Source organism: Dermacentor albipictus, chromosome 4 (assembly GCF_038994185.2).
Source record: "Dermacentor albipictus isolate Rhodes 1998 colony chromosome 4, USDA_Dalb.pri_finalv2, whole genome shotgun sequence".
NCBI lineage: Eukaryota > Metazoa > Arthropoda > Arachnida > Ixodida > Ixodidae > Dermacentor > Dermacentor albipictus.
In genome coordinates this window covers 167,242,397-167,370,937 of record NC_091824.1, presented here as the reverse complement: position 1 = coordinate 167,370,937, position 128,541 = coordinate 167,242,397, and the positions used below count along the sequence as shown (strand labels likewise).

Sequence of the window (128,541 nt, the reverse complement as noted above, 5' to 3'; positions counted from 1 at the left end):
GCGGATTAATTGGGCTACCTGGCGTTTTTTAACGTGCACCTGACGAGCACGTAACCGTTACTTTTCTTTCTTTTCGAGCCCCTCGACAGGCTGTTGCCACGGGTCCTCGTGCTCAGCACCCGAACGCCGCATACCACGTGAAGCCAGTAGACAATGAAGTGAAGCAAGGCACAGTGGAAAATAACTATTTCTGTTTGAAGCGTTCATGAATTATGAAAGCGGGTCGAATCTGGTGATAAACTTCGTGCTCATAATGAAGAAAAATGGAAACGAAAGTGGAAAAGAAGACAATTTGACGCCGGCGGTAGCTGAACGCGCAACCCCTGTATAAGGCCTACAAACTCTACGCGCACGTCATTTAACTTTTGGGGGTATTTGTACACATGTACTAAACCTACAGTATTAGGAATGTTAGCCAACGCCACTCACGACCGTGGAGGTGGATGTGTCGCTTTCCAGCCGCAATGGAACGGCAACACACAAGATGAAAAAGAAGTCGCCACGCAATAGTCTGGTTATAGCAGGGCTCTGACCACCGAGAATCGTGTCGTCTGTACCTTGTCCCTCGTCCGTGTGGTGCTGCACAAGTATGTAAAAGTGCTAGCTTTCAGCGTACGCCTAGATATATAGAAAGCTCCATTTTGCACAATAGGGTTTATGCATATACGCTGCACGCGGGACGACCCCCAACAGCAGTCGCGCCTGAAGAGGGCGTTGCTTCAGCTCTCTCGCTCTCTCCACCACAATATCTTTCATTCAACCATTTACTCAGCCACGGCCAGGAAGCCCGGAGGTCGGCAAGTGACTGCGCTTCCCCGCATAGTAGTGCGTAGAAAATGCGCTATTTTCATTCCGTAGCGTTTCATCTATAGAGCAGATCCTGTATCGTGTATACCCCTGTATTGTGCTCGACTACTCCAAGTGATCGTAACATGCGTTGCCGCGATTGTCCTATGAATTCTCCGTCTAATATTAGTACGCGCCCAAAGTTTCACTTGTCGCTTCTTCCGTTATATAAATAAACAAATAAATAAATATGCAGATCCGACGCAGTGCGGGTATCGATGTAAGCGAAGCTTTCTGTGCTGTTTGCTTTGATTGACGATAACTAGCGGTGATGTTGACGGCTAATGTTTAATTTCTTCAGCGTTTTGTCCTACGCAAGAGTGGCGAGTTGATGTTAAACGTTACCTTGCGTGCGTCACTGCTGTTTGTTTGCGTAGTACACAAAGCAGAAAGGGAGCGATGGTTGCTTGAGGCGTTGTTGTGCGCCATATTTCATAACCTCTGAGAGGGTTGAGCATTGTCATTGCTTCACATGGCACATCGCATCATGGCAAAAGCGTTAAGCTTTAATTAGATTATGGGGTCATACGTGCCAAAACCACAACTGGATTATGAGGCAGGCCGTAGCGGCACACTCCGGATTAATTTTGGCACCATTGTGTTCCTTAACGTGTCTGTAAATGAAAGTGCGCGAGCGTTTTTTATTTCGCCCCCGTCGAAATGGGGCTGCCTCGGTCAAATGCGCGACCTCGAGCAATGCCGTAGCCGCAAAACTATCGCGGCCTACACAGAAGTGTTTATTTGACGTGCGACCGCTACCGTTGTGTCTGTAGCGGTCCACCGGCACCGTACCCTAACTTGAACTTAAGTTTATCCGGCGTTTCCTTGCCTTCTCAAGTATCCTTTTCCCTATCCCCCCCCCCCTTCTATATGTATAGGAACTGCGAGAGAAGAGTGGCAAGGCTGTTATTCACTGGCTTCGCGACTACGCCGGTACTGCCCATTCTCTGCCTCCTCTACCCCACCCTCTCTTCCATTCTGTCTAGCTTCCCTCTGGACTTGCACGTTGGTAGAAAGGTAAGCGCTTGCGGGGGTTAGCGGATAATTACAGCTGTCAAGAGGTTAATGTGGCGACGACCCGGGAGCTCCAGAGGGTATTGTGCACATTCAACACGGTGCAGTCCAAACAAGTTCCTCGCGTTTATTCTCTGCCACGTTCCTGAACCACCGCCCTACGCGGTGTGCTGGACAGCAGCAGCAGCAGCAGTGAGAAAGTCGAAGAAAATGCAAAGAAAGCTTCGCTTTAATAAATAAATGCATTTGGAAGTAAACGGTGAACAGTGTGCAGCGATGGCGCAATGTGCACGATGCGCTTGCTCGCGTAAGAAATGGCAGCGAGGCATCTGCGAGCGCTGCTGTGTGAGACCAGCGTTTGTCATTATGCGCGCTGCCTGCTTTGCCTGCACTGTACAGCAGTGCGCGTGTCTTCTCTAAGCACTCCAGCAGAAAACCTTGCGCTTGCCACTGTTACTTGTTTTCGTTCAAATTTTGCAGCCACATCCTTCAAGAAAGAATGTCTTGACACACACACACACACACACACACACACACACACACACACACACACACACACACACACACACACACACACACACACACAAACACACACACACACACACACATATATATATATATTTATATATATATATATATATATATATATGTAGTCGTATCATAAGAAGCCAACAAACATTGACACCAAGGACCAAGGACAACATAGGAGAAAATACTTGTGCTAAGTGAAATAAATAAACGATAACAATAATGGAAATGAAAGCGCATGAAAAAACAACTTGCCACAAGACAAAAACGATCCCACAACCTTCGCATGCGAAGGTTGAGAGATCGTTTCCCACCTGCGGCAAGTTGTTTTGCGAATGCTGTGGGATCATTCCCACCTGCGCCAAGTTGTTGTTCTTCATCCACTTTCATTTCCATTTATTGATCGTTTCTTTAATTCAATTAGTAAGTACAAGTAATTTTCCTTATATTGTCCTTGGTGGCGTCGTTTGTTGGCTTCTTATGATATGACTAATAATAATCGGGCCCCTTGGTTAACCCCCTTTGTCCTCGTTTATATATATATATATATATATATATATATATATATATATATATATATATATATATATATATATATATATATATATATATTGCGCTTCCTTGCCAAGAAGGCGCGGTCAACGGTGCGTATTTTAGGATCACCTGATCGGATGACCATGATGTTATCGGTTTTCCTGGTATAGGGAACTGGTATTAGTTATTCAACTTCTCAAATATTATAATTGAATGAAAAGCGTCAATGAGAAAATTGTAGTGCAACATGAAAAAACTCCCGATACAGCTTTCCGTTGCTCAATACGTGCAACATAAAAGTGTTTTTTCGAGCGTAAAAGGAGCCCCCGAATACACGCAAAGCGCCTCGAACGGCCAGTCGCGCGGCAACTTTAACTCGTGCAACAAGTTATGTTTGCAGTTTAAATGTATGAAACGATATCTAGAGCTAATGCGGCGCTTAGTACAATTAATTAGCGCGGGTATTTAATAGGCAAATACCCGTCTTCAGTAAGTTGCCTGTTTTCTCGATACCGCCGTTTTTTGCTACAGGTATACGAAGGACATAACATGATGATACGTCGTGTGCGACCCAATAAAGTTCATGGGACGTGTCCCATAAAGCCCGCTGAACGGAAAGGTTATAAAGCACCAACTCAACAGAAAGAAGCGGTGTTATGGACTTATTCTTTTTTTTTACGTTGTCTTCGATTATATTGCACTTCACCAAGATCATCAAATGACCGGATTGTCTCACGACTAATCGCAGCATCCACTCAGGTAACCAAAGGCGCAGCATGTATAAGCCCTCGGGGAGAATATATGCAGCTTCTCTTGGCGACGCGCCACCCGATTTCCCACTTTCTATGCGAGTGCCATTTAGCGGAGCCACTTGCACGCAACGCCGCACTATAACCAGGAAATGAACGGCTCCCTTCTGGTTTCGTAGCGCGTACACTCAGATAGCAGGGACGCGCGTTCAGGCTAGAGACAAGTGGTGGAGACCTTGGTGGAGTTTCCTGAAATTGAGTCCGGCCTCTGGTCTGCATGCGTAACGAAGACACGCTCACCGCGACGCATCGATAACTTTCCCAAGCACCCCGAGAGTTTGTGTCGCTCCGTGAAGGCTCACTGCGGCCGCTAGCTTTATTATTGCCGAACTGTAGCGCAGCCGGCATTAACACGCCGGCCTGACAAAGACTGCTTTGTCCGTGTGAACAGCGACAGCTGATCACCGGCAATGCATACTGGCGTTCGCGTTCACGACCCGAGCAGGTAGTGATCGTGCTTGTTTTTTCTCTTTTAGATTTCCGTCAACCCTTGCTTACTTTATGTAGCGTCTACGTAGAAAGCATATTGGCAAAGTTCACGAACGACGAAGAATTGCGCTGCCTGAATCCAATATTCTCGCAAGGCCTACGTTCCGTGTACGATCATATACCTCGATCGCAGGGTCAAACATAACACTAGTTTACTTGTTTTGCTTCGTTTCCCTGCCAGCTGACGTTTGTACGCACGCAGAATTGGACAGTGACAGCGAACTAATTGGCTTCGTCTATACTCTCTCTCATGAAAGAATCCGCGGCGCGTGAGCTGTCGCATACGAGCCTTGAATTGCTTTTCAACTTTATACACAGTTCTGGCAAAAATGATCGCTCGAAAAGCAATCAAGTTTTGACGCAGGACCGACCTTTAATTTTGAGGACTTTCCGACCTCTAATTCGCGTGATAACGAACTTGACCTGCACAGTACAATGAATGCAATGGGGACGCCCTGACGAGGTGCTAGCACAAAAAGGAGAGGAGGGTGGTAGCAAGGGGGCGATCCTGGCGGAGGCAACACAGGAAAGTTTTGATGTTATTTTGTCCTCAATCGGCGTGAAAAGAATATAAAAAAAGATCAAGGGACGGGACATGCTTTCTCTTATTCGAGAGCATGATTCGAAAGCGCGATCTGTTCTCTGAACAGCGGCGCTCGATGAGACACTGACATTTGCCGACCCTCACTGCCAGGGTGACACTGCCTGTAGCAGCAAGAACACTCTCCCCCCCCGCCAGCCCCCCGCATAAGTATAGTTCAAAGCTTAAAAAGACTGAAGGACAATCCTCTTATTTTCGAAAGGACAGACGGCAACATAGAAAGTCTCCTACAGTTCCTTTGCAACCACAGGCAACGCACTAAACTGCGCCGCTCAAAAGCAGCTACACGGAAGACCTTTCTCGTTGGACAAGATCTTGCTCGCATATCACAACTCCAGAAGGACACAGAAGCGCTGTTACCCGGCGGCTGTGGCATTGTGTTGCTAAGCTCGAGGTCGCGGGTGCGATCCTGGCCGCGGCAGCTGCATTTCAATGGGGACGAAATGCAAAAATTATGCGGATCCCATGCGCTGTGGGAATCTATGTAAGCGAAGCTATCAGTGCTGTTTGCATTGATTGACGATAATTAGCGGTGATGTTGACGGCACATGTATCATTTCTTCGGCGTTTAGTGCAATACGAGAGTGGTGAGTTGATGGTCAATGTTACCTTGCGTGTAGCACTGCTGTTTGTCTTCGTAGTATAGGCGCCGACTATGGGGACGGGGAGGGGGGGCTTCGGGGTCCGAGCCCCCTCCGGAGTTTTCAAGGGAGGGGGGCGAGCACCCACCCCCCTCGCAATGCCGAAGCCTCCCCCCTCCCCCCCACACACCTTAAGTGTCATTACTGGCTTTATTTCTGCAAATCCTGACAATAAAAAGACAAGCTCATTAGAAGCACCAGTGGCGGCTGCCATATCGGTATTTTCTGACTTCAACATCGTTTGAAATTTACACTATAAACACTGCACACACACACAATATGTTTCATATGTACACAGGAAAAATTTCATTATATTTTTGAAAGAGAAGGAGGTCGCCAATTACCAATAATTTCTAAAGGTATGGATATATCCTATGCCTAGAGAATGAATATGTTGCTGTATGTTCACCTCTCCTCAAATTGCTTTGCGCGCTTTTTTGATCCTGAAAAATAAAGAAACGTATAGACTTCAGTGACCCCTTCGGCAGAGTCTGCAGATCTGCAGCTTTATTCTTCGATGTGAAAGGGGCATACGATAACGTATTACATGAGGCCATTCTCGACGCTCTTGCGACGGTTGGCCTAGGTGGTCGAGTCTTTTTGTAGATTGCAAGTTACCTATCTGCAAGATCATTCTATGGGTTAACTGACGATGGCCCAACTACGCGACGCTTTACCAGCAGGGGCGTTCCTCAAGGCGGTGCTCTCAGCCCGACGCTATTCAACCTCGTTCTTGTTGGACTTGCTGAATACTTGCCAACTACCATCAAAATTTAAGTATACGCTGACGACATCTGTGTCTGGACTTCGGCAGTCACACGTCCTCAGATACGTGCGCGGCTTGAAAGAGCGGCTACTTTGACAGCAAACTACTTGTGTAAAGAAGGTCTCAGCATATCACCAGAAAAATGCGCACTAGTGGCGTTAACTCGCAAACCGATGACGCCTTATGTCATCTCAATCAATGGGCGGACCATTTCCTATGTCAGAACCCACAGATTTCTTGGCGTAATTATTGACAGAAACCTCTGTTGGAGCCCGCACGTGGCCTACATGAAACGGCGCCTGACAGCAACTTCCCAGTTGTTTAAATACTTGACAGGAAAGACGTGGGGGATGTCAGCAGACGCAATGCTGAAACTTTACAGAGCTCTCTTTCTCGGTTTCTTAAGATATAGTCTACCTGTACTGAACAACACCTGCAAGATAAATATTCGTGTTCTGCAGGCAGCACAAGCTCAAGCACTCAGAGTTTGCCTTGGTTTGCCCAGATGCACGTCAACAGAGGCAACTATTGCGATTGCTCGGGACCATCCAATGTAAGTTCGCATTACGGTGGAAGACATGAGAACGCACATCAGACATTTTGCAACACGTGCCCACTATCACCACCTTGCAACACTACCTTCGGACAGTCACCAAGCATCATTCTCTAAAACTATCGTCAAGTACAACGACAAACTTCCCTCGGGCTTCACCGCTGCATCTAAACCATCGATACCCCCTTGGTGTCTTATCAGCCCCACAGTCCATCTCAATGTACCAGCAATCGGGAAAAAATATTAACTGTCGTTCAGACTTTTTCTGTCTCTGCTTCTTCTGCGCGAGTGGTGCGCGGACAGTGAACACATTTGTACTGATGGTCCCACAAACATCCAGTGTTCGTCCGGTGCTGTGGTTGTCCCAGCAAGAGCTATTACCATCAGCTTTAGGATTGACCACCCAACAACATCGACATCTGCGGAACTAGCTGCTCTTCGCGCTGCACTTTGTTTCGTCCATCGGGAGCCACCTCAACAATGTTCAATCTTCAGCGACTCAAAGGCAGCCCTACAATCTGTGCTATCAGCTCTGCGTCGCGGGCCATTCGAACAGCTCCTATTCGATATTAGATGCCTACTCCATACATCACAAGAGAAAGGACACCACGTGACGTTTCAGTGGCTGCCAAGTCACTGCGGCGTCATAGGAAACGAAGACGCCGATAATGCCGCTCGGGCAGCTCTTGAAGACGCACAAGAAGATGTCATACCACTTTCATGGTCCGACGCAGCTTGCAGACTTCGAGTGCCTACACAGGAGATCACGCTCTTTCTATGGTGCGCACCAAACAGCCAGACCAACCGGAGCAACCGTCAATACTACCTGCCCTCCTTGATGCATCTCTGTATGCCAACTGGACTCCGCCGAAGAGAGGCGACTCTGCTTTGTCGCTTATGGCTAGGGGTGGCTTTCACGAAATCTTACTCATGTCGCATTGGAATGGCCAACAACGCTCTCTGCAATGCCTGTCTTTGCGAGAAGACGCTGGAACACATTCTGTGTGACGGTCCTAAATATAAAGTTCAGCGACAGTCCCTGGCATCCGTTCTAGCGCACCTTGTCACTAGACCATTGTCTCCCGAAACGATTTTCAAATGCCGCCGACAGAATACACCGCAGCAGAAGGTGACGAAGGGATTACTTCGGTTTTTGAAAGAGACGGGATTGGACAAGCGGCTGTGACAGAGATATCACGTACCACGCAAGAGTGATGGACTCTAACGGACGATGTGTGTGCTGTGCTGTGTGCTCTCTCTCTCTCATTTCCCCATCTTTCATCCCCCCCTATCCCGCTCCCATGTGTAGGATAGCAAACCGGTTAAGCTAAACTGGTTAACCTCCTTGCCTTTCCTTCTCCACTTTTTCCTTCCTTCCTTCGGCAGAGTCTGTTATCAACGGCGTGCGAAATGCACGTGAATGATTTGTGTCTCAGTATTGCTTTTCTTTCCAGTAAACAATGCTAACGAGTCATGAAAAAAAAACACGTTTGTAAAAATTTGTAACATTTATTAGGGATGGAAACATCGTCACTTGCACGCAGATGTCATAAATACATACAGGGTGTCCCAATGAACTTTCAGCAAGATTAAAAAAAAGAGCAATGCGTTACTCGAAAAAAATCTAGTGCAGATTGTTTCCAGTGCAGTGAAGTAGCTGCCCGTAATTTTTTCGTTACTGAGATTTAATTAGGTCATTGTAATTAAGCATCTAACTCGAGACATGCTATTATAATTACCAAAGTATTAATGAGGCATTTGTAGGTGCCGACATGGGACATCTAACTGTTCTATTTTCAGCGACGTACTAATTGCGCACTTATCTTTTGCGATTGATAAGTAAATCCTGCGAAGTATGGAGAATACCACGTGACTGCGCTCCCACCCGCATCATAAAGCAGTGCCCTCGAACATGCTCCCTCTGAGTTAGTCAGAACGAAATAAAGGAAATAAAGAAAAACATCGTGATAAAGCTACAGTGCCTTATCTGCCGCGCGCTCCGGCCGAATTAACACGTCGCGTTTGGTGTCTGTTAGAAACAAGCTGTAATAGTAGTTTTAGCGTAGATAAAATGCACGGATGTTGTTCTTTTTTTTTCGCAAAGCCTATCACCACAAAAGCGAATTGACAACGTCAGTGCAAATATTTGGAGGTACGCTTTTTTTCGTCCCAGTCGCCATGTCTTTCTCTAATGAGCAGGAGAAAAAAAAATGATCCTTGCCTTAGAAGCTGCAAATGGCAACAAGAGGAAGGCCGCTAATATATATTAGTCATGGAAGTATGGTCGTAGACCGAGCGCATCTTCTATTATCAGAAATTATGAAAACCCGAGACAAACCGGCAGCTTCAAGAAGCAGCGGCGGATTATTCCATCTTTGAGTCCTAATGTACACGCACTGATGTTCTACCATTTATGACCTCAAACTTTCATGCTAGCGTGTGGGGACGTGGCCGCTCAGGTACCAATTTCCAAATCATCAGTTTGGAGGATTCGAAATGACGGCCTTTCACCCGTAACACCTTAACCAGCTTCGAAGATAGGGACGTGTAGAATCGCCTAGATTTCTCGAACTGAGTCCTCACAAGAGCCGATGTGTCACCGGACTCTTTGAACAACATCATGTGCACAGATGGACCCAATTTTCGCAGAAACGGCCAGGTAAGTGTACTTTGTGCATACTGTTGGAATGACTCCAATCCACACTAGACAAAGCGCAAGCGGCACCAGTACTAGTGGCCGTTCACTGCTGGTGCGGAATTTACGCCGGCGCTATAATCGGTCCCATCTTCTTCGATAACACACTGACTGGACAGCGTTACGTGGGCGAAATCCTTGAAGGAGTGGTTGGTGAGTTTCTTAGCGAAATCCCGCTGGCACGTCTTCGACTTATGTGGTGTTAACAAGATGGAGCACCCGTACACAGCAGCAGCCGAGCACGAAACTGGCTGGATGCGACTTTTCATGCTGAATAGATTGGAAGGCACGGGCCTGTAAATTGGCCGGCTAGGTCACCTCACCTCTCTCCACTCGATTACTTTCTTTGAGGTAATGTGAAAGATCGTGATTACATTATCAAGACGGACGTCAGATTAGCTCAAGGCAAGGATAACGGATGCCTGCTGTAGAATTCCAGCGTCGGTCATCGAGAAAGCCACTGAAGATGTGATAAAGCGAACTCGTTTAGTATACTAGCCTAGCTGCAGAAGGAGACCTATTCGAACACGCCCTCTAGGCATCAGCTGGTGTTCAACGAGGCTTACGAATAAGGGCACACTGAAATCTGATGTTTTCCTTTTTGTATTTTTTGTTCAGGCATTCCGATTGCTAATTCGACTCATTTAGGAGCGGTATATTTTTTTTCATGAACGCATCGGTTTTCCCTTTTCTCTACACTTGGGTTGCTTCTCGGTCTGTTTGCTTCGCGTTTATTTTTTTTTACCACGAACCTGTTTTTGCAGCACGCATACACTTTCACCAAACATAAAACCATCAATTTAATGTGGCTTTCGTCCGAAGCAAGTATCTGGTGCGAAATATAGCTGCGCGCACTCTTGATGCAGTGCGAGCACAGCCGCGATTTTGAAACATTCTATGCTTATTCCATTGCTTTTCACGTTTCATGCGTGGTCAGAGGACTCTTCGGTTGCGTTATGAATGGGCTTTTGTTATCAATGTGATCACTCGGTCTTGAGAGACGGATAGTAAGTGCGACGGAGAAATGAGAGGAAGGAATAGCTGCGAAACGCGAGACCTGCTGTTGGTGCTCCTTCCGTACCATGATCAAGGTGATGCGCTGTCTATTCGGATTTGCAACAGGCAGTGTAGTGGCTTTCAATCTGCTTATTTGAAAGCGCTGCTTTATGATGTACGTGGGAGCGCAGTCACGTGGTATTTTTTCATATTTCGTGCTGTTTCCTTGCCAGTCAGAAAATATTGTACGCAATTATTATACGCCGTTGAAAACACCGCAGTAAGAAGTAATTTGGGGGTGCCTACAAATTTCCCATTCACACTTTCATAATTAGAACAGTACTTCTTAAGTTAAATAATTAATTGCAATTACCGAAATAAATCTCAGTAATAAAAATTTACTGGCGGCTAGAGTAACGCTACTGCTCTTTAAGTCTTGGTGCATGATAGTTGGAGCACCCTGTATAATTCACTCAGTAACCAAAATGAGTCCAAGCCGGATTCACACAAAGTCAGAATCAACAGCAGTCATTCGCAGGAGCCTTTATACTTGGACTCTCAGATAAAGAAAAAAAAAAGACAGAGAGAGGCTGCAGTATTGCCGGAAAGGCGAAGCAGTATTAGTGATGGCCAAGTATACGATTATATACACGAAGAAAGATTACACCACCGAGAGACGCCAGATTCTTGGTGGTGCGACAGGACTGAGGTTGTGAAACTGAACTGTAAAGCTAGTCGGGCCGCAGCGCCCCCCCCCCCCGGGAAATGAAAACTTTCCGCATATGCTTCGTAGTACACAGAACACAGAGCGAGACGTGATTGCTTGAGGCGCGTTGTTGTGCGCCATTGTTCCTAACATCAGAGAAGGTTAGTATTGTCATTCCCTCATACGGCACATCGCATGGTGGCAGAAGTGTTAAAGGGACACTAAAGGCAAATACTAAGTTGACGCGGACTGTTTAAATACCATTCCAGAAATCTCGCAACGCTTGTTTCATGCCAAGAAAATACAGTTTACGAGAAAATTGCATCTAAAGGGTTTGGATACCTTTTTCGAAATTCAAATCTACTGCCACTTAACCGGGTGAGTGGTGACGTTGCATACGCCATCACTACCCTTTTAGGCCACCGTAACCCTTTGCTGCCGTCGCTGCCGTCGGTGAATAAAGGCCAGAATACATGGAGCGAACTTTCACGACGAAGTTCGGGCGGCAGAAAATCTGCCGCGGCGCGACGCCGGATGTTCGTCGGGCTGCGCTACATGGAGCGAAGACACGGCGGCCGCCGCCGGCGAGTCGCTGCGGTGTTATCAGTGTGGCTAGACGAGGCAAAAGCGCTGTAGTGAAACACATGACAAAAAAAATAAACTTTAACGACAACTATTATTGCTTTTAAATTGCGGAACACTCTAAAAACGCGTAAAATTTTGTTTAGAAATGTCCCACAGGATGGCACGCTTCTGAACAGCCGAAATTAATTTGTCGTTACATTCCAACCGCGCCTCTTTGGATACCATGAATACGAAAAGCGGGAGACCAGCGTGAACGATAGAGCGGGATCGCGATACACGGACAAGCGGGGAAGCCAGGTCGGAAGTCGGGGGGGATAGTGAGACCTGATTGGCTCGCTTTGGGGCGCCGCTCGTTTGCCGCTTCCGGTATCGTCGACGCCCGACGAACTTTTCTGCGCCAGCTGGATCGGCGGCGAACGACGATTTCTCCGCCGCCGCGCGTCGCGCGTACGCCGCCGGACGTCGAACGCCGACTATTCGTCGCATATTCGCTCCATGTATTCTGGCCTTAAAACGGCGCCCGACAGACGGCGATACCGAGCCAAGGCAGATAAAGACCCTTGCAAGACAAAGCGGTGGATTCGCCGATGCAGCTGCTTTTTGGCCAAGTGGCGTAGACCGTTCGGACATCCCGCGACATCACATGGAAGTTGAATTCTCTGCTACTTGCAGTTTCGCGAGCGAGCAAAACCAGCGCGGCACTACGCGATAGCGAGACTAGTGAAACGCGAAAGCGTGGGCGGCGCGGAGTCGAGCGAAAACGAAACCTTTCGACCGCCCGCGTCGTTGACGGGGTAATTTCAATGAGTTCTTCTTTCTAAAATGAAATAGAACTGGATAAGTAGCATCTTATTTCGTCTTATAATACAATACAAGGACGTTTTTTGAACGAGTGCTTGAGTACTAGTGGCAGAATTTAACTGAGGAGTGCTTTCGTCATCGGGCAAGTACTTGAATGTCCCAGGGGAGCCTCTAATCATGTCCTGCTTTTACCTCAATTTCTCGATTCTTAAGACTCTGTTCGCGATAATATTATAGAGATTCTCGGGCATTACTCTATCGCTTTATCTTCACTTATTATTTGCCCTTAGTGTTCCTTTACGCTTTAAATGAATTGTGGGACTGTACGTGCCCAAACCACAATCGGATTATGAGGCATGCCATAGTGGCAAACTACGGAATAATTCTGACCCCTTGGGGTTCTTTAATGCACAACTAGACCTAAGTAAATGTGCGTTTTCGTATTTCGCCCCCGTCGAAATGGGGCTGCCGCGGTAGGCATCGAACCCGCCACCTAGAGCCATAGCCGTATCCGCCAAGCTACCACGGTGGTAACACAAGGGTCCAAGTGCAATGCCTAGATTCTACGGTTCTACTATACGCGCTGCTTAATGCAGCTCTGACTCTGCACGCCGTGCGAGTCCGTTTGACAAATTTGCATGGTGTTTATTTTTGAGATATCGCAGAAACGAACCGTACCGTACCCTGAACTTAAGTTTACCAAGTTTGTCCGCAACCGCTGTCGTGTCTCTTAGCACGAGACGTTCATTTGAGGGATCGCCAGTCATTTGTGCGCAGGCACGAGTAAGAGCGGGCGCGAGAGAAAAAATATGGGTGCTTTTGCTCCTTGAATATATGACTCTGCCTAGGTACTATGGAGGAGGTTTCTTAGCGCATGTTGTAGGCGTTTGAACTGGCCCCAAATGCGGCGTGCAAGGAAACAGCAGCAGCTACAGCGCGAAAGTCGAAGGAAGAGGCAAGGAAAGCGTTGCTTTGAAGAACGTTCATGTACTTAGGTGCAGGTGCACGTTAAAAGGCCCCTCACCAGGTCACATAGAAAATTTCGGTTATACGCTGAAAGTTCTTACGTGTCCTCTAGGGAGCGCTCTACCGCAAGAATTTTTTTAATTGGTCGATTAATAGCCGAGATTGAAATATCTCAGTGTCGCGAACCCAGGATTTCAGGAAAAATGCGAGGTCAAGACATATTTTTAGACTAGTTGGTTCTTCTTCGTCTGGTCCCGTGTGTTTCCTGGCGCTGTTTTAACTATGTAAATGCAAAGCACTTCTAGGCGAACATTAGCCATTTTGACAGTGTCTATCTAGCCGCCTGTGTCTTGGTGCTCACATGGTCGTTTCATTAACTTGGTAGGGACCAAATTCGGCATAGTATGACAAGAGTGTATGACGAACATAAGTGATAGGTCATGACATGAATATCATGAGATGTGTGTCATGTAGATCACGAAACAGCCGCCTACGTCATGGTGCTCTCTTGTTCGTTTCGTTAACTTAGTATAGGTACCAAAATTGGCATGGTCTGACAAGAGTGTATGACGAACATAAATGATAGGTCATATGACATGAATGCCATGACATGTGTGTCATGTAGGTCATGAAACACCCGTCGTCGTCTTGAAGCTTCATGGTCTCATGGTCAGACAAGGCCTCTCTGTTGAAATCGCAGTAATCATTTTGACTGACAGAGTTAAACTAGAAATTGGTAAGGGCCTTCTCTTTAGAGCTGTGTTTATTGATTTCACTAAGGCGTTTCATACAATTAATCAGCACATCTTATTTCACAAACTTGATTGCTACGGAATATCTGGACCACCTTTACAGCTTATTCAAAGCTATCTTACAAATCGGACGCAGGTTGTTGAGGTAAGTTATTGTCTCTCAACACCAAAAATAACTAACATTGGCGTTCCCTAAGGATCAATCTTGGGGTTTCTTTTGTTCTCGCTATTCATTACCGACTTACCGCTTAAACTGAAACCCACTAACTCTCTCCTTTATGCTTATGATGCCACAATTTTTATCACGCATAAGAATGCACCTACGCTACAACAGCTCCTAATGTCGACTTAAACAATGTTATCTCATGGTTCGTAACGAACGCATTACGGATCAATCCATCGAAGACTAAATTCATGGTGTTTCATTCCCCTCAGTTATTGCTAAACATTTATTCCTAAACGTTTACACTTAATGGACATTCATTCATACATCTGAGTCTACAAAATTTCTTGTAGTCATCTTGGATAAACATCTAAAATTCCGTGAGCATGCTGAGTCATTGATTCAAAAAGTTTCTTTCCGCATTTATGTTATCATGAAAACTCAATATTACTTTGAAACAGAAATCATTCTTTCCTTATATTATGCATTCATTCATAGTCATCTTTCGTACTGCCTCGTATTGGTCGCATCTTGGACAACTTGAGCGTTTGCAAAAACAACTTTTGTGACTCATCACCTTCCACTCATTTCAATCTCCATCAGCCCCCATTTCTTGTAACCTGAATATTTTACCTCTAAGCAAACTTATTAGCCATAAATTACTGATCGTTATGTTTCGTCTTATATATCGTGATTATCTCTTCACAGTTTTACTGATCTTAGGCTTATGTATACCAAGAACGTTTTCCACAAACCACGACCTACTTTTACATAAAATACGACAACATTACGACCAAACGAGAGCAAGATTTTCATGTATGTCACTTTTGAACATGTTACCTTCTGCTTTAAAACCATGTACAATGTACTCATTTTGTCGATGTCTTAAAATTCATTTATGAGATAGTCTAGCGGTTTGGTATCGTCGTTTTCGTTCTTTTGATTTCGTTGTATTAAAACAACCTGTAATTATTCTTATTTGTTGCAACAATATTCATGTATATGTTGATAATGTATTTTTATCCCGCTAATCCGCCATTGTCTGCTGACTAATATACTCAACCCCTGTATACTTTTTGTTGGGAGGTCCACCCGACAGTTTTTACTTTGGGACCTCCGATTGTACACTCATCCTGCATAAATGTACTGTAAACTTCCGAAGTGTCAATAAACTTCTACTTCAACTTATTTAACTTGGTAGGTACCAAAATTGGCATAGTATGACAATAGTGTATCACGAACATCAATGATATGACATGAATGTCATGGCATGCGTGTCATGTCTGTCGTGAAACAGCCGCATAAGTCTTGCCATGTAACAAAATCGGCATAGTATGGCAAGAGTGTATGACGAACATAAATGATTGGTCATGACATACGTGTCATGTAGGTCATGAAACAACCACCTACGCCTTGATATGTACCAAAATTGGCATAGTATGACAAGAGCGTATGACGAACATAAATGATAGGTGATGACGTGAATGTCATGACATGCGTGCCATGTAGGTCATGAAATAGCCGCCTAGTCTTGGTGCTCTCATGGTCGTTTCGGTAACTTGGTAGGCTCCCCGCACACTGCTTCGCATTACATCGATTCCTACAGGGCATGAGATCTGCCGGCTTATTTTTTTTCCTGCCTTTTTTGATGTGCGGCGCACTTTTTTTGCTGCGCGCTGTGCACAAGAACACCTGACTGGCGGTATAAGTCAGTGATGCATGAACACTGAGGCAAACGGAAGGGGATCACAGAGCACGATCGCGCGCTGGAACACGGTAGAAAATTACATAATTTTGTTGTCTGCGCGCGCGACTGAACGACGTGGAAACAAGCAGACTAAACAGAAGTTATGCAGATATCTTGCTACAGTACAAAGTAAAACAAAAACACATGCAGACATTAGGTCTGTGTGTTTTATTATTTCTCCAAACTTAACGAGGGTGGAAATATGGGCTTGTCTTAGTCTTTGTGTCTTCATGTGTCCGTGTTTTTCTGCGCTATCCAGATACCATTCTAAACTTGAATTCGTTTATTGAAGCAACAACTTATGCAAATGACAGATGTTGCCTTGAATGATTCTCGAAGTCACGTGTCACTATGAGCGACGTCACATCATATACATCTACGTAGGCATACTTGGGCAAATGCGTCACCTCTCTGGGTGGGAGCGCGACGCCCGCGAGGGAAAAGGAAAACGACGTTTGGTTCGAAATTTCAGCTCCTTCTGGCAGCGCGTAGCAAGGTAACACTTAGCAGACACGATCGTTAGCGCGCATTGTATGCACCGCGATTGTCAGCTTAAAATGGCCAGACCTGGTGAGGGGTTCTCTAAAGAACCCCAGGTGGCCAAAATTATTTCGGGGTCTCCCACTCTACAGCGTGCCTCATAATCAGATCGTGGTTCTGGCAAGTCAAATCCTAGAATTCAGTTAAATTAGGGAATTAATACTACAAGGCACCAAGAATCCCACCAACGTGCTACTAATGTTCTAAGGTTGCGACGGGAGGCAGACTCTGACTAAAGTTCCCACTGTGCCACATTCAGAGGTACATACAGTCATGACTCGTTATTAGGAACACATGTTGAAGGGACAAATATGTAAATAGACTTTGTTTCTACACGCGGTACTGCGCACTCGGATTAAGATTTTAAAAACTTGAGCGAGTTGAAGCGCGGTATTCTGGTCTCCGCTTTATTTTAATAAATTGCAGTGCAGTGCTGTGACCTTGGCTGTGACGGACTATGATGAAAGCCTCGTTTTGATGACATTCCCAAAGACAGCTTTCGTTCAGAGAAAGTTTGTATTTCAAAGAAAGTTCAAAGAATGTCGCGCGCATTCAAGCACTTTATGTGCGGGGCTTTTCGCTCCTTCATTTAGAGGAGGTTCCGTCCATACCAACACCATCCATACTGAATAAGCAAACATACGTGAAATTTCACGAGCTCTGTGCGTTTTCGACAGGTATATTGTCCGGAGTTCGAGTTCACATGTTGCCCAGGCACAAATGAATACGAAAAAAAATTGGTTGCCCGGAAAAGTTTCCAGAATTCAAATACTTCTTGTTGACCAGGGCCATAATAACGAAACACGGCTACGTGCGCCTTCACAACTCGGTTTCATCTACATAATGACTGATAACCTTCAATGCATTGCCCCATCTGTATATTCATAATGTTCCTTATTTGTCACCTCTGAATATATTTCTTCCGTTACTTTCTTTCCCGCTCACCTTTTCTAAGATTTCCCCTAAGATAAGCAGAGCGAGAAGGATAAATGAAAGGCAGGGAGTAACGCTGAAGATCGCGTTCATATACTGGGCCGAATTTTTTTTTGTTCAAACGCATGTAAAATCTCTTATCGTTGCTTTCGGATAAAGAATCCCGCGACGCTAACATGAACTTTCCTCCCTCGTCGTCACGGAATGGACCGCTATGGAATGCAAAAATGCTCCGGCGACTCTGCAATGCCCTGGTTCAATGCACGCCGAAGAAATCCTCAGCACGGTCCTTCGCAAACGCTGCACGTAATTTGCTCGTCACAATGGATACCTTTTTCTGTCCTCACTGTCGCGTTCTTGCAGTTCTATCGCTTCACTGAAGTGGCCAGTGGTGCAGCTTAATGGATGGATGGATGGATGGATGGATGGATGCAACTTCATTGTATGTCCGGCAAGGTTTAACGCGACCCGGGCTCAGGTCTCCCACGGGGGAACGTCAAGGCCCTGCCTCAACGCCGCCTCACGGGCTTGCTGGACTGCCCACGTGCGGCTTAAAGTTGCAAAAATTATTGTTGGTCATGACGAAAGCCACAATGGAGAGCTCGTGATAAACATTGGGCTTATATAATAAATGGACGGTGTTGGCACGGAGCAGTTTTCCTCTTTCTTTTTTTTTTTTGACATTACTATCGGAATGCCACCGCTGTGGAAGGGATTTGGTCCCGCGACCATGCCTTCGGCGGGCTTCGACACACACCACTGTAAACTTTAGTAACCGGTGATTGCGTGGTAAGGCCGAGCGCATTGCATTGTCCTGCCTGCGCGCCAATCTTCCGGTTCATTTTAAGAACAAGTAATGCGTACAGTTTGTCTCAGTGCACTCTGCGCCGGCTGGAGAAGCTTCCGAACACGGCTCAAGGTCAAGCAGGGTTTTCGCGCCATGTTTACTATTGTTCACATATGCACAAAGTGCGCGCAAAGCGTCTAGCGTCTCGAAACGGCCCGTAATATGCCCGCCACACTACTGGCTTTGTTTCTGGAACATACTCAGTGTACATCACGTTGACTGTGAACGCCCTGCTGAAACAAAAAAAAACGAATATGATGGAGGATCTGACGTATGACATGGAGCGACGCTCTCACAGCGTGCAAAACGGTATTCCTGTTCGTGAGGCGCTCCCTCATCTATGTATTTCAGTGTCACAAGGACAAATTCCAGACGTTATCGGCAGGCATTTCGTTCATCGCTAGTTACTTCCGCCGTCGCGCTGTCGAAGAAGTGTGGGCTTAGATCACTTTTGCAAGCTATAGAGCCTTGTCGTGCGTGCATAGTGATTAAACGACATCGCGAAACTTACCTTTGTTGTGTTTAGCACAAACTATGACCGACCGTCGCATTTGCTATTCGAGGGCTTTTTCAGACATTTATTTTATTTCAAGACAATTTGGCTTCTGCTCTGTGAAAAAGAACAATGTTCGCAGGTGTTTTTGCCAATATTTCTTATACTTTATTTATTTTTAAAGAGAATGGGGGGTACGTTAGTTTTAGCATACTAGTGAAGGAATGGAACTAGGTAGATACACTTCCAAGAATAGTATGGCAGAAAAAGGCACCAATAATTAAAAAGAAATAAAACGAGTGAGAAAGGAAGGGGGGTGAATTTCACGTTATTATGGAACACTTATGGAACAGCGATTTCGCAGTCACTTCTTGTCCATGTGGCATCGAGAATTTGGGCAATAGCAAACATGTAACAACAAAACCTTTACAAACATTAGCACATATAATTGTAAAATTTGTACGTTATAATTATATTTAGCAAATATTGTATGTCAACTTTAATGCGCAACCGCTTCCACAGTGAGGAATGTGTTTCCTATCAGAATTGTTTCATCACATTTCTGAATTCTGAAGCCGGCATTGATAAAGAAATTATATCATAATATACTTCTAGGTAACTCTCTCCAAGAGGAAATACAACGTGTTTAGTCCTAAAATCTCGAACACTAACGATCTAATCTTATTATTTATATGTGTTTCATTATCCTGCTTGAAATTTATTTTTGAATAAATGATGTACAATGTAAGTTTGTTATAATACTTAATCACTGTGAGCAGAGAACTTCTAAGCAACTTACTTTTGACTGCGAGTGTTTTCTCTTCACTAGATGTTGCTTTATTTTCTGGTTATTATACCCTATGGCACGTACATTTGAGAGTTTGTTATTTTCATTAGCTGTAATGTATGTGTTTTTTTTTTCTTTTCTCTCTCTCTTTCTATTACTGCAATATATACGTCTACATATTCTAATCAATTGTACTTTGCGTTTTTTTTTAGGAATTTTTTTTAAACTGCACCGTTTGCTCTATTCATGCAGGAGATGAATGTGGTATTGTCAAGCTATATCTGTAGCTTTTCTCCCTCTCCTTTTACATCAACAACAGGAATAAAGTGTTATTTTCTATTCCACACAATGCAAACGCGAGCAGCGCTTTTTTCTAAGAAAATGATCTCTAGTGAATCTCTTGATGCGTCGTGACTATGTCTCACTTGCGACTGAACAATCGTCGAACAAGAAGCAGAAAATATAAGGAATGTTATCGAAGTATAGCCCTACATACATGCAAATTTTGTAGTTACACTTTGCATTTACATAAGTGAGATGTTCAGGGCAAGAGATAATTTAATGCGTTCACAACTACGGGCGGTGACCTTATCTGTAGACCAGAAACATGACTTATTTTATTTACTGAGGTGCCTTCTCAGATTTTCTCGTAGGTTTGTATTGTACAAGCAACCGCGGCCAATGTACAAGTTATGTAGAGGGAGGTCGCCCTCATAAGTCATACATCTCATGCAAAGCTTATCCTTCAAAGAGGGGAAAAATAGCTAAATTGAACATAGATACACGATATTGATTCACACAGTATAAACTCTGCCACTTTGAGTTGTCTGTATATTGCACATATATATAGTTGTCATCGTATTTTTACATATTTTTGCACGTGTTCTGATAATTGAGCAACCTTTAGTAAGCGCCTTTCATATGCATGCAATCCTTAGCCTTGACACAATGGCACATAAGGCAGGATGACACGTACGCAACTCATGCTGGTATGGCATGCGCGGAAGTTGAAAATATTCCTTGCGTGACGAGTTCTAACAAGGGCGCCGCGCAAAGGGAAACACCTAGTAGTAAACGTTGCAGCTCCGCGGCTCTTACTAAAACTGCCTCGGCAAACCATTAGTAATTGAAAGGGGAATCACGTGCCTTGCTATAATAGCAGCACTATGAGGACAAAGAAGGGGAGAGTTGCGCATATGCCTGGGTTCATGGCGACACGGAAAGAATGGACAGTGAGCAATAAAATAGCACAAGTAAAAACGTGGCACAAGCTGCGAACGCGGTGCCAGGCGTGGCGGAAGTTTGAAATTGAGGTCGTAAGTCAGTTGGAAGAATGTTGATGATAATCTCGTTTCCATTTGAAATCCAGAACAGATTCGAAGGGTGTGCCGAACTGCTACTCTACAATTTCACGACTCATATTCGTACTTTCATGCGACAAAAATGGGCTGTTTGACAACAAAACCACAGCCGTTTCACACTTCTTTCTAGCGAGTAAACTGCATGCCATGCATCGACAAGGCTAAATAACCAAAATATCGCATATTGACTGAACACACGTGCACGAAAACACAGGAAAGGCAAAAAGAAAACAAAGAGAAAGGAAGGAGATAAAATTTTCAGAGAGGTCAACGAGGCGAACGTCCCGTTTGCTGCCCTACACTGGGGGTGATCGGAAGGGGGATTATAAAGACGAAAAGAGGGAGACAAGGAAAAATGCGTGCATGAGGAAGGATTCACAGGAGGAATGTGTATACGGTCACCTATAGGCGGGTGCACTTCACGAATTGCACCGGAGCGCGGATAGCATCGACAGATGTGGCCACGGTCAGAGTTTATTTGGCTCAGAGAACGGTCTCTAGTCCATACAGTTTAGTGTTGTACTGAGAGAGAGAGGCGTTGGACATCGCCGCGAGGACAGATACGCAACATGTGCTCAATGGTTTCCTCGCACTGACAGGAGTCGCATGTCGTGTTATCGGCCATTACAACAAAGTAGGAGTGTAAGCGTTGGTAAATGCCACTCCCAGCCATATAGGCGGTACAACGACGTTGCTTCGCACCCGGAAAGGCTACATATGCTGCCATAGCGAGGGGTCCAATTTACGCAGTTAACAATTGGAGACACTCTCAGAACGCCAGAGAAGTTGTCTTTTTCGAGCAAGCAGGCGAAGTTCCCTGGCAGCACCGGTACTCGCCATAAGGTATTGGAAGTATCTGCGTGTCTTCGTGGGCAGACCGGGCTGCCTTGCCAGCAACGTGGTTGCCGACGATGCCACAGTGGGCCTGAAATCACTGAAAGACCATGTCGCGGCCTGTTTATAGAGCAAGATGGTGTATTTCCCTTATGACGGGTACCATCTGCTTGTATGTTATATGACGTAAAGCAGACTGGAGGCTGCGATGAGCTGCTTTGGGATTACAGAACATGACCATTTCTGTACCGGCTCATCTGTGGCATAGTTCAAAGCGGCCTGGAGGGCTGCTAGTCCTGCCGTTGTGGATGTCGTTACGTGTGATAACTTGAAATTAATTAGGATCTGCTTCACTATAGAACCACGGGAGGTGGCTGCTTAGCTGTTAGGTGAGGTGGAACCATCGCTATGTGAGCTTAGGAGAATTTGTTTAAAACGTCAGGACGAAAATGCTACATACACGCCGAATCAACATCTACGTATAAACATAAAACACGTACATGTATAAAGCACATGAGACAGCTTTGCCTGTAAAAAACGGCATGTTAGACCAGTTGGTTGGGATTCATAGTAAGGTTCGTTACAGCGCAACACAAGACAAGGACAAGAGAAAGTATAAAACGACAACACGGCGTTTTATACCACCTGCTTGTGCAGATAATATATAGTCTGAGAAGGGCCACATGCGGAGAATGGAAAAAGCATTAAAAAATACAAGAAGGAAAGGAAACAAACACGTAAATTGTCTATGAGCGACAAAGGCAAGTTGATATTGTACATGGGACTAGACGAAAACTGAACACACGCATACAAAAACGAGTTTTACTCCTTCTGACTCTCTATGTATACGTGTGGCAAAATAATGCTGCATTTTTCTGTTTGTTGGCCTATGCATTGTCACGTATAACACTTCTTTCCAACCAATTAGTTTCGTATACAGGTCCTTTTATTCATCCTGGGGAAGCAACGGCAGAAAATTAGAGACATACACCGTGGGAAAATAACGACGCAAGGACGTCTGAATTGCTACAAGCGCAAATATTCGACAAACCGCAGATGAACAGGCCTACATTCACATCGTAGCTAAACGATTGCCGCGCCTGAGTTGCCTTCTAGTAATTTTTGAATGAAACTTCTCTACACATCAATGCGCCACAACGCAGATTCTTCGAGGGTCATAACAAACTATCATGAATGCCTTCCGGGCCATTCTGCTTCTGCAAAAGTTCCATTTCCCTACTTCATCTGACCTCATTTCTTTCCACAATAAATTCAAATTTGCTGCACAGTTCTCATTACCTGACTCAAGGTCGCGTGTCGTCGGTGTTGTTTGCGTCCGTCGAGGTAGAGGGGTGCTGCGGACTGTACATTCGGTGTGGATGGCCGTGTTGTGACAGCATACGTATACGCTGTGATCATATTTAAGTTTTAAGGAATTAAAAACAAATGCATGTCACGGATAACATAGTTCTGGTCCTTATTGAGCGGAATTATTCACAGAGGCGGCATTACTTGCACGGGAAGCTGAAACACACATTCAACTGATTAGCAAAAAATATCGCTGATTGACTTGTTAACTACTTCACAGCACATATTGCAATTTACTAATTCTAGGTGGTGAGTTTGCAAGGAGTATTCACTTGTAAGGAATTTCCAGAATGGCACCAGTTTGAAGATATATGGCATCGAAATCGCCTTAAAAACGCACTGTTCAATTTATTTTTTTTTAACAAGACGCTCTTCTATGCATTGGAGCCCAAGAGTACGCGGTTCGTTCATGTATTTTGTCCCACACGCTGTAAATAAATTAGACCCTAAAAAGTGAAAAATTGTGTAAATGTGTAAACTGTAAACTGTAAAACTGTAAACTGTAAACTGTAATACTGTAAACTGTAAAAATGTGTAAACTCACACCCTGAGGGTGTTATCTATATAACGGACACCCAAAGGGTGTGAGCTATAGACACATTTACACCCTTTTTCACTTTTTAGTGTGTAAATTATTTTTTACAGTGCACTTTGGGAAATATTATTGCTAAAACGGTGTCTTCCGGAAATTCATTTAAAGAGGATACGTCTTACAATCTCACCGGCTACAATGCGTAAATTGCAATATGTGTCGTAATATAATTAATTATGAAGTTAATTGTTGAATGTGCTTCGATAGAAACAGAAAATGAGTTTCGATTTCTCATGCTATTAATTTCCGCCTCTTCAAATAATCCAGCCCTGGGAGAAGCAATGTACCTTCTGCCAAAGGCATATGATTAAATTCCGGTAAAAGTACAACTGATCAACAGTATATATATATATATATATATATATATATATATATATATATATATATATATATGCCATTTTTTCTTTTTTTATAAGCTGGCGAAGATTTTGTTGTATGTGTTACTCCTCTTGATGGCACGATTTATTTAAATCATTAATTAATTAATTATGTCATTTTACGTGCCAAAGCCACGATATGATTATGAGGCACGCTGTAGTGGGAGACTCCGGAATAATTTAGACCACCTGAGGATCTTTAACGTGCACCTAAATCTAACTACATTGGTGTTTTCGCAAGTCGCCCCCATCGAAATGTAGCCGCCATGGCCGGGATTCCATCCCGCGACCTCGTGCTTAGCAGCCCAGCACCATAGCCACCAAGCAACCATGGCGGGTTGATCATTATATTGAAGCAACATACATAAGCACCGTTAGCTATATAGTAGGCGGGATTTTGTGCACTTCCATTTTATCCATTCTGCACCGCTCAAAAGTACGAAAGAACAACAGGGCACCTAAGTAGTGCTTTGTTGTTGTTGTTAGGTCGACGGAGATGTGCATTAGCAGACGAGCCATAGCGCCTCTCCCTTCAGGCGTCGCTCGTGGACCGAAACGTGTGCAGAAATCGGGCTCCGCCGCCTAGCATGCATTCTCTGTACTTCATCACACACGCGACAGGTGCATTCGCGATGCCGGGCAGTGCAAAGGAAATTGAGCTATATAAGAACGATGCCACATTTAATGAAATGTACATGCACTTACAACTTCATAAAGCTAAAATATCGATTACTTTGACCCCTGCTCGTGTACATGCACCGTTATTGTGCCACTTGCACAATACTTCTCAATCACTCGTTGGTTTCCAAAAAGAAAAAAAAAGAAAAGAAAGCAATGGCGTCAAGCTAGGGAGCTTACGTGAAATCCTGTTTGCACGTAGTGCTTGCATGTATATATGATTCCTATGCATATAAACGTCGGGTTTCTTCGTGCGAAAATTACAGCCCGGCGCTTTGTGCCCGCTGTCCGATGCATGTTTGTTATTTACAGCTCTCGGCAATATTGTTTAACTTTCTGACTTTTCTCATCTTTTCTTTCCTTTTTTTTCTTTCTTCGTTTTCTTTTCATCGTTCACTGAAACGTAATTTCTTCGCGACAGAATACTGTTGCAAGAATTATTTTTCATTTAGTTTTGGTTCGTACAATGCACGAGTCGATTACACTGCCGCCAATATTGTCAGCACCACTCTTCAGGGTTTGTGCTTGTATAAGCTGATGGAACCTTTTCGTATATTTTCTTCTTTCTTTGGGGGGGGGGAGGGGGGAGGGGAGGTCAGAGTGAAGCTATAGCGTTCTTCCGTAAATTACATTTTGATGCATAACTAATACTACTGTATCCACTTTCTCTTGCTTTTTCTTATTAATAATATATCCATCAGGCTTTGTTGATAGCTTTAAAGAAATAATAAGTGTCCCCTCCCTATCTTCCGGCACAACGGCGCACACATTTCCTCAAGAATCTGTAAGGACGGGCTACTGGAAATCCTTAGAACAGACCTTTCCTCAATATTCTGTCACAGGCGCATCTGTGACCTGGGCACAGATGAGTCGGACAGCGGATAAGCTGACGTAACGAAAGCGATTCTGAGTTTTTAATAGTTTCCCCGCATTCGCTCCTAAGAGGTTTATTTATTTCGTTCCTTCACTGATGTGTCATAGAAAGATTAAATTCGCAGCCCCGATTTAGCCCCTCTTACATTTCGCGGTAACGCTGCATTACCTTATGATACTGACGTTACTGACTTTTGACACGTTGGAATGATAGAAACAATAATTTTAATTAGTGGAAATCACACAAGTTTTTCGAGCGTGTTGTATGTTATTTTATTTGCAAAATTTTTATACCACGCAACTTGGCCGTATCAAGTTCGGTCAACAGCGGATAGTCAAGGCCCCATCATTACAAGCCGAAATTAACGGCGTGGCATGCATATACAAGAACAACGGAGAAGCAGCAGAACATGTGTCAGCCTTTCACAACTGTCTCTCAACTTATCAAAAATTGCGTCGAATCCTGTCGCTTGACACACTGGCGCTATTGTGCTCAGATAACTATGATTTTTTTTTTCAATTCGGCAACGAATTGAATTGTATTCTGTATTCTGGGGTTTGGCGTTCCAACACCACGATTTGATCATGAGGCACACCGTAGAAGGGGACTCCGCATTAATTTTGACCACCAGGTGATCTTTGACGTGCCCCCAATGCACGGGACACTTTCAATTCGGTCCTTCGGGGGAACTATTAAAACTGCGGTAGAACGCATACCAAATTTTGCAGCCTTCGTGATAGACAACTGCGTCTGGCTCACTCCTTTAGCTTGCGTGCTTGTTTGCCTTCTTTCCTTTCGACGGTGCCAACTTCTCGGCGAAGAGAAGTTTTCCGCTTATTTTATTGAAATTTCTTGCTGTTACCAAACTGTGTGACATCAGGAAATAAACACAACACGCACGGCATCGAAGCGGACGTACACGTTTACGAGTGATGTGTCCTACGTGCGCCGATCCATGACATGCGTCATGGAAAGCGCCCGCTCTAGGGCTAATTGCCCCACGGTGATTTGCATACATTTACATCGAAACAGATGGACTGGAACTGGTGAACTCCATTATACGACGTAGATGCTTTGGATAAGGACAGCGATTTGAAGTAGTTGGTCTAAGTTTATGGTATGATTTCTGCAACGCGAAGCGCTGAAGTGCGGAAAGAAAAAGTATAAAGGGTCAGCGATAGACGGACAAACAAGAGCGCTGTGTTTGTCCTATATATATTGTCCTGTGTTTGTCCTACATATATATACACACACATATATATATATATATATGGAGGCCCTACAAGCAGATATATCTGCCTCACTCCTCCTTCAGTGCGTTTCGCACACCAAAGTAGCGGCAAAAGGCATCCGCTTGTAACTATATACTACACAAGGAACAGCTTAAGATGCGTCTAGTTAAGTGATGCACAGTTGGTGCCCTATCAAAAATTCTGCAGAACCAACCTCACGATGATAGTCGATGAGAACGCGTTTGGCGTTGAACCAATATAGCGGCATAACACACTGCCGCCCTCGGAACGAGTTATGCATGAGGCGTGTACTGCGGCGGTGCTCCTATTTCGCGCTTCCCTAAGAGCACTTGGCGCCATCTAGCAGCAGCGCCGCGATCCGCTGAGAAACGCGTCATTCGACAACCGGGCTCCTCTATGACGTTTCGTTCTGGACACGCTGTGCCACCTAGTGGCGCTGTCGACATCCCGCACGTGACCTCCGAGACGAGAAGCGTGGCCTTCCCTCGCATGCCGCACACTCTGTGCCACATACTCAGTGACCCAAGTTGGCGAGAGGTTTATTTATATTGAAGAGCGGTACATACACAGTGCTGCACTATACCAGGTGGAGAAATTGTGTTCAGGAGCGGTGCGCGCTATGCATTGGCGTGAGGTGGTAAGCGTGGAAGGATCTGGCACTTGGATGCCAGCCCACGCGAAAGCAATGCCGCCGCCGCCACCTGTCCGTCATGCTGTTGTTGTCAGTTGTGGTATTTGTGCACGGCTGGCGTGTGCGTCGAAGTTAGTTTATGCTGTTCGCGATTTTTTTTACAGCAAAGCTGCATATAGCTAGCCGATTCGTCCGTCTGTGTGTCGCCTGTACGCCGAGAACTCCTCCGGCGCAACCCCATGCGTATGCGCAAAGAAAAGAGAAAGAGAGGCGCGCGATTGGCTGCGCCACTAGTGACGTCGTTGCCCTCTGTCGTCGCCGAGCACGCAGTAGCTTCTCTCCGGCTCCGAAATGGGTAGGCCACGCGTCATACGTACTCCTGAGGAGCAGACAGCTTTCGATCAGCAACGCCGCGAGCACAACCAGGAAGGAGCTCGTCGACGCCGTGCCGATGCTACAGCCCGGGCACAAGAACAGGCTCATGCAGCCGAGCGCAAGTAAGTGCAAGCAGCTGCGCACCGAGGAACCGGCAGCTTATAGCAAGCCGTCGTTTAATGAACTGTCGGGATTAACCCAGCGATAAACGCCGGGACCGCACGTTTCAACTTCACTGGTTTGCCATATGTACGGAGTGTTTCGGGTGGTAATTTTTTATTGAGTTTTTATGTAATTTAAGCGACACATTCGTTTACAATGAATGCTTGATTTTCCCCGAGTTATTCCAGTTTGAATTACATGCAATGGCTGTCGCCGCAATATTGTTACGCGTGCCTTCTTAGTCTTGCAATAGAAATTATATTGACACTCCAGGTGCATTTCTGCCGTCAGCGTCACCATCGATGTCGCTGTGAGGTTCCGTATCAAGTCCAAGGGCGATAAGATCGTCGCCGCGCGCCGTGTGCTTTATGTGCGAGTGAAAGCGAAGGCTGAGCCGGCGATCGCGGCTCAATCTCGCGCACGCAAGGGAAGCAAGCGGGGAGGAAGCGCGCGGTCTTCCGTTGCACGCAACGCTCCAGGGTGAGAGTAGTGAGGGGGGTGCGTTCTACTTCGGGTGGCCAGGGCGACCGGACGGCACGGGCGTCCCCGCTTGCCCGCCTGGGCCGCTGTATCTTGAAAGTCATCTGCGACGGGGACAGAGTCCGCCTTGCGCCATATTTTCGCGGCTTAGTTCGCGTTGATGCGAGAGGCAGCACGAAGGTCAATTCACTCGCTGCTGCTGCCGCGCTTCCTCACCCTGTAGCGTTCTGATAGCGAGTTTCCGCGGTCATCCAATGAGACGCGCTGTTTGTGCGTGCATGACACCATGCTTGTTAATTGACTTAGTATTTATGTTTACAAGTTGTACGGCCGATAAAACTACTATCCTTACTTCGTATAGGTGTCTGCTAATTTGCTATCGCAGTCGATGCTTCGTCTTTCCGGCGAAACTGTGAGTTTTTTAATTGGTTATTAAACTAATTTTTATTATCCGACAACTTAAATTTATACAAATAATTAAACATTTTGGGTAACAATAAGTTCCAATTCATCAACTCTCAAATAATTGATTAACTGTTTGTTCGTATTATTCATATTAGCCAATTCATTGCGCGACTAGTTAACTAATCGCTTCGTAGTTTATTTTTGCTATATCCATTACATTGACGATCCTGTCACTTATAAAAATGAAGTAAGCCGTCTTTTTACATAATGTTAATGTATTACTTGAATTGTATCCTTGATAGGAAGAAGTAAGTTGACCTTGATACGTTTTCTTATGTGGGACACTTAATTGCAAGAATTGCACGTGCATTTCTACAGTTGTCGATTTTCTCCAGCCTTACCATGTAGAGGTGTATTAGCAACAACTGTGCCTTTTACTGATAACTATTGCATAACATTTGATTTCATGCTGTCAAATTTTATGTACCGAGTTGACCTCAACTCTTTTAGAATATATTTAGCCTTTCCTAACCCCTATCCCGCCAAGCTGCACATCGGAACCTGTGAGGACCTTCAATAAAATAAATAAATAAAACACCAAACATTCACAAGCGCAACCGGCACAACAAGCGGTCATTGCAGAGCGCGTCAAGAGAAAGAAGTAGCTTCCATACATAATAATGATGATTATTTGTGAGCACTCCCTTTGTAACGGGTGTTAGATTGTTACCCAGGTCTGAATAAATAAATTAGTTACAATACGTAAATAAATAAATAAGGAAATAAATAAACACGTATGTGCACAAATTTATCGCGTATACTCTCATGCTGCATTTCGCTACCAGTACGACCTATCGGCGCACGAGCGTCTGCCACTCCGCGAGACTGTGCTTAGTCGTTGTCACTGATGCTGCCAAGCCCTCGGTACCAAAGCTGCCAACTCTAGAGAAATTTCCCTCGATCTATGGATCTGATGCCTTGTTTAGGGAAATGAGGAAACTTGTTCAAATCTAGGGGAATTCCGCGCTAAGACATTGAAACAGCTAAAGTAATGACATGACGGTGTGTTTTTATTTCAGTCGCATCAAACCTACCTACGCAGTAGCATGTTAAGTATGGCTTGATCGTATAGCAGCACAGTGAACACATCTCGCCAATCAAACGACACAGCGTTGATGCCCTGGGTCATTTAACGAAGTGTTGCTAGTACAACTTTGCCGTTCTTATCTCTAGCAGTACTGACGATGTCTGTGCACTCTGAATTAAATATGTGTCTGTAAACAGTAGAACAACTGTATGCCAAAGCATTAAACAAAGCAGCACGAACATATCTAGACCTAACCGGACCCATATATTTATAACAACCACCACGACTATGTAGCCACGGCGACGAACAGCCGACTATGCACGCGTATACTAAAATTAACCTGACAACGCCCATAGGCGTTTCCAGGTAAATGTCAGGTAGTGCCAGTAAACACCTATGGATACTTTATTCCCCAAACTCCCTGATCGCCCTTAGAAGCGAGGACGTACCTGATATGTAATTTATATATATATATATATATATATATATATATATATATATATATATATATATATATATATATATATATATATATATATATATATATATATATATATATATTGCCAACCGAACACAAAAGTTTCCCCGTTTTCACGTCATCCACTCTGACAAAGCTGTAAAGACGGCGAGAACGATCTCATCCTTCCTCGTCTCGAAATCCCTGACTGAAGTTTTCGGTGCAGGTTACAAAGCATCGAAAATGGCAAGTGGTGATCCGCAGCTGGAGTTTCGCGATCGGAAACAACGTGAAAAACTGCCCAATCTAATGTCCTTTAGGGATATTCCAGTAACAGCTGACCCCGCACCGTACCATGAATGCCACCCGCGTCGTCGTCTCCGATGCTGATTTGTTGGAGCTGTCTGAGGCTTAACTCCTAGAGGGCTAGAGGCAGAGAGAGAAAGGGAGAGGTAGAGAGGCTAACCAAGGACTTGCCCGGTTGGCTACGCTACACTTGGGGAGGGGGAAACGGGAAGAACAGATGTGATGAGGAGGTTATCAGTGGGAAACAAATTAAGATGAGGCGTGATGGAAAAGAAATCCAGACCAAGCAACTAGCACATACTTTCGGCTCAGCTGTTCATGCCCGAGTCCATCGAGGTCGGGTACCTCAAGTTCATTTTAGGCCATATGTGCCAAATCCTCTCGGATGCTTCAATTGCCGAAGGTTTGGCCACAGTTCACATAACTGTCGAGTTCGGCTGACTTGTGCCTATAGTTTAGCGCCACTGAACATTCTTATGAAACGAGTCAGAACACTCCACACTGTGTCAACTGTGATGGCGAGCATGCCGCATACTCGCGGTCCTACACGTCTTGGAAAAAATCTTCGCAATCAAAGTCAAAGAAAATATATAAATCAAGGAAGCACGCAGGTGGGTATCATATCGCCCAGGGAGCGCCTTTTGACGATGTGGTGCGTCAGCGGCAGCGACACAACAGCTTCCAGCGGATGCCTAGTTCACACGCAGTGAGCCGCCATCTCCGCCACCCGGTAGAAGGCGCCATCGACCTCCGGGATGGCGGCCTCAAAGGTCTCGTCCTACGGGTCGAGGTTTTCACATCAAACACAGCACCCGCAAAAGCGCGTTTTCAGCGCCTCGCAAGAGGTTATGGACATAACCAGCCAGACTGAGCGCCTATGGAGCGGCGAGATTCTCGCGATCGCTCCAAAAAAGAAAAACGCCACGTCACAGGGCCAAACAAGGGCTCTGTAAGCTGATTTACATTCCCTGAACACACAAAACAAACTTCTTGTTTCAATATGGACACGCAAATATTTCAATTGAACGTTAGGGGACTTCCCCATAACCTCGATGACATTAGAGAACTCTTTCATGATTACAGTCCGAAGGTGAGGTGTGTTCAGAAAACACATCTCAAATCAGCACACACAAATTTCCTGAGGCAACACGCCATTTTTCGCAAAGACCGCCACGACCCTACGATCTCGTCCGAAGGAATACCTCTCCCTGTTTGCAAACAGCGTGAAGTCACTGCGAGTGCCCCTCCCATCTGCCGCACCCTCGAAGTGGGCGCAGGTTGGCATAAAAACGTTCGTGCGCGGTCTGTTCTCTCTGCATAAGAGCACTGCTTGTATATCAACGGCCGCGATCGCAATTGCGGCTAATTGCTATCTTTTGAAGTGACAGCATCTACGAACTGTTCCTAGCAAGTAATCGTCCCCGCTTTACCGGCACAGCAACGGCGTTGTTGCCGAGTGCATGGTTCCCTCAAGTCAGCATGAAGTTATTTTTTCCGTTCCTACTTCCTTTTGTCCATGTCTGTCATTTTTCATTCACTTTTTTCTTTCCTATTTCTTTGTTTCCTATCTTGTTCTCCTCTTTTTCATTCCCTCCTCCAGAAAGAGTAGGCAGGCGTCAATTGTGCACCTCTCGATGGCTGTTGACAGCTTGCTCCCTCCCTGTTTCCTTGGTTTGCTTGTGTGTTTCCAATAATAATAATAATAATAATAATAATAATAATAATAATAATAATAATAATAATAATAATTGTAGCGCTCCTAACTAGCACGGCAGTAGAAAAGACAATCTCTGCAGTGAGACGGGTGTGGCCCGCCATTTTATTCTAACTTCTTCGTCCTCACTTCACCCCTAGCCCACTTCTACGTCGTATTTCATGCATCCAGCGCAGACTGCTTCACTCTTCCAGACTTTTTTTGATTACACCTCCTGGTGTAATACTTAAACATGCTTCCAATATAGGCTCACTCCTTCTGATCCGAGGCTCCGGTGTACCAGACGTTCTTCAATATTCCATGCTGGGGTGCAGCCTTGATCACCTTAAATGGTCCGTAAAATTGAGAATTCGAAGGTACAGCTCCTTTCCTTACAAGGACACAGTCTGCAGGTTGTATGTCTGGTATCTCGCTACTGTGCCTTTTGTCAACGTTTCTCTTCATGTGGCGCTTGTAGACCTCCTGTTCTTTGACAGTTTTTCTTACTTCAGCGAGCTTGAGGTTCTCTATAAGGCCTAGTTCACGATCTACAAGTATGGGCGCTGTACCCGAAGTGGCAAAATGAGGACTGCAGCCTAAACCAGTGGCGTACGGCCTGTCGTAATGTTCCACAGTGGCCTCGAGACAGCTCTCCCAGCCACCGGCAAAGTCTGGGTAGATCTTTAGATATTGTTTGACGTCTTGCATGGCACGTTCCGCTGGGCCGTTTGCCACCGGGTGGTATGGAGAAGAATACTTGATCATTATCCCGTGTTACTGTGCCCACTTTTATAAACTGGCACTCCAGAAAGCCGGCTCGTTGTCGCAGACTAGCGTCTTTGTCTATTTAAAACATTCAGCCTTGAGGAGATCTATTACGCTGTTTGCGTCTTCTTTGCCAGCTTTTGCCGCAATCGTCCTTGTGCACTCATCGATGGAGAGCAAGAAAGCTTGCGTTCACTTGATTCCATCGCCCTTCTTTTTGAGCTCTGCGAAGTCTAAGCGAATTACTTCGAACGGGACGCTTGGATATTGAGGGCTTGTCATAACGTTTGTCTATTGCTTGAATTTAACTTTGTTCACCTGGCAGAGGTGGCATGTGCGAATGTAATGGCTGATGTCGTTTTTCATGCCTGGCCATGTGAATCTCATGAGCAATTTCTTATAAGTGTGCCAGAAGCCATCATTTCTTCATGATCCAGGAGTGTCGTGGTACAGATGAACGAGAAGAAAGGGGGTTAACCGAGGGGCCCGATTTTTTTTAATCATATCATGAGAAGCCAAAGACGCCAAGGAAAGCATAAAGGAAATTGTGCTTACTAATTCAGTTAAAGAAATGATAAATTATTGGCAATGAAAGTGGATGAAAAAATAACTTGCCGCAGGTGGGGAATGATCCCACCTCTTCGCATTACGCGCGCGATGCTCTAATAATAGTAATATGCTACAGCTGAAGAATCCCTGGAACCCTAGCTGGTGGTACGTGATACTTTCCATTGATAAACTGGAGCTCTTCTGTACCTTCCCACAACTTAATATGATTGATTGCCTATGGATTCTTGCTTGATTCGTGTACAGGTAATCTTGATAGAGCATCAGCGTCAGTGAGGACCGGGCCAGGACGGTGCGAAATTAAGAAATCAAATTGTTGTAGATAGTTCACCCATATAGCAATGCGGCCTCTTGGCTGGGTCATGCTCAGAAGTTCAGTCAGTGATTGATGGTCAGTGAAAACTATGAATTTGGCACCTTCCAGGTAAGTGCTAAAGTACTGCACAGCTTTTAAGACGGCCAGAGCTTCATTTTCTGTGGTCGAGTAATTGATTTCAGCTGGTTTTAAATTATAGCTATAATACTTCACAATGTAGTACAGTAAAAGCTCGTTAATTCGAACCGCAAGGGGAAGCCGCTTCAGTTCGAATTAACGAAAGTTCGAACTAACGAAAGTGTAGGAGGGCAACAGTACACTGCGATTTGGAAGCAGTAGGGCATGTCAGAAATCTGGCGTGTCAGAAAGTGATGGCGTGTGCCGCGGGCACACGCCCTCTTCAAGTCGAAGCTCTGGATCCGACTGTGCCACACCACCGATGTCCACCGAAACCGAACGTTAGCCGAGGCTTAACACCATCACAATGAATCGCGACGGCCGATACCTCCTAAGCTGAAAACAGAGGTGCACAACCGATGAAGACTGCCGAGACAAAGACGCTGAACATGTGAAGGTGGCGAAGGCCCTGATTCGTTGGCTCTTGATTGCAAGCGCAGCTGCGACGTGCTTGATTTGCTGTGTTTTGCAGCTTGCCGTGCCATCTCCGCACAACATTAGCAGCTGTACAAGATTTGCAAAGCCTCTGAAATTCGCAACGGGCAAGAAGTCTCGGAGGTTACGTAGAACGGAGAGGCGGCAGCCGCCGCTGCCTTCTGGCTGACCCCGCGTCGGTTAGATTTTTTTCCGATTTTGCCTTCTCTCGCCATTCTCTCCGTTTCGGAGGCAATACAGCCTTGTGTGTAGGCAGTAGGCGCGTTTCTCTGGCTATGTGCCGGGCGAGCGTAGTTCGAATTATCCGTGAGGGAACCTTCTCGCGTTCGAATTAACGGACTTTTTTATACATAGACTTCTGTGGAGCTTGGCCGGACCAAATCGTACAGTTCGAATTATCCATAAATTCGAATTATTGAAGTTCGAATTAACGAGCTTTCACTGTATTTGGTTTGATCAGCTTGCTTTGAGGATTTCTGGTATAGAACTGCACCGGCAGCATAATGTGATGCGTCCGTGTTCAGCACGAAAGGTAGAGAAAAATCCGGTATTCGCAACATGGAGTCCGGTACAAGTTCGCAATAGACAGCTTCGCACCCCTCGTCCCATTGAAAAGGCACGTCTTTCCGAGTCAAACGCGTGAGGCACCTTGTTCATAGTGCATAGTCTGATGATGATGATGATGATGATGATGATGGTGGTGGTGGTGGTGGTGGTGATGATGATGATGTAGTTATTTCGTAAAAGTGTGCCTCTTCCATACATCAAACAGCCACAAAACTGTTACTTTTCGAAAACGAATGTTTTATCAGAGTTGCACATTTTCACGGTGCGCACTTCACTTAGGTGAAAGGTCTTCGGACAACGATTTGCATTGCAATGTCGTGAAGGTACTCATTTGCGCCCCCTTTATACTGCAGCTATAAACGATGTACAAGATGAGCTTCTACACCTATCAGCCATATCCATCACGGCGGCTTAGCGGAGCCGTACCAAATGGCGCCGGGTAAATTCAAATGAGGGAGGAATGTAGGAACACTTGCAACCGTGCTTTAGGGACACAGTAAGAAACCCTAGGTGGTCAACATTATACCGGAGTCTTTCCTTACAGTGTCCTTCATAAGGCGCTGGGCAGCTTACGAATATTAAATACCATGATTTAATTTTAATTATTAGTCATTGTCTTGTAAGTGTACCAAACACAAGTGTGCATAAGTAAATAATCCGTTGCGCAAGTGTTGTGTCTGCTGCCTCCCTTTGCTGGTCTCAACTTAATTAAGACCCAATTTTTGCATGTTTATGTGCATAATCATCATCATCATCATCACCATGCCATAAATGTGAGTACAACAGCAGAGAAAAAAAAAGTTCAGTTTTACCTAAGACAGGTGTAATCTGCGTTAAAACGCGATAATTTCAATGGTTTGCCTTTTGGTCATGGCGAAATGTATACACACACCGCTTCGCAAGTAATCAAAACATGCTATAGGAGCTCATTTAAAGTCATACATTTCAGTCGATAGATTATGCTCACACGCAGGCATTTTCTTTTCTTTTTTTTTCACAAAGCGCGGATGGTACCAAGATACATGCCCTCGTTAATTTAAATACGTCAAGTCACAGGAAAGCAAGACGCGGAGGCAAGCTATATAGGCGAACAAGCTTGGAGAGGTTTCTATCAAACATAAATTCTTACACACAAGAGCAGGAAGTTTGGAATGGATTCGGAAGGCTAAAGAGGCAGCAAATCCACCCATTGCCCTTGGTCAATAACAAAGGGAATACATTTGAAAGTCAATACATTTGAAACATTTGAAAGACGCTCGAAGTGTATGCCCTTGGCATACACTTCGAGCGTCTATCAATCTTCATACGCTACTCATAACCATTTCTTAAATACAACCAATAGCAGAACTTCAATCACTGGACCGTAAATGCCGACCGAATGAACCGCACAACTGTCAGCTGAATATGGCCGAGCTGAGAGCTGCCTTGAGCGCATGTAGGCGCTCGGCACCGGGAGCTGACAGAATCGTGTGTGACACGATTAGGAACCTGCACGCCGTACACACAGGTGGCACTGGCACTTTTCAACTCTGTTTGGCCTGCCGGATATCTTCCATCCACATGGAAAGAAGCGGTTTTAGTATCGGTCTCGAAACAGGGTGATGACTGTTACGACACCCCACCGCTGCCACCAGTGTTACGACACCCAACCGGTGCCACCAGTGTTACGAACTTGTACCGCTGCACCACGATTACGGCTTTGTGGTCCCGTAGCGCTCGTCACCCGTTTCGTGACAGAGCGTTGGTAGCGAAGACTCCGAGCCTGGCGTCGATGAGAATAACAAAAGGGACTTTATACATTATATACAGGTTATCATACAGGACATGAACGGGTCGGCACTGGGGCCGAGTGCTCACAACAAACGCGACTGTTCTCGCACGACGACGTCCGGCGAAAACGCGTGACACATCTCACCCCAGTCGGGAGCGACACTCTCTCCCGGTGGGTCGGCGGATCCTGTTTTTCAGGCAGCGCGACGCTGCTTTTATAATCCCCGAGGAACCATTGTCACTCAAACGGCCCAATACAAAGTCAGCACACGACGGTCGTCCGAGGGGTCCAACCAGCGACCGCGCTGGCCACCCGGTTCAAAGTTCGCGCGCGCGGAGACCTCCAGGCAAAGGGAGGTGCGGCGCCGGGCTGTCTGGCACACGCCGACACGTCCAAACATGCGGCTAGCCGAAACTTCTCCCGCAGGACCCCGCTGCCTGACGGCTCAGCATCTTGACTTGTGAAGGGAGAATTAGGGCGCTCGCAGGATAGATTCTGCATCTTGCAGATTCGGAATCCGGGCTTGTGGTAATGGCACAACAGCATCCCCGCCCTCAGATAAGGCGCCGGGAAGACGAGCTGCCTCCACGTGGCTCGGATGCCAGGCGCGCACGTTCGTCAGGCTCGTCCAAGTTCACGTCCAGTGTCGGGACGCCAGGTAACTTCACGTGCCCAGGTCCGACTCGCCAGGACAGGAGCTCTGCTCACCACGTCGTCGCCAAGGCACCTTGACCAGCTCCGCTCGGGTCGTTCCTAAGACCTTGCTTCTCGCCACTGGTCCCGCTTGGTCGTTCTGCAGCTTGCAAAACCGACCGGCAAAAGGCAACACCCAACACGAACAAGTGCCCTCTGTCTCCCGTCAAACACCAGACAAGGCCATAATTCAAATCAACCTAACTAAATTGCTATCCCTCTTTTTGCTCCCGCTGCAACAAGAGGCAGGTGTACGATCTAGCACACAAGGCTCAAACAATCAGTTTTCAAATTAACAACACACCAAAATAGAAACAATTAATAATCAGCAATAATAATGACAAATAGAATGGTCCCCTTGAAATCACTTGGACCGAAAACATACTTCTGAGGAAGCAAATGAGGTCATTCATTTTTCCCGGCGATATTTTCGCGGAATCCGAAGCTGCTTATATTTGCGACCCTGCTTATCCGTGTAGCGGCGGTACAATAAGCCAGATTCCTTGCCAAATGAAACCCTCTTTTTTTTCACTCCCCGTTTGACGCTCTTCCTCAGATCGGCTAGTGAACAATCTTCCTGTTGCTCGCGAATCCGAGTTTCTCTTTCAACTGCAGCCTGCTCCTGCCGGCTGGCGGAAACCGGAGCAAGTGTGGAGCCCGCGTCGCCTAATTGCGGCGTCGAGTCTATACACCAGAACACCGTGAATTCAAAGGGCGCCGCCATATTGATGAGCGCCGGTCGCGCCATCTATCCCAAGCGCCGCGAAGTAGCAGGCCTGGGCTGCCACGCCGGGAGATGCGACCCGGCGCGAAAGCGAAACTTGGGCTTTTTAGCTGGGCGGAAGGCGTGTTTCGCGTTTTTTCTAACCTGTCATTTTCGCTGTCTGGATTCAATCAAACTTCAAGACCTCATGCAAGTCCGCAATGGCCACACTGAGTGGTGTGCAGACTGCAGAAGCGAATACATCGGGTAGGTACGCTATTACGTTTGTACAAACCGCGCGCTATATGCTAGAACACGTGTGAGCTTTTTGGCACGTAACCTGTGAAGGAATTTAGAGCACTGTGGTGGTGCCATATATTATTAAAGCACGCAGAACACTGTCATCTGCACTTTCAGTTTGGTCTTGTTTGTCATGGTCTCTACTGGGTTGGCCGAGTTTGGCAACCAACTGGCGAGGTCGTTTGACTGCCTGGTTAGCCGACGCCTGTCCTTCACCACCTGCACATTGAAAACAAAATAGATGTTATAGTAAGAAGGGCTGTAGTTCTTTCCCATGCCATCACTGTTGCGAAGATATAAAGTCCTCTCAAAGTGAAAGAGAAAATACACCAGGCCAATTGTATCGTGCAACCACTTAAGAGTACAACATTCAGAACAAAAGCCTACAGCACTCGAACAAGCAGCATGTGATGCTAAACCTGCACTCATTGGAAAATGAGGTACTACAGTAGCTATAATGTTCAACTACATGTGCAGTCAAAGCCCGTATAACAGGGCGAGCATGACAGATGCAGGTGTTGTACAGTTGCACAAATTATGACAGGGCACGTAAAATTACCATCCCTACTTAAAGCTGCATCATCAGGACCCCTTTGGTACAAGACAACAACCGCACCTGCATTCCAAGAAATTAGCCCCACCAACTGCAGCTACCTGGTACCAGACATGTTTCGCTTGTGCGAGGCCATCGGATTGTTGGCGCTCCCTTAGAAAAGAAAACAGTAAAAAAAAAAACTAGTGAGAACGATCAAAATTTTGTTACAAAATACAAGAATAATTAAGCACCTTATTTTCCTCGCCATATGAACGGAAATATTTTGCGCTTTGCCCCGCATAACAGCCCGCACGCAGTTTAGAGCTCAGGAGGCTCAAATGAATTCGTTACGAATGACACCTGCAACACCAGCTCGTAAAGGTAAGTGCGCTGCAAGAACACCTTCGGCGACGAGTAGTCGTCGTTTACGTTTTTGCGGACGCATGCTACGTGACGAGCAGACTTCGGTTTACTTTCATTAGCAATAACGCTCACCAGCAAGGCCTACAACTTGTCGTTCACGCTTAATGGTCATTCCGTGCACCAGCTGCAAGTATCGCTAACCGCAAACTCAACTGTTCCGCTTAACCGTCGGGAGCTCTACCTGAATGAAAACACGAAAAGGCTTGCCTTTTTGTTATAGCCAAGGCGAAGCACCGGCGCGGGATTCTGCTCTAGTGGCTTGTTGCCCAGAAAGTGCTCGGAGCAAACCTGCGTGTTACACGTATTACGTTTGTAGGGCGCAAAGTTGAACGTGACACCAAAATATACACAGATCGAATACTCACTCGTGCATTTTCACTGGGTTGGTAGTTCTTCCTATTCACTGCAGCTATCCACCGGTGGCGCAGCTTGGCATTCTTCGTTGCGGATGGAAATCGGCGCAGGATGAAAACACCGCACCGGCACGATTCCCTACGTGTGTTGTGCTCTTCGCAAACAGCGCTAAGCAACCTGCTCCTTTTCCGCTGGTTGTTTTGGCATCCAAACACGACGCAATGATGCCCAGATAACTTCTTCTGCTTTGGATCCGTGTGAACGGGCACATTTCCGCACTTTGGAGTCCTAGAGCTGGCGCTTGCCATGTCTACTGGTCGCCGGCGAACACACTTTGGCAGCCCAGTACAAAACGGCGCCGGTCGACAGGGCAACCCGGGTGCGAGAGTATGCGTTCGGTTAGTCTGGGTGCGAGAGTATGCGTGTTCTGGTCTATATCGCGGCTAGCACTGCACGCGTCACTCCCACTCACTTCCAGGACCCGCTCGTCTAGGCCGGCCTCCGAGCTCTGCCTCTCCCGCGACTGCTCGCCACTCAAGTTACCTTGATCAGTCCGTGTGCCGCACCGCCTTTCGCTCACCGACGCAAAGTCAAGTTCCCTCGACAGCGGGCGCACTTTGGATCGCGTGAGCGCCATGTACGCCACGTCGGCAAAGAATGACTTGCCCTGATCCTTCAGCAGCTGCTCCGAGCTATTTGAGAAGAGGTAGGGAAATTGCTCCGGGAGGGCGGCAGACACAGCGGCCTCTGTGTTAAGTTTCCCAAACTCTCCTTCAATGACAACCGTTGCGATCGGTAAACAGACACTCCTCTCCTCGGCCACTTGCCGTATCCTAGCGCACTCTCCCGTAAAATCACTCGAGGAGACGAAAGACGGGTGAACAACGTCCATAGTTGCTGCAGAGTCCCGAAGTGCACGGCACTTCTTGCCGTTTACCTTAATTTCCTGCACATAGGGCTCCAATAGACGTATGTTTTTGTGAGTTTCCTGTATCGTTGCAAAAGCAATTCTCTCTGGGCAGCTTGCAGCGATGTGCCCTTGCTTTTTGCAATTGTAGCAGGTTAACGGTTTCCGTTTTTCAAAAAAACGCGTCGTATCATTTCGCTGTTTTGTTGCAAAAGCAATTTTCTCTGGGCAGTTCGCAGCGATGTGCCCTTGCTTTTTGCAATTGTAACATTTCCGTTTTTCGGGCTTTCCGGAAAACCAATCTCTCCTATCAGCTTTTTCTACGCGCACTGCCTTGCTGTGCAAGCTGCGGCGTGTGTAATACTCTTCCGCTTACTCTGCTGCCTTGTTTAGCTTAACATCCTTTAGCCTATCTTGCAGCCAGAGCCGGACATCCTCATCAATGCAACGGTAGAACTGCTCCAACGCGATGCATTCGACAATTTTGTCGCGGTCGTCGTAAACCTCTTCGCCCTTCAGCCATTCCACCAGGTCGGCTTTTAGACGAAACGCGAAGTCAACATTCGACTCCTTACCCTTTTTTGCATACCGGAACCTCTGCCGGAAAGCTTCGGGCGACAATTTGTACTTCCGCAGTAGCGCTTCCTTCACATCACTGTAGCTCTCAAACGCCTCTTTCGATAAGCAAGTTATTACGTCTGATGCCTCCCCAGGAAGCAAGGCTAACAGATTCTGTGCCCAAAGGGATCGCTCAATGCTATTCCGTTCGCACACGTGCTCAAATTTCACGAGGTATTTGGCCATATCCTCTCCGACGACAAAGGGTGGAAGTTGATCGCGTATTCTTGGAACGTTAGAAGTGAGACTAGGCGCCGGCGATCTATTTCGGGTTTCCAACTCTTTCATTTTAAGCTCGTGCTCACGTCGCTCCTTCTCTTTCCTTTCCTCCTCGCAACGTTCCTTCTCCTCCCTTTCCCGACGTTCATTGATATCCGCCCAGGCCTCTGCGGCTTCCTCAGCCGTTACGTCCCCAGTCCTCATGACCTCAAGGATCGCATTCTTTCTTTTAGTTGAGCCCAACTCAATGCCCAATTCCTCACAAATTTGGAGAAGTTCCTTGACCTTGTACTTCTCCATCGTTCACACTGTCCTCCTGCTGTTTACCCTTTTTGTTTGAATATACCTGCCGTACGCTACTATAACACTACTAGTAAGACATATGCAAGTATTTCACACACTGCCCCGTTTTACCCCCTCAGCATCCCCTGGTTTTCAAAACACTCTTACTAGGCTTGAAACACACAAGGTTATCACAATGCAACACCAAATCCTTCCCTAAGCTACTATAACCTGTGTCAGAGAAAGTCTGGTGTTTGAGGTAAACTTCAGGCACTCACCGCGCCGAGGTAGCTGATGCCGGTCAATCCCGTAGCTGCCATCCAGTGTTACGGACATCCAACCGGTGCCACCAGTGTTACGACACCCAACCGGTGCCAGCAGTGTTACGAACTTGTACCGCTGCACCACGATTACGGCTTTGTGGTCCCGTAGCGCTCGTCACCCGTTTCGTGACAGAGCGTTGGTAGCGAAGACTCCGAGCCTGGCGTCGATGAGAATAACAAAAGGGACTTTATACATTATATACAGGTTATCATACAGGACATGAACGGGTCGGCACTGGGGCCGAGTGCTCACAACAAACGCGACTGTTCTCGCACGACGACGTCCGGCGAAAACGCGTGACACATCTCACCCCAGTCGGGAGCGACACTCTCTCCCGGTGGGTCGGCGGATCCTGTTTTTCAGGCAGCGCGACGCTGCTTTTATAATCCCCGAGGAACCATTGTCACTCAAACGGCCCAATACAAAGTCAGCACACGACGGTCGTCCGAGGGGTCCAACCAGCGACCGCGCTGGCCACCCGGTTCAAAGTTCGCGCGCGCGGAGACCTCCAGGCAAAGGGAGGTGCGGCGCCGGGCTGTCTGGCACATGCCGACACGTCCAAACATGCGGCTAGCCGAAACTTCTCCCGCAGGACCCCGCTGCCTGACGGCTCAGCATCTTGACTTGTGAAGGGAGAATTAGGGCGCTCGCAGGATAGATTCTGCATCTTGCAGATTCGGAATCCGGGCTTGTGGTAATGGCACAACATGACCCAGCCATCCGACGTATCAAGTTACCGCCCAATATAGCGCTCACATGCTGCTTATGCAAACTGTTCGAAAAAAAATGACAGATCGTCGTCTTTCACATTTTTTTCAACTGAACGAAATGCTTGATCATTATCAGTGCGATTTCAAAGAAGGTCGGTTGACTGCCGACCATCTGGTGCATATTGAAACAAACATTCGCGACGCCTTTATCCAGAAGCAGTTCTTTCTTTCCGTGTTCTTAGACATGGAAAAGGCATACGACACAACTTACTTGGCAATATGTTATTCTAAGAGACCTCTCAAAAATGGGTATTCGAGACAATGTGCTGAATGTAATTGAAAGTTACTTAGCACACCGTACATGTCGTGCCAGAGTTGTCAACGCTCTATCCAAGCCATTTATTCAAGAAACTGGGGTACACAAAGAGGGGTATTAGGATTTACCCTTTCTATCGTGAAAATTCACTCCTTACGGTGATGTATACTGCGGAATATATTTTATTCCGTATACGTGGATGATATATGCAATTAGGATTCAAGTCATGTAACCTCCCAATCTGTGAGCGGCATGCATGTTCAGCTTGGCTTGAACGAGGTGTGTAAATGTGCAGAAAAAAATGGCTTTCACCTAAATCCTCTGTAATGTTTATGTGTTTTTCACACGAAAAAAAAGGCTTGCTTGTAGAGCCCAATACAGAACTTCACAGACAGCTCGTGCCGCGGACCACAAACACAGAGTTCTAGGCATGATACTGGACTCAAAGTTAACTTTCATCCCACATATAAGATGTTTTAACAACAAATGCCTAAAAACAATGGTCATTACTGCAATACTGTTACACTTTAGGTGGGGTAGTGATAGAAAGTGCCTCATGAACCACATGAACTTTATGAACAGGAGCCTCATACGTACGCGACTGGATTACGGCGCCATAGTGTCCAGTCAGCTGCGTCAAGCGCTCTAAAGACACTGTATCTCGTGCACCATCTAGGCATCCGACTGGCCACAGGCGCCAGCAGGACAAGCCCTGTAGCAAGCCTCTACGAAGAGGATAGTGAGTGGTCGATCTACATGCAGTGATCACATTCGAGCTTTTTGAAAGTAAGTGCCAACTTTGAGCATTTCTCTCATTCTAGCGTAAACGATATGAACAGCGCCACACACTTTTATAATCGACCTGCAGTGAGACAGCCTTTCTCCTTGCGTGCGAGAAGCCTCAGCGAGGAAATGGATGTCCAACTATTTCAGCATAGCCCGATTGCTCCAGCGCCCCCATTGCCGCCGTATTACTGGCAGGACATAGAATGTGACACATCCTTTGCAGACGTTACATAATACGCTCCAAAGGCGCATATTCGAATGCATTTCCTCGAACTTCAGTCAAAATATCCGTGCTAAGAATTTTACACTGACGTATCTAAGTCTCATGCCGGCGTGTCTTACGCAGCAGTCGGTCCATCCTTCTCCGAATCAGATATTTTACATCCGGAAATGAGTATCTTCACGGCCGAGACGTATGCAGTATTGTTGGTTGTCAAATACACCAAGAAAACAGACATAAAAAGTTGTTATATTCACTGACTCCTTAAGTCTCGTAAGATCCATAATGTTCACTAAACATAAAAAAGTCCCCGGTTTAATGACCTTTACTCACTTCTATGTGCAATATATATATCTCTAACCGGCGTATTACAATATATGCTGGTTACCTGGCCATAGAGATATTGAGGGCAATATGTTTGCAGATGAAACCATCACACCAAGGACTACGAAAGCCACCAACTTATCTGTAGCTGCCCCTGCTATAGGCTTGAAATCTTTTTTGCGGAAGAAAAGAGTAGGAGCTATTGGCAACGCTTATGGGACACTGAAACATCCAATAAGCTGCGTATCACTAAACCACAGTTAGGGAATTGACCACCCATATCAAGATTACGACGAACCGAGGTCATCTTCCATCGAATGAGAATCGACCGCACGTATGGTACACACTCCTACTTGCTGGCTGGTGATGAGCCACCTATCTGTGGCAAATGTGACGAGACACTGGCTGTACTTCACGTGTTGCTGTAATGTCGTGAATTAGAGGCTCACAGAAAAAAAAAAGAACTTCTGTCTACCACGCCATCAACAAGTTCCACTACATCCAGCAATGTTCCTAGGCAACGACCCGCTCTTTGACGTTAAATCAACGTTAACATTTTAAAAGGATGCAGGTGTACGGCATATTATAAACCTAAGTCAGCCGCAGCACAGCCTCATCTCAGAGGCTGCCTCTCAGTTCAGAGAGGCAGCCCTATTAGCGAGCATGCGCCTCTCGATTCTTGCGCTCAAGGACACAGGTAAGGCGGCAGTGCTACTTTATGTTATGAACACTTCGCAACATATATTTTATGATCATAGCATATCTCGCTTGTCATTGTTATATTTTACGCACTTGCACAGTGACTGATTTAGGAACCATTGTTATGAACTTTATGAACCATTGTTAAGTCAATGCCCCATGTGTTTGGCACTCTTTGGCCAAAACTGGCCCTTGCGCCATTTAAACACAATCATCATCACGATCGTCCTTGTATGTAGCATATTAATATCTTGTAAATACTGAATTAGCTCTCGATGCTGGACGTTAACGCAGACCTTTGCCACGTACGTCTAGGAAGCAGCATAGCAAAAAACGTGACTCCTTTCTTGCGATCTCTACGCACTGGCACCGGACAAACAGGTTATATCCCAGCCTTTGGTACTGGTGAAATCCGTTTTGGTGCACCGTTTTGCCTCTGTCCAGGCTGCCATGCATGTTGTAAGGACCTGTGCAAAATCCCTGTACAACACACACATAACTGTGAGCTGCCTTTATAACCTCAGAGCAATCCAGAGTCTCCGCCTCTCTTGCGGATGAGAGTGGCTCAATTGCTCTGGAGCCACTCTGGTGGTATGTCATCGCCGGCGAGAATTCCACAAAATTTTACCCATCAGTTGTCATCTGTTGTCGTCTGTTGTCTTGAACCTGGTCTCAGGTGCTTGACGACCCCGGCCGGTATGCCATCCAGACCACAGGCCATGCGTGTGTGTGTGTGTTAATGCGACCAATCGCCCTATAAACAACCATTCGGGATATTTACCAGTGTTGATCGAATCCGGAGTAGTCCCTTCTACTTCCATACGCGTACTTTCATACGATACCACTATCCTCACTTGTTGTTTGTGGCACAGCAAGTGATGACAGTACGAGTGAGGATACAGGATGTATGAATGAATGCTATGAGCGTCCCCTTTGAAATGGGGCGATTGGTTGCGCCACCAAACTCTTGTTCTTATTTTGCCTAATGCCCTACCTATCTCTAAACACACACACACATACACACACACACGCACACACACACACACACACACGCGCGCGCGCATGCACGCACGCACGCACGCACACACACACACAACACACACACGCATACACACACACCAGCACGATAAAATGTTGACAGGCCTTTCGGCGCTTTCTTTCTGTTTATAACATAATATTACGTTTTACTTTACTTCTACTTCTACTACACACAATTTTTTGGACCACTATTGGGAACTTCAATTTTGTGCGCCTCTGTTGCTTGCGGTCTCCCTACTTTTGTGCCACCAAGCCTCTAATTCACTCATCCTGTTGCGGATGTGTTTATTTCCCCCTGTTATCCATGCTCTCTCTCTGTCTCTCTTTTATTTCGTATTTCATATTACCTTGCAATCCCTTAACCCCCTTTACTCCAGCACAGAATAGCCGGCCAAATCTTGCACTGGCTTCCGTGTCTTGCCATCTCTCCTAACCTCTATCGATGCATATAGAGATTTATAAAATCGCAATAAATGGAAGTCATTGTACAGTGGCCAACGTGCCCCGAAACTAACCCGTGGCCACCACAACAACGTAACCTCGCGGCTTGCAGATGTCTGCGAAGCGTTGGGGAGAATAATGCTCTGTCGATATTTTTCTATGCCAGTTGCCGTCAGGCAAGTGGCATACGAGGTCATCGAAAATGAGTCTGTAGCAACTCCTCTTTAAGCATTTGAGCCACCATGCATACAAGGGTCGTCTACCTATACATCACAGGGCTAAAAAGCTTTAGCAGCGTTTCATTTCGTACTTAATGCAGTTAGTTGAAGGTGTCCCTTGACGAGCAGGATGAGGGCTGCTTTATTTTTTAACGACCTCGAAATGGGAAAAAAGGTTATTGTCCATGACCCCCTTTTCCCTGCCTCTTCTCTCTTTCTTTTTTTTTTTTTAGAGCGACGCAAAATTCCGTGTTTTCGTTCTGTGACAGCTACTTGTCTCGTTCATAATTTGTCTGCTTTGTCTGCAGCGCGATGGCGGCCATGAACAGCTCAGGAAATCCGTGGGCGGTAGAGATGCCCGCATGGCTCAGAGGTCTGCGACGAAACGCGCAAATGGCATTACTGCCTCGTCAACAATATAGGGCCGTAGTTAATTGTCCCGTAATTACATAGAAACGCAATGACAGCCACCAGAAACGCTGACACTATAAGAGGAAAGCTGCAGGTGCAGGCTAACGCTGTGGGATCACACACAAAAAAAGTAAGGGCCACTGCAGCGCATACAGTATATGTACAGCAGTGACCGAGAGAGATATAGGTAAATGCATTGAGAACGAGCGCTATCAGCTACGTAGAGAGAAAATGGTTTTCCCTCAGCGCACGCGTGCCGATCTCGAAGAGCTCGCAAAACCAAATCAGAAATGTATTAACCGTTCCGCGCTGCCTTGCCACGACCAAGGTCACTGCGTTGTAGTGACCAGGAAGCTCGGTTGTTTTCGCGCCCGCTACCAACACGTATGCCCAGTATGTGCAAAATGAGGCGATAACTATACACGATAGCAGGAAGAGGTGTAATCGCGAAATTGCGACCCCCTTCTCCCAATGCCGAAGAACAAGACTTTAATGCAACTACAGACCTATATTTCACTAACAAGTACCATATGCAAGGTCATGGAACACGTCATTCACCTCCAATTTCCAAATACTTAGAAAACCACAACATAATATACCAGTATCAGCACGGTTTCCGCAAGGGCTACTCTTGAGAAACTCAACTTGCAGGGTTTTTTCATGATTTACACTCATCCGTTGACACTGGTTTACAAGTAGATGTAGTTTTCCTTGATTTCTCAAAAGCTTTTGATCGCGTTCCGCACCACAGATTACTTCTCAAACTTGCATGCCTAAACATTCACCCTAACGTCCTCGCATGGGTTAAAGCTTTTCTTTCCTCCAGGCTCCAGTTTACTTCCGCTAACAACTACAATTCTTCTTTTGCCCACATTACTTCCGGTGTCCCCCAAGGCAGCGTGCTAGGTCCTTTACTTTTCTTAATATATATTAACGATCTTCCTTCTTGCGCAACGTCCCGGGTTCGTCTCTTTGCCGATGATGTCGTAATTTACCACACAATTTCCTCTGATATCGATCGCCAATGCTTGCAATCTGACCTTGATGCAATTACCTTATGGTGCTCGCTCGTCTTTGGATTTCCGCTAAGGCATTACGTTACAGTTGCTCATTTCCAGGGCTGGATTAACCTAAGTGCTGAGGGGGGCTGCAGCCCCGGGCCCCCCCGACAGCCAGGGGGCCCCATGGAAAGTGTTTCCTTGACGGGTCCCTCAAGAATTTAAAAAGTCCCTCATCTGGGTCCGTCGGAAATTTGGTTATACAAAATAAATTCTAAAGCTTCGTCCAGGGAGCGTTGTACCACAAGAATTCTTAAAAAGGGTTTATTAGCATAGCCGAAATCATCACCATCATCATTAACCTGTTTTATGTCCACTGCAGGACGAAGGCCAAATGCCAATAATCTGCCAACAATCTGTGGTGTGACGAGGTGACCTGGCCTTTCCTGCGCAGAGGCACTTTTCCTTTTCTCGACCAGTGACCGCGAGCGGCCTTCCTTTCTTGCCTTCTCTCATACGCAAAGGGGTTCACATGCCAGTGCGTGCGCTTTCTGGTATTCGCCTGGATTGTATGCCACACTTACAGAGCAATTTAAAGGGACCCTGAAACGATTTTGGCGATTTTCTACAAACGTACTGAGTCGTTAGAGTAGGTTCTTCTGATCATTAATTGATGCATCTAAGTGCTCTGCGTAAAGCGTGTAATTTATTATAAGGTTTTAAAAATACACATCGCTGCCGATCGCAGCGCACTGCTCGGCGGAATTTTAAGCCGCCTTACCCATATGATGCAAATAACCCACATTACGTCACATGGGCGAGCTATCTGATTGGCTGACCAGGGCGCGTGGTCGATAATTTTTCCAACTTTATGGTGAACAAATGATGCTCGTAATAGTTGGAATGTTAGTTACTTTGTTTTTGTAAAAAGAAAATAACTTAAAGAGAATACACAAGAATAGTTTTTTAGTACACTTCAGCACTTCCGGCACGCAGCAAGTGTCGTCTGCTTGGGTTACAACGTACTCCATTTTGACGAGAGCTCCGTGGTCAGAGTCAGTCTCAGTCTTTTCGCGAGCACTATGATTCGACTTTGTTGCCTTGTGGACTGCAAACCTAGCGACCTGCAAACCGCGAGTCCAGTATTAGGGCAAACGCAAGCGCAAGGGGACAGGGTCTGGCCGCTTGACTGTGCCGGGATGAGCCACGAGATGAGCAGAAGGGCAAATGTGAACGGTCTGCATGGTGCAGCCACCTGGTGGCATAGAGCACAACCATACACAGTAGCAGCAACGAAGTGTATTCTTTGCTGCTGGTGTGTATTTTTCGCAGGAGTGTAATCATCAACACGTTGATTTATAAATGTTTAAAATGCTTTACACTTGGTTAGAGCAATATTAGCGCTTTGTTTGACTGGTTAAGCGCTGCGCCAGCAAGTGTCTGGACCGTGCAGACCGATCAGGCTGCTCACGTACGTCTACGCTAAAGTTCCTTCATCAGCTTGAGTTTATGCCTCCAGTCATTTGCCGAAATGACCAGCTTGCCTGTTTTTAGCGGAGTACCGGACACGTTCGGCGCTACGACAGAATGCTCGCAACGCACGCTGCTTCGATAGCTCTCGGTTGACGGCCAAGCGGCTAGCGGAGAGGTCTCGCGCGGGAGGGGCCGTGCTCCTAAACAACCGGAAGTGAGCGATGTGTCGTCGCATCGTGACGCTAAACCAGTGAAGGCGGAGCTTAGCGCCGCTCGTTCGGCGAGCGAGTTGAGGAGGAAAAGCATAGCTAGGGAGGAGGGTAACTTCTAATCGCTTGCAGCTCCATTAATACGTAACGCTTCACTTAAATTGTGGTGCGAATGTTCTACTTAAGCTGTACCCTACGCGCCTACAAAATTTGTCCGAACCGTTTCAGGGGCCCTATAAAGGGACCCTGAAACGCTTTTGACGATTTTCTACAAACGTACTGAGTCGTTAGAGTAGGTTCTTCTGATCATTAATTGACACGTCTAAGTGCTCTGCGTAAAGCGTGTAATTTATTATAAGGTTTTAAAAATGCACATCGCTGCCGATCGCAGCGCACTGCTCGGCGGAATTTTAAGCCGCCCCTACCCATATGACCGAAATAACCCATATGACGTCAGTGGGGCGAGCTATCCGATTGGCTGACCAGGGCGCGCGATCGATAATTTTTCTAACTTTATGGTAAACAAATGATCTTCGTAATAGTTGGAATGTTAGTTAATTTGTTTTTATAAAAAGAAAGTAGCATAAAGAGAATGCACAAGAACAATTTTTCAGTACACTTAAGCACTTCCGGCACACAGCAAGTGTCGTCTGCTTGTATTACAACATATACTCCATTTTGACGAGAGCTCCGCGGTCAGAGTTGGTGTCAGTCTTTTCGCGAGCACTATGATTCGACTTTGTTGCCTTGTGGGCTGCAAACGTAGCGACTGGCAATATGTCAAGCTGCGACATCGTGTCCCTCTGCAAGGCAGCGTACGAGCAAACTGGCTGCTGCGCAGGATTTGCGCGTTTGGGGCCGTCACTTTACACCGGAAGATTACTAACGCAATAGCGTTTCGCGAGTCCCGTATTAGGGCAAACGTAAGCGCAAGGGGACAGGATCTGGCCGCTTGACTGTGCCGTAACGGGATGAGCCGAAATGAGCAGAAGGGCAAATGTGAATGGTCTGCACGGTGCAGCCACCTGGTGGCATAGAGCTCAACCACACACAGTAGCAGCAACGAAGCGTTTCCTTCTTTGCTGCTGGTGCGTACTTTTCGCAGGAGTGTAATCATCAACACGTTGTTTTTATAAATGTTTAAAATGTTTTTCACTTCGTTAGAGCAATATTAGCGCTTTGTTTGGCTGGTTAAGCGCTGCGCCAACAAGTGTATGGACCGTGCAGACCGATCAGACCGCTCACGTACGTCTACGCTAAAGTTCGTTCATCAGCTTGAGTTTATGCCTCCAGTCATTTGCCGAAATGACCAGCTTGCCTGTGGTTAACGGAATACCAGACACGTTCGGCGCTACGACAGAATGCTCGCAACGCACGCTGCTTCGATAGCTCTCGCTTGGGGTCGACAGCCAAGCAGCTAGCGGAGAGGTTTCGCGCGGGCGGGGGCGGGTTCCAAAACACCCGGAAGTGGATGATGTGACGTCGCATCGTGACGCAGGACCAGTGAAGGCGGAGCTTAGCCCCGCTCGCTCGGCGGGCGAGTTGAGGAGGAAAAGCATGGCTGGGGAGGAGGGTAACTTATAATCGCTTGTAGCTCCATTAATACGTAACGCTTCACTTAAATTGTGGTGCGAATGTTCTACTTAAGCTGTACCCTACGCGTCTACAAAATTTGTCCGAACCGTTTCAGGGGCCCTTTAACATCTGCGTCTCAAAGATTTGGTACGAAATACATAGGCGCTCCTGTTGATTGTTTCACAAGAGCCTCCCTATTATATACAGTTAGGAACGACAACCGCAATGGTATGGTATGGTATGAATAACTTTATTTAGGTCCTGAGGGATCAGTCTGGGACTGATGCGGGCCGCTAGCTCCCACGTCGGTACAGAGAGGCCGAGCCCCTCTGCCGTCACACGGGCCCTCTGGACAGCCCTGAGTTGGTCTGCCAGCACTTCACTGACAACCGCAATGCCCATGTATATTTTAGCACAATTTGGGGACGGATAACGATAATTCGAAAGTAATCCTAATATCAGGATTTCTGCTAGGCAGATATGGCTTCACTGTGTTTCGGTTTTAACTTCGCAAATCGAACAAGAGAAATTAAAAGAAGGAAAATGAAAGAAAAATCATTAGCCCATTTTCTCAATTAGCTACATGGCCATTTTGATTTGTCTTGAAAGTGATACCGGCTTTTTCATGCAATCCACCTTAACGAAGAAGGGTAAAAAGGAAGGACGCCGACCACTGAATGAATATAAGAAAAGACGTTTCGGCTCCCCTGATGGGAGCCTTGTTCGCAATGAAATCAAGGATGTGCTTGATTTCATTGTGACAAACCTCGACTACTCTAATCCACCTTAACATACCGAATCGCGTTCTTTCAAAGAACAACAGCGATTCTCAACGAACGGCTGCACGTGCCCATGTTCGTATGTTATCGCGCGATATTTCCATCTTCCTTTATCGTGCCTTATTTTCATATTCCTTTATCGTGCGATATTTTTATTTCTCTGCGAGCGGTGCCGCCTGTGTGTTTCGTTTATTCTTTTAGCTTTAATAATTATTTTTTTTCAAGATCGCCTAAGCTAGGTGATTTTGAAAAATGACACCCATTCCACTCTGTGAAGATGGAATGGCAGCGAAAGCATTTTGCTTTTCCTTTGAGAGCTTTGACTGTTGTCAGCTTTCATTGATTGAATGACTGTCGCCGTGCGCCGCGGCGAAGATGCGCGAAGGCATCCTGGCAGCCGAGGAGTTCTACACCATGATGCGCATGACGAAAGTCGAGCAACACGAGAACGGTCGCCAGGAAGGTCTGGGAACGTATCGGGACCGTGCCTGTAGCGCACGGTCCCCATTAGTCATGCCTCGTACATTTCCGATCCTCTTCAGATCGTTCTCGAACCACAGACGGTCGCGCACTCTGCGACTAAATCCGAAATGTTTATCCAGAAAGTTTCGCCGGAACTTGGCATCCACACCTTTGAAGTCGTTCACCCGGTGCATCCGGTACCTCTGCCACCGTATTGCGTTGCGAGTCTGGCGTCGTTTTCGTTCAGCATCGCGGGAACGTTCTTTGTCGGTGGTCGTTTTGCGCCGCCGCCGTTGGCATCTCGTTGCTGTTCCCTCTGGCGCTCCTCGTACGCATGGTGTTCTTAATTTCTTTTTTCAAAAGCATCTGTTCTAACCCGTGTGTCTGGGACCTCTTTGTGTCCCATGTGTGACAAGAATAGTTCAAGGCCGCGTTACAGGTTCCCGAGCCCACAGGGTTATGTGCCATTGAGCTTGGACCCTTTCTGCTCTGTCACCAGCATTTTTTCTGTTGACGGACGCCAAAAAAACTACAGAAGGTTAGTCATTTACAGCGTTCGCTGTAAAAAAACAAAACAGTTAAAGCTAAAAGAAGAAACGAAACGCACAGGCGGTGGTACCGCTCGTAAAGAAATTAAAATATCGCACGATAACTACGAACATGGGCACGTGCAGCCACTCGCTGAGAATCGGTGTTGTAAATGACTTGAATGAGCCAGATATCTACTAGTAACCGCGGTCCTCACGTTTTGCTCTTTGAAAGGGCTGTCAGTGAAGTCCAGAATAGAGGTTGTCTTATTTCACTCCTGCGGCCATCCCGTAGTTGGGATGCCCCTACTGAAGGAATGCGGTAGTTGATCCATAGGGAGTTCTTCGGTTACCCGGTGCCGTCTATCACCAAGGCCCGAGCACTCCCACATGAAGTGCTCCATGTCTGCCTGTTCTACAAGACCGTACACTAGGGGCATGTATCACCGGGTTTTTGCACAGACTACGCAGACAGTCTGTGCAGTAAAATGTTGTTGCTGGTTTTACTTGCTTTGATGCGCCCGCGACTCTTGTCGGCCTGTAACAGTTGTAGTTTTATCCAGGCGAACTGCCATTTTTACCATTGTTTTCTAAAAGTAACACGTAACTTTTGCCACAGAAGTTGCCTAACTGCAACATGGCGCTACGTAAAATTTTTTAATGGATATCGTGTCATTTTACGCACGCTTCTTGTTGGTGTAGTATTTATCAGAGGCAATGATCAAAGAAAACAGCATTATAGTGAAATAAACTATAGGTTTATTAACTGTGTGGCGCAAAAATGTGCACAGACCAATTGTACTTCTATAGGTAAATCTAACGGTACATAGACATATATATTCAGGACATATATACGTAAGAGAAAAATTATCAAATATTCTGAATGCACCGATTTAAAAAGTGAAAACTCCCGACCAGAATAAAACATGTTTCTTATAAAGCTGTGCCAACCCCATGAACCAATCAACTTGCCGGGGAAAGGAATCAGGGCAATTATTGGACGTTAATATGAACAGTGTTAGGGACAAGATATTGCCTATGTACTCAGACTGAATCGGAGAGACCGGGACGTCTTTACCAAAGTAATCTCCGTGCTTTGTCTGGCGATCGCATTCAACGTGCCAAAAGGCGAACTGAAGTAGGAATATATATAGTCTAATCAAATGGTATTTGCTGTTCAGATTGCATTCGACTTCAGAATTTACTATTAAAAATGATCGAATAGCCGTTTCCATTCGGATATAACGCATAACAGGACTTTTGAAGTCTCGAAGGTGAGGGGCCGATGAAAGTGAGGACTCTTATTCCGAATGATTGCGCTGCTGGAGAGTAGTGGCTGTTGCACAGAGGCCCGCACCAGTTCCTGAAATAATCAACGCCGGGTTGCTAATATCGGTTCTACTGAACAAGTTCCTAGCTGTTATTCAATATAAACTCGCCGTTTTAGGGCAGCCTATAAATCTGCTAACTTGATTCAGACAAGGAAAACATTTTTTTGACAGTCTCACCATGTTTGCAGCCCATTAAAACTGGGTGCCCAATTGCAGTACACTTACCTTCTTCAATGAAAGCAGATCTACAAATGTATCTACCTGTAGGTGAGGCCAACGTTACTAGACTTTGGGTGAGGCCATGCCATCCCTTTAATTACTTCGTTATCCTTATGATAGTGCACCGGACATAAAATCAGCCATTTATAATACAGAAGCTGCTTAGTTGCGCGGACGAACGGCATTACATTTAGGTAAAGATAAAGATAAGATTTAAGATAAAGCGTAACATGCTTTCTGAGAAATCAGACTCGAGAATAATTTCTTTCAAGAACTGAAGCATAACCGCGAATCGGCCTAGTTGGAACAGATTCATTATTTAAAAACGTCTTGTGCGCAAACAGACAGGGACAAAGAAGAGGAGCAACACACGGACCAGCGCTCGTCCGTGTGTTGCTCCTCTTCTTTGTCCGTTTGTTTGCGCACACGAAGTTCTTAAATATTTTCTTTCGTTTACACCTCTAGAAAAAAGCCGAAGGATGCAGCTACCATCTTTGATTTTTTTCTTTTAATTAAACAAATTCTAGCGTTTTACATCGATACAGCGATACGATATTATGAGGCACCCTGTTCAGTTCTCACCATCTGGAGTTCTTTAACGTGCACCTAAACAGAAGTACACGAGTGTTTTTCCAATTTGTTCCCATCGAATTCCGCGACCTGGTTTGAACATGTAAGCTAGAGTTTAGCAGCGCAACGCCAAATCCACTATGTAACCACTAATTAGGCTTCCGCTCCGCCTCTTCTTCTTCTTTTTTGTTGTTGTTGTTGTTGTTGCTGTGGAGCATGGATATGGACTGGACAAGAAATTTCACACGGCTTACGGGCCACAGATTACCATATATAATGACCACCTGAAGCTGTTTTCGGTGCCCGAGGTCCGACCACAAAAGAGAACCCGTACCAATTACTCAGGATTCTGTGACGCGAGGAAGACGGAAACATGCATAGGCGGAAAGTCTCCATTTTTCCAGAGGGCGGGAGGGGGGATAGAAGAGGGGGGGCTGGTGCCCGACCAGCTTCCCGAACCCCATATATGAACTCAAAGAATTATTCCCTGAAGTGATGTCCTTATATCTGTCTCCTACCTCATAGTAGGAGACAGTTTAATTTCACAGCCAGAGTCCTGTACCACCACAAATAGCATCTCTCGGTGATCTAATCTTCCTTCGGGTAATTGTCGTATACTTCGCTATCACTAATACTGCTTTGCCGAGACCGAGTATCAGTGCTCCTGTGCATGACTGCTGCTGATTCCGATTTCGAGTGATTCCGGCTTGGTCTCATTTCAGTTACTGAGGGAATTATACAGGGTGCCCCAACTATCATGCAGAAAGACTTAAAAAAAGAGCAGTTGCCTTACTCAAAGAAAACCTAGTGCATATTGTTTTCAGTACAGTGGAGAAGCAGCCAGTAATTCTTTCGTTCCCTAAATTTAATTCGACAATTGCAATTCTCATTCGAGAAGTACTGTCCTAATTATCAAAGCATCAATGAGGCATCTGTAGGCACCCCCAGGCACCTCCAAATGACATCTAACTGCTGTGTTTCAGCAACGTACTAGTTGCGTACAATTTCTTCCGACTGGCAAACAGGCCTCACGAAACAGGAAAAATACCATGTGAATGCGCTCCCACTCGCATCATAAAGCAGAGTCCCCAAATAAGCTGACTGAAAGCAACTGCATTGGCTGTCGCAAACCCGAAGAGACAGCGCATCACCTCGACAATGGTACGGAAGGAGCACCAACAGCAGGTTTCGCGGCTTTGAAGCTATTCCTTCCTCTCTATGTTACACTTTTTATCCGTCTCTCAAGGCCGACTGATCACATTGATAAGAAAAGCCCCTTCATAATGCGGCCAAAGCGCCGCTCTGACAACGCACGAAACGTGAAAAGCAATGTAATAGGCACAGAATGTTTCAAAATCCCGGCTCTGCTCGCACAATAGATTGGAAGGCCCGTGCCTTCCAATCTATTGTGCATGAAAAGTCGCATCCAGCCAGTTTTGTCCTCGGCTGCTGCTGTGTACTGGTGCTCCATCCTGCTGATACCACATAAGTCGAAGACGTGACAGCGGGATTTCGCTGAGAAACTCATCCACGACTCCTTCAAGGATTTCGGCCATGTAACACTGTCCAATCAGTATGATTGAAGATGGGACTGATTAGAGCACCAGCATAAATTTCGCACCCCACATTGAACCACTGCTACTGGTGCCGATTGCACTTTACCCAGTGTGCATTGTAGTCACTCCAATAGTGTTAATTATGCAAATTTACCTGGGCGTTTCTCTGAAAATTGGCTTCATCTGTGTACATAATGTTGCTGAAAAAGTCAGGTTACTCATCAGCTTTTGTGAGGACCCAATTCGAGAAACCTAGATCGACGATTCGACAGGTGCCCATTTTCCAAGCATTGGTGCTGGTTAAGGTGGTACGGGTGAACGACCATCGTTTAGAATCCTCGAAACTGATGACTTGCAAATTGGTACCTGGGTGGTCACGTCCCGCATGCTAGCATGAGTGTTTGAGGCAATCAATGCTAGAACATCCATGCGTAGGCAAGGACTCAAAGATGAAGGGAGTCCTATGCTGCTGTTTCTTGAAGCTGCCGGTTTGTCGCAAGTTTTCATAATTTCTGATGATAGTAAATGCGTTTGGCCTGCCGCCACACTTACCATGACTAATACATGGTTGCGGCCTTCCTCTTGTCATTTGCAGCTCCCAAGGCAAGGATCATTTTTACTTTTTGCTCATTAGAGAAAGACATGATGACTGGGACGAAACAAAATGCACCTATAAACACTTGCACTGACGTCAATCCGCTTTTGTGGTGATAGGTTCTGTGGCAAAAAAAAAAACAATCTATGCACTTTATCTACACTGTTTCCAACTAACACCAAATGCGACATATGTTACTTCGGCCAAGGTGCGGCAGATAAGGCACTAGCTCAATCACGATGTTTTACAGCGAAACTGTATATGGCTAGCCGATTCGTCCCTCCGTCTGTCGCTTGTACGCCGGAAACTCCTCCGGCGCAACGCTATGCACGCGGTTGGTTGCGCCAGTAGTGACGTCATTGCTCTCCGTCACAGCCAAGTGGGCGCGCAGCAGTTTCTCTCCGGCTCCAAAATGGGTAGGCAACGCGTCATGCGTACTCCTGAGGAGCAGGCAGCTCTTGATCAGCAACGCAGCGAGCAGAACCGGGAACGAGCTCGTCTACGCCATGCCAATGCTGCAGCCCGGGCACAAGAACAGGCTCGTGCAGCTGATCGCAAGCAGCAACTGCATACCGAGGATCCGGTAGCCTACCAAGCCATTGTTTATCAACTGTCGGGATTAACCCAGTGATAAACACCGGGGCCGCACATTCAGCTTCGCTGGTTAATCATCTGTATGGAATGCCTGGACGGAGATTCTTTCTTTTCTTTTCCTTCATTTCATTCTGGCTAACTCAGAAGGAGCCTGTTCAACAGCGCTGCTTTATGATGCGGGTGGGAGCGTAGTCGCGTGGTATTCACCATATTTCATAGGGTTTATCAGTTGGGAAATTAGTACGTCGCTGAAAATACCGCAGTTCGATGTCCCTTGGCTGCGCCTACAAATGCTTCATTGATAATTATGATAGTATGTCTCGAGTTAGATAAATAATTACAACTGGCTAATTAAATCTCCGCAACAAAAAGATTACTGGCAGCTACTCCACTGTGCTGGAAACAATATGCACTCGGTTTTCTTTGAGTAACGCATTGCTTTCTTTAAGAAATCTTGGTGCACGATAGTTAATTGGGACACGCTGTATATATTTATTACCTCTGCATGCAAGCGATGATGTTTCCATCCCTTGTATATGTAAATTATTAGAAGTGTTTTTTTAATAAGTCATTAGCCTTGCTTACTAGAAGGAGAACCGACACGAGACACATATCATTCACGTGCATTTCACACCCCTTTGATAAAATACTCTGCCGAAGGGGTCACAAAAGCCTACAGCTTTCTTTTTCCAGTAAAAAAAAAAAAGCAGGCGATGCATATCCGAGTGAGATGAACATACAGCAATATATTCATTCTGTAGGCATAAGCTACCCATATTTTTAAAAATAATTGTTAATTGGCTACCTCCTTTTCTTTAAATATATAATAAACTTTGTTCTGCATATATATTTAAATATATTGTATATGTGCATTGTGATTACGGTGGAAATTTAAAACAATGTTGAAGTGAGAAAATACGGATGAGGCAGCCACCGCTGATACTGCTAACCTGCCTGTTCTCCTACTGTCATGATTTGCAGAAATAAAGCAAAGTGTCAATTAAAATCTGTGCACGCCCACGCATACAATGATGCAGTAAGCTATTAGCTACAACAAAGTTTTAAGTGAAAAGCTCGAGGCAAGTCGAAAGAAACCTTAAATGATGTCGGTGACAAAACTCTGGCAATGCCAGGTTAGGCGTGGGGGGGGCTTCTTTGTCGCGCGCCTCACTGAAAAGCATGCGCCGCCCCAGCTGTTCGTCCCACCAAGCCGTATCCTAGCACGTTAGTTTCTACCATCGCAGCACCGGCCAACCGGCCAGGCGGAAAAAAAAAAAAAAGGAAGCTCGCATCCGTGCATACCGTTCGCCGCAAGCATTTCCTGGTAAAGTGTCGCCCAAGTTTATCGCGCTTTTTTGCTTATTTCAACGTTTTTTTAATTTGTGGAACAATTTTGAGTGTCAGAGGGGTTTCAGGAACCTAAAAATGCCATTACCTTGACATGATAAAGAAATCGCCGGTGTTGCCTTTAATGTGCAACTTTGCATCCTTTCAAGAACGCCCAGAACGAAAATTTTCAGGGACAATGTAGACCAAGAGCCTTTGCATGCTAGGAAATTCAGACTGCTTTTGTTTCCTATTAAATCTTGCTGCATTTGGAACCTAACAATCTGAGAGTAAACACCAAATCTCAGCTGTCATCGTGCGTTGATATGCAAATATAACTGTTAAATCAAGGCCCACAACACACTGCTGGTAAATTCAGTTTATTCCTCTCCCATGGACGCAAAACAAACGTGAGACGTTTTGATGAATGACGTCATGCTAGCGTAATAGTGTTCCAAAACCGCCGTTACCCAAAATTCTCAAAAGGTTTAGCGACATGCTTTAAAAAAAAAAAAACTATGGCAGCACTGTCCTTCGCACACTTCAGCAGTACATTGGCTAGAGTATCAGTGCTGCACTCCCTGAAGATGTCGCCACCGTGGCAAGTGGTGTCCATGTCATTTACCATGACCAGAGCCAATTAGAGCAGTTTAAATTGAATGAGCACCAACTAGCCCAGTTCATCACTTTGCACACCATATACCCTCGCGCCCAACGCATTTAAGCGCATTCGTCACATATGTTGTGTCCAGCAGCGCAAGCCGCCGTATGGCGCCAGTGTGGAAGGCAACACTCCTGTTGCCACCACAGGTTGAGTGGGCGGCGATTGAAGAGTGGAGCGCAGCCCTTCCAGTGCGTTCCACTACAGCATCTAAACCTCGAGATGTCACAAAGCTCTCGCCCGACAGCATGTGCATCTCAAAGAGCCAGCTGGTGCTCGGTGGCAAACGCATTGTGCAACAGTGAGTTGCGCGAGTACATGTGCACTTTGCATCGCCACTAACGTATTGGCGTAGAAAGTTCGGCTGTGGTCCACCACACACGGGCAATGGGCAAAAGAACAAAAAAAAAAACTACTCGCTTAAAAAAAAAAGCAAACTGTGAAATGTTTGCAGACCAATCAGGAGCTTCAAGGCGCTTTAAATAACCGCTTCTTTTGTTCCAGCCAAACCAGGATCGAGACAAGGTGCGGGGCAAGAGAAAAATGTGAACTCCTTTTATTGACATTGTGAATTCCACGAAACAAATGTCATGAAATATTGTACAGTGCGTGCAAATATGACAAAAGCACACGACAAAGATAGACACACGAGACACATTGAGTGTCACAAGCGCACATGGTCTGGCTGTGAAAGGAAGAGGAGGAGGCGGGTTGTATAAGTCAATGTCAGTTTTAACTGTTTCAAGACTCTGCCACAAAAGCAGCATTGTTTGAGTTTATCCCACTTTGCATACCCCATCGCATAAAAAAAAAGGGAAACACACCATTTTACTACACAAGCATGCAAATGTGCGGTTGTCACTGCGGAATACCAAGGAGCAATCTGCCACTGTGGCCTGTAACCACAGATCCAGTGCTATCACCTGCGTGTCTATCACTAGACTGACTTATCTGTGCCCCCTGCACCTTTGCATACTGCTGTTTCTAGGTAAATAGCTTTATAGAAAGCAAAACTGCCCAGAAATTGCACTGCTACAAAAAAAGGAAAAAAAATCTATGGTGGTTGTAAATGTAGTTAGGAAACCCACAAACACTGCCAAAAATTGTTGTGCCAGCATGGCAGAACACAGTACACCTATGACAACATTTCGGGGCCCTGCAGGCTGCAGTCACATCTGGCCATTCAGTCAACAGAGAAGTTATGTCCAGAATATCAGTCCTTTCAAGACTTGGGTAGTGCTTCAGAGTTATAGAGGAGGTGGCCTATTCTGGGCAATTCACCACCATGCTTTTGGCTTAAGCAGGGATTTACAAGATCGTGCAGACAGTTGTTGGTGCACTGTGTGCCTTCTTATGTGTGTTGTATTCTCTTTCACACTTTATCCAGAGTAGCAGAGAAGGTAAGGAACCAGGCAAACATCTGCAATTTCTAATTTCCAATGCTGGCAAATTTCAGTGTTGTTTGTCCCTTTGAAAACATGGCTAGGTCGGAGGTAGTCAACCGCTCTCATTCTGTAGGTACTTGAGTCAATTTTTTGCACCTGTGTTACCACTTTTCACAGCATACCTGCAAGAAATAAATGCTTCAAAGCAACATTCACTTTGACGCATAAGATTGCAAGGTCAGAAGGTGTTCAATTGCAAAGAGAAAAACACCCAGCCAAGAGCCAGATATTTAAAATGGTGTTAGCACAACTTTGTGAAAAGACAATGCTCGGTAGCAGATGACAGTTTCAGCGTCAAGACCTTATTCATTAAATGCAGCTTTCCTGCAACACTATGAAGCCTTCATAATAGGTTTTTACTAGGTCTGCATTACAATAATAGTTTCCACTGTAAAAAAAAAAAAAGTTCCAGAGCCACAGTATAAATTTAGGAAAGGCAGCCATGACAAGAATGCAACCAATACTGCTTTTTATGATGTCCGCTATCACAAGCAACAAAATCTTTATACAGTAAGCTCGGACAAGGGTATTGTGCAATGTTATAGCAGTGTGAGCACAGGGGCTTCTGGTCCTCAATATTATAAAACAAAATAAAGAAGCTTACTGCTAAAGTGAACGAATGCCTACAGCCGAGGTCCAAGCTACCGACTACAAACCAACCGAACTTGCAAGGAGGCACTAAATGACATATCCATACTTCTTCTCCCAAGCCTACAGAATATAGCATGGCACACACCGCTCAAACAAATTATCATGAATGTTGCCAGTGGTACCCACGCCAATGCATGCAATGACTAAATGACAAATGAAAAGTTTTTTTTTTTTTTAACCAAGCAGTTCCTTGCTGATCCTAACCTGGTAACATTTACAATTCATTTTTTTCTTTATGAAGTTCACTGACTGTGCTTGCTTAAGAGTTTTCCTACCACTGCTCAATGACAATTTATAAGTAGCTTGTAGGGGCTATTAAGAACATCTGCACCTGACTGTTGTCATACGAGATCAAAATTTCTTATGTAAATGATGCTTTCTCGCTTGCACACCATTCAGCCCCATAGGGCCGGATTCAAATAAGAATCCTTGATATAAAAGGTTTTATTCCGTGGACATGTCCTCCTATCCAACATCAACGCAGCACATGGATGGATCGCATTGCTTTTGTGGAATCTACACGGTCTTTCTTAAATACAAGTCTTAGAAAGTGACCTCGCATTCACTTAGAACCATATGAAGCCCTAAGTCCAGCAGATGAGCAGGCTCACAGGATGCCATTCCTGGGACGATCTGCTGTTCTCTACTTCAAATGCAGGAATAGACACTCGCGACTCTCCACAGCTTCGTTTTTGGTCATCTGCCACCACGTCGGGATGGAAATAACAGGTGACCGACTATGGCAGTGTCCCAAAGGTGCGCCCTGATGAACAGCCAAGTAATCGCTATGCATATGGACAAGCTGAAATCGATCACCCTTAGGTGAATCCAATTACAGGAATTCACACGCAGGCTGACATTCGCCTAGATGGTGGCTAAGCATTTCCTAAATACTCCAAAAAATTAGACAATTCATGCTTGCTCGAGTAACATGACGCATATCTTACGGTTGTGGCAGGCCAGGAATGGGCGCTTGCTTACGCAAACTGATGATATGCCACAAAGAAGAAATCAAGACAAAAGGAAACCAGAAAATAACAGAACAGTGCAATGAGCAATCATTTTTCATTAACTGAAAAATGAATGACTTCCTTACTGCAGGTTGCCATATCACAAAGTCAAGGGCAGAATGGAGAAACAGACTATGTGCCATCTTCCCAAGTTTTTCTCTGAGGCCATGGCACTGTCCGACAGCCAGGAACCATTTTTGAAATATGCAAGCTACAATCTTCACTGCGCACCAGCTGCTCCTCATTTTGGCTTCACAGGGCTTGCACAAAACGGAGCTGTACATCACCAACCCCACAAGGCTGCCTTGGGCACGAACGGTAAAGCAACGCCAGTGAAAAGTGGCATGCAAGAAAGCCAGCTTGCTGCATTAGGAAGAGGTCTCTTACAGCACATGTTTTTCTTCTCACCCTATGATATCAACTGCAATAATAAAGCTTCAGTCGCTGCTGCTTGACCCACTGGAGCTCGATCTATGGCGCCTGCTCTTGCGACGACCTGGTGACCTCTTCCGGTGCCCTCGGCGATTACTGCCATGGCCGTCGCTGCTGGAACTTGAACTTGAACTTGACGACCTTGAACTGGAGCTGGACGATCGCCTTCGGCGCCTCCGGCCCCTGCGGGAGCTTCCCCCACCACGTGAACCGTCTGACGTTGAGGCACTCTTGCTGCGCCGTCGACTCCGGCCGCCCCTGGTTCGCCGCCTGCTACCACTGCCACCACCGTCGGATGATGAAGACGATGTCGACGATGAAGACGACGACCGTCGGCGCCGACGCTGTGACAATGATCGGTTCCGACCTCGCTTGCGGCTTCGTGAGCGAGAACGCGATGATGGCGAGTCGTCCTTTTCTCGCCGTAATGTCTCCCTCGCTGTCTTGGCAGTAGATCGGGAACTGCTGGTTGATGCTGCCGCCCCCTTCGTGGCTGTGACTGCTGGCTTGTTCGCTGGTTGTTCGGCCTTACTTGCACCTTCTTTGGCCTGGCTTGTGCGCCCAGGCTTGGTAGTCGCTGAGGATGACTTGGCTACCGATGGTCCCTTGTCTGCCAGTCCTGCTTTCTCTGGCTCTTTAGTGGATGCGGATGGTTTCGATGCCGATGATGACTGTGATGTAGATTGGGATGAACGGTCTAACTGCTTCAATTCAGTGGGCTTTGATGTGGAGGGAGCACTCTGCCATCGGCTGGTGGTGGATGGTGGCACTGGCGTCACACCAGATGTACTGGAAGAACCCCCACTGAAAGCAAAAAAAAAAGCACCGTTGACGTTGCAAGCACAGTTCATGCCGGAAGCAAAGTCAACCACTACGTACTTATTTCTATGCAGATCAGGCTTAGGCAGTAACATATTAAAAAGTAAATTCCTTAGTTTAAGTCATCACATGCATATTTGCAGTAAACAAAACTAAAATATAAACAATAACCAGCTATAAATGACGTGCCCTCTTTAGGAAAGCTAAAGCATAAGCATAAGCATCACAGCGCATTAATTTCCAAACGAAAATCTCTAAGCAATCACAGATCGAATATTGAATGGAATCAAGAAAAGAAAGTCGTATATGAAATCAAATATCAGGAAACTTAAAAAAAGATTTGGAGGACGCTTAAGCTTCGCTTTCAAGAGTGGAACGTGAAAGCATTCAAAACCCTCTGACTGGTTTTCATGCTTCCCGGCAACTGCAGCTTATGTAACCGTAACGTTTACCCGAAAATGCTGGCGGCTGACGCTGTGCACGAAGGCAAGCTTTCTGGTAGAAATGCAGCCTCTTGTGTGGGTCATCTCCTGTTATTGCTTCGCACTTTTAATATTTCAGTCTGAGAAGAGCTAACATAAAAGATATGCGCCGTTGGTGTTTTGTTTCCATTAGATTTGTTTGTGGACTGCCGTTTTCAAAATTCCGACGAATAACTTCGTAAAGAATGAAGTATAAGGTGTGAGTAACTTTGGTCGTAGAATGTGGTTGGGTATGCGTGGTTCGGAATCAGATTCAAAATTATTTTTGCAATAGCGACGTCCGCCGCAGGGCGCTGATGCCGGATTTTCTGCAGCACGGGGCCCTTAACATTTTTGCATTAAAACATTTATGCCTACAAATTTTGTGAAAAGAACACGATGCTGCACATGCTCAGGAGGCTACACACACTGGGCCTCTTAGATTTTCCACTTCTGGCTACCCGTGCCTTCTGGCTACAGTGCCTTCATTTTTCTCGGGTTGCTCCGTCCACCACGCCACGCACTTCCGCTGGGCTTTTGTTTTACTCGGTGTGGACGGTTATGGCTACCCGCAGGCTGCCAGAACCAGCCAAGATAATTTCAATCTGGCTGCTCTCTGGAAGTTCTCTGGCTAGCAGACGACTAAAAGAGGCGATGAGTGCTCGGCGCAATGTTTGTAGGGACTTGGTAGATTGCAGTGCGGGCACTTGAGGACTTTACCTCGTTCAGCCAACTGGCTATGGTCATCTTCGGATTTCCTTACTTCTAGTGTTATCTTCTCAGGTTCTAACGCACCGTTCCGCATTGTGAGGCGGTGCAATACAAGTGGTAGTGAACTATTTGAAGCTCTTGTGTATGTGTGTGTGTCCCGTGAAGGCTTTTTCCTAGCAGTAAACAGCGCGCTGCGCTCTCACCCGTGCATTTTATCTGCATCGTGTTCTGCACAAGTTGTAGATGCTCATTCATATACAGTAAAACCTCGTTAAACCGTACCCGTTTAAACAGTGGTTTCGGTTTAAAAGTAGTAAAGTCAATTCCCCGACTCAGCGGCCATTGAACATAATGTATTTTGTATCCACATAAACCGTACCAGCTTATTGCGTACGCATCGGTTAAAACGTAGCGTTTCCACTTTTCGTCGCGCAAACACGGCGGTGCGTCGTCTCCATCGGGCGGCCCGGCAGAACAACAAGCCTCAGAGATCGGTACAACGGCCTCCAAGCGCCCTGTGTGTTTGCACGTGAAGCTGCATCAACATCAACATCATTTCGACGCCGCATGGACGCCATGCCAGAGAGCGTTGTGGCGTCGTGCAAGCGAGGACTCGCGTCATGTCAAAGCTAGGATAAAAAAGACGCCGGGTGCTCAGCATAGAAGAAAAATTAGACATCGTCCGTGCTACCGAACGTGACACGAAGAAGTCGACGTTGGCCTGCGACATGGATCTGCTGTTGACAACAGTGTGTGGCATTTGGAATGCGAAGTTGCTCGGCAGCGCTGCTGCGACCGCGAAGAGATGTCGGCTACGAGGTTCGACTTTTCACCATCGTTGCCGCTGTTGTTGCCGAAGTGTCAACTAGCGACAGTGATGAGGACGACACGGAAAGCGACAGCACGGGCTATTCAGGCCTGACAGTGGCAGAAGCTGCGCGTTACGTCAGCCTCGTGAATGCGATCGTCGCAAGAACAGGGGCGCCATAACGTAACTATTCCAAACGGAAAGTTTTCCGGACTCCGGCACCCGGCAATGAAAAAGGCGCCACGGGACTTATGCAGCACTACTGCGCGCGTGCACGGAGAATACGTAACGCCAACGAGGAATCTGTCGTGCCGTGCGAGTGTTTGCCGAGAAGAGGGGGGCTGGCTGAGAAGCTGGCACGCAGCTTCAGTAAGTTTGAGGCCGCTGTCGTCGTGCTAGGCCGCCGCGACATCAAACAAAAATAACACTCACGTCCCGCGAAGTGAATAAATACTGCATGTTTTTTCCCCTTTCATCGCACTCTCTCTGAGTTCCGTTATCGACAGGTAAGTGGGCGATCTCATGCTATTTCGCTTAAACAGTACTACCGTTTAGTACGTACTTTTTCCGAGCTCCGGCCGACTACGGTTTAACGAGGTTTCACTGTACACTGCAATGCATTTTCAGTTGATATTTCTCCGGTGGTGTACCATTTCACATATCTCACGTATATATGCAGCAATAGCTCCTTTTTCTGCAGTTAGCAAAGGCATTGCAGCTAGAAACCAATATGTGTTCGAACTGCAGGCTGTTGATGTTAAGAATGCAATGGTTAAATAATAGGCACACATACATTAGCTCGTTGCTCTCATAATCGTGACCAATATTGCTTTTCATGTGAAATTTTTAGCTGGCCACAGGCGGCATGCATTTTCATGCGCTAGCCGCATCCCCAGCTCCTTAAGGTCATAAGTGAAGCACCATCGGCCAAAACAAACTTCTTAACTTGAAGCCCAAGCAGGTCTGCACGAAATTTTAAGCGTAAAAGACGTACCCCATAGCCTGCCTTTTTATTGTCAAGTGATGACACAACGCCAACTTATCAATCTCGCCGATGGGCGACATGATTGCTGCGAGCAGGCATTCTTGAGTGATCGTTTTCACGGGTACAATCACTTATGTGCAATTTCGCATCTTGGACTCGGACGCGTCGGAGGCTACCTGTTGTGCTGTGCATGTGTGTGTGTCCGTGAGGTTGGCCCAATGCGCATCCTGCGCCAAGTCGCACGAAATCTCGCGAAAGTGACCGTACCCTGGATGCAACCGTATATGTTCAAGCTGGCAACACATATAAATGGGCCGACTACACCGAGCGCGTGCTGAACTCACTGGCACTCCCATGCTGGTAGCATGTTTAAATTTACTCGGTGGCCAACTGCCCCGACGTTCGATTTCGCAAACTTTGAGCAGCTTCGGGTTGTTTTGGGATTCCAGCACACGTGACTTCCTATCAGGACCGGAACTAGCTGGGTGCCGTCCAGCTGCCGGTGGGCTGCCAGAACGCCGAAAATCGAAGAGGCTGATTATGTAACAAGAAGGTTGCTAACTATCAATAACTCAAGTACCTAGAAATCAAGATGTGTAGTGTGCTCTACTCTTACTAAAGGAAACGCCAAATTAATATGCCAGCAACTCTGTTGTTGTCAGTGCTGGCATACAAAGGTCCAAAAAATACAAGGGTTATTCAAAAAGTGTGAGCCATTTGCTTATGTTTAAATATTTACATGTCAGAACAAAGTTTTCTTTGTGCAACACCATTTGTCAATTCTTCACGAAAACAATGAAGTTAGTGTTTAGGCCCAGTAGTTTCCTGCTTGTCAGGAAATGTAGACAACAATGTCCGCAAAAATCGTTGCCCCCACCTGTTGTGAAGCGCGAGCTGTAATTAAATGATTTTTGCATGCAAAAGGATCATCAGTTATTCAAATCCATGGGGAGTTGTGCCCAGTTTATGGACCTACAGTGATGAGCGAAGGAAAGGTCAGAGAATGGTGTCGAGACTTCAAAAATAGCTGCACAAATGTGCACGATGAAGAGTGGAGTGGCAGGCCCAGCATCCAAACCAATGAAACTGTTCAACAAAAAGACCCGAAATTGCAATTAGATCGACCACTGACAGTTAGTGGTCTGGCTGATTAATTTCCTCTTGTTGGATACACTACAATTTACATGACTGTAACTGAAAAGCTAGGATATCACAGGGTGTGTCCAAGGTGGGTCCCAAGAATGCTTACCAACAAACTAAAACAGCAAAGAATGTCAAGTGGACAAGTGTCTTTCGACCGCTACCAACAAGACGGAGACGAGTAGTTTTCACACATTGTTACAGGCGACTAGACTTGGATATCCTACGCCACTGCAGAAGCAAAACAACAATAAATACAGTGGCGCCACCCCTCTTCCCCAAACCTGTAAAAATTCAAGCAATCTCCTTACCCGAGTCGGAAAATGATGGCTATTGTTTCCTGGGACGAAAAGGCATCTTTTTGTTTGATTTCATGTAACGTGGGACTATGGTTACACCTGACGTATACTACGAAACGCTCACCAAACTGAGACGCGTGATCAAAAATAGACAGCACAGGAAACTGTCGTCTGGAATTGTCCTCCTCCATGACAATGCGCATCCTCACACTGCTGCCTGAACCAAGGAGAAGAGTCAAGAGTTTGGTTGGGAACCTTTTTTTCACCCACCCTACAGACCCGACCTTGTACCAACTGATTATTTCCTCTTCTTGCACTTGAAACAAAGGCTTAGAGGCCAACAGTTTAAAGACGAGAAACTCAAGACCACCATTGTCAACTGGTTCAATTCCCAGGCGGCAAACTTCTATACAGAGGGATAACTGGTGCAGTGGTATGAAAAATGCTTAGGAGTTAATGGTGAATATGTAGAAAAGTGAAGTGGGTTTGTACTAAACTAAACCTGCCAATAAAAACATTTACTAAAGAATATATACTTTTTTAGAGCCAAACGACCCTTACTTTTTGAATAACTATCATATTCTCACACTAATAAAATGTGCCTGTGGAACAAAATCTAGTGCTTTCTTTGCTTCTGAAGCTAAGAAATAGCAAAGCTGTATTAAATACCAAAGGGTGTGGTCTCCAACTTTGGTCACCAACACCAAGCAAAGCAGTTCTGAATAGGGCTGGTAGGCTAGACAGTGTGGCCAATGGTGTGGCCATGAGGAAAATTCACTGCTGGCCGATGCAATAAAAGGCTGTGAACCTTTGTGGAACGCTTGTCAGTCATATGTTTCTACATATGGCTCATCAGTGATCGGTCACGAGACCATGCATAGAGGTTAGGCTGACAGCCGTTGAAGTGGTGTTCAGGTCTGCGGTTGACCAGCCAGCAAGTACCACGAGCATGTGTGCAAAGTTCATCTACGTGCTCGCACATCGGCGGAAAGCTTCGAACTACACGAATCTGCGTGCCTGAACAGTGAACTCATGCATCCGATACAATCAGTGTGCCTCCTGGTGGCTAATCAGCCCGATCTTCACACAGGTTCCTGTGGTTTCCACATGCGCTGCGTTTGTTGTTCCCTCTGCTTGCGTTAAGTCAATCGTTTTGATCATTCCCATCGATGCTGCTAAATCTTTTGCCAGCAGAGATCGCGCTCTGTGGGAATGCTGTACGAGTCGAGGCACCAACCACAGTCGGGTCATTCACCGAATGCAGCAGAACCTCGTTCATATGTTTTGGGAAAAAACGCGAGAAAAAGCATACCAACCAGGAAAACGTACGATCTGGAATAACTAAACAATTTTGACAGACTCGACTATTGTTGCCATGTATGTAATGCGAAGCGTCGTGCGGATTGTTGCAGCTCGAGATGCATTTCATTGTTTTCCTATTGCGTGGTGTTTTAAGAGGGCAACGGGAAACCAAAACTAAATCGAGCTGGTGGGCGACACCAGCTGCCACCAAAGCGAAACATGATGCTCACATTTGTTACTAATCGGTAACAAATGAGTGTAACTCTGTTGAGCCATTTTTTGCGTTCTCAATTGCAAACACTGGTGCCAGGAAAAAATACATAATGGGATCGTATCAACGAGTTTCTATTGTATACCGATATTAGAGACATCAAATACTACCCTATTGCAAAACCCAGTGCCACTGGGACCCGGATTATGGGCCCAGTGCAGCGCGCTGGATGCTGGGGCGCTGGGAAGGTGCAGCGTACTGGGAGGCACTGGCTACTCGAGCGAAAAACAGCTCTAGCGCGTTAAATATGCGGTGCCTGGACGCCGTATATATTTTTTTGAATACAGAAAGCAACAAGGAGCGTTTTAGTGCAATAAAAAAAAAAACGTAAAAAAATAAAACAGCTCCGCCCAGGATTCGACCGTCCGACCTACACATCCCAAGCCCAGCACCTTACCGCTACGCCACGCCAGCAGACAAAAACATAAGGATAATTTGCCATGTCAAAGCCGAGAAGCAGTTTGTTTCGCAAAGCTACGTCTTGTATAGAGATGGTTGATGCGCTATCGCCCGGCAACTAAAACTCATGCCTGTACCAGATAGAAAAAGTTGCTGTCCGTATTCTGCAGTATGCTTGGAAGTGCCACAACATCGATTTTCACTTACGATTGCTATTTTAAGTTCGAAAAAAAGTGCTAAATGAACCACCGACCCGGGACGCTGTATGGGCTTTTACTGCCGATTTCGATAGCCGTTTCTTGTTCTTCACGCAAAGGATATGCAACGTTTCCTTAGTTCAGTGATGCCTTTCAGTCAAGACGCCTGTCTAGTCATATATCTTCGTCAGAGAAGCGCAGGCTGGTGCTGGGAGCCTTGGGTGATAGCACATATAACTGTGTTTAGGACGCGTCACATCAGCGGTCATCGCTTCTTGTGCTGGCACTGTATAGATGAAAAAATTATTTATTTAAGAACACCGATGCGAAAGCTTAAAATAGAGTGATTTATCCTTGTTATATTTCTTGATTCCTGAGCTTAGACGCGTCGATAGCATGAGGACGGACGCGGCGGACACGCTAGGCCTAAGCTTCGGTGGGGACCAATCTCGGAGCGGGTAGCTGGCGAAAGCTAAAATGTGCGTATTTGAGCCTCAGAACTTTTTTTAGTACAATAAGGAAAGTGGAAGCGAACGAATCACTTCAGCTTTGTTATCGGTGCGATAATATCAGTCAGCGATAGGCTTCCAACTCTGGGTCCATTCGCGCGCGTCTGAACGACTTCTGCATTTCATGTCCACTCCACAACACTGCGACAACGGCGACAACTCCCAGTCATACGTTACGTGCGAACTACTAAAAAACGCTACGTCCTCTGCGTTTACGTGGTTTCGTTCAAGAATTTAACTATCCGCCCAGTCAAAAGGGAAAATAAAAAGAATGAAAGTGATTTTCAGTTTCAAATGTGCATGAATAAACAGGGCAGCTCACGCACATTTATTCCAAGCTGTGACACGAAATAGCGTTTATAACCCCAAAATATAGCGTTATTTAGGACAAGAGACTAGTATCAAGCGATAAAATTGTATAAAGCATTTAATATTCCGCAGCGCTCGTCCATGCGTACTGGAACCAGCGCGGCACAAACACAACCAGCGCAGTTTCCAGTGCGAACCAGCGAACTGCAGCGAGAACCAGCGCCTGTACAGCACAAACCAGTGCACCCCAGCGTAATGGCAGTGGAACCAGCATCTCTTCCAGTGTGACCCAGCTCTTATCCAGCGTTCTCATTGGTGTCCCAGTGAGTCCCAGCGAGTGCCAGTGTACCCAGTGCGACCCAGCGCCAAAAAGCGCGCTGGTTTCACACTGGAAGACGCTGGGAGACGCTGGTTTTTTCAATAGGGTAGATATTCGATTTGCATTAAAATCATTTGAATGTTCTCTACTCGCTTCAAAATCAAATATTTGAGTATTCACACATTATACTTATAATGTGAGCATGGTCTTACAATTTTGTTTAAATCTTGCCTGTGCTTCAAAATTAATTTTCTTGCACCATGTCCCCTGTTACACTTGGTAAGTGACAGCACAGGCAATGCTACTCACCTGCTCCACTTGACTTGTGACAGGGGCAAGGAGCTGGCAGTGTTCAGGCCAGATGATATCTGGAAATAAAAGCAGTTATACTAAAGAAGAACGGCAGGTTGGGCAAGTTGGTGGATTTCCATGTCTAAAAATAACGCTAAAAACTTACTCCAGACAACAGAAAGGAGGAAGGCACATGCACAGCACCATGTGTGTGTCCCATCCTCCTTTCTGTTGACTGGTGCAAGTCTTCAGCGCTGTTTTTAAACATTAAAGTAATAATAGCAGGCAAAAAGAAAAACAAGTAATTTCTCCCATCCCAAACAAAAAGTGTATAATCACTTTATGCAATGTCATTCTATGTGGCTCGAAACCACTGGAAATGGAAAATTTTTCCATGTATCATAATTGAGCTTGCTTTTTGCAAAAATCACAAAATGCAATTGAAGCTTTGCAATTTTTATAAATGCAGGTACAAGGTAAGATTACATATGTATGTTCAAGTTATATCATTGTTCGGACAGCCCAGCTTCACTGTTTAATTATTGTGCTCTCAACAAGTACTAAACAAGCACTATACAAACAAAAAGATAGAGACTGCAATGATTCTGATTATTTTGAACTGTATTTATACCCAGCACTACCTTTCTAGACACTGTTCCCTTCAATCACAGAGTAAGGTCTCAAATCTACATTATATATGATGTGACTCTTCACTACAGTCAATCAGGATCCTCAGCTATATCATATAAAAACTCTTTTCTTTACACAAGTATATATAAAATGACTTTCGTGACACTTGATTTTACTCCTACTGGACATATTCCATTGTGGTATGAAGATTTTACTTGGCAAGTATTACATGTTCACTTGCACAAAGCGGCTACAAAACTAATAAAACTGCATGATTAGTGGTTTGATCCTGTTTTATACCCTCTGTTACATTGTGCCATCCCTGACCCAAAGCGTGATCATTGAAAACTCACAACTGCTGTTTACAGTCAAATACTGGTTATCGACCCCAAGCTCACAAATGTAGCAATGTTATGGACAAATTCCTCACCTCATCTGGCTCCACACCTGGTGGAAGTGGTTCTGTCGGATCGAGCAGCTGTGCCAGTGGAAGCCTAGAGCGAAGAACTGCAGAGGCCACCTCTTCGACTGCTGCTTCTGTGGAACCTCGAGTTGGTGGTGGATTCTCTTCAAACTTGCGCGAAGGGCGTGACATCACCGTAGACCCCTGCTGCGCTGAAGAGGATGAGGCTGCTCCCTTCTCAGAAGATGACCGAAGCGCTGTGTGCCGGCCCGTAGTGGCAGATGCTGCTGCACCGCCACCCGATTTCTCAGCACGATGGTTTGTCTCTGTTGATCCCTTTGAGGCTGGCTTCAAAGAAGATGACACCTTTTGAACAAAGAGCAAAAGTGACAAAGGGTTGGTCGCAACAAATATATTTCATCTTGCACCTTCGCGTTAAACCTCAGAGTGTACATGCAGCTTTTGAACAAAACCCCAGCACACACAAAAGAAGTCTTTAGAAGCGTCTCACGTGAGGTCTTGTAGGTCTAGAGCTCTGCGTAGAATGCGAGAGGTGCGACCTTTGTTGCTTGTCTTTCTGGAAACAAAAGCTCTCTGTAAGCTTCTTGTTCACAAGAACATCACAGATAAACCCATAAAGAGAGCTGATTCTTTGTGGAAAGCAGTGGAAAGCAATACAAAATACAATGTTATAAACACAGTACACATGACAAATCGAACACACCATAAACACCTCACTAAACAGTAAACAATATGTAAGAATGCCTCAGCAAACACAAGACGGTGGTTAGCTGCATATAAGACTGCTGTTTCAGCAGCCAAAGGTTTTGTAGTTATTATCCAAGTGCATCTGCAAGAATTGTAACTTGGACCTCAGCCATGTCATGCTGTGTGCGCCGGTTTGGTTCGGGTCACCAAAGCTAAGCAGCACTTTGCTCAATCAGCAGTTGGGAGAGAGACACCTGTGAGCACAGTGATGAAAGCTCCTACTCTGAAATGAAATATACTTCAGATGTCAACCTCGAGAAAGGCAGTTTGTAGAAGATGTGCCTTTCCCACCACCCTTATCAGCAAGTTTTACTTCAGGAGCTGCTATACAAATTCATGAAAATGAAAAGGCTTTGGTTTGCAGTGTAGTAATTTTGATTAGGTTTGTTGCACACAAGAGAAGAAGTGAAGTTCTGCAGACTGTTAGAAGCATATCCTTTATCATTCTTATAGCCCTTGGGGTGCTGTTGACAGCGCGAAATAGCCAGCAGATAATTTTTTAAAATGTGCACAATTTTATCACACAGTCTACATTCAAAACTTGACTTGCTGTAGCTTCAAAATGGTTGTTAATGGCTTTCATGTAGCATAGTGTCTAGAGTGACTACTACACTGCTTAGCTGGATCAATGCAAATGGACAGCCGTTGTTGCTTCTGAGCATGTGGCAGCAGCAGGTGCCTAAGTGACCGAAATCTACACAATACATTGATGGGTCCGATGCTAATATTCTTATCGTCAGGATAAAAAAAGAGTCACTGGGACAAGAAGAGGAGGAATGACTATACTGTGGCAGGGGCCTGATGGCTGGAGCTTCGAGGCCCCACCTATGCAGACCATGAATATGGGGGATGCTGTGCACCTTAGAATTGCGACCAAGTGCCAATCCTGGCTGACACGAATGTGGTCGCGATCCTTTTTCATGCAGACACTGCTGCATATAGAAGAACCATGCTTTCGTTGTGCTCATCAAGATGAAAGAAACCTGTAATTACGTGTCCCACTGACCAACCAGAAAATGAAACATATGCAAAGCAGCCATAATTATACATTTCAGCTGGAGTTAATGCAAGAACAGTCTGTGGACCTGCCAAACTCAACAGCTCAAGAAAAATAATAATAAAGAAATTGTCTGAAGCCAAAAGATACTAAAATATGGTGAAAGATACTTAAATTGCTTTATTACTCAGAATGTCAACTATTTTTTAAATTTTGAGGGTTTGTTCTGTAAGAACACTGTGAACAGCAAGGCACTCTTCTATAGTGGCAGCAAGAGCAATATGTGCCACTGACAAGCAAAGATGTTCACAAAGTTTATTCATGAAACATTCAAGTAATGGCTGCAGAAAATTCAGTTTCATTTATAAGCTGGTTCAATAAGTTTGAGTGCCACTGTGGGTAGGTCTGAATAATCCAGCGGTGGTCTCTGTATGTGTTTTATGCATGCTTTTACTCATGTTTTAGTTTTTTTCTTTTGCACCGTTAACATACCTATTAGAGCAATGAACCAACTATTTCAGTCAGGCTAAAGTTTTGACCAAGAAATCAGGCTAACAAATTTGTCATGAATGCGTTCTGTATTCTTTTGTAACCACTTTTACCCTACACTAGGAAGCAAATTAAATATGTTAAATTACCAATGTAAAGGGGCTCTTATCATTAGGACACTCTAAAAACTGAACATTTAACAATAAAATTGTAAACGTTGGGAGGTATAAGCCTAGTACTTTGCCAAATCACTAGGCTTGGCAGCCGCTGCAACCCTCTCATTTGTTTTCACTCAGCGCAAGATGTGTCAGTATCCACCACGAAGTACATTGATTCGAAGGTGTGTGCACAGGAGTACTGCAGAGTGGACACTGCCAGCGACGCATGTAGCAGGTTCATTGTATCCCAATGCTATGGAGCAATTAAGGTTGAGAAGGAAGCAATCTTGGATGCTGCATAGTTTCTCAGCAGCACCCTCTATGGTTACTTGGCAGGAAGTTTGTCACATGTCTCAAGGAAAGCTTCCACAGAGCCAGGCATGTTGAAGGCCTTTGAGCAGCTGCAAGGCCTTGGCCAGGCATGCACATGACTTGTCGGAATGGTGTGAAACTAATCAAGCGCACCAGTGAGTGGGATGCTGTGATGAGGCACAGTACTGCATCAGAACTAAATCTGAAGACACAGAATCCATCACAGAGACGATGTGGAGTTTCATACTAGTATTCCTATCGCCTAGATAAGGATAATGTCATGAGAATGAGAAAAGGACGAATAAAAATACCTCAGCTGTGGCTGGGGCGACTCCACAACACACAAAAGGGAGTCCAAGAGAAAGCTTTCCATATTAACGGCAGTACCATAACACATACCATCACAGGTGAGGTGCAAATATAAGTAAGTTATTAAAGGTATGTTTGAACTAACGAGCCTTTATTTTAGCTCCGATCCCCATCTCAGTAGTCACTAGCAAGTAAAGTGTGTTTTTCAGAGGTAAAGTTGTCCTCTGGCACAAGCATGAACGTCACACTCAAGGGCTCATGTTGGTATGACATGAAAGACAGCTAGATGCACAAGTGCTATTGGATGCAAAAAGTTGCTTTAAACATCTAGGAGTGAGGGAGACAGCCAGCATATGCATGAATTGTTGGAAGCCACTGCAATGGGAAGCAAGACAATGCATGTGACCAGAAGCATGTAGTAACCACAAAACTGTGTGTGCTCAATGTAAACATACATGCTCCTTAGCACTGTGCAGCAGCACAGAGAGGCGCCACTTCCCACGAGCATCTCGAAATCATTTGCAAGTCCAGGAAGAAAACACAAAGGCAAAAAACAAAAGATGTCAAGATGCAAGCTATGTGAGGATGCCAATACTTTAATTGGTTGATTGATTGAGTAACTTTTATTTTACAGTCCTGCAGAACGCGTATTAGCACCTCGCGGGCCGCTCCCACGTCGGGACCGACAGGCCTAGCCTGCCAGCCGCATCGTGGGCCTGCTGGACAGCCCAACGTTGTTCAGCCAGGAGTGGGTTGCAGAGGGCTGCCTCCCACCTAGCTGAGCTGAGGTCAGGGCTTGCTATAGAGATAAATCCCCAGAGCATGTGCAAAAGTGTTGATCTATCCCCGCAAGCAGGGCACGCGTCATCAGTGTAAACCTCCGGATATATCGCATGTAACGCGAACAGGTTGGGATAGGTTTCTGTCTGCAACAGTCTGAATGTCAGTGCCTGAGACCTAGTGAGCTTGGGGTGAGGAGGAGGGTATTGTCGCCGTGGGAGATAGAAGTGTTTAAGAAGTTCATTATATGTGGCAGGCGCGTCCCTACTATGCGTAACACTCTTTTCGGCCGTTACAGCGCCAGCGCGGTCAGTCAGTGCGCGCGCGGCAGCGTGGGCCGTCTCATTGAGGTTCGTGGGGACACCCGCCATGCTCCCAACGTGGGCTGGGAACCAAGTAAGCAAGTGATACTTGATTCTATCCGGACCTGCCTTACGAAGCAGCCCAAAAGCCTGTTCTGAGATCACTCCACATTGAAATGCCCTAATGGCCAACCGTGAGTCACTGTAGATGACGACCCTGCTGTCATCAAGCATCGCCAAGGCAATGGCCACCTGCTCGGCTATCGCTGGATCTCCGGTTCGCACAGATGCACAGTTCGTGAGTCGCTGTTTGGTGTCCACCACTACTGCTGCAATACCTTTCATGAGAAGTGTGGAATGTGCCTGGCATTAAGAAGGCCATGAACAGGGGCTTTTGCACATGAAGACTCAATCCTAGGATGCACACGGTCATAGTGAAAACAATTAAATTAAACTGTGTGGTTTTATGTGCCAAAACCACAATCTGATTATGAGGCACGCCGCAGTGGGGGGCTCCGGAAATTTGGACCACAGGAGTCTTCCCAGGAGTCTTCCCTGGGCAAGCGGGCGGGCTCGCTCGCTCGCTATCAACTATCATGCAACTATGCATCATGCACTTAAACTAAAAAAAAAGAGCAATTGCGTTACTCGAAGAAAACCTAGTGCATATTGTTTCCAGTACAGTAGAGTAGCTGCCAGTAATTTTTTCATTACTGAGATTTATTTAGGCAATTGTAATTAATTTTCTAACTCAAGACGTATCTTAATTGTCGAAGTGTCAGTGAGGCATATGTAGGCAGAGCCGAGGGACATCTAATAGCATTATATTCAGTGACATACTAATTATGTACTAATTTTTTCCAACGATAGATAAACCCCACGAAATATGAACAATACTCCCTCCCTCTGAGTTAGCCAGAACAAAATAAAGAAAATAAAGAAAAACATTGTGATCGAGCTAGTGCCTTTGCCGCCGCTGTCGAAGTAACACGTTGCATATGGTATTAGTTGGAAACAAGCTGTGATAGCTGTTATCTTAGCGTAGATATTTTTTGGATGGGGTGGTTTTTTTTGACAGAATACCTAACACCACAAAAGCAAATTCACAACATCAGTGCAAATGTTTAAAGGTGTGTTTTGTTTCGTCCCAGTCATCATTTCTTTCTCTAATGAGCAGAAGGTAAAAAATTGGCAGTGGCTTAGCTCGGCTATACCAGGATATACATAGCGAAAGCTAAGGCATAGCATGGTTAGCCTTGGTTAATCTTGATTGCAAGTCCAGGTTAGTCTGGTTGTCTAGCTATGTTGCAGTGTTCAGCCAGTGGTTCAGTGCTACTAGTGATGCATGCACAGTAGTGACTAGGGAGCGAGAGAGAGAGAAACATGCGACGCAGCTGGCGAAGCGAGCAGAGGCGAGCGCAACGACGAGGAACGCAGTGTGATGTCATACCAAACGGCGACTGCGAAAAAGTGTGGCGCTGCGCAGCGGTGAAAGACCTGTGGCTCAGTGCTACTAGTGGCGCATGCGCAGTAGTGACTAGGCAGCAAGAGAGAGAGAAACACGAGACGCAGCTGGGGAAGCGAGTGGAGGCGAGCGCAACGATGAGAAACGCGGTATGACGTCATACCAAACGGTGACTGCGGAAAGGCGCGGCGCTAGGTTTTCAACAATATGCACTAGGTTTTCTTCGAGTAACGCAACTGCTCTTTTTTTAAGTCTTGGTGCATGATAGCTGGGGCACCCTGTACTCAGTAATCAAAATGAGGCCAAGCCGGATTCACTCGAAATCAGAATCAAAAGCATACATGCGCAGGAGCACTTATACTCGGACTTGTATAAAAAGAAAAAAGAAAGACCGAGAGAGGCTGCAGTTTCGCAGGAAAAGTGAATCAGTATTATTAGTGATAGCGAAGTATACAACAATTATGTGAAGGTAGATTGCACCACCGAGAGATGTCACTCAGGCTGTGAAACTGAGCTGTCTCCTACTATGAGGTCTTGTAAATTCTCATATAAGCCTGTCACTTCAGTGAACAATTCAAGGTCACACAAAGTTTCTTCAAGTGCAAGAAATATATATATATATATATATATATATATATATATATATATATATATATATATATATATATATATATATATATATATATATATATCATAAAAACACACACACACATTGAGGATGCATTGGATGCTCATTGTTATCTGACTTATTGTTAAAACCGGTACAGTAAACTTCTACTAATACAACTTCTGTTAATTATATGCCAGTTAATTTACATTTCAGTTAATTTGATCCCGATCGAAATTTCGGGCCAGCATCTATGAATTTCTATGGGCACAAACATTCGTTATATCAATCCTAAAATGATTCTTCACCAGATAACTTGCACTTGACCAGTCAGCATGACCCCTATGGTGGCCCTAATAGCAACTCCTTTACTAGCAGCATCTGTCTCAGCAGATCTTGTGGGAGAGTGAATGCTTTGAACACATGTAATCTAACATCGAAAAAAGCCTTTTCGACCTGCCCTAGGAAGATTTTCAAGTAACAATGGTAGCTTACAATGTTCAATTACTAGGTGTGTGCGAGTACCAAATAGAGCATTCCAAATCGAATAGAGAAAACAAAAAAAACAAATACCGAATCTACTATCAGAAAATTTTTCACCAAATTTAATGCTAACAAATTTCGGGCATGAAAATACAGTGCTGCACATGCTCTAAGTCTCCTAGCATTGCATAACAATAATCTAGAAAGCCATCAGTAACACAGACACATAGAAATCAACACATACAGTACGGTCTACACTTATTAAAGGGAAAACCAAATTAGTATATTTGAGCAATCCCTTCAAACCTGTGACCTCCCAGACTGGAAATTGGCTAAGCTGGTTCCACTCCAAAATCAGGCGACAAGCATCTATCACTCAACTATCGGCCAGTACCACTAAAAGCAGTCCTTGCAAGATAATGGAACATGTCATCTTGTCATCCCTAGCGAACTTTCTTAAGTCATCCTTTTTCACTCGTGCACAGCATGGTTTTAGAAAGCACTTTTCTTGTGAAACACAGCTAATAAATTTTGCAAATGATATTAACTTCATACTTGATCGTGGCAGTGAGGTTGACTGTATCTATTTAGATTTTCCCAATGCATTTGACAAAGCATCTCACAGCTTGCTTCTTCAAAAACTAAGTAAACTTAACATTGACCAAAATGTACTACGATGGATTGAATGGACTGAATGACTACGTGCACGCTAACGGCATTAACCTTTTTACGGTCAATGAAGTAAATATATGGCGCCGCGAACAAGTCCGAAAATGGTCGGTGCAGTATATTTACGGTGCCGTCTGTATTTAGAAGCGCGCCAATTTCCTAACTTTTTCTTTTCTGTCATGTGCTGCCACTATGTGGGGATACAGGGAATTTCTTTTCGTGTGCCTCCCTCTCTCGATTTTCGTTGCATGGTTCATTTTAGTGCTAGGTTGCTCCCGTGCGTCTATATGCTACTGCTCACGCATTGGCACGCACACGTGTGGGCGGCCGTTTGGATTTTATTTCGTGGGCGGTTTCGGCTTTCTGCGCTTGCAAAACCGATGGCTATCTTGTTACTAATCGCTCAAAGGGTGACCGCTTGTTTTTCGCTCGTTTAGTGCTCACAGGGGTGCGCATAGGAAGGATGCCCCCGTGCATGCATTTCCGTTTCTTTTCCTTTTTTTTAAAGACTTGCGAAAACTAATTGCCTAGCTGGTTGGCGATAACATAAGGATTAGCATAAGTTTGTCACACCTGTTGCTTTTTTTTGATGGGCACACAACCAAACAGTTTTCTTGAGTGCGCGCACCTACGCAGTTTGATAATGCTATGGACGTATGTATTAGTGTAAGAGCAGGAACATTTGAGACTTGCGAAATATTCTCGTGTGCGGATTTTCAAAGCCTTGAACTATGTGCATAAAAATGCATCAAATTTTTAATTCTGATAAGTTTATTTCCTTTTTTATTGTTGTTATTCATGAATGAAGAGTGCATATATACCAATGCAAAATATTTTTTTCTCAATTTACGGTCACTCTAGAAAAATTACGGTAAATATTTTTTGAAATAAGTCCCTCAGAAGAATTGGAGCACGTTTCATCTTCCGTAACCATCATCGTTTGTCCAGCATCACAGAAATGAAAAACACATTGTCACTAACCCCTTTCTTAATGCACAGGAAAACATCACGCCTGTGTCTGTTTTTTTAAATTTACCACATGAATTCCACCCTTAAAGATACATTACTCACGCCCCCAACATATGTTTCATCCTGCTTAGATCATCCTTGCTTGGTGTTCCACAGTGCCATACAACATCCTGCAGGAATTCATTAATTCCAAAAACACTGTTGGACTGGAGCCAGCTGCCACGGGATATTGCACTTTCAAAAGACTTTGATGAATTTAAGAAGAAATTATCAACACATTATTGCTTGCCATAGCTTTGGTTCCGTTTCTCTTTTCCTCGTAATCATGCGCATTCTTTTATATTTCTTCCCCAGATTTGCTGTGTTCATATTTGTACTAATGGCGGCATTTTGCAATTTGCATCACTTTTCTTTGTGTGATTTAGCGTTTTCTGGTATTTGTATAATCTTGAACTCACTTCATGTTCCGGGTTGTGAATTATGTATTTCTTCCGGTATATATATATTTTTTATATATGCGTTGTCTCCTTCTGTAACAAATTTACTGAAATGTGTGTACCACTCCCCTCAATAATGCCTTGTGGGCCATGAGGGTATCTGAAATAAATAAATAGGTATGCCAGCACTATACAGCTCATTTCTTATATGAAGATATGGAAAATATATCTGTTTATTATCAATAGAATATCTGTTGAATAGAATCAAGTCTTTTTTTCTCCTCTGAAACTAATGAACTATAACGCTTTGTTGTACTGAATACTAGGGGTGTGCAAACACTAAATATTTGATTTCAAATTGAATATTGAATCAAATCAAGAAAAAATGATGAATATCGAATTGAATATCAGAATATTTTTCACATTTGATGCTTACAAAAGATTTTTGGCAAGTACAATGCTGCACATGCTCGGAAGTCCCCTAGCATTGTACAACAAGAATCTAGCAAGCTATCAGTAACACAGATACGTAGAAATCAAGACATACAGTACGGTTTACACTTATTAAAGAGAACACCAAATTCGTATGCCAGCACTGATTACAGCTCAGTTCTAGTATATAGAGGTCCGGGAAATATTTATTTTTTTATCAATACAATTTTTGTTGAATAGAATCAAGTGCTGTTTTCCTCTGAAACTAATGAACCAGGGGTGTTCTGCTGTACTGAAAATCAATGAGGTTCTCAGTTTAATAGTGTACCTGTGCTTTGCGCCAATGTTTTATTTATCGTGTAGAAAGTTTTGCTTCCCTGTTTCTCTTTAAAATGCAGAGGGGCTATCCACCACACTTTACAGCCAGGGTTATCATAAGGCCAGTCTGACAGACGAAAGGATTGCACATCATATGACTTGCATTGCTGGCACTGACAGTAAACGGCATGCGCCATCTGCTCAATTTCATTGTCAGGTTTGGCATAATTTGCCAGCTGTCAAAGATTCTACATACAATCTGTGTGCCTATCGGCGGCTAATGTGCCTGATCATTACACTTTCCGAAATACGCAGTGCTTATGTTGCCATTCCCTCTGTCTCGGTGCTGCACTAACGTTTCTATCAGTCCTGTTGACCCGGACGAACCGTGCACTAACCGAGGCAGCCCCGGCCGTCGTCGAGGAGCGTTTGCCATGACAAAGTCCACATCTGCGTTAGCTGGGGCGGCTCGTCCATGGCGCACTCTGCAGTCCTTATGCGGCTAAAACGAAGTGAAACGCTCGCTTGGGCGGCATCAAGCATGAGGAGCTCTGCAACACGTGGCACTGCACGGATCTCTACATCCAATCCATCGAATATTTTAAAAATAGAATTATTCATACATTCACTATCTGATTCGCTTCAGCAATGTTCGACATTCACACACCCCCTACTGATTACGGTATTTACCTGATTCTGATGAGGGCTGCCCCCCAAGAAAATTTAACCATAAACCATGTATGTGGCATTCGTATGCATTGCCACGTAACATGGCTGTATTGTGGCAGAACTGATTTAGTAAACCAGCCGCCACTCTGCAACACATAGTAGACCAGCACCCATTTTTCTCGCTTCAATATTTCGACTTTGTGTAGGAGCTTTAACGTAATTTCTACTTTGAACAGACAGAAAGCAGACATGCATTTGATTTGGGGCTTTTAGAATCAGACAAGTACTGCCAAATGAATCAGCAGTGTGTTTTGATGTTTTTTCTGCACCTTGTTTAATTCGACCCGACAGATAATTGAATCAACTTTGGCGGTCCCATCAGGGCCGAAATAACGGTAGTCGACTGTGTCATTATAAGTGGATTTGGCAGTAAAAACAAAAGGAAGGACACAAGAAACAACAACAGAGCAAGTCTTCCGTGTCAAATAAATGCTTACACTGCTCTGAGGAGACTTTGCCTTGTTTTCACGGCTCCTCTCCTTGTTGGATGTTGTCAGGACATCGTGTTGCCTAGACCCTGATGGCTTTCCACCACTCTTGTCTTCATTGGGCCGCTGCCGTGTCTGCCGCTCTCTAGGTGAACGGGAACGTCTTCTTGGTGATCGCTCCTCCCTCGAAGTCTTCTTGGACCGTGGATCTTCCTCAAACTTACGCTGCCGCCGCCGTGGCTGCTCGTCCCCACCAGGCAGTGGCTGGTTTTCGTCCTGGGTGTTTCGGTGTGGTGACCGACGGCTTGTGTCCCGATCGCGGCGTTCTCGCCTGTCTCTGTAGCGGTCACGATTTCTGTCTTGATTTCTGTCTTGATTTCTGTCTTGATTTCTGTCTTGATTTCTGTCTTGGTTTCTGTCTTGGTTTCTGTCGTGATTGCGGTCAACATTCCGATCACGTCGCTCGCGCCGCTTATCTGAGGGACTTGGGCTGCGAGAACAAAAGATAGAAAAAGAAATGCATTTGCACTGTGCTTTCTAAGCTACATATTTTATGGAGCACCATATTTCTAGCATTCATAAGATCCCCTTTCTGACACTCTTGCCCTTTTTAAGACTAGCTTAAGCAACACGAATAAATTCATGCCTTTCTGCAGAATACTGGGTCCTGAACCACCCCTTGGGCTTGGTGAAATAACATAATCCACAGATAGCATACGCTGCTGTGAACATCTCTACCAAGTTTTGCTTTCGTAGGCAGTTAGAACTCGCAAGCGCAGCGCGATGTCACCTTTCTCTCAAATATTCTCTTTTCAACAGAAGCCTCTCCTCAGTCTCTTCTGGACGCTTTATTTCGTAATAAAGCGGATTCCCATACATGGCTACTATTAGTAGTGGTGGCGTGCTACGTAGTGTAGATACCACAGCTGCCATGGGGTGCCGCGACGAGTCCACTGGCTAAGCGCACTGTGGCTCACTGAGGACAACCGCGTTTGACTTATGTTTAGCGTGTCGTAGGCACCAAAATTGAACTAGTGGCGTCTACGGTAACATACAAAATTAAATTTGAACTGTGTGCCATGGCGACATCTAAAAGATGGTGCACTGTAGGCACGCCCTGCTCTGCCATAGCCTTTGCAGTGCAGGACAATGAAGAAGGAGCACCGCAAAGGCCGTGTTTGATTGCCAATAACTCCGCTTCTGCTGAACGCATTGAAATTTATTTTGTGGCAAAGTATTTTTGAACTACCCTATTTTAACTTCAAATTCGTTTCTCCTCATCGATAAAAAGTGCTTCAGGACCACTAAGCACTTGATCAAAAAAAAATTTTTTTTTTCAGTGCACTTCTGTGACATTAACAACTGATTAGCAAAATTTAGTAATGGACAGAGAACATAACAGTTTCTGTCCTGCCGCACACAGACTGTTTACCAACATCTAATTTAAGCTCACATTCAACAGCATTACCTATCTTTTCACTGCTAGAAAATTCCATCCCTCTTCTCCAACTGTGTACTGCTGTCCTTTCAATGGCACACAAGGGAAATACTGCTGGAACAGCACGAGAGACAGCCACTCGGTTAAACAAAAATTACTATAACAGTAACTTTTTAAGATGTGTGGGGTGCATCTCACCTACGCCGTGACCTATTTTCTTTTTCCTTTTCTTTCGAGGCCTGCTCCGTATGATTGGTGAGCTCTCCCTCCTCAGGTAACCTGCAAGCAGCGAGGTTTAGTGGCAAACTGTTGAGACCTGGAGGGGTGTTCTGCAAGAGTCCACCTAATGGACCGTCCGTTTCGGCTACTGCTGATGTGCTAATTGGAAGAGCGGCCCCAGCCAATCAGCAGCAGTTGAAAAGGACAGTCCACTAGGTGGACTCTTACAGAATACCGCCCCCCAACCCTCCCCAGATGCGCGTGCACCAGAATGTTGCGTTTGTGTTCATGCAGATTGAAACATAGGCATGCACTGCAACAATGGCCTGGGATATTGAGTTGTCGCATCCTTTAATCTTTGTTGTGACAATAATAATGTGAGGAAAGGGAGGGGTGGGGGATAGCAGACATTTTTACACACCTTTTATGGGATACATAGGCACATTATTGATTATGGTTTAGCTTTAGGTGCCGCACGCAAATGGCAGTAAACCTGGATCAGTAGAGACAAACACATTGTTTTTAGATCACAATGTTGAATCTGCTGGCTACTTTTGGGATAAAGACACTTCTTTTCTGGTGAATCCAATATTTTGGACTCTCAATTATCCAGACTTTTTGGCAGTCCCTGTCTTGTTCGAATTATTGGTCGGTGATTGTATTATGGTCCCATCCCCACAAAAAATGCCATAAGAAACAGCAAAGGTGCTGCTACAGCTTAACAAACACTCTTTGCATCAGATATTGATTGGTTCAACTGTGTTGCAGCAGTTTAACAAAGATGCACAACCGGTCCCTGTGGCTATATTTAGTTGAAATTGCAGCTGTGGGGCATACATGGTGGGTCTGCTAGCTGTACAATGCCAGTGGCAAGTACAAAAGTTCTGCCAAAGCACACTCACTGTTCTTCTCGGCCAACCTCTTCCTCGCCATCCTGTAGCTCAAGGTAGTCACGGAGGGGCCGCATCCGTGCTTGTGCCTGCCTCCAATGAGGTGGTGTCTCGCTTCCAGAACGACTGCCTTCAGGTGATGGTGTCCGATAGCGCTACATGCCAGTATAGATGATGTAGCATTTGCATTAGACCATACATGGATGCAGCAATGGCGCTTTGCTAATGAAACCATCGTGATAAAATTGTGTAAGGATTTCAAATCACATTTACCCCCACGACTCATGAACGAGCTTGTTGCCCAACCATATTCAACAAGAGGTAAGCTAACTTCTATCACTTACGGAGGGTAAGTGATAAACTACAAGGGTAAATTGCCTTACCAGTTTACTACAGATGACTTTAATAGACAAAGCCATTTCCCACGCCCACAGGCTGGGTTTCTACGCAGTGAATAAACACCGGCCTATAACCGTAATATTCTCGTCCTCAAAGCATAAGCAAAAGGTTTTCACTGAGCAAAAAAAATTCAAAGGTTCTGGCATTTCTGTAAGCAGACTTCTGCTGCGCCAAACGCTTGTCACATAAAAAGTTGATTGAATTCAGAAAGGCTAGCAGACAGAAATATATGCTACGCCTTAACCAACTACAAATCTGCAAAAAAACTTAAGTTTACTGTTCGGTAACTGATCGAGTCTGCGAAATCCCCATAGACAAACTTCATTCAACAAATTCTGTCATAAATATACCTTCTGATGGCCCTAGCAATCCACAAACATAGCAGAGTCATGGTCCAGTGGCAAAATATATTTATCTTTTGTATTCAAATATTTGCAGCGTATGCATCAAGCGGGATGCTTTATCTTCTGTCGTCGACACGTGCAGTGCCGATATTGTTATCTTAACATAGACATGGCCTTCTAGCAAAATTGAAGACCCTGAAATTTTGGGATGCGAGGGTGTTTACCACTTCTATCAACATGACCATGATGTGCGGTCTGGTGGCGGTGTACTTATTGGTGTTCATGATTCGATTATGACTGCTACAATTCAGCTTGCATCACCATTAGAGCTTGCATGCGCGCGCATAGGCTTCAAACGCAAAATTTTTATCATTTGCGTCGTTTACAGGCTCCCTTCTTCACCTAACACATTTTGTTCAGACCTTCACGATGCCTTAAATAGTCTAATTTTACGGTTCCCATTCACGCTACTAGTACTCCTCGGGGACTTTAACTTTCCTGGTATTAACTGGCATACTGATCCCCCTTCAACCCAAGAGTGCTGTTCTGAATATTCCGAATTCATCAGCCTTTGCCTCGATTTAAACCTGCGCCTGCTTGTTATGAAGCCTACTCAATGTTCAGCACACTCGACTATTATCCTAGATTTAATACTCACTACATCCCTGGAATTTGTTTCACCTCTAACTTACTTACTGGGTATTAGCGACCATTGTATAATCCAGTGTAATTTGCAGTTAACTATCCCGTCTGTTACCTTGTCCAAAGTTATTCGTGATTACAGAAATGCTGATTTTGCTGCCATTAATAACAAACTAGAATCTTTCATCATTGGCTACATTTCAAGTTTCCACTCCCGATCGGTTGAAGAAAACTGGTGAATATTCAAAGAAAAAGCCAACTCCTTAATTAACTAGTACATCCTGCAAAAACTTATTCTAATTCTCGCACACCTTGGTTCAACTTGCGTCTTAAACATTTACTGAACAAAAAGAAAAGTCTTTTCCAACAAGCAAAAATAGTGATGAACGTTGGAATGCTTACACAATAGCACTGAGCAGAATGTTGTAGCTGAGCCGAAAAAAACATTTTATGAGCACACGTTGCCTTGTTTCTTGAAAGACAGCCCACAGAAATTTCGGTGTGTGGTCAACAAGAAAAAATCTAGTGTCATTGAACTGTGCGATCTCAACAACGAACCTGTTGATCGCAGCATCTATTGTGAAGTGTTGAATGATGCGTTCATCTCTGTATTTTCGGATTCTGTGCTTTTCCTGCGAAACACAGCTTTTGTCATTCCCTAATGATTTATTCCAGGCGATGGATGCTAACATTATTATTGACTGCATTTTTTTAGACTTTGCCAAAGCCTTCAATACTGTTTCACATGCATTACTTCTAACTAAATTAAGTAACCTCAATATTGGTCCTAATGTGCTTGCTTGGATTAAGTGTTTTTCGTCTAACCGTTCACAATTTGTTTTTGCTAACGAATGTTTGCTTTCCACTGGTCAAGTAACCTCCAGTGTACCGCAAGGGTCAGTTCTAGGACCATTATTATTTTTAATTTATATTAACGATCTCCCAGACCAAATTCAATCATCAATCAAGTTATTCACCGATGACTGTGTTCTCTATCATGTCATTTCTAACCCTGGCGACTGCAATACTCTTCAATCACACATTGGCATAGTAACATTATGGTGTTCTAGATCACAAATGAAGCTCAATTCTAATAAATGTAAGGCGATGCGCGTGTCTCCGTGCTGTCAGAAATACCACCCTTCCTACGTACAATATTAACAACATACCTGTAGAAAATGTTTCATCATACAAATATCTTGGTATCCACGCTACACACAATCTTAACTGGAACATTCATATAAATTACATTTACGGTAATGCTAATCGCATGCTTGGGTTTTCACAGCGTATTTTTCGTCGGCAACTGCAGCTGTTAAGTTACTTCTGTACAAATCCTTAGTGAGGCCTAAACTCGAATATGCATGCTCCATTTTCGACCCTTCTATCCTAAAGCTAAAGAATACTGTTGAATCCATTCAAAACTGAGCTGCTCGTTTTATTCTTTCTAATTATTCTCATTATGCAAGTGTCTCATCAATGAAACTAACCCTTGGTTTGCCTAACCTAGAGTTACATCATAAATACTTTTGCCTATGCCTTTTTCCTATGATTTATTACACTAATGAAACATTTAAGGAAGAACTAATCTCATATCATCACTAATCACATATCGTCATGCACAGATCATTGTTTTAAGGTTGAAGTTCCAACTTGTCGCACCAACGTTTATTTTGATTCCTTTTTACCAAGAACGACGAATGACTGGAACAACCTCCCTGCCTCCATCACTGCCATTTCTGACGGCACAAATTTCAAGAATGTTGTCAACTAATTTATTTGTAATAATCACCACTCCTCTCTTTAATGCCCCTGGGCCTTGAGAGTATGATAATAAATAAAAGTATGCCACTCCGCTTAGAGCCAGCTTGCTTATCATCCAAGCAATGAATAATGTCTCGAGTGTACGACATTGTCATGCCTTACTCACCTAAACCTGCCATCGCTGCAATATACGTTTACTGTGGGTTGCATTACAGTCCAAGTGAGTGTGGCTACAACCGAAGCTTCCCTTGCACACTAAGCTTCAAGTTGAGTGTCACACCTCACACAGGATTTTAGAGATGCTGTAGTGGAAGGCCTCAGATTGATTGTGATCACCAAGGATTCTTTATTATGCACTCAAAGCCTGGCACACAAGGAATCTTGCAATCTGTCCACATCAAAATATGACCAGTGGAGTCAGGAATCAAACCTTATGCGTCTATGTCATAGTGTTCTTACCAGCATAACTGGTTGGCAGGCTATCTACTGTACATTCATGCTGTTACACAGCAGTAGGAAGAAATGCAGAAGCAGCCTTGCTTCACACGGAGCATGGACTAACTCACCATGAAGCCACGGCCTTTGATCTTGCGGCCTGAGCGGGAGACCTGAGGACGACGGCTGTAGAAGCTCCCCATTCTACGGCCTTGCTGCCTGCAAAGATGAAAACAAGCTGCATCAGCAACAGCAACACTGTCACCTCTATCACGCAGGAGCTGCCTCACTTGATTTACAAAAGAAACAAACCCAATGGCACAAATCCACACACCCTTCAAGTCTCAACACCTACTGCTCTGCTGCCTTACCAGCCTGCCAAGTAGCGATCACTGCATATTCCAGGAGAGTTTTCTGTTGGGCTGGTGATAAGAACGGAAACAGCAAACAGGACCAGAAAGAGAGTCGGTCTCGGTCGACTTGCATGCTTTTGTCTGTCTGTCTCTTTGATGTACAATTTGTTTCGCTGTTTTGATTCTTAACATCACTGCGTACTACAAGTTAGAAAATTAAATTATGGGATTTTACGTGCCAAAACCATTTTCTGATTATGAGGCACGCCGTAGTGGAGGACTCCGGAAATTTTGACCACCTGGGGTTCCTTAATGTGCACCTAAATCTAAGTACACAGGTGTTTTCGCATTTCGCCCCCATCGAAATGCGGCTGCCGTGGCCGGGATTCAATCCCGCGACCTCGTGCTCAGCAGCCTAACACCATAGCCACTGAGCAACCACGGAGGGTTGCGTACTACAAGTTGCCAAGTTCAAGCACTGCCTTCACAATCCAGTGAAACCTAGTTAATAGTACTTGGCGAGAACGTAGCATAACTATGCACTAACCACCAAGTACAAATATGCAGCTCCTGGCCATGCACATATCTTGTTGAGGCAATGCACCGACAACAAGCTGCTCTCATTTATGGAAACGATGCGTACTTGATGTGGTCCTGCTCAAAAAGGCAGCAGAAAACAGCTGGTGGGGCTTTTGGGCTATTACCTATTAAAAGCATGCAATAGGCCTTACAACGTGTACTCACTGCACCACACACGTTGCTGAGCAGACAGTTGAAGATGTTTATCGCGATTAGGTTGGCCGCAATAAGTCACACTGGCATGCCCGTCGGTGGCTATATAGTTTGGTGAAGCCGCGATCATACCTTCATGCATTTCTGATGCTTATCAGAATAGGCATCACTGCACTCGTGCCAAAGTGGGAATCATTCCTGAATCGGTATCTGTTCTTTCCAAAAAGGCGTAAGGTCTTCTGCAGTACAGCGTGAAATTGGCCGTATAACGAGTTGAGGCAGTGCAATTAACCTTTATGTGACAAAAAGAGATCATGTTATGTGCTCGCACGCATAATGCGAAGATGTGGGATCGTTCCTCACCTGCGGCAAGTTGTTTTTTCATCAACTTTCATTGCCTATAATTTATCATTTCTTTAATTCAATTAGTAAGCACAAATAATTTCCCATATGTTGTCCTTGGTGTCTTTGTTGGCTTCTCATGATGCGCTCATCAGTAATCATACATTAGGCTCTAAGAGGACTGGGTCGAGGATACATATCAACTAAGTCTAAACTGTCAGTACGTTTGAAGCAGGTGCATATTAACAAGGTATTACTGGGAAACTCTGCTCCAAAACACTTTTCTGTTCAAGTAAATTTTTTATCATTTCTACTCAGTTTGCACTACAACTGTGCTACTAACTTTTGTGCATGTCTCAACATCATGTTAGGATTCTGTTGCGTGTGCGAGTCTGCACAGTAAAACATCATTGATACGATTCAGTTTTGTACAATTTCCCAGCACTTACGTTTGCGAGTGAGAACCCAAAAAATTGCCAGATGCTGTTACACTTCTATTTTAGCAGCTAATATTTTCTGAAAAACACTATTTTCGGCACTAACATTCACATCACTAAACTGTGATCATATGATACGTTTTCCCATTGCTACATCCCACGTGAGCAATAGGCGTAAGGCACGCATGATTGACAGCAGGAAGCACCCGCCATTGGCAGCTTCCCCACAATGCTCGCATGCCCATGTCACGCCGGCAGGCACTCAGTTTTCTTTTCTGGTACCAACAAAATTCCTCACGGATTGTCATACTTTACATTCACAGCAATCACCGCCAACGATATTATGATAAGTATCTTAACCTATCTGTTTCACAGTGTGTGTGACATACTGCACACTTTTAACAGGCGATAATCCAAACACGCCGCAGTTCCCTGCTGCAGGCGGCAAGAAGTGAGTGTCATATTTCGCTCTGGCAGCATTGTATTCCAGAGTGCTTCCGATTGCTGTCTCAAAACACTCCGAATTAGAAAAACAAAACAGTGCGTCTCTGGTTGCTCAAGCCCTACCAGCTCTACGAATGCGCGTTGCACTGGCGTCTCCTGCTGCAAAAACGGTTCTTGTGAAGTGGGCACATCAAAACTTCCCACCAAAATGCCCCACCCCAAGGAGCTGCTGACCCAGGCCGAATTCGAGCAGTGCAAATATAAGCTTGACACGAAATTGACATGCGTCTTGGGCCGCACCAATGCAGTGCAAGTTGGCATTTCATGCTGCTAAAGTTCAGGCAAAGCTTCGCATTACGTAGATGTCAGCTACCCCTCAGTAGAGTCTGCCAAATTTTAACAACTTCAGATTGTACGTTTTCCCCATTACAGTCAAACCGGTTTCATCATCATCATCATCAGCCTGGTTACGCCCACTGCAGGGCAAAGGCCTCTCCCATATTTCTCCAACAACCCCGGTCAACAACCGGTTTATAATGAACTAGATAGTTTCACAAAAAATGGTCATTAAATCAGTAGTTATATATGGACTCACCCTTAGAAACCCTCAAACATTAACTGCACTGAAGCTGGCATCAGCAGTAAAAATTCAGCAGCACCTTGTCTCAAAACCATATTTTCAGTGTAGGTAATTATTTTTCTTGGTGCATTCCGGCATCTAGCCGCAAGTTTCCATAAGAAACGTCCATCTAAAGAACGAAACACGGCGTCATATAGCTCTTTCAAAATTTTACCCAGTTCTGATCACTTGTCATTTCGAAACTACAAGCGCAGCTGCCATTTTTTATTTGAGAGCTTGTGATATTTTACTATCAGTGGAAGACGACTGCATTCTGTACAAGAGAGCAAAGCGTTCTAGTGGGCTGGAAGCGTAAACTTCAGACACTACTGCAGCATGTCACCATCCAGCAAAGGTCTCAGATGTGCTTTTAACATTATGAATGAGCATCAGCCCTACAGGAGCCATAAAATTATGTTATATATGTCACTACGGGCAAAAAAATGCAATGTCCGAAAGGTAGAACATCAATGCAAACTGTTATCAGCAATCAGCAATGCGTAAACGAAGCGTAGGTAAACCGTGAACTCCTGATAACGGTGTTGTAACTGCCGACCCTTTGCAACTTTGTGTGGCGGCAGCACGTAGCACAGTGTTCTTGCCAACTCGGGTCATGTGAGTATCGATGTTAATGACAGGAACGCTTGAGCAGCCATTGTTCCCATGGTGGAAGGACATAAATAGGTGTAATGCACGTGGTGTCGACAAGAGTGCCGCCACCGTCGTGGTATGCAATATCGCAAAGGCGCACATGCCAGTGCATGCCCCATGCCACGCTGTTTATACCGTACGCCTCCTCCCTGGAGGCATGCCTCAAAAGTGAGCGACCTCCTTCACGGCTTCTGAAATCCGCGCCTGGCAGTCGTTTGCTCATCTCGAAAGCCATATCCCCGTCACGGTTGGATTGGAGTGAGGGGTGCTCCCATGCACCCAGTTTGGTCACATTTACATGCTTTGGTACTTCATGTGCGCCCTCTTTCTGCCTTGGCTGGATTCAAAGCGTTCATTGCAACAGTATGGCAATTTAAAAAATGTTCATTATAAATGGAAGCAGTTTCAATAGGCAGAATTGGATAATCTGAAGTGCACTGAAATTTAATTGTCATAATTGATAGACTAAAATATCTGGGATCGTTATAAGTTGGTTCGACTGTACTATGTTTTCTTGTGTTTTTTATAGTAAGTGTGAACGAGGTTCTGCTGTAGATGCAATTGCCTCTAAATATCTGGCAGATCAAAAAGAAAAAACAAAGCTCAAGGAAAGCAAGCAATGAAACAAAGTTGACCACTTATCAATGCAGAGTATGACATGTAAACCCAGCAATTTTGGAATGAAGCGTGGTAAACCTTAGAAGCTGAAAAGTGAAGAGTGGCCTATCAATGCACAGTCGCATTCAGTATGAGCTGCAACACAAGCGCTCGCTCGTGGTCAAAGGAGCTCTAAGATTGCATGATGGCTCTGACATATGAAAAATTGGTTTCATAAATACCAATAATTGAAAGTGTGTATAGTTCTGCCATTTTTAGTATGTCAGTGCCACCATGCAATCTTGCAGCACCTTCAAGCATAGGCACGGATGTTGCAGCTCATATTGCACACGACTATACATGGCAAGGCACTGCAGAAGGGGGCTATACACAGTACCCAGCCCGCTCGTCTTGTGGGAGTTTGGGCTACGTGCCTGGTACCAGCTAGTCAAGTTCTAAGGAGACACATATCTCGTCCCCACTCCACAGTGCATGCAAAGGGGCACTGCGGCAGGTTCGCTGACTCACTGGCGAGGCGTAGAAACGACTCTAGCCATGGTACATACAAAAGGGTTTATTCTCTGTTGTGTACAAAAGGCGGGTACAATACAAGGGCTACGGCACTAGGGTGTCAGTCTCAGACTATGGATGAAAGCTCCCAGGAAATCCACTCAGCCACACAGGCTCTTCTGAGCTAGCCCCACCGCACAAAGGGGCACGGGACCAAGTGGGTCCGCACGTCTAACAACCAAGAGCATCGAAGCTGAACCTGTCAGGCGAAGGCGCCTGTGTACTTCAGATACTGAAGGCGAGAGCTGCTGAAGAGAGAGCAACAGGGGCCCGGTTTTTGGGCACTGTTCATATGCATGGCACACGACGTAACATGAGCCCCGCGTACAAGCAGCAGGCTCTGCGTCACGCCGGTGCCAGCGATCGCGGGGAATGTATGCTATCTAAAATAAGGCTGGAATAGTGTGCCCCCAGCGATTGCATGGCCTAATGACCCAAATCGTTTTGTGAACCGGAGATGGAGGTCCAAGGAGTTCCCACAGTCTAGAGCCCAGAAACCTGTACTGGCAACTTGCTTTAAGGATCTGCTTCCAGGAGGATCACCAGTGTTTACGTTTATCACTTTGTGATTGACTTTCCTGGCTTTCTTTCGTTAACTGCTCTGCCCTAAATTAAATGAGCCTCAGAAGTCGTCAAGCTACAAAGCAAGGCGTGCCTCATCACCTTGTGTGGCTTGTTCAATTGGTCATATTTGCTGCAGAGAAGACAGGGAAATGACAGCCACGGCCTGCAAGATAGTTTTGGCAGTAACACCAGATTATTGCACTCACATGTAGTTAGGTGCCGGCTCATCAGGTACACGCCGCATCAAAAAGTTGTTTGCAGGGACCTCAGGTATCTCCTCAGGCTTGACAAAGGACTGCTCAGCGTCGTCGTCCACCTTGTCTGCCTGCTTGTCCCCGCTGCCACAAAGGAGACCCCATCACACAGAGAGAAATCTTAGCTCAAAAAAGCACAGCAATAACAAAAAAGCAGAAGCGTAGCAACATGATGTTACAAGTGTAGGAAAAAGCAGTTTTCAAATGCTGAACAAACAATCGTTCAGTACAATATAAAGCTACACGTAGAAAGGACATTCCTGATCAAGAAAAGAAGTAACAACTGACAAGCAAGATTATGCTCAACATATTATGACATTTAAGCATAAAAGTTTTACATTAAAAAAGAAACTAGAAAGGACAGTCAGATAAATAGAAGGCAAGACGTCCTACAAGGGCTAAAAAAAATTAAATTCTAGGTTATTACGAGTCACAATTGCAATCTGATCACGAGGCATGCTGAAGTGGGGAACTCCACATTATTTTGACCAACTCAGGTTTTTTAATGAGCACATAACCTAAAAGCACAAATGTTTTTGCATTTTACCCCCACTACAATGTGGCGGCCGCAGCAGTGATTAATCTGCAACCTCGAGCTCAGCAGCGCAACGCCATACCCACTGAGCTAGCACTATGGGTGTCAAAACAAAACTGCACGTAAGTTTGGCCTAAAGCAATATTCAAGGATGTTTAAGCACTTCAAAAAATTTAAGAGTTTTCAAAGGTGTAGGATCCTCATGAACTCTGCTGAATAACTACACCAAACAGACTAGTCCACGATGGAAGATACATACTCTGCAAGCTACCTTGTACAAATGCAGAGCAATCCACCCACACCACAAATCCGCAGATGCAGGCAGTGACAACCCACCTGGCGTCCCGTTTGCGTGATTTGTCCTTGCGGGACTTTTTGGAGTGGTGCTTGTGGTGCTTGCGGTGTTTGTGTTCCGAGGTCTTCTCTGCTGAGGAGCCTTCCTCTGCTCCAGTACTGGGTGCATTGGATGCTGATCGCTTGTGCTTCTTGTCTGCACAAATAGCAACACCGAGAGGTTGTGGTGCAGGGTGTTTCTCATCAGGACTTCTCATCACTCACTGACACTTTTGTGCTGTGAAACAGAATATACTATGCATGATCCTAGACGAATAGCCTACACGATCCGAATACAGTTAACTTGCTTCAATTCGATCTTGGCAGGACTGGCGAAATTGGTCCAATTAACCAGCAGGTCGAATTAAACAAGAGGCAGAAAAAAATATCAAAACACAGCTTATTTATTTGGGATTTTTTTCGAGCATTTTCTACACTGGATTAAGAGTTCAAAGTAGAAAACACATAGAAATTACATTATAGCTCCTAAATAAAAAAGAGATTTATCACGTGCCCGATTATTTAAAAGAATTATGCATGCCTAGGATTATACCTGCCTAGGATGCTGCCAATGTGAAAAGGACGAAAACAGCAAACTTTACCTTCACAGAATGTAAATTTATTTTCTTAATGTCAATCATCATCACTCTCAGACAACACTTTATCACTGTATGAAGAACCACGACATGTCCTTCGTACAGTCCATAGTGCATTTGATATTCTGTGCTTATCAAATGACTCCACAACAATAGCAAACAGAATAGTGGCCCACGCCTAAATTAACCACTGTGCTACTTCATCCTGCGATGCATGCAATTCTCCAAAACACCAACACATGATGCAATTTTATTTCACTTTATCATATTGAATATCGTATTTACATGAACCTAACATGTACCTTTTTTCAGAGAAAATGGGTCAGAAAATTGCCTGTGCATACAATCAGATACGAAACCAAAAGCACGTTCATGGCATTGTTTACAGCCTACCACAAAAGCCATCGACTTGCACTGTGATATCACCATTAAAATATTCAAATATTCAAGGGGGAGCCACACATGGAAAACTTTCGTATGAGTGCATAGTTACGAGCTGTAACGTGGTTCGACATAGTTGGTCATACATATAAAATGAAAAAGAACAGTCTAAGATTACAAGGATAACACAAACTGACAGAATGTACACCATGGCACAAGTTCTGCAAGTGTGTACAGGTGTCCTTATCATATGATAGTTCTGAGAGTCCCTGAAGCATCAATGACAGAGAAATATAAGCATGTGAGTATGTCTGGATTTGAGATGTTTAAGTGTAGGACGATACTATACTGCTGCACACAAACAAGACTGAACTGAAGATGAAAGGGACACTAAAGGCAAATATTAAGACAAGCTGAAGTGATACATCAATGCTTGAGGACACCTACGACCTCACTATTAATGAGAACAATGTTTTAGTAATCAAGAAATTGTGGTAAACGCAGGACACAATTTGTGACTCACCAGGGACATCAAAGTACTAGCCCGATGACGAAGGCACTCCTCATTTTATTTCTGTCGCTGGCACTCAACTTTTCATCATATAAAGTTAATTGCATTCCATTATAAGATGGAAGAAAATGCTACTTGTCTAGTTCTATTCGATTTTTAGAAAAAATCAACTCGACGTTACCCTTGACAACGATGTGGGCGATGGAAACTTTTAATTTTCAGTCGACTCTGCACTGCCTGTGCCTTCGTGCTTCAGTAGTTTCATTATCGCTAAGTGCTACTCTGGTTTTGCTGGCTCACAAAACTACCACAAAATGCAAGCAGCAGAGCTTTCCAGGTCTACGTGATGTCGTGGGATGCCCAAACAGTCCATGCTACTTGAGAAAAAGCAGCTGCAGCAGTGAATCCAACATCTTGGCTAGGTTTCTCAATGGCTGTGTGTTTGTATTTTGCACAAAAGAAATGTACCGCCATCTGTAGGGCACTGTTCTGCCTACAGAGGGTTCTAAAGGGTGGAGCTCGCGTATGCAACGTCACCACTCCCCAACTTGGGGGCAGGCGATTTGAATTGCACTAAAGGTATCCGTACTTTTCAGACGCAATTTTCTCTTAAACGAAGTTTTTTCTGTGCACAAAACAAGCACTGAAAGGTTTCTGGAATGGTATTTTAACCGTCCACGTTGTGGGGATGCTTAACTATCACAAGTCCTCCAATGCTGTTTTCCCCGCATGGCTCATGCGTCTCCTGTAATTCAGCTTCTCCCCGCAGCTAAGTGCCGGCGGCAGTCACTGTGGTTGCAGCATATTATGAAAGGTAGCGCGGGGGTTGCACTGCTATCGCCACCTAATAGCAGGGTTAGTCAGGCCATTGCCTCCTTTACTAGATGCCAGCTGCATGAGCAAAAGACCAGCTGCCAGACACTTTCCCTTTCCTCCTCTTCACTAGTTTTGGTCACGGGCGCCATATGTGGCTGGCGGAACAACTGGGAACTACCTCACGTGGCTTTCGAAATCTTCATCATGCGTGCACGCCAACCTCGAAGGCCATTAACCTTAATCATAGCTCAACGGATGTTTGCAGGCATTACAGACGACAGCTATTTTAGAGCCAAACAACCAGCCTTTAAAAAGCGCACCCAAAGGATTGTGCCAACCATCGTTTCACTGCGGTACCAACCAAGCAGACACCATGAGCTGAGTCACCAGCCATCGGGAGCGCCTGTCGCCCGTGATAATAGTGTCGGTCGCAAACGCCACCTTGCGACTCTTCTTCACAACTGAGGGCAGGCCCATTATTCTGAGAGCTCGAGCCATTCTGCAGGCATCTAGTAAAGGAGGCAATGGTCGGGCGTGACAGGGAGAAGGCTCTTCCTCTTTGGTTCAGGGTCTGCAAGCGGCGTGGATGTTCCACGCGTGCGCCAATCCATGCTTCTGTGAGACCGTCTCGCGAGGCCTAGGAGCAGGATGCCGGAATGGATGAACACAATTGTTCAAACGCGCCACCGTTCGCATGACCGCACAAGCGAACAACCAGGTGTTGGTGCCCAACATGGGGCAAACATATTTATTTATTTATTTATTTATTTATTCATCACTTGCTCGATATCCAGTTGCGGTGACACATTCAAACTACGCGCCAATACGATAATTCAAACTACGCGCCATCCTGGATGAGGTGAGTGCTAGTGCGCAAGAGCACGTTGGCAATGCTGGCGTCATAGCATGGGCTAGCTAGGACGCTTGTGGCCTCCTACGAGTAGGCTTCATTTTATTTTATGTTGACGTACCGCTTCCGAAGCGTTACTTAATGGGGCTTTGCACTTACCCATTTCGCGACACTAGACTACAGCCAGGAAGCAGCAACCTTTCCTACCACAAGTAAGTTTGTGTTCTCGAAGTCCTAAAACAGGCATTTCAATCCGAACATAAACGAGCAACGCATAATGAAGCCCTCAATAAAATTTGATCGTCAAGCCACTAGAAGTACAACTGTCTATTTCTTGTATCAATAGTGCCTTCTTTTTCCTATTATGAAGTTTTATAAAGCACGTAACCCTACAGAACCAACCTAACACACTTAACAAATCAAGGTCCAAACGGTCAAAACATGTTCTTTCAACATTTACGATGCCGTCGCTTTCTCGACAGGGCTTCGACACCACACCGTGACACAAACATCATCCCAGCCGCTGGCCGAGCACACTATCGCCACTTCGAGCAACAGAACAAAGGCAGAAAGCTTTGCGTAGCACAGTCCCACTGCAGGTCATAGCAATTGCGCTTGGAGCAAAACCAAAACTGCCAAAAAATATTTGTAGATTAGTTCGCCAGTCAACAGAATGCCAATCTGTAGCCTGTACTTCCCATCATTCCCATGATGGTCAAACGATCACAGCGCCAGATTTCCCTTTAGTTATACTAATATGAAACTTTATCAGCACAGTACTCTGCAAACACTAAAAACAAAAACTGAAGGGAGCTTAATAAAAAACGTATTAAAACCTTTTTATCGGCAATAATAATCTGTAAAATTGAAATATTGTCAGAATTTAACCATATTTTGCAAATCTGAATTTGTAGTCAAGCCATTGTGAAGTTCTGAGAGTTGCCAACAATCGGCCGATAATAATAACTCTATCCGGATCGTTGCGCCGTGTAAAATCTGATCTGGAGCTGCCCCGATCGTGATGAAAAGTGCACGTCCGACACTGGTATTAGGTTTACAGCTGTTGAAGCAGCATGAAGATCATCGCCCAACAACAGATCGTCCAACACGATCTGTTGCCTATCGCCAGCTAATCGGCTTGACCTTCGCACATGCTTTCGCACTTGACAAAATGCATGCAGCTTTTGTTGCTGCTCTCTCTCTTCGTGTAGCAGTATCATTTCAATTGTACCTGTCTACCCAGATGAACCTTGTAACGGCAGACGCGGCCCCGGCCAGTGTAGCGCCATTCTGCGAACTGCGGCGTTCTGGTGCTGTGTGTCAGAACCTCGCTTCGGGCCAACGTCAGGGAGCACTCGCAGTGACGATGTCCCTACCACGTCAGATGGGGCAGCCCATCCACGGCACGCACACCATTCCTTGCACCATAAATGACTGAAACGCTCACTTGGGCGGCATCTTGCACAAGGTGCTCCGCGGCGCATGCAACATATAGCACTGCGCAGCTCTCTACCTCAAATATATGGAATATTCAAAAAAACCTAATAGTAGATATTCCATTCGCAAATCAAATGATTCAAACATTCACTATTCAGTTTGATACAATGATATTCAATATTCACACACCCCTACAGAAAGTATGACAAAGCAACACCAATGCATGCACTCTTAAGTTCTCGCCCTACTGGTTCCTTCTAGAACTCTTGCAAGTTAACAAAGCGAGTGCACTCAATTTCACAACTGTGTTTGCAAAACACGGATGCTAATCACCGTCTCTTTCTTGCTGGAGGAGATGAGCGCTTCTTTTTTTTTTTCAAAGGCTTGCTTCGTCCAAAATGTCTCCTCAAACGAGCGATGATCCATCACTAACCTGACTGCTCTCAGAAATCCGAATTCTGCGTATCAAATGAAGACGCCGGCGTGCCTGGCATGGTTTGCCAAGCAGACAACTACGACTGCCCGCTGTGGCCACAGCAACCAATAGGGAGATGGCTTTCAGCATGGCAGCCAATCTGAGATCCGCTTTCATCAAAGGGCCCGTGTGACCACTTCCATCTGACCTACATTTCTTTTATGTTTGTGTGCTTGTTACAAGATGGCGATGACCGAAGAATTCATAAGCAGAGCGACGAAACTTTGAGTTTTCCAATGATACCAAGATAGCGGTGTTTGGTGGCGGGAAAGACGAGATATGGCTCTGTGAACTGCTGTGATTTTGTGCGATTTAAAGCTGTTTTCTTGCCCTGCACACTGACAAATTAATTTTTTTTTCAGGCACTTTTAGTGCGTTTTCAGCCAAACAATTTTTATACAACGTAGATTAGGCGTTGCAGATACTGAAACACGTGGTTTCCAAAGATCAACTCTTTTCTTCTTTTTTATTTTTCAATTTTCGTGATATGATCCCCCGCCTCTCTTAAGATTAAGTCTACAGAAAGTGTTCAGTGAAAATGACCAAGGAGGGAAGCTACATATCTATTCAGCAAAGAGGAAGACCATCCCAGGGCAGCATGAAAGGCCATCAGCTAACATCACATTTACATTTCTCTGATACAATAGTGGAAGGAACTCTGAAACTTCTTGGGATATACCATGTTAAGAACTTTTAACCACAATAGTAAGCAACAAGGTGCCAATGATACAATGAGTCTTCGTGAAACGCACCTTTGTGCTTGCGCTTTAGCACGAGCTCGCCGCAGTTGGCGATGATCACTGGCTGCACAGGGCAGCTGTTGCCATCAACAGGCTGGGACTCAATGGCCTGCACCACATCCTCACCCTTGATCACGTGCCCAAAAACCACGTGCACCCTGCACATCACGGGACACACATCAAAGGTTATACCAGGCAAGCTGAGAGAGGATGCCACGCTGAAACTTGTGTTACGTGGGCCCTCTTAGGGCTTTTGTACTGAAAGCCTGTCAATTCAATGCGATGACTATTAACAAGGACTGCTAACAAAGGCAGCTTCAATAGTCGTCAGGTTAACTATTATTGCATCAACAGTTACATGAAACTCTATTGAAATCTCAAAGGCCTTTGAGTGGAAGGTGGAGGTTTGTATTACATAGGTGCACTTTAAATAAAGTATTTGAAAAAGAAAAAAATAAAAAAATTATTTACACTGAAAAAATTATTTCTTCCTTTCATCAACAATGACTGTCAATCCCACATCTCAACAAAAATACCATGGTCTTTATAATACTACAGCCAGCACTCTCATTGTTGCAAGAACCCTTAAGCAAATCAAACCAACCACTGAAAAATGGATGAAGGTGATAATACAACTAAAAACGATATTACAGTATTACCTTTTAAGGGCTAAAACAATAATAATGGGCTCTTAAAGTTCTTAAATTTCAGAGCTGGTCACATCTAGGGATGTAGGTTCATCACTGGTGATGGTTGCACAGGGACTTGTGCCAGATAAATGAGGCACCTTAATGGCCAACAGGATTTATGTGTAGCAGCGACACAACTTCCAAGTTTTTATTAAAGTTTGCAATTCTCAAAGGCCATTACACTCAATATCCATTAAAAATTGTCCATGTGATATGAGCACACAGTCAAATCCCAGCACAACGAAGTCCACTTCAACGAAATTTTCGCCACTACAAAATTTTTTTAATTCCCCATCACTGTCCCATAGAACATTATGCATCAAAATTCCCTCCAAAATGAACTACTTCATGGACACATTCTCACGTAAAGTGTTTAGTACTTTTTACAAAGCAGACACGAGCAAAATTATTTAAATTGCAGCTCATCGAAACCCCGAAGACCGTTTTTCATGTCTTGACAAACCATTGACCTTGATAGCATAAAAAAAACACACAAAGTGGAGCTGCTCGGGCCATGACGCAACGTAAACAAAACAGAAAGCCACCATGCCACGTTGGTGATGGCGATGCAACATGCTCTTGTGGAGGAGCATCCGAGCTCCAAGGAAACGGTTTGGGTCATATTGGTTAAGAAAATGGTGCACATAAATATAACATTCACACAATAATTTTACTTTTATAGTATTTCTAATTATTCATTTTCTGCAAAATATCGTGGAAATGGCTCCGGTGTACAACACCAATTACTATATGAAGTAGTGGTTGTGAGATCAAATCCTGGTAGGCTACGACGAGGCGTTAGGGCGCACATGATTGACAACGAACGATTGCATGCCATTTGGTCATTGTCTCTTGAAGCTGTTGGATTATCAGCTGAAGCATGTCACAGCTGACGAAACGCAAGTTTTTGTCGCTAGAAGAGAAGGCTCTAGTTATTGCCCAGGCTGAAGCTGGAAAGAAAAAGTCAGTCATCACAGAAGAATCTGAAATTCTGGCAAGCTCTCTTTTGACAATATTGAAGAGCAAGGATGCCATATCCAAAGCACTAGCTTCGGGGACGTCAGCAAAGTACAAGGAAGTAACTCAGCCGGTGCACGAGGCCTTAGACAAAGCAGTTTACACCTGGTTCGTGGAGATGCAGGCCAAGAAAGTTGCCCTTAGCGGTGATATTGGGCGGCACAAAGTGCTGGATTATGCCTGCATGATAGGAACAGATGATGTTAAGGCCAGCATAGGTTGGCTGAACAGATTCAAGTCACGCCCCAGCATCATCGGCAAAGTTTTGTGTGGAGAAACTGCTTCGGCGGATGGTGATGGCGCCACTGCGTAGATATTAACTACGTTGCCACGTGGTCACACATTGCACTTTCCGGAAATGTGTCGTTTACGTGTGCTTGCGCTTTGGCATAGGTCAAGTGTCTGCCTCGAGCGATACAGTTGCACTGCCTATGGCAAGGAATGTGAAAAACAAACAGCAGGAAACATTGCACTTTGGAGGCAACACGGAGCTACCTTTTGTCGGTAGTTTTCTCAGAGTCAGCGTCTGTTTTGTGTGCGTCACTCTCATTATACAGTGCTTTGGAAGTGTGTGGAGGCAAAATCTATGGAAAATAGCAACAGCGGGGGCCGGAAGCCAACGGACATTTTCATGGGTAGCTCATATGGTGACAACTTATGAACTAATGGGTTAATTGATGGAACGGTAAATTTGGGGGCTTTCACTATAGTGACTTTTCAGAATAACAAATGATTTACTGCAGTCCTCTTAAGTTCATTATATTGAGATTTCACTGTATGCAGCCTGAACAGCTTCGCTCGTAATTCGTCCCCATATGAATGTTGTTGTCCCAAAAATGTTTGTGTGTTCTTGATCGCGAATGTTGGTGCTGGGAAATCATACATAATGGGATCATGTCAACGAGGATCTACAGTAGTGGAAATTGCAATAAAAGAATTTACCACAAGGGCACAGTTATTACGAAAAAGTTCTATCCTCATAGTAAGAAGCAGTACATTTTACATGCATTTTAAAAAGAGTTCTGAATTCATTTTTAGCATGCAAAGAAGCTGTCAGATACTTCTGGTGACAAGGTTTACAGCTCCTGAGAAGGGCAGATGGGTGGCATCTGTTGGCATGGAGTGAAAGCACGTTCAGTTGTCACAACAACCAGAACTTAGCAACTGCAGCTACCAAGATAATGGCCTGATGATACCATAAATGATGTCAGCATGTGACAAGCTCCAAGTGTTCAGAAGCATCTGCGACATTCCATGGCCAGACGACAAAGCACTGCTTCGACTCCACGTTTCCTGCTCTGTGGTACCCACATTTGTCAAGTACTAAAAGTAAATAAATGCTTGCTTACCAGTTTATGGAAATCCACAGATGAATGCATCATTGCAAATGCCTTTTACTGCAAAACCATAATCCTCGAATTTCATTTAAGTTTTTGACATGATGGGCAGAAAATGAGACTTACCCATCAAGATGAGGTGTTGGCTGTGTTGTTCTGCAAATTAAACAAAAACATACAGTCAGTGCAGAAAAATATTGTTGTACTTGCATAAAATACTTCTAATTATTCTAATGACAACTCAATTAAAAACTTCAAATGACATCGGCCTCAATACTTCTTAGCCCTACATAAGAATGCATTTCCGAGGAACTCCTGCATTTCTGAGCATTTTTGTTCGACAACATGGAATCTTACCGCTCTTAGACAATGAAGCCTTTTAATTTCACAACACAAAATAGAGCTAACGAAGGAGGAAAAAAAAAACAAATGACCTGCACATGATCTGTACTAAATAGCAGATATACTGAGTGAATAAAGAGCGATGGAAATTACAAAGAAAAGGTTCCTGCATTCTGCTTGAAGTACAGTGGTATTTCCATTGGGGCTTTATAACTTTACCTGATTACTTTACTCGAACGATGTTCTTCGAAAGGGTATTTCCCTGTAAAGTGACAACACAAAACACAGCAGTTGGTTAACTCACACGAAGAACTGCGATCCATTAGTGTCCTTGCCCCGGTTGGCCATGGACAGCAGGTATGGCTGATCATGCTTGAGCTCAAAGCTCTCATCTGCGTTGAAAATGACCAGAGAGAATAAGCAGCTGTGTCAACAGAACAGAATTCTAATGTAATAGACTGCAACTTAGTCACCACTTCACCAGCACAGCTGACACCCAAACTGCCATATTCTCTTCAAGGCCAACGGCAACGAAACTTCTCTCTAGCAAAATAAGTCAAAAATGTAATACTGAAGCTAACTTGGCAATGCTGTAAGGCTGGTAATTGTCTAAATTTCTTATAAGCAGCAATTGAATAGCAACTGAGAAGATGACACATGCATCTGTTGGTTAGCAAATATGATGTAAATCCCAGACAATGGTGTCCAAGATGCCACCCAATCTTGGAAGTCATGCCAAGGAACCTTGCTGGTTGTCAATATTCTGGATTATGTGTCATTTATGGCGAACGGTACTAGGAACATTTTAATGCAATAGCATCATAGGCGGACTTAACCCAATTTGAAGGTATCACCGTCTCTGCTAAAAACATGGGCCGATCCCAAAGCCAATGCAGTCTAACATGGTGTCTAAAAGCGCTAGCTGTCACATGTGCTGAGGGAAAGCCTCATGGCACTTTTGTAGAAAAGTGTCTCATTAATTGCTATACCAGAGCCACATGCAAAATACTTTTCTAATTAAACTAAATCTGCAACAGCTTAGCAGAATAAAAGGATTTGGAAATTTCCATACTTCTTTTTTAGACAGCTTGACAGCAAAAGCGTTAATAATTGAAATAGGAACAAAGTCCAGTTTGTTTTCCAGTAACTTGACAAGACCTGTGCTGCTTTAGCAGGAAACCAAAGAGCGATAAAATAAAGGACTGTTATGAACAATGTGCAAGAATGCACAGAAATAATTGAGATGAGTCATCGTCATAAACGGCATTATGCAAATGTTCTCTGTGGCGAAGATTAAGGCCAATTTATGCTCAAGCCGTAAATCAGCGTTTAGTCAAGTGCCAAGACAATTGTTCCACAACACCAATCAAATTAATGATATAAAATGATTCACTACCTTCAATAAGCTTTCAAGAACTAAGATCTGTCCCAGAATCAAGCACAACATTCTTTTAAGCATGCACGACACATTTCATGATGTTAATTATTATAATTATGTTATACATAATGAGAATAACATTTAAATAAAGAAAATATACTCTCACACAGAATTTCCTATTCCAGCAAATGAGCATCCTAATGTTGCAACCATGTACTGTCACACACCTTTATAGCGAAGTGCTTGGGGCCTCCAAAAATCGTTCATCACATAGGTCACTTCGTTGTAAAGATAGTGCTCACAATAGAACCAGGACAGAATTATTCCTTCGATATACAGATCACTTCGCTGTAGAGGTGTTCATTGTAGATCCACTTGACTGGATGCTACATGCACACTTCAGCGGAACACATCTAGTGTGAGTGAGCTCCTTTTAAAGCATTAGCTTTTCTTAGCTTATTCTTCAGTTTCGTGTTGTTGGCATGGTCTGCAGACCTTCTCTCTCATCTCTCAGACCTGCTCCACTCTCCTTTCTCAATGGTGGAAGTGCATGACAGTGCACTTCCACCAATGAAAGAGGAGTGTTCCGTCACGTGGCGCAAATCTTGCGTTTCCTGCAACTCCCAATGGATGGGGTTTCCTTCCACGCATCACGGGCGGCAGAACCCCCATATTGCGGCCGCAGTATCAAGGAAGTTATGCTATGATGTGACCACGCTTTGCCTGTCTTTTTGTGTGTCAGTGACGGGCATTTGCAGTCACATCGCATTAACTGTGGAGTTTTTAACATCATGGCATGTGCCAGTGTACACTTGAAGAGCCAGTGAGCACTTCGAGCATCGAAGAGGAGCGTAGTATTTTGAACCAGAATGCTATAATACATCCTTCAAACTGAAATGTCATTCAGGATGCAGGAACTCCAGACCCTCAAGCAATTCAGCAGGCTTGAGATTGGAAACTAAATCGCCTAGCCTGCACCATGGCTAATGCTTGAACACTCCCTTTACACAATGGCAGCTGTAGCGAGTTTCTTTTACTTTCTTAACTGTTCTCCCCATCCCCATCACCTCTGCCAGACGCTCCTCCACTCATGCAAACCATCAAGAAGCATACTCATTGAATAGCTTCTTTCAGCAGCTGTATTCTAAGCCTGTTAGTGCATGTTCCCTCTATGGCATACAGGCCCGAACAACCCAACTTCAGCTAAACCTTATCAATGAAGAGCATGGAACGCACCTTTGAAAGTCCCACCATAGATGGATTCCCCACCGCTTCCATTACCTGGCAACACCAATAGAGAGAATGACAGGCAAATCATCAGTCAGCACAGCGAATCATAAACAGTGTATGTCCAGAAGTGAAACAAACACTACAGGTTCTCTCTGCATGTTTTCCGAGTTATCCACATATTATTTGTGCCCATGAAAGGCCTGCCGCAACAGGAATCAATTCTGATTTCGTAGTGCAAGAATTGGCAAAGGAGTTGTCGGTTAAGAAGTCTGTAATTCAGTGTGCTTAGCAGCCAACACGACTGAACGTAAGGTTTATTTTCTGCGCTGCCAAGGGAGACAATTTGGCCAGTATAACAGCTTTCAACAGTTTTGTTTTGTGTATCTCAAGGCACATGTGTTTAAAAAATTATAAAGGAGCGAAGTGCTGGGAAGGACCAACAGGGCTCTTGTAGGGCACATTTGACAGGAGATATTGACGCCTCATTAACTCTTTCGTTACCGCGAGAAAATGGTTGTTTCTTATAGGTCTCAGAAAAAAGTTATTTACCACTACAAATAATATTCCAGCACACACTGCAGCATAGCATATCATGCATAATGAAATGCTCTTTCCAAAAACATATGTTGCCAAAAAAAAAATTATAAAGTAAAACAATAATTCTAGACTTATTCTAAACCGCTATTTTTGCCACCAGTTGATCAAAACAATAAAAAAACATGATATCTTCAAAGAAATTGTCACAGATGGGATGGGTTTATTATACAATATGATAGGTGGTTAGCGTAGAGCAAGGGACAGGATAGTCATGCAAGGCCAACTAGCAGCAGCCAGCTCCTCATGCAGAGCTCTACTTTCCCTTCCTTCAGCTGTGTCATGCAGCGTGACAGCTTCGTAGCCCGATAGTGGTACAGTTAAAATCGGGCAACGTGCATGACTTGCGTTTGTGACCGCCGGTTGTGCGAAGTCAGTCTTGTGATGACCTATGTCACGTCACTCAAGCGTTTCAGTATGACGTATGGGCCAGTGTACCATGACAGAAATTTTATGTACAGCCCCTTTTCCTGTAACGGTGTCCAAAGCCAAACAAAGTCCCCTGGAGCAAATGTGACGAGCATATGTCGAGCGTCATAATGAGCCTTGGTACAATCTTGAGAGGAGAGAGTCCGGAGGTGGGCCAGTCGACCGGCTTCTTCGGCACAACATAAAGTCTGGCCTATGGAAGAGCCATCATGTGGAGAGCATTGAAGGATAGTGTCGATAAAGCTTTGGGGGTTGCGCGCATAAAGAAGAAAGAAAGGTGCATAACCTGTGACTTCATGCTTGGCAGTATTGTAAGCGTATGTAACAAATGGTAAAAAAGAATCCCAATTTTTGTGATTTGTGGAGACATACATGGCAAGCATGTTGGTCAGGGTACGATTCATGGGCTCAGTGAGGCCATTTGTTTGTGGGCGGTAAGGGGTCGAGTGCCAGTAATCACATCTACAAAGACATAGTAGTTCTTTAACGTCCGCAGTAAACTGCTGTCCATGATCACTAATCACAACGCGTGGAGCACCGTGGTGGAGCATCATGGAGTATAGCAGGAAAGATGACATGTCAGCTGCTGTGGTTGAAGCAAGTGCCACCGTCTCAGTATAGCGGGTCAAATAGTCTACACACACAATAATCCAGCGACGTCCAGTAGTAGACTTGGGGAAGGGACCCAGCAAGTCGAGACCAACTTTTTCAAATGGCACGGTCGAGGGCTTAACTGGCTGCAGGGTACCCGTAGAAGGCGTTAACTGCTTATGTCGTTGGCAAACTGCACAGCTGGAAACCTGCTGCTTTGCTGTCTTTCAGAACTTGGGCCATCCAAGGAAAGCAAAGGTGGCCAGACGTGATGTCATCGTGCATAGCCTGAAGGATCATAGCTCTCAATGTTTGGGAAACCACGAGGAGAAGTGGAGCGCCGTGAGCAGAATAATGCATCTTATACAATAAACCATCAACAATTTAATGAAGGTGAGCCCCATGCTGGTGACCAAGCGGCGTCAAGAATAGGTCTAATGGAAGGGTCACGCGTTTGCTCACGCTTGAAGGCGGTCGCATCAGGAAACTGTTCAGAGATAGTGAGGAGGTATTCATCTAAGTCATTGTCCGTATCTCGCATGCTTGCTGACCGAAGGCGAGATAAACAGTCAGCATCAGTGTGACAGCGACCACTCTCGTACGTGATGAAACAGTTGTATTCTTGAAGCCGTAATGACTACCGAGCCAATCGGCTAGATGGATCGCATAGTCCAACCAACCAACAAAGAGAATGGTGGTTTGTTACTATCGTGAAGTGGTGGCCATACAAGTATGGTCAAAACTTGTGAGTGGCGAAGACTACCGCGAGGCATTCCAATATGGTTACGGTATAATTCCGCTCAGCCTTGTTAAGAGTATGGCTTGCGTAGGCGATGACTTGTTGGTGGCCACCATGTATATGTATGAGTACTGCTCCGTCGCCTAGACCACTAGCATCGGTATGAAGCTCAGTTGGGGCCTCAGGATAAAAGTGGCACAAAATTTGAGCTGCGGTGAGCAGAAATTTTAGTTGATGGAATGCAGACTCACACTCAGTAGTCCATATAAACGATGTGTCCTTGTGAAGGAGTGCCATGAGCAGCTGAAATAGGCGTGCAAAGTCCTTAATAAAACGGCGTAAGTACGAACATAATTCCAGGAAACTGCAAAGGTCTTTCGCCGTCTCCAGCTAGTGGAAGCCACGAACGGCTGCAAGCTTCTGCGGGTCTGGACGGATGCTTTCTTTGTCAACGAGGAAACCCAAAGCAAGTGTTTGATGCTCACTAAAATGGCACTATTTGGAGTTTAATATCAGTCCAGCTTGCCGTATGCAGTCAAGAACAACTTCCAGTCGTTGGTTGTGCTCGTGAAATGTCTTGCCGTACAAGGTTGTCCAGGTAACACATGCATATTTCCCACTGAAGTGCGCACAGAATCATGTCCATAAATCGTTCGAATGTTGCCAGAGCATTACACAAACCAAAAGGCATTATGATAAACTTGAAGAGTCCATCAGGCGTCATGAAGACAGTCTTCTCCTTGTCTGGGTATACCCGAGTGCAGATCGACAGAGAATTACGAGGCAGAATGTAAACAGTCAATGGCATCATCTATACGTGGGAGAGGATACACATCCTTCTTTGTCACTGCGTTTAAGCACATGTAGGCAGCACAGAATCACCATGAGTCATCTTTCTTCTTGAGCAATATAATTGGAGCTGCCCACGGTATGACAATATAAATATCAAAGAAAATTCAGAATATACATTTCAAAGATAAATAAACTAGGAATAGTGTCTGAAAAATGAAATTCTCAGTACACCGCCATTCACAAGCAAATGAACAACTGTAAGCTGTTTTGACGCCACTAGTAACAGCAATATTTTTCTCAGCGCAGTCACCAACAAGGGCATTGCAAGCGTGATGACATGTATAGTGCCATTTTCAGGAGTCCAGTGTTTTGCACTAACCTAATGCCTATTAGTGCACCTTGCATAAACCAAAGAACAAAAATGCAAAGCTCAGACACACGTGACTGCACATTCTATCAAATATGTGTATGTCACTAGGCATGTGAAGGCTTTATTAATCCATCTTGAAGGCACACTTGCATTGTTCATCCTCCAGCTACTGACAAAAGAAAGAGAGAGAAGAACTGCTAGCATTATATTTACAACAACTGTTCAGAGTCACGTCAGGTACTTAACAAAAAGGCAAAAAGAAGACAGTGTTGCTTACCAACAGAGAAGTCTCCCCCCTGGATCATAAAGCTGCGAATGACACGGTGAAACTTTGCACCTTTGTAGTGGAGTGGCTTGCCCGTTGTCTTGCCTATGCCACATTCTCCTGAAGAATGAAATTAAAGAAAAGCTAGTCAGTAACTACTAGGTATAAGGTAACAGAAGTTAAACTGCAGGTGGTGTCTTCACAGCAGACACTGTTGTCAAACACTTGCTTATTGAGGGTCACTAGTAGCAGGGTGCATTCTGAGCTAGGTACAGAGCCTGTGTCCAGATTTCCAAAAGGCACACTCACTGGCAGAGGGCTTAGCCAAAAATAAAAAATAAACAGAAAACAAGTGCTAATTTCAATATGGCTTAAACAAGCTCGATTTGACACCCTTCATTAAGGTGTACACTACATAAAGTCTATATATTGTGCTCAATTAACTTGTGAAACATCATCCAACCTTTGTACATAGCTCTACAAGTTTATATAAATTCAAAAATAAGCTTAGCATAGTAAATGTATACAAACCTGTGCAAAGGGCCCGGAAGTTCTCACATGTGATAGGGCAGACGTCTGCAAACAGTTCAAAAACAATCCTTCCCGCTGCAACAGAGAGAAAAGAAAACTATTACAGAGCCCTTAGTATTACTCACGCATATGTGAGGCATATGTCCAAAGCGAACATACAGACTCCAATTTACATGGCAACATAGCTTAAGGTAAGCCTACAGTATATTTAAGGTATTACCACATGCCAAAATGTTTGTGCCAAAAACGTTAATTTTTAATCACATACAGCACAACATAACATGACAGGAAACATTTGGTTAATGTATGCAAAGAAATATAAAACTTCCCCGGGACCTACTACTACACAGCATGACATCATGCATGTTCAAATTTCACGTTTGAATTTGTGCACCAGGCATAGTTATTGGTTCAGAGCTCTCTTCATACTGCACACAATGATGCCATCAGGAGAAAAGGTTTGTGAACAATGGCAGCCATCAAAATAACTTAATTTTCTTCTGGCATTACCAAACAGGATATGCGTTTCATTGGTTGAACATCAGCCTGTACACTGCACCACTCGATTTTAAGTGCATGCGTAGGCTGCGAAAAAAAAGTGATCTGTGGCAGTCATGGTCTTCAGACTTTTGCTTCCGCATGTACACCCTCAGTGAAAAATGTAGTCATGTTTTATGACCTAGGATAAGCTTAAGCCATGCAGCGGTGCTGTGCTTAAGCTTCCTCTCCAACACTCAAGCTTTCTGAAAAAAAATGAACACTAGCCATCACCTTCAGAAAGTAGAGTAGGAACCTGTTACAGCAAACCACTCGAGACCAAACTAAATGCTTATCGCACTGAGAAGTGATCAACAGTGGAGTAGCAGAGGAACTTGGACAAACTGGTGTACGTTCATACTTGATGCAACAGTACTAACAAAGACAAGGACAACAAAATTAAGGTATGTTCACACACAAGCACTGCGTGAATCTGCCTTAATTTCCTTGATCACGCCTTCGTCAAGTTTCAATGGTGGATGAACAAGGGAAGTCACTGGAGACAATGTTTCAATAAATACTTGTCTTTACCAGGGCAGCAACTACTTTTCTTGGTAGAATTTATACAGCTCACTCTTCCCCACCCCCAATGGGGGAGGAAGACAAGAGGGTGTGTACAGTAGGGTGAGGAAACACAAAGATAGTTAAAAAGACGAAGTGTTACAATTTAGGCAGCGCTAAGTTGGAATACAGCCGTTGCATCAGGAAAACCAAGTTGGAGATGCAGAACCCCACAAAAAGCCAATAAAGAATAGGCACGGTCACCCTGCTTTCCCAAGCATAAACTAGAGACATTGTGAAAGCACCAGCACTAGACTGTCTAGAACTAGCAAAGGGTATTAAAGACCAACTACTACGAAAGTTTGGACACCATAAAGCCTAGTTTCTGATGTAGGTATAGAGCAGCCTCCTTGCAAAATTTTCAGTTTGAAATGAGTGGAGTCGATGCGTCATGAAAAGAGATGCCTTTGGTACCAAAACCGAAAGAAAGCAAAACATCCCAGAATTACCGCTTGCCAAAAATAACCCAAAGCCAGAATGTACAAAACTAGTGTGACTTTTATGTATGACCCCCCAAGATTAGGCAGTGGCTGTGGCACGATGAAAATCTAGAAAGCGATGTGCAGGGATCTGCATCACATCTGCTAACCACCAGGTGCAAGCATCTGTTTGCACCTGGTCCTGCGGCATTACCTAGATTGCTTCAGTAGTGCATAATAGTCATTTATATCCAATTCAGCCAAAGTACCATATAGACTCGAGTAAGGGCCGCACATATTTTCAAAATTTTGATGAGGTGCGGCCCCTACACGGGACTGAAACATTTTAGTTGTGACAGTCCCAACTTTTTAGTCAGGAATGAAACTTTTAAGTCAAAAGGGTGTCGGCGCAGCCGGCGACTCGTGCACACCCCGGATCCATTGCATCAGAGACCAACACACAGCTTTCGCCATCTAGTAGCAGCATGCGGAAATGAGCAGCGCATGCGTTGGGGGTGCAGCCCTTGCGCAAGTCTATACAGTAATGTTTCATTGCAGTTGGCCTTTTAATGCCCATCCTACCAAGTGATGCAGCAAGTCAAAATACTGAACTGGAATTCCGGAAATAGTGAGCACCAACGCTGATTGAGCACCAGCAGAAATATGTCAATAAGTTCATAACTTGAATTCTCCAAACTTAGACTCTGTTTGACTCTATAATGGCATCATCTTATATTTTACAAAAGCAATTAATCTAATCCTCAGAACCAAGATACAAAGCAATTAATGTACTGTGCGCTACATGCTTTAACACCCCAGACCGTATCCTGTATTATCTTTTTTTTTATTTTATTATCTTTGGCAAATGAGTTCTCCAGAAGCCCGCAAGGTGGAGGAAAGTTCATGAAAGGGAAAAATTGTCATCCACCCAACTGCAGCACAAAGCTTCAGAGGAAACCTATACTGTTTTCCTTTGTATTTTTGTGCTACAGTCGGGTGGAAGACAATTTTTCTCTTTTGTGTTCTATTAACTTTGTTTCACCCATTTCACCAATGGCCAATTTAAGTGATGGGGTTTCCATTATTACCCCCAATATTCTATTTTTAGATGCTACTGATTCATTTAAAATTGTTTTTCTGCTACTCTGGTCCCCTGAAACCCATCTGTAACAACCCAAGAAGCGACTTCCCGGGCCCAAACCACTGTGACTTACCAGACTCGTCCCCGATCTGCACATCAAAGAAGCACCGAGGGTTGTATCGTTTTTTCTCTATGGTCATCTTTCATCTGCACGAAATCACAATGCACTGTTGCAGACACTGGCTTTGGCAAAGACTCACAATGCAAGGCCTCACAAAGCCAACAAAAGTTATAACCATTTAGTATAACACTAGTTTTCTTGAAATGCTGGTCAGATAATTGAGCTCTGTTTGCATTTTTTATTTTATACCCATTTCTTTTTTGCCTCACACACACACCTCTTCCATTTTCCTCGTGTAAAGCAGCAGCAAATGAATGTCTCTAGGTAAAATAAAGCCAACGTGACAATGAAGGGAATGGGCTGAGACATAACGTAATATATTTTACATAAAATTTACATATTTATTCTCTCCAAGTATGTTTAAACTATACTTGGCATACCTGTGCACACAACTATTGATGTGACCTGCCATGTGCTCTTACTGCTCTTTCCAAAGCCATTCAAACAACCAAGCTTAAAGGAGTACTGGCGCAAAAATTAAAAATGCACACCAAGTGCACTGCCTCCAATATACAATGACCATGCAACTGTAAGCTACCAAACCAGCCAAAACTGTGCATATCTTGATTTGTGCACATCTCTTGCAAGGCAACCTGCTCTCTCCTCATGTTCTGTTAAGCCCTGAACTGACTCAACTGTCAGCATCATGGTCATGGTGTGTTTCTGTGTGTGCATATATCAGTGGTGTCAGGTGTCAAGAGACTACCACATCAGATTTCAGTGGCATGAATAGTCTTCTTTTTAACGACCAAAGCTGCACTGCCCTTCGCTTGCACTTTAAACTTGTCGCTTTAAAAGGTGACATAATTATATGTTGCGCTCTTGAGGAAGTAAGCCTCTATAGTATAATTACTGGGTCGAAGCTATCTAATAAATAAAAACAAGACAAACACTTTATGTAAGTCCTCCTTTAAGCAATTCACAGTATACTGATGTAAAAATGCCAAGAAGCAAAACATGGGTTGTTCAAACTGGCGTACACTGCTCAGTACTCAATGTAAAATTCACTGAACAAAACTGTTAGTCTGTGGAAGCGCTGCTTCTAGAAAACAGCTTTCACTGATAGGCTGCACAGCATGCAATTATTGTTTTGTAAGCACAGTTAAATATTTGTATGCGTACGACCTTAACCTTTTGGCATTGCAGTTATATCAAAACCGTATCATTAGTGATATGTTCCAAGTTCATTATTCACTGAATACCATGTTCACATGTGTGCAGAAATGTCTTCCGCGACTTAATAACTCAAAAAGAAGCTGCGCCGCGTGCAATGCGGCACCGTAAGTTAAGTCTGAATGCGAGATTGCCCTCGTTCCGGCCACACACATAAAATGTCGCACACGCAACAGCAAGCGCGCTAGCGTCATTTGTGTACGGTATGTATGATCGCAACGGCTTGTTGCCGCTGGCTGTTACACTTCTTAAGCATGTAACAGCGCACACACTATGTATAAGTTTAGCTGTGAGCACAACGCCCACTCTCAAAAATTAACGCGTGCACTCAACACAGCAATCGAAATGAGAAATAGACGGGCAGTTTTGTGTTGTTCGCCTCAATATCTTAAACAAACAGACAACATATCTGGCAGGGCCAGACGCAACACGCTGTCGAATTCCGTGCCTAGCGCGGAAAACAGTACGCAACCAAGCTATGACGTCGTCCGTTTTGAAACGATCGCGCGCGTTCTCAAAGGGCGAAGAACTTTAATGAAGCTTGCAAGCAAAGACCAAAAGTAACTGAAACGCTAAGGTGACAATACCGGATGGCGAGAACCCAACAGGAACTCAGAAAATCCGGTGCAGCCTCACGAGCAAAATATTGAAAGCATTGATTTCATCACGTCGGAAGCGACTACCCGGCGTCCGAGCCAACGCTAGTCTGCTTATATGCTTCGTTTGCAGACAATGAAAACAAATCTAAGTTACCGATCGCGCGTATTCAGTTTGTACAAACTTCGGACAGTATTTTGCGATGATATATACAGCGCTTTCCGCATTATATACACAGGTAAAAATACCGAGCGCCCGAGCATGGTTCGCTGCCATGTTGGAAAAATCGTAGCTATCACCGGCGAGACATCAAAAATTCGTGTTTTCAAAGGCTATGAAACAGCCGTTAGGTTTGCCTCTCTAATCATACAATTCTGTACATTCTTAGTGTAAAGAAAATAACTGTTTCCTATGAAGCTGAAGTCACCGACAATTTGTAAACAGCGAAGAAACCTTACCCAGCATCGGTAAACTCCAAAAACTGAATGCTCGGCGATGTCCTTTGTTGCCAACGGCAAATGCGATGTTGTGAATTTACCGTCAACATATGTTCACATTTTCATAAAATAATGTTCCTTCTTTTGTTAAGTGTGTATTTTTACCTGAATAGTTTGTTACGTTTACGATCAGTTCTGGTTTTAGGTAATGTCATTGCCAAAGCTGGTTCAAGTGGCGCGGAACTTGAATGTTGGGCAAGGCGTTGCAAGTGTGTCGAGCGTGAAGAAAAGTGAAGACCTTGTCGAAAAATAGGAAAACATTTTTACTGGCCCAGCCGGCATAGAAAAATGATCTCCAGTGCCGACATGATATAATTATGATGGCGTCGACAACTAAACATACCGCTTTATTATTTTAAAGTCTCTTTATTTCTTGCTGTTTATGCTATTCTGACTACACTTTACGTGCTATTTGATTTATGATAGGTTTCATACATAACATATCTTCGCTTACACACACACACACACACACACACACACACACACACACACACACACACACACACACACACATATATATATATATATATATATATATATATATATATATATATATATATATATATATATATATATATATATATATATATATATATATATATATATATATATATACTTGAGTGGTGCTACAAGGTAAACAGAACAAGTATTTAATTTCGACAGTTTCGATCGGTGGACCGATCTTCGTCAGGGTTTACCCTGACGAAGATCGGTCCACCGATCGAAACTGTCGAAATTAAATACTTGTTCTGTTTACCTTGTAGCACCACTCAAGTTTTTTACGTTTGAAAGGTAGCCTGAAGAAACCCTCTTTGCCTACTACATATATATATATATATATATATATATATATATATATATATATATATATATATATATATATATATATATATATGTGGAGAAGATATGCGGTCAATGGGCTAGTTATTTGAAGAAATAATGGAACAAGGGAGGCGTTGTGAGAAACGAAAACTGGAAGACAAGTTTATTTGCCTCAACAATTTTGAGAGTGGAACTCTCTCCATCAGGGCAATTTCAAAGTTTGTGTGGTCTTTCGTCGTGGTAGCATGGTGTCTGAGCGGCGGCGACTCCTCTCATCATCGAGCACATCTGAAGGAGAGGGTGATCCGCCACCCGGCGACTACGAAAACCTTGACTTTAACGGTAACATTTCTATGCAAATAATGGGAGGGTCTACCTTTACTAGTACAAATGTGAATAACGCCCACCATTCGTTAAAACAGCGCTCGTCCGTGTCGTTTCTCCCTGCTTGTCCCCGTGAAAACCACGCTGTTCTGTTTCAAATATGCCCACCATTCGCCATAAAGACGCGTAAACGCGCAAAATAGAAAGGAAATAAAGTGTATCTCACAGATAAGCCTGTGAGATACACCTCTCCTTTAATTGGCAAACAAGGAACTACGTCAAATGGAGTCACGTAAAAAAGAAGCGCAGGAAGAACACTGCCAAGCGTAGGCGCCGACTACGGGGGGGGGGGGGGGGGGGGGGGGGGCTCCGGGGCTCGAGCCCCCTGCGAAGTTACCGGCGATGCCAAAGTCTCACCCCTCCTCCCCCCCCCCCCCCCCCCCCCCCACCTAACGTGTAATCGCCAGTTTTGTCACCCTCATCATTTGAGGATTCTTTCCACTTGCCTCGGCCTTCTCACTTAAAATTTTATTGTGGCTATAGCTTACTGCTTCATTGTTGGCGCGGACGTGCAAGGATTTTAATTCATACTTTGCTTTATTTCAGCAAATCCTGACAATATGAGAACAAGCGCATTAGAAGGACCATCGGCGACTGCCTCATCCGTATACTTTCTCACTTCAACATTGTTTTAATTTTCCGCTGTAAACACTATGCACATACACAATATATTTAAATGTATACTCAGGACAAGGTTTACTATATTTTTTAAAGAGAATGAGGTAGCCAATTAAAAATTATTTCTAAAGGTATGGATAGCTTGGGCTTAGAGAATGAATATGTTGCAATATGTTCACCACGCTTCAAAATGCTTTGGGACTTTACTCACCCCTTCGGCACAGTCTTTTATCAATGGTGCGTGAAATGCATGTGAATGATATGTGTGTCTCAGTATCGCTTCTCTTTGCAGTAAGCAAAGCTAACGACTCATTAAAAACCCTTCTAATAATTTGCAGCATTTATTAGGAATGGGAACATCGTCACTTGCATGCAGAGGTCATAAATATATACAGGGTGTCCCAAAAACTATCATGCACCAAGATTTCAAAAAAAAAGTCACTGCGTTACTCAAAGAAGACGTAGTGCATATTGTTTCCAGTACAATGGAGTAGCTGCCAGTAATTTTTTCGTTACTGAGATTTATTTAGGTAATTGTAATTACCTAACTCGAGACGTACTGTTATAACTATCAAAGTGTCAATGAGGCATTTGTAGGCATAGCCAAGGGACATATAATTTTGGTAGTTTTAGCGACGTACCAATAGCGTACTAATATTTTTCCGACGGATAAATAAGCACTGCGAAATATGGAGAATACCACGTGGCTGCGCTCCCTTTCGCTTTATAAAGCAGTACCCTTGAACAGGCTCCTTTTGAGTTAGCCAGAACGAAATGAAGGAAATAAATAAAAAATCATCGCCTATAAGCACTCCGTACGGTTAACCAGCGAAGCTGGAACGTGCGGTCCCGGGGTTTATCACTGACTTAATCCCGACGGCTCATTAAACGACGACTTGGTAAGCTGCCGGATCCTCGGCACGCAGTTGCTGCTTGCGCTCGGCTGCACGAGCCTATTCCTGTGCCCGAGCTGCAGCATCGGCACGGTTTAGACGAATTCGTTCCCGGTTCTGCTCGCGGCGTTGCTGATCGAAAGCTGCTGGCTCCTCAGGAGTATAGTATGACGCGTGGCCTACCCATTTCGGAGCTGGAGTGCGCGCCCGCTCGGCTGCGACGGAGAGCAACGACGTCACTGCTGGTGCAGCCAATCGCACGAGATAAATATCATTTCAACTGCAGGCTATACATTTAAATTTAATAAAAATTTATTACCCCTGTGCTTTCCCTGGCTTCATTCTCTGCTTATAATGGTAACTAAAAAAAAAATGAGCCTCTTGGCTAGTTTCCTCATTCTTCTCGCTCGATGAGCGCATCGATTCAGTAAATTCCCGAGGTCCCCAGCAGGTCCGTTCGACTGTCTTTCACAGTGCAAAAAAGGAAGTTACACATGCCCCTGGAGCGAGTCCTGCTCGATTGTCTTGTTACCGCCTTCGATCGAGCCGCACCTCACGCTCACCAGCCGAACGAGCAGGCATCGCAACGCACATCTCGCAAGGAGGGTCGCCCGTAGCTTACTTCTGAGTAAACAAGTGGCTGCTGAATGACACAGCGCAAGCAGCTCGCGTCACGGAAATTCCACCCGAGTGCTTCCTCCCGCAATTGCGCCATTTTCTTAGTTTATGGCTCCATGGCCTCAAGACAAAGACTGTCATCGCTTTCTATAGCGATACAGGACGTGTTGCACTAGAAAACAGATGGAACCTATAACACAGCCGCGTCATTGAAAAAAGAAAAAGCCCGAAAAGCAAGGAGGCAAGGCAGGAAGAGTGGAAACAGCTGCCACAATTGCTCTCGTCAATGTCAATTACATTACGCCGGCTCTTATATGTGAGCTGCACTTTTTTCGCAACGTGGGGTACACGTTTTTCTCATTTCTTTCTAGTTTGACAAGAGACTCAAGCTACAGAGCTGGCCATGGAGCTAGGATTTCGGTGCGCGTTTAGACCAGATTGTACACCCTATAAATTTGAACTAGCGATCTCTGGCGTCAGGCACGGGCGTATAGCAGCAACCAGTATGCATGACGTGGTATGAGCCACGCTGTTTTACAGTGACGTCGTGCTCCAGAGGCAAACGAAATCGGTTTACTCCATCTTCCCCCCAAGCCCCTCCCCTAACTTACTTAATGTTGTTATTCAATAAATGATGAAAAAAAGGAAAGCAGACCATTCAGATACATTTATATATGCAAAACCAATTGCCTACACCTAAAATTTCTTTGTTAAATATGAGAGAGTAACGCAACATCTTCAATGATCTGCGTGTCAGTGAAAAAAGAGGGTGCTCCGTGACAATATAAATAACATCCAGCGGCTATGGGCAAATCATCAAAAGCTGAAGAAAAGAAAGTCGCTTATTCCTATGGCGGGATTCATAATTGAATCAGAACGACTCCCATGCTAAATTCTTAAATTTTATCTGACATCATTCATTCAGCTATTGAAATTCTTCAATTAAGAAAATTATGAGGTTTTACGTGTCAAAACCACTTTCTGATTGTGAGGCACGCCGCAGTGGGGGACTGCGGAAATTCGGACCACCTGGGTTTCTTTATCATCAGCATCATCGTCAGCCTCGCTACACCCGCTGGAGGACAAAGGCCTCTCCCATACTTCTCCAAATACCCCGGTCATGCGCTAATTGTGGCCATGTTGTCCCTGAAAACTTCTTAATCTCATCAGCCCACCTAACTTTCTGCCGCCCCCTGCTACGCTTCCCTTCCCTTGGAATCCAGTCCGTGACCCTTAATGACCATCGGTTATCTTCCCTCCTCATTACATGTCCTGCCCATGCCCATTTCTTTTTCTTGATTTCAACTAAGATGTCATTAACTCGCGTTTTTTCCCTCACCCAATCTGCTCTTTTCTTATCCCTTAACGTTACACCTATCATTCTTCTTTCCATAGCTCGTTGCGTCGTCCTCAATTTGAGTAGAACCCTTTTCGTAAGCCTCCAGGTTTCTGCCCCGTAGGTGAGTACTGGTAAGACACAGCTATTATACACTTTCCTCTTGAGGGCTAGTAGCAACCTGCTTTTCATGATCTGAGAATGCCTGCAAAAAGCACCCCTGCCCATTCTTATTCTTCTGATTATTTCAGTCTCATGATCCGGATCCGCGGTCACTACCTGCAATAAGTAGATGTATTCCCTTACCACTTCCAGTGCCTCGCTACCTATTGTAAACTGCTGTTCTCTTCTGAGACTGTTAAACATTAGTTTTCTGCAGATTAATTTTTAGACCCACCCTTCTGCTTTGCCTGCCCAGGTCAGCGAGCATGCATTGCAATTGGTCCCCTGAGTTACTAAGCAAGGCAATATCATCAGCGAATCGCAAGTTACTAAGGTAATCTGCATTAGCACTTATCCCCAATTCTTCCCTATCCAGGCCTCTGAATGCCTCCTGTAAACACGCTGTGAATAGCCTTGGAGAGATCGTATCTCCCTGCCTGACGCCCTTCTTTATTGGGATTTTGTTGCTTTCTTTATGGAGGACTACGGTGGCTGTGGAGCCGCTATAGATATCTTTCAGTATTTTTACATACGGCTCGTCTACACCCTGATTCCGCAGCGCCTGCATGACTGCTGAGGTTTCGACTGAATCAAACGCTTTCTCGTAATCAGTGAAATCTATATATAATGGTTGGTTATATAAGGGTTTCTTTAACGTGCACCTAAATATAAGTACACGGGTATTTTCGCCTTTCGCCCCCATCGAAATGCGGCAACCGCGGATTTTTTTTTTTCAGTAGTGCTTCTTTTTAGATTCGTTTAGCCTTTTTTTTATTAAGTCCCCTGATTCTTAGCCAATCCCCCATAGTGGGTTATGAACCTCTATGGTTCACAGCATAACTATGGTTCATACCATGTGTATGTGCAAGTGCGCTATAGATTCGTGTTCTCTCTCTCTCTCTATCTATCTCTCTTTCACTCCCCATAACCACTATAGTGGTTATGGGAAACCACTATGGTGGGTTCATGCCGTAATGATACAAGGGCCAGCGGTGCCTTGAAATAGCTGCCCCACCACAAGTCGTTGCGCCGTTTTAAGGGCAACGAAGTCTTTTCTGCATATAAACTTTCGTTCTTCTACCGATGCAGATAGTGCGTCGTCTTTTGTCACTGGCACTAATTATACTCAACAAAGCTGCAGAGCAGCGATTCGTGGCACCACACTGCGCAAACAAATAACGCTTGTGCAGAAACTCGATGAAGGTGTGCTGCTAGTATGAAGTAGTTACCACGTTGTAGGATGCAATGACGCCCTAGTACAATGTTACACTGCCTTATAGGCTTTTATTTTTCTTCAGTAACCTAGATCGCGGCACGTGACATTGCCGCATTTCGCCGTCGTAGTGGTCAAGAAACCGAATTCGGAGCTCCTGCGTTCCAGCTTACAGCTGCTGCAGGTACATTCACACTGCACAGCGCGTTGTTCGTTCACCCGGTTCAAAGGGGAATACTGGCGGATAGAGTCGCGCTGCAGCGGCATACGGCGTGTACTGAGAAAGCGCTTAACGGAAGAGAAAAATAATTTGACCTTTGTTATTATTTGCAACACCAATAAATAAGCCTCTCTTGCTGTGAGAAGAGGCTCGACCAGCCAGAGAGGAGGCTATAGAACGAGAGACTGGTGGCGACGCCGCCTTGAAGTTCTCGCACCAGCTCGTCGTCTCGTAATACATTTCGACGGCGTCTGCTGCGGTTTAGTTGGTTGTTTAATAGGCAAAGATGGACTGCATGTTATTCTAAAAGAGCCAAAGACTGAATTTATAGCAAGTGCACAGAACAGTTACTCAGCCACAATCGCCAAAACACGAAAATATACATTAATATCCGTGACGTTTCAGTGACGTACACCGGCGCTGGGGTATCACGCGAAAACAAAAACAAAAATAGATATGAGGTTGAACAGTGCGAATAAAACAAGAACACGAAGAAACAAAAAGCACAAACAAGCGCTGTGGTCCAACTCAGATCTAAATACGAACCAACTAGCCCTCATCAGGATCTTACTAATCCAAAAAGATTGACATTGAGTTCCATGTTTTCTCTTATAATCGACCGCTTACGGTGCAATTTTCGAAAACAGAGTTTTGAAAGAATATCTAGTCGAGCTAAACTGCTTTAGCGTTTCTATTTAGTGTCCCTTTAACACTAAGTGTCAAGCCGTAGTCGCGAGAGGAAGCGCAATACGAGTCACACGGCGCACTTTCGATCGCGATCGAATCCGACCGGGATCGAATTTCTCGGTTGCTATTGGCTCCCTTGCGCAAGATGTGGGAGGGAGCAAATCGCGGCCGAGAATTCAGATCCTGATCGGGCTCGATCACGATTGAAAGTGCGTCACGCGACACCGGTATAACACGTGAGAATATCGGGGGAATGACACTTACCAGATATGGGAAATTGACTGCTCGAAGTTCGCGTGACGCTTCCTTCTAGCATTGGCCCCGCCATAGTGGGTGCCAGCTCCTCAGCACGCGTGTGATGATTCGCGGCCGTGTGCAGCGTTGTTGTTGTTGACGACGACGAAGACGACGAAGACGACGACGACGATGATGATGATGATGACGAGGAGGAGGAGGAGGAGGAGGAGGAGGAGGAAGAGGAGGAGGAGGAGCATCTGTACAAATGGCACATACCCACTGTGGGGGATCGGCCAAGTTTGGGTCGCTCAGAGAAAAATGAATGAAAAAAGAAATACAAAACAAAGAAAAAGGTAGGGGGAGATGTATTCTGCTCGGTGTTCTAATTAATTATTATAATTGGCCGTTTTAAGAGGGCAGCCTACTGAAATCAATGATAAAGTGTTTCATCGCAGTGCAAAGATTCTGGTCGCTGTACCTCAATGTGAAAGCTCCAAACGAAAGCAAAACGGGGACGTTCATGCTGAGGCCAAGCTTGTTTGGAGGGTCCTCGAGCGCCGCCCCCCCCCCCCCCCCTTTTTTTTTTTCTGAGGAGAAGCGTCGGCATGCAAGGAGAAAGTAATCAATTGTTTCTGCTTACCCGCACTGTATACGCAAAGCAGATGGCGCCAAGCCAGTCCTGCGCGCAAAGAAAATTAGTGTCGGTATGCGGCAGCGTAGCCTTGTCAATGTAATCTCTAATTTGCGTGTTGGGCAGAATTTACGGCTACGATGGAATAGTAGGTGGTGGTAGTCAGAATGCGAAGCCACACTAGATTTACGTAGCTCATTCTTCATTGTAAATCTCCTAAACCTAGCAGCAGCGTATAGACGGTTGGGGGAACGGCAGATACTAAAGGGCCACCCAGGGAAGCCTTTGCTAATGAGGTTGCACACTCATTCAAAGGGAAACCTTCGTGCCCAGGCACCCAGATTAAACGAAGCAAACGCAAATGAGACGGAGCCAAGAGATATAATGCTTGCAAAATTTTTTAGTCGCTACACGCTGTAAGCGATGAACATAGAGAGAGTGAGTCGGTGATAATAGCTACTGATGAATTACATGTGTTCCATTTGCGCAATGCTAGAACTACATCTAATAATTCTGCTGTGTAGATAGGAGTAAAATCAGGAAGTCTAACCGAACAGGACCAATTTGGCGAATGAGAAAAAACTCCTACACCTGCCTTTTCGCTGCTCTGCGAGGCATCTGCAGCTATTATATAGCGTTGGTGTGAATATGAGTCAAGTAACCATACAGCAAGTCTTCTGGAATTCGTGCAGATAAAATCTCGCACTATTTGGGTAGATGTTATCAAAAATAATTTCTAGAGAGACAGTAGTAGGCTTTGCTGCAGTTATATAGTTTAACACTCAAGGGCTCGAGTTACCTGCGTAAAAACCACCTATGGCGTATGAAAACGGGGCCCATGGACATTACAAAATAAAGTGGGCTGACTAATAAACACTGTCTGGTGTCTTCTAGAACGGGATTAGCGCAGTTGCAGAAAGGTTTGGACAGCAAGTAGATGAAGCCTAGCCATTAACTAACGCACTCGCGCTTCCAGGTATACATTGCAGCCTTCGGTAAGAATTTGGGGAGGCCGAGGTATACAGGCGGAGCGCATCCCGTTCTAGAAATTAAAACAAGGAGACGAATTTTGTAAGTGGCTTCTCCAAAGAACAGAACACACCCAAATTATAATATTGGCCTGACATAGGTGTCGTATATCATTAGTAGTGTGCAGGCACGTACGCAGGATTTTTTTTCGGAGGGGGAGGGGGGCAACCCAAGGTAACTTTTCTATGCAAATGAGGGGGAGGATGCTTTACTAGTACAAATGTGAATAATGCCCAGCATTTGCCATAAAGACGCGTAAAGCCGCAAAAGAGAATAGAAATAACATGTATCTCACAGGTACGCCTGTGAGATACACCTCTTCTTTACTTGGCAAACAAAGAACCACATCAAATGGACTCGCGCATGAAACATGCGTAGGAAGAACCTTGCCAAGAACAAGTTAACAAGCGAAAGTGCACAATAAAGATTTCTAGTAGCGTTTTTTGAATTAGCTATGGAAGAATTATAGAGAAATGTATATTTGCGGAACAATCACAGTTCTTTTGGATCCCTCGTTTACTGCTCTACCAAGTGCCAAAACCGACTCGTATTGTTATTTGGGAAGTTGCGTAACGATGCGTGGTCACCAGTCCTGTACAACAGCGTAGAGCGCAGGACGCTGCTGTTCTAGATGTAGTGCACCCACCGCGGAAGGTTAGAACACCCCCCTCCCCCTTTTAGCACAGCAGGGAAGTGGCTACGCCAGGCGGCTCGATTGACAACTGTCGAAGCGTCATTCAAGCCACACGAAATTATTCTCCACTTGCAGCGGCGTTTTCTCTACTTCCTTTTCAATAAAAAGATGTTGATCCATAACTATTTTCACAAACAATTTTCGCTTTCCCTCCCTGTTTGGCCGTTGCCTTGGCTTTCTCCCTTAGCAGAACGGTTAATTTCTCATCTCCTTGCGACTGTTGTTTCCAGTTGCCAATTTCGCACGAAAAGGGCTGTACAATTAGGGAAACACCAGACGAGGTAACGGGTGACAGTCATTGCTTATGGGTTGAACTGTTATTGCAGGGTCTGATGATGGACGCTGCTTCGCAATATCTTATTTTCCACCTTGTCTAACCCCTATCACGGTTATACGGTTCCGAGGATCTGCCAGCGTCGCGGCGAGCCGTCATTCGAGGAAATCATGAAGCGACAGGAAAAGTTAAACGCAACTGGCGTTTTCTCCGGCCACAACTCGTTCCACGACCATACAGAGC

The 128,541-nt window shown here is 44.9% G+C and overlaps 1 protein-coding gene across 5 annotated transcripts; it reads right to left on the bottom strand.

Annotated features, from left to right (window-relative positions):
• Positions 1–61,259: 61,259 nt before the first annotated feature.
• Positions 61,260–125,746, bottom strand: Moca-cyp (nuclear cyclophilin protein Moca-cyp). Of its 5 annotated transcripts, none has more exons than XM_065442012.2 (18): positions 125,698–125,746; positions 116,166–116,239; positions 113,435–113,509; positions 112,916–113,023; positions 109,130–109,174; positions 106,820–106,907; positions 106,300–106,329; positions 103,143–103,288; positions 97,328–97,481; positions 96,409–96,540; positions 91,025–91,112; positions 87,322–87,464; positions 86,399–86,479; positions 84,772–85,252; positions 74,622–74,687; positions 74,138–74,476; positions 73,096–73,154; positions 61,260–65,061 (listed from the first exon to the last, which is right to left on the bottom strand). In XM_065442012.2, exons 2-18 carry the CDS (start codon positions 116,230–116,232, stop codon positions 64,263–64,265), a joined length of 2,901 nt encoding a protein of 966 aa, XP_065298084.1. In that variant the 5' UTR covers positions 116,233–116,239; positions 125,698–125,746; the 3' UTR covers positions 61,260–64,262. The 5 variants fall into 5 exon arrangements, with proteins under 5 accessions (XP_065298084.1, XP_065298082.1, XP_065298083.1 ...); XM_065442010.2 differs by lacking the exon at positions 125,698–125,746 and adding an exon at positions 118,442–118,560; XM_065442011.2 differs by lacking the exon at positions 125,698–125,746 and adding an exon at positions 118,232–118,412.
• Positions 125,747–128,541: the final 2,795 nt, after the last annotated feature.

Excerpts from the sequence above, each read along its gene's own strand:
- Moca-cyp (XM_065442012.2), bottom strand. The coding sequence starts at position 116,232 with ATGACCATAGAGAAAAAACGATACAACCCTCGGTGCTTCTTTGATGTG. Across the intron at positions 109,175-112,915 it reads GGGGGGAGACTTCTCTGTTG|GTAATGGAAGCGGTGGGGAA; the intron begins GTAAGCAACACT and ends TGGTGTTGCCAG. Across the intron at positions 97,482-103,142 it reads GCTAAAGCGCAAGCACAAAG|ACAAGAAGCACAAGCGATCA; the intron begins GTGCGTTTCACG and ends CTATTTGTGCAG.